The 108,229-nt window shown below is 37.1% G+C and overlaps 14 protein-coding genes, 1 long non-coding RNA gene, 1 other non-coding gene and 2 pseudogenes across 19 annotated transcripts; 10 read left to right on the top strand and 8 right to left on the bottom strand.

Annotated features, from left to right (window-relative positions):
* Nucleotides 1-7,974: 7,974 nt before the first annotated feature.
* Nucleotides 7,975-10,954, bottom strand: LOC125207529 (alpha/beta hydrolase domain-containing protein VTE7-like). The gene is made up of 10 exons (XM_048106910.2): nt 10,652-10,954; nt 10,019-10,113; nt 9,845-9,942; nt 9,706-9,755; nt 9,255-9,350; nt 9,074-9,163; nt 8,728-8,820; nt 8,507-8,602; nt 8,366-8,431; nt 7,975-8,289 (listed from the first exon to the last, which is right to left on the bottom strand). The coding sequence occupies exons 1-10, from the start codon at nt 10,850-10,852 to the stop codon at nt 8,146-8,148; spliced, it is 1,029 nt and encodes a 342-aa protein (XP_047962867.1). The 5' UTR covers nt 10,853-10,954; the 3' UTR covers nt 7,975-8,145.
* Nucleotides 10,955-13,677: 2,723 nt separating this feature from the next.
* LOC125207854 (alpha/beta hydrolase domain-containing protein VTE7-like) lies at nt 13,678-16,586 on the bottom strand. Its single transcript, XM_048107354.2, has 10 exons — nt 16,297-16,586; nt 15,681-15,775; nt 15,507-15,604; nt 15,368-15,417; nt 14,937-15,032; nt 14,775-14,864; nt 14,490-14,582; nt 14,284-14,379; nt 14,143-14,208; nt 13,678-14,066 (listed from the first exon to the last, which is right to left on the bottom strand). The coding sequence occupies exons 1-10, from the start codon at nt 16,492-16,494 to the stop codon at nt 13,923-13,925; spliced, it is 1,026 nt and encodes a 341-aa protein (XP_047963311.1). The 5' UTR covers nt 16,495-16,586; the 3' UTR covers nt 13,678-13,922.
* A 3,547-nt stretch (nt 16,587-20,133) lies between these two features.
* TRNAP-AGG (transfer RNA proline (anticodon AGG)) lies at nt 20,134-20,205 on the top strand. Its single transcript has one exon. It is a non-coding gene; the product is annotated as a tRNA-Pro (tRNA).
* A 759-nt stretch (nt 20,206-20,964) lies between these two features.
* Nucleotides 20,965-22,560, top strand: LOC125208025 (uncharacterized). The gene is made up of 3 exons (XM_048107569.2): nt 20,965-21,780; nt 21,855-21,911; nt 22,255-22,560. The coding sequence occupies exons 1-3, from the start codon at nt 20,982-20,984 to the stop codon at nt 22,287-22,289; spliced, it is 891 nt and encodes a 296-aa protein (XP_047963526.1). The 5' UTR covers nt 20,965-20,981; the 3' UTR covers nt 22,290-22,560.
* Nucleotides 22,561-23,984: 1,424 nt separating this feature from the next.
* Nucleotides 23,985-24,950, top strand: LOC125206773 (uncharacterized; annotated as a pseudogene).
* Nucleotides 24,951-28,596: 3,646 nt separating this feature from the next.
* Nucleotides 28,597-32,575, bottom strand: LOC125203827 (Nucleotidylyl transferase superfamily protein). The gene is made up of 12 exons (XM_048102298.2): nt 32,429-32,575; nt 32,206-32,304; nt 32,005-32,089; nt 31,545-31,614; nt 31,090-31,150; nt 30,955-31,008; nt 30,401-30,557; nt 30,229-30,319; nt 29,874-29,983; nt 29,499-29,605; nt 29,020-29,130; nt 28,597-28,930 (listed from the first exon to the last, which is right to left on the bottom strand). Exons 1-12 carry the CDS (start codon nt 32,513-32,515, stop codon nt 28,811-28,813), a joined length of 1,152 nt encoding a protein of 383 aa, XP_047958255.1. The 5' UTR covers nt 32,516-32,575; the 3' UTR covers nt 28,597-28,810.
* Nucleotides 32,576-41,061: 8,486 nt separating this feature from the next.
* LOC125204470 (receptor protein kinase-like protein ZAR1) lies at nt 41,062-43,534 on the top strand (annotated as a pseudogene). The gene is made up of 2 exons (XR_016132445.1): nt 41,062-42,672; nt 42,749-43,534. The product of XR_016132445.1 is annotated as a receptor protein kinase-like protein ZAR1 (transcript).
* A 2,943-nt stretch (nt 43,535-46,477) lies between these two features.
* On the bottom strand, nt 46,478-48,313 carry LOC125204788 (uncharacterized). Its single transcript, XR_016132622.1, has 2 exons — nt 46,944-48,313; nt 46,478-46,864 (listed from the first exon to the last, which is right to left on the bottom strand). It is a non-coding gene; the product is annotated as an uncharacterized LOC125204788 (long non-coding RNA).
* A 2,418-nt stretch (nt 48,314-50,731) lies between these two features.
* LOC125203310 (auxin-responsive protein IAA32-like) lies at nt 50,732-51,893 on the bottom strand. The gene is made up of 4 exons (XM_048101626.2): nt 51,710-51,893; nt 51,195-51,404; nt 51,006-51,114; nt 50,732-50,929 (listed from the first exon to the last, which is right to left on the bottom strand). Exons 1-4 carry the CDS (start codon nt 51,843-51,845, stop codon nt 50,827-50,829), a joined length of 558 nt encoding a protein of 185 aa, XP_047957583.1. The 5' UTR covers nt 51,846-51,893; the 3' UTR covers nt 50,732-50,826.
* Nucleotides 51,894-54,826: 2,933 nt separating this feature from the next.
* Nucleotides 54,827-56,460, top strand: LOC125207947 (E3 ubiquitin ligase BIG BROTHER-related-like). The gene is made up of 5 exons (XM_048107470.2): nt 54,827-55,326; nt 55,419-55,532; nt 55,602-55,700; nt 55,787-55,909; nt 56,002-56,460. The coding sequence occupies exons 1-5, from the start codon at nt 54,979-54,981 to the stop codon at nt 56,131-56,133; spliced, it is 816 nt and encodes a 271-aa protein (XP_047963427.1). The 5' UTR covers nt 54,827-54,978; the 3' UTR covers nt 56,134-56,460.
* On the bottom strand, nt 56,372-60,627 carry LOC125207946 (alpha/beta hydrolase family protein). Its single transcript, XM_048107467.2, has 9 exons — nt 60,143-60,627; nt 59,749-59,826; nt 58,606-59,349; nt 58,404-58,506; nt 57,904-58,004; nt 57,646-57,820; nt 57,150-57,320; nt 56,977-57,077; nt 56,372-56,872 (listed from the first exon to the last, which is right to left on the bottom strand). Exons 1-9 carry the CDS (start codon nt 60,446-60,448, stop codon nt 56,810-56,812), a joined length of 1,842 nt encoding a protein of 613 aa, XP_047963424.1. The 5' UTR covers nt 60,449-60,627; the 3' UTR covers nt 56,372-56,809.
* Nucleotides 60,628-63,669: 3,042 nt separating this feature from the next.
* On the top strand, nt 63,670-68,337 carry ELP2 (elongator protein 2). The gene is made up of 10 exons (XM_048107466.2): nt 63,670-63,923; nt 64,015-64,102; nt 64,305-64,390; nt 64,630-64,783; nt 65,016-65,176; nt 65,274-65,936; nt 66,268-66,589; nt 66,706-66,914; nt 67,350-67,527; nt 67,609-68,337. Exons 1-10 carry the CDS (start codon nt 63,774-63,776, stop codon nt 68,094-68,096), a joined length of 2,499 nt encoding a protein of 832 aa, XP_047963423.1. The 5' UTR covers nt 63,670-63,773; the 3' UTR covers nt 68,097-68,337.
* A 3,821-nt stretch (nt 68,338-72,158) lies between these two features.
* Nucleotides 72,159-74,443, bottom strand: PDE331 (Octicosapeptide/Phox/Bem1p family protein). Its single transcript, XM_048102001.2, has 2 exons — nt 73,260-74,443; nt 72,159-73,161 (listed from the first exon to the last, which is right to left on the bottom strand). The coding sequence occupies exons 1-2, from the start codon at nt 74,348-74,350 to the stop codon at nt 72,357-72,359; spliced, it is 1,896 nt and encodes a 631-aa protein (XP_047957958.1). The 5' UTR covers nt 74,351-74,443; the 3' UTR covers nt 72,159-72,356.
* Nucleotides 74,444-76,209: 1,766 nt separating this feature from the next.
* Nucleotides 76,210-79,202, bottom strand: LOC148923752 (uncharacterized). The gene is made up of 2 exons (XM_089060062.1): nt 77,867-79,202; nt 76,210-77,721 (listed from the first exon to the last, which is right to left on the bottom strand). Exons 1-2 carry the CDS (start codon nt 78,677-78,679, stop codon nt 77,194-77,196), a joined length of 1,341 nt encoding a protein of 446 aa, XP_088916188.1. The 5' UTR covers nt 78,680-79,202; the 3' UTR covers nt 76,210-77,193.
* Nucleotides 79,203-84,753: 5,551 nt separating this feature from the next.
* PAP1 (phosphatidic acid phosphatase 1) lies at nt 84,754-87,784 on the top strand. 2 transcript variants are annotated; one of them, XM_048102551.2, is made up of 9 exons: nt 84,754-84,902; nt 85,220-85,308; nt 85,707-85,931; nt 86,157-86,244; nt 86,391-86,500; nt 86,625-86,715; nt 86,836-87,024; nt 87,108-87,167; nt 87,492-87,784. In XM_048102551.2, exons 2-9 carry the CDS (start codon nt 85,249-85,251, stop codon nt 87,653-87,655), a joined length of 987 nt encoding a protein of 328 aa, XP_047958508.1. In that variant the 5' UTR covers nt 84,754-84,902; nt 85,220-85,248; the 3' UTR covers nt 87,656-87,784. The 2 variants fall into 2 exon arrangements, with proteins under 2 accessions (XP_047958508.1, XP_047958509.1); XM_048102552.2 differs by having other exon boundaries at nt 84,785-84,992.
* A 1,086-nt stretch (nt 87,785-88,870) lies between these two features.
* Nucleotides 88,871-96,293, top strand: BAT1 (bidirectional amino acid transporter 1). Of its 2 annotated transcripts, none has more exons than XM_048107425.2 (8): nt 88,871-89,053; nt 89,124-89,384; nt 94,540-94,558; nt 94,645-94,864; nt 94,944-95,125; nt 95,210-95,499; nt 95,566-95,695; nt 95,772-96,293. In XM_048107425.2, the coding sequence occupies exons 1-8, from the start codon at nt 88,965-88,967 to the stop codon at nt 96,117-96,119; spliced, it is 1,539 nt and encodes a 512-aa protein (XP_047963382.1). In that variant the 5' UTR covers nt 88,871-88,964; the 3' UTR covers nt 96,120-96,293. The 2 variants fall into 2 exon arrangements, with proteins under 2 accessions (XP_047963382.1, XP_047963381.1); XM_048107424.2 differs by lacking the exons at nt 88,871-89,053; nt 89,124-89,384 and adding exons at nt 92,609-93,132; nt 93,218-93,478.
* Nucleotides 96,294-97,233: 940 nt separating this feature from the next.
* LOC125204739 (Ubiquitin-like superfamily protein) lies at nt 97,234-99,706 on the top strand. Its single transcript, XM_048103458.2, has 7 exons — nt 97,234-97,301; nt 97,421-97,496; nt 97,566-97,624; nt 97,709-97,887; nt 98,574-98,784; nt 99,003-99,176; nt 99,489-99,706. The coding sequence occupies exons 1-6, from the start codon at nt 97,299-97,301 to the stop codon at nt 99,168-99,170; spliced, it is 696 nt and encodes a 231-aa protein (XP_047959415.1). The 5' UTR covers nt 97,234-97,298; the 3' UTR covers nt 99,171-99,176; nt 99,489-99,706.
* Nucleotides 99,707-101,489: 1,783 nt separating this feature from the next.
* Nucleotides 101,490-103,955, top strand: BBX27 (B-box zinc finger family protein). Its single transcript, XM_048103438.2, has 6 exons — nt 101,490-101,695; nt 101,877-102,278; nt 102,585-102,917; nt 102,990-103,169; nt 103,250-103,437; nt 103,736-103,955. The coding sequence occupies exons 2-6, from the start codon at nt 101,916-101,918 to the stop codon at nt 103,854-103,856; spliced, it is 1,185 nt and encodes a 394-aa protein (XP_047959395.1). The 5' UTR covers nt 101,490-101,695; nt 101,877-101,915; the 3' UTR covers nt 103,857-103,955.
* Nucleotides 103,956-108,229: the final 4,274 nt, after the last annotated feature.

The raw sequence follows: 108,229 nt of genomic DNA, 5'->3' as shown, positions 1-108,229 counted from the left end.
TCACCGAAAGCTTAATTGGTTGTAATGTCATAATAATCATTGTGCAGCGCGGATGGCGGCAACACCACCACCCCCAGCGTGGATGGAGGGAGTATCAATAACAATAAAATCTTTTTTTATAATATATAGTAGTTATTTCCTTCTGTGTGTGATTTGTGTTGTCGAGTTCGTGTAGTTACTATATATCATGTTGTGTCAGCACAAATAGAACGTGTCGCTAACAGATTTGTTTCGTGTGCGGATCATGTTTTGGTTTGAATGTATCCGGTCGAATTCCTATTCAGATAAGAATTTCCTTAATAAATCGTGTTCATGTTTGGCATTAGCAATTCAGGTCGTTATCATGTCAATCTAATAACTAATTTAACTACCGAGGTTTGATATACTCCATCCGTCCCTGAAAGTTTGTCTCATTTTTTCATTTCCGTCCGTCCCATAAAATTTGTCTTATTTCACTTTTTACCATTTTTGGTAGTGGACCCCATATTCCACTAACTTATTATAAAACTAATATATATAAATAAGACTCATATTCTACTAACTTTTTCAACTCACTTTTCATTACATTTCTTAAAACTCGTGTCCGGTCTAAATGAGATAAAATTTAAGGGAAGGGGGGAATATATAGTTAACCAGATTGAACCAAACGAAAATCTAGAATGATATAATTGCCCAAATTTGATTGCAAATTCTAAACCAGCCAACAATTTCGAATGCGATAGTTCAAATATCATTTTAGTAACATCACTACAATAATAAAAATTATAAAACTCCAGTAAATATGAAATTAGATTCATTACACTTCAATTCGTGTCCTAACGTCAGCAAACAAAATACCAACCATACAAATTTACAAAAATATAATCAAAATGATTATTTCGTTTGTTTCTACAATATTATGTCCAAAAATAAGGTATGTTATATAGAATTATCCATAGACAAATTACCAAAATAGAGAAGAAATATAATGTAAATTAAATAAAATGCAAAAAGATTGTAACCCAAATAAGTACAATACCACTATCTTTCCCATTCATATTGGTTCAAAATTTTGTTCTAGTATAAATTTTCATTTGAGCTTGTTTAGTTTGTTAGAGAATAATGATGACTGCTTTTGTGTTTAGCTTTGTGATTTTCTCAGCCTTGGCTGCCTCTTCAGGTAAAAACAAAGTAAAAGTTTTTGTTAGCTCTGAAATGAATCTTCTTCTTCAACTCATCATCTCTCTTCTCTTGCAGATGCAGCCTATTGCGTGTGCAAGTCAGGGCTAAGCGACACCGTGCTGCAGAAAACCCTCGATTATGCTTGCGGAAACGGAGCTGATTGCTCGCCAATCCTCCCAACGGGGCTGATTACAATCCAAACACCCTCCAAGATCACTGCAGTTACGCTGTTAATAGCTATTATCAGATGAAATCTCTACTTGGTGCAACCTGTGATTTTCAAGGAGCTGCTGCTTTTTCTCAGTCTGCCCCCTTTAGTAATTAACCATCTTCATCAAAATTATATAAGTACATTTTTTTTTATATATTATTCTTTGTAATATTTGCAGCTATGGTCAGTGCATGCAGTGGCGAAGCCAGAAATTTAATCATGGGGGGTCCAAAATTAAACTTCAGAACAAATTATATAAATTAAATTATAAGGTTCAAAATGTAAAAGTTAAATATAATCACATCATAACATTTATCTTCTATTCTTCATCTTCTAAAATCGCTGCATAATAATTTCATTGGTAAGTTTAACAAACACGTCCTTTTCTATATATATAAGGAACTAAGCAGTCCTTTAATAGTTGGTCTGTCATGCTATTATGTACAGACGTCTTGATTATCTTCATTGCTGAAAAGGCTCTTTCTACTGACGCAGTGGCAACTGATAAGATCAATAACAACTTAACCAATAAATAAATCATTGGAAAAACTCCATGTTTCCTTGTAGAAACCATCTTTGAGAAAGACAACTGATTCTTGATATTTGTGAAAACTTTTCATCTATCGCACATCGAAAATAAAGTTCTCAAGTTGACTTTCAAGTTCAGACAATATGCTCAACGGAAGTAGAGGTTCAACTGACAAAGAATCAATGGAAGAAAGTTTTTTGAAATAACAATCCATATACCTACAAAAATAGTCAAAACTGATTAAGTTTGCAAAATATTTGATATTTTCTGTACTAAGATTAGCAAAATAAAAATCATACACAAAAAAGGATAAAATTCATCTTATACTTCACAACTAAAAGAATAAGAGTAACCAAAATATACAATATGCTCAAATCTAAAAATTTGCCGTTGCAAACAATAATTAATAACATTGGGAGTTTGGGACGTACCCACACTAGTATATATATAAAACTATTAACACATTCACATCAAATAAAGAATTTCAAATTACATACCTACAGCGAAGAACTCAGAAGCAGAAAGCTAAATTAAGGAGAAACAGTTCATATAAATTTTGTTGAAAGCTATTTTTAATATTATATATATTATAAATTATAATTAACGTGAAATTACTAAAATACCCCTTTTTTTTAAAGAATTGGTGGGGGGACCATGGGCCCCCTGGCCCTACCCTCCCTCCGCCCTTGAGTGCATGTGTGTACCAGGCAGCTCCCAGGTTTGAACTTCAGTTTTTCCTTATTTAGAATTAGAGAAAATATTCTGTGTCAACCTTAATTGGTATCTCGTCCTTCAACATCATTATTGAATTTAGTTTTGGTTGTGCAGCACGGGTGGCGGCACTACCACCACCCCTGGCGGGGGCCAAGCCTCGACCGTCCCTGGCGGGAGACTTGACCCGGCGGCTGGTGTGGCATATGCATATAGCGGTCCCAAGAGTAATAGTGCCAATAGTGTGACACTCATAAGTTCAGCAATAATGCTTGTTGCGTCTCTCTTCCGAGCTATCTCATGAAATATCTAGGGTTGCCTGAGCCTAGATTCTAAGCAGCAAAATTTTAAGATTCATGTGATTACATTTCAATTTGTTTTGATTTTGCAACCAATCCAAAGTGTTGACGTGAGTCAGGGACGGAACTAGAAAAATAAATTAGGCTGTGCAGAAATTTCATATATAATAATAGTATTATTAAAATATTAAAAATAATACTAGAAATGTTTAAAAAATTATACACTAGTGTATAATTTGATTTGTTGTTTGGTTTAAATTTTAAAAATCAAACCAAACCAATAAATAAAAATATGCACTCAAATTTTTAAAAAACTAATATTATATTTGAAATTCGAAAACAAGTTATCATGGATATATAGAAATATTTTATATGTCCTTTAAAAATAAGAACTTTTTATTTTAGGTCGTCAGTGAAAATTATGCACTTTCTTTATCAGAAAACTTTTTTTTATCTCTAATGTGGCTTATTCTCTACTTAACAATTCTTCAATAGTATTTTTTTTATATCTTTCTTTGTTATCAATTGTGTATTAAAACTTATATGATTTTAAATTTTTTTTTATTTTTATCATTCTTTGTTATCAATTCTTCAGTAAAAAATTAAGTTAAATAATGTATCATTATCAAAATACATCTATAAACAGAAACATTAGAATCAAAACTAATTTTGTTATTGTTACTAAAATTGATTTCATGTCTTTAGAAATAATAAAAATAATTTATATCATAAAATCAATAAAATTGATTATTATATAGATGGAGATTGTGTGCAAATTAATTATAGAGTTGTGCTTGAAATATTTTATTTATGAAAAACTATTAAAAAAGGTGAATTGATTGAAATTAAAGTGAGTGCAGACTTTATATTCTAAGAATTAAAATATTATAAAGAATTAAAATATGGACGATTTGGTGACAAGTGTCCTGTTGATTAAAAAAAATTGAAGTAAAATGTGAAGGAAAAAAAATAAACTAAAAGAATAGAATAAAAATGTATAATTGATGAAAGAGAACTTCTCATTGGATGCTGAGGCATGTGGGGTTTAATTATTTAAATCTGGGCGTGTTTTAGAAAATAGTCCGATAAAGCCGGAGCGCCAGGGCGCCGGCGCAGTGGGCGACCATGGTTGAGAGGATTATGGGACCGACCAAGCCCACGCTGGAGCGGTGACTTGGCCGCTGGTAGTTCTGTCCCTGACGTGAGTTGATAAGTTATTTATGTGACACTAAATTAAATAATTTCTATGGTTATGGTTCTTTCCATCACATCATATTCTTCATTTAGTCTTATTCTTTTTTAATATTACCTCTATCTATGAAAAATAATTTTGTTCTTTATTAATATTACCTCTATCCATAAAAAAAATCTTGATATTTGAAGACACGTGCTTTAATACAAATTTGATAAGAGAAAGATAGCTAGAGAAAAAAAATGATTGTTCATGAAAAATGAAGACCACCTTATTAGAGCGATAAACTTGTTACAAATAGACATCGACTAATTTTGGTGGATGACCAAAAATGAAAAAATAGAACAAATTAATAGTAGTTCGATAACAAACATGCCAGATTTTGAAACTGATATTTACAAAACTAAAATTTGAAGAAAATTTGACATGCATATCACTACTACAAATTAGCCTGAAAAGGCTGTGTGATATGCGCTGTCATATATATGTGAGCGTCATTTAGCCAAAGCTACCCTAAAGTTGGTTGAAACTTGATACTCCCTCCGTCCCGCTTAAGATGACATGTTTTCCTTTTTAGTTTGTCCCAACTAAGATGACATATTTCCTTTTTTGGTAACTTTCTCTCTCCAATTAATACACTCAACCATTTTTTTTCACTCCAATTAAAATATTCATCTCTCTTTATCTCTCTACTTTAATACTTAGGGTGTCCACTATACATGGCCGGGCCAAGCCACAAAGTGTGGCCAGGCCACAAAATCGTGGCCGGGCCACCAATGCCCATGTTTCCCACTATAGTGGACATGGCCAAGCCACCAAAAATTTAATTTTTTTCATTTTGTTTATTTTTTAATTCTACTACAATAATAATTGAAAAAATGCATACGAACTAAAATTAAAACAAAATCTTCGTTGTATTATACAAAGGGGTAAAATTATACAACGAAAATTCTTGACTTCTAATAAACTACTTTCCCAACGCATATCACGCTCTACGCCCTCCTCCCCTACGATTCCAAACCTCTTCTACCATATCAGCCTGCAGTGTCGTATGTGATGTTTCCCTCCGCATATCGGCGAACCGTTGGATCAAGTATGCATCACTACGCGGTACACCCATCTGCAGTGGGGCGGTTGCAACACCGTGACTCGTACTTGCACCCTCTTCCGGTGCCCAGTTCTCTGCAGAATATCCTTCGTCCTCTATTATCATATTGTGCAATATGATACATGCATACATGATGGAGGCGACATCATTTTCGTGCCATTGTCGAACCGGGCACCGAAGAATGCCCCATCGCGATTGGAGGACACCAAAAGCACGCTCAACGTCCTTCCTGGCACTCTCTTGTTTGGCTGCAAAATAGGATTGTTTCGGCCCAACCGGCTGCCGGATCGTCTTGACAAACACGGGCCAACGAGGGTATATCCCATCGGCTAAGTAGTATGCCCTGTTGTACTGCGTCCCGTTGGCCATGAATCTGACCGTCGGACCCTCACCCCGACACTCATCATTGAAGAGATGGGACGAATCTAGTACGTTGATGTCGTTGTTCGACCCTGCGACACCAAAATAGGCATGCCAGATTCACAGTCGGTAGTCAGCAACAGCTTCCAGTATCATTGTTGGGTGTCTTCCTTTGAATCCAGATGTGAACTGCCCCTTCCAAGCCACCGGGCAGTTCCTCCACTCCCAGTGCATGCAATCGATGCTGCCCATCATCCCCGGAAAGTTATGCACTCGCCCGTGCATATCTATCAATCTCTGGCACTCATCGACATTTGGCTTCCGTAGATACTCCGGACCAAAGATGGTCTGGATACAATTACAAAACTGCCTCAGCGCCGTCAGAGCAGTTGTTTCACCCAACTGTAGGTATTCGTCGAACATATCAGCGGGTCCGGCATAGGCAAGCTGCCTAATTGCAGCGGTACACTTCTGATATGTCGACAACCCGGGTCGGCCGGTAGCATCATTGCGCAATGTGAAGCACCTGTACCGCTGCGCCAATGTGTATTCGCTATATGGATGAATAGCCGTTGCGACATTCTGAAGCGGCGACGGAAAATCTCTGCTGGGTAACGGGGGTTATCGCCAAAGTAGTCTTCTACCAACCGATGGTGTGCCCCGATATGGTCACGCCAGATGGTCCGCCGATGATAGAACGGGTGAACGAACGCCGCCGCCTCCTCCTCCTCCTCTTCTGCTTCCCGTTGCACCTCTTGAACGAGTTCATCGAACTCCCTATCCACCAATTGTTGGAACTCATCGCCGGAACTCATTTTTCAAAAGTATAATTGGTGATAAAATGAAAAGAGTGGAGATTGGAATGGTGTAAAAAATTGGGGAAAAATGGGTATATTTGTAGAAGAAATTAAAAAAAAAAAAATTCGGAAAAGGGGAGCCGCGGCTCGCGGCTCTCCCGTGGCCCGGCCGCGGCTCCTGTATAGTGGACGCTCTTACACCCACATTCTCTCTTTCTAATTAAACACTTTAACCAATAACTCCTAAAATCCCGTGCCGGCTAAGCAATGTGTCATCTTAGCCGGGACGGAGGGAATAGTTTTTTAAAGTTGATTATGTTTTCATAATTCAAACTCTCCAAAAAGAAAGCACTATTTTTATATTCTTCTTACTTGTGAGTAAATAAAAAGTAGTACTCCCTCCGTCCGCAATTAGGAGTCCCGGTCACTTTTGCGCACCCGTTTTATAAAAATAATAAAAAATAGTTAAAGTGGACAAATAGTAAAGTAAGAGAGATAATAATGTTGACAAGAGTCTTCCCAACATTATTCTCTTTTTTATTTTACAATTTCTCCACTTTAACTATTTTTTATTATTTTTATAAAATAGGTGTGCAAAAATGACTGGGACTCCTAATCGTGGACGGAGGGAGTACTATACTTTAAAGCATACCTAATGTAGATAGTGACGAATCAATGTAGAGGCTATGTCGCCAATCTAGCGAGGGCTTGACTGGTGCCGGACCACTATTACTACAAGAAAAGGTTAGCTGCTCCCGATCGTCGGCACCTTTACCCTATCTGATTCTATCCTCAACCCAAAGCTTCCCACATATAGCTGTTGTGGCGACACTGGTTTTGTTGTGAATGTGCAGAGGTGGTTATTACTAATAGCCTACAGCTGAATCATTTGGGCCCTTTACTTTTATTTGTGGCGACATAAAAGGCCATAAAACCTGTCATTTTCCCCTCTTCTCCACCATTTGGTAGCGGCCGAATTTCTTGGTGAACCCGGCAAAAAGTTCCGGATCTCGGTGATATCCGCAATAAATTCAGCGAGTCTGGCAAAACACTATCGGAGAAAAGTGGTGGTATAAGCTTTTCTCGGCTTCGTTCATTTCGTCGTCTCCCGTTTTATGCCCAAATTGCCCTCGTTGTTTTGGAGCTCTACCCAGCATAATTACCTACACATTTTTTGAGTCCAACATTGCAAGATTTTATCTCAGGATTAACTAGTATTGTGTTTGGTTTATGAGATTGAATCTCACAACTTAATCCTAAATGGAATCATGTAATAATTAGTCATAGTCACACCTCTCCAACTAGCCATTGAAACCGAACTACAGTTGGTACTCATTTATTTACGCGTCGCAGTTCTGCGCCAATATTTATTTTGTGAGTTTTGGGATAAGGTTTCACACAAGAAAATGTTACTCAGTTTCAACTTTTGTGAAGACATTATATGTAAAATTGAAATATTGTATTAAAAAAAATATAGCCAACTTGTTTAAATTTATGGTTCTGTGCCACTGAATGCAGCTAATGCATTTAAATAATTTGGTGATGAATCGCTTCGCCTTCATAAAAATAAAATCACTTGAGCTTGTTCAATAGCTTGCAAACGACATAGTAAAACTCTATACTCTCGGATAAATAATCAAATCATCGTAAACACAATATGTGGAAAGGAATCACTCACGACCAGACGATAGGATCATTGCTTGTAAGAAACACAGGTCACTACTCACTAGCACGAAATCAAGTCCATAAAGAGGAGAAACTATAAGTCTTTATTTCCTCAAGCAACCATACATACCTTGCTCTCAGCTTGAACGAACTCTGCTATTAACTTGGAAACCGCAGCAGGCTTCTCTACATGAGGGATGTGGCCGCACTCTGGTATTTGGCGTAACATTGCATTTGGTATTTCGCTGTGCAGTCTCTGTTTAGGAAAAGAAACAACACGTCACTTGTTCCATTCTCAACGTCCTGCAGCAGAAACTAAGACGAAAACTTACCACTGCAAGCTTATAGTCTATAATCTGATCATTTTCTCCCCATATAATCAGTGTTTTCTGCTTCACCTGCAGAAAGCAAATTAGATCGTTCCGAATGGAGACTGGAGTACAACTGTGGTGCAAGTTTCATTATATACATACCTCCCCGATTTGAGCACTGACGTTGTAGCCTCCGCTTGTCATAAAATCAACAGTTGCATCAGCCCACCAAGGCAAGAGACAGTGTAGACGTCCAATCTGCATCAGTAATAAGGGTTATTATAATTCAAATGAAATCAAATATTTGACATATAGAATAACAGTAACATTGAAGTTGTGCGGATTTTTTTTTCATTTTCAGTGTATCAAAGATTACCACTCACCTTTGCCCAGTCATAGCAGGTATCCCATGTTAAGGTATTGAAGGTCAATGAAGTCGCATAGAGGCGCAATGGCAAGGACTTTAACAAATATACCTGTGCAGCAGATGAATATGACTTAGATGTCAAGAGATATTAAATCGAGTCTGGCATAGGGTTCTTGAAGATTTATCAGTCGATATGAACTCCGGAAAAGAGATAAATTCAGAAAATACATATCTAAAATTCCACTTAAAGCTTTAGGCACGAGAAATAGGACTAATGTTATAGCTTGATCATGAATCTGGAATTAATGTGAAGCAACAATCACTAGAATAAATGTGAGCATTCAAGTTGTTGTGGAACTCACTCCGGCATATGCCATCACTTTAGGTAGTGTAGCAAGGTTTCCTGTGCCTTCAGCATAGACACTTGCATCAATTAAAATCAGCTTGTCGACCTAGAAATTTAAACGAAGAATAGGGAACTCAGTAGTTTGTTCAAAAGGATTATCCACACAGATTAACAGAAAATCCCAGAACGATACTTACAGCTTCCGGGTGGTTGACTGCAAAGTCAATGGCAACAGCAGCTCCAAGACTTGGTCCGACCAAAATCATCGGCTTCTTAACATAGGATCTCCAAAACTGGGTAAGACCAATCTTAAATGGTAAGCTACACTTCACATGTATTTTAGAATGGAGTAATATACAGCCGAAACATGTGCTTGTCGACCTCTCCCAAGAGGCGAGAGATTAGGTTACCTAAAATTCAAGGAAACAATTAAGGCAGAACATTAGAGGATGGCATCATCAGTTGACAACTGTGTACAGAAGTGAGATTTTGGTACTCTGCAACACTACCTCATTTCTTTCGTCTAAAACTGCTTCATGCTTAGATCTAATCCCAAAATATGGGGTAGTTTACTTCATAATGAACACAAGCGAATAACAACCTAAAAGAGTGTTTACACAAACAGAAGTCACGGATAGGAGTTCACACCTGATAAAGGTGATCACGCTTGGAAGCCACGCTGCACGAGGGAAGCTTCTCTAGTAAAACACAACACGAGAATAAAAGTTAAGCAACATATAATGCACATATCTAAGAAGTAAAGTGAATCTTAATCAAGAGAACTTGCCCAAATCAGAGAATCCCCATCCAAGAACATCAACAGCCCACGTCTCAAATCCAGCATCCTCGAGTAAAGGAAGACCGTATCTCCATTCAAAACATGAGCTGAAAGGATAAATGTGCAGAATCAAAAACAGAGCAATGCTCTGAAAATTACCAAACAAACTTCACATTCTCAAACCTATCAAATCCGTGAAGAAGTACTAGTGGAGTTGTATCAAGCTGTGCTTTCGGCTTTATGCAGCTACTCATTACACAAGCCGTCGACAAACTTAGCTACACAGGAGTGAGGATTCCCAGTTAATTGAAATGATAGAGTTTACAAGCCAGACACTAGTTCAACATCTTTTCATACATATTTCCCCATATCCATGTAGATCTCACAACTTAAACTTGCAGATATATACATTCTATACATATATGAGTGAGTAGATATTAATGCAGTAGAATCCAATTGTACAACTCACTTCAAATTTACCAAACAAATGAAAAAGACAAGTAACAACAAAATTCAAAATTGAAGATTCAAAAAAGAAGTGAAATATTTCCCGTGAAATATCGAAATCTCCGCATGCACGGAGTCTCTTCATCAGCACTCTCCACTCTCCACTCTCCACTTCTTTAGGCTCAAATAAGAGAAATTAAGCATTATTTTGTAACAAAAAGAAGTATCAAATTGAGCATGCAATGGAGTAAACAGGTCCAATTGCAGGCGATGAAAACAAAATTGAAACAATGTTCAACTGCAAAAACCAGTAAATTGAACCAAATAGCAGATTAAAATATAAAAAGGTAATGCAATAGAAAGCTTTACATCGACGGGGACTCGCTCAATCCTTGAAGCCAGCTTTCTGGCGGAAGGGTCCGTAATAGTGTTGATTTCTTTAGGAAGAAAGGCGGGAAAATTGGTGGCGGAGGTTATGAAGCTTTGCCTGGAAGAATAATGTGGACCGAATTGAAGGGCGGATTTGGGTCCCACGAGCGGCGGAAGCAGAGCGGCGCCGGCTAAGAGCATCGTGGGTCGACCCGAAAGAATCCGGGTAAATGGGTAAACAAATTTGTGGACCGTTCAGTTAGGATTTTGGCTTCACAAACCATTATTCATCGGACCTTTATGAGGCCGGGTGGGACCCCCTAAATGATTCTACCTGCTCCCTTCCTTCTGTGAATCTGTCATGTGTTTTTATTACACTACATTTTTAATCAATAACTATACGTGTTTTTATTAGGTTCCTAAAGTATTTTTTCACTGTTTAAATTAATTTTTGATCGAAAATGCCCCTGAAGAGTATTTTTTAATTTTTTTTAAATTTGTGAAGATTTGTAATAAAATACAACTATGAGTGAATTAAAAAGTAAGTATGTGGACAATGAGATTCTAAATTTTCGAATCTGAATGTATTTTATTAGCAATATTAGGTCAATATCACGAGTAGTCACATTTTTAAGTTCCTTTACATTATTTTCATTTTCATTTATCTTAAGGGCATTTTTATTAGGCTTGTCAAATAGTCATTATCGGGTAAATTCGATATCGACCCAACCAAATAAGGCTAAAATCCTAATCCGAAATGAAATCATCGTGTATTCTTATTGGAAGTTGGAACTCAACCCATTAACTTCATACATGTTCATATTTTATTAAAAGTTGTCGGCCATGTATTAAAGTACGTATTACAATTTAGTTTGATACGACACGAGAGCGACTTGAACAGGATACTCCATCCGTCCCGCTTTAACAATCTCATTGACTTTTCTGTCCTCTTTTTATAAAAATAATAAAAAATAGTTCAAGTATAACTATAAAACAAAGAGTTTCATCTCATATAAAAAATTATTAGAAATATGACATAATCACTCTATAAAAGAAAGTCATCAAAACAACTTTAAAAAAATTATCATTTAAATCACAAATTTTCATTTACTTTTATTTAGTCTATTCGTTTAATTTTGGTCAGTTTCACAATATAAAATCATAACTTCAAAGATGATTTTTGATTGGCACGATCACAACTTTTAAAATTGTAAATATAAAGGAATAACTTTCATTTTTCTTTTTTTTTTGCAATTATCCCAAAATATCTCAGAAAAATCATTTACCTTAAATAACAAAAACACATAACAAAAATCAAGTTTCAAAATCTAAGTATCTACATTTAATAAAGCATACTACAACTGTTATAAATAAAAATACTTAAGGTTTCTATTTTTTTTATTTTTTATAAAAATACTTATGGTATACATATGAAAATAATTCCATTCGAGCTTATCCGAGTTCAGTACATGTGTATTAGAATGAGCACATGTATATCATTCTTTTTTGCTTTAAAAATTGCAGTATGCTAGTCTGCTTTTCACTTCATTAATTCCTATTAATCTTTTTATGAACACAAGTCAATTAAAAATTAAAGAGTCGCGACATTATGTTCGGTTGAAAACTCTACTCTATATAGACCCAATATACTTCTGTCGCGGATTTTGAGCATCTTTGGGTCAAATTTAATACTATCAACTGATCCCAACTTACTTTTATCTTGAGTAACTAAGCAAACCAATAGATTACAAATTTTCGTATCAAATGATACCAAATTATTCTTATTAGTTATATTGATGTACAAATTACCTATAGGACTTGGATCCGACATTGTTTAAGAAAGAAGGGATTTTTTTTTTTCTCACTCATTTCGTACATAAAAATAATACTCGCATCTACGAAAAAATAGACTAGTTTTACAATTTTGAAGTGTCCTTCAAAATTGAACTGAGTCTAAATATGGAAAGTTTTCAATAAATAATATCATACACATCATTTATAATATGGACCTCACACCACTAACACTAACACTCATTCCACTACTGTTTCTGTCACTTTCACTTTCTTACTTTACCAATTACACATTAAAACTCGTGTCACTTACAACTTTGTCTATTTTTCATGAATGAATGAAGTATTTTTTTTACTATTTTGAATCTTATTCTCTATTAATAACATTCCAATCACTTTCGTATAATTGTATTAAAACTTGTATTAGCACATACCTATTTTTACCTATTATTATGAGAGGGAGGAAGTATTATTTGTTTTTCTTGTATCCCTTTAATAATACTCGTTCCATCTAAAAAAATAGTTCAATTTTGTCATTTTGGGATGTTTATAAAAAATAATCATTTCTAAAAGTGAAAAGTTTATATCTCATATTTTACCTACTTTTTTTTCCTTTCCCATACTTTATCCCTTTTTCATTCCTTCTCCCTTAATTTATCTATTTTTTCTTTCATTTTCCTACTTAATCAATTTTTAATTAAAACCCGTGTCATCTATAAATGATATTATTTTTTATGGACCGAGGGAGTAGCAAACAACTAATTAAATATAGGATGGTCACATGCATTATGTATCCATACAGTTGTAACTTGGTACTCCTTCCTTCATATGGAATTACATTTATCCTTTTTCGCCCCAAACACAATTTAATTATCGTAGACTCGGTGGTCACTACATTTCCAAAACTATGAACACACAACTAACAAAAATTAAATACTAGTAAGAACTATTTATTCATTTAAAAGAAATCTATTTTTATAAATATGCCAGTATGTAAATTTCTTAATTTGAATTGTTTTAAAACTTTCTTTTGCTGTAATCTCATTTAAAGTTCGTGGGCTTCATAAGATTTTCCGGATTTCATCTAATACTGGGCTGATTGCTTATTGGGTTTTACAGTTACATTCACTCTTGACCATTTTGTTAAAGATGGACGAGTCTTATGTCACTCGACCACTCTCATTGGGTTTATGTTGTTTTAACTATTTAGTTACATCCACAACTCGTCTATCGGATATCCTCAATAAAATTTTCTCCTCAAGAAGAAAAATAAAAGCACTTGAGCTTGTTCAATAGCTTGCAAACGACATAGTAAAGCTCTATATTCTCAGATCAATAATCAAATCATTGCAGACACAAATTGTGGAAAGGAATCACTCACGGCGAGACGATAGGATCATTGCTTGTAAGAATCACAGGTCACTACTCACTAGCACCAAATCAAGTCCATAAAGAGGCGAAACTATAAGTCTTTAATTCCTCAAGCAACCATACACACCTTGCTCTCAGCTCGAATGAACTCTGCTATTAACTTTGAAACAGCAGCAGGCTTCTCTACGTGAGGGATGTGGCCACACTCTGGTATTTGGCGTAACATTGCATTTGGTATTTCACTGTGCAGTCTCTGTTTAGGAAAAGAAATAATGCATCACTTGTTCCATTCTCAACGTCCTGCAACAGAAACTAAGACGAAAACTCACCACTGCAAGCTTATAGTCTATAATCTGATCATTTTCTCCCCATATAATCAGTGTTTTCTGCTTCACCTGCAGAAAGCAGATCAGATCATTCCGAATGGAGACTGGAGTATAACTGTAGTGCAAGTTTTATTGTATACATACATCCCTGATTTGAGCACTGACGTTGTAGCCTCCGCTTGTCATAAAATCAACAGTTGCATCAGCCCACCAAGGCAAGAGACAGTGTAGACGACCAATCTGCATCAGTGATAAATTCAAATTAAATCAAATGTGTGACATATAGAAAACGTTAACATGAAGTTGTGCAGATTTTTTTCATTTTCAGTGTATCATAGGTTACCACTAACCTTTGCCCCTTCATAACAGGTATCCCATGTTAAGGTATTGAAAGTCAATGAAGTCGCATATAGGCGCAACGGAAAGGACTTTAACAAATATACCTGTGCATTCCAAGAGATAATATATCGACATGAACGCAGGTAAGGATATAAATTCAAACAATACATGTATAATTCCACTTAAAAGCTCTTAGGCGCGAGAAAGAGGGCTAATGGCATAGCTTGATCATGAGTTTGCAATTAATGTGAAGCAAATCACCAGAACATGAACATTCAAGTTATTGTGGAACTTACTCCAGCATATGCCATCAATTTAGGTAATGTAGCAAGGTTTCCGATGCCTTCAACATAGACACTTGCATCAATCAAAATCAGCTTGTCGACCTAGAAATTTGACGGAAATGCCAGTCATGATTATCCACACAGATTAACGGAAAATCTCAGAACGATACTTACAGCTTCTGGGTGGTTGACTGCAAAGTCAATAGCAACAGCAGCTCCAAGACTTGGTCCGACCAAAATCATCGGCCTCTTAACGTAAGAACTCCAAAACTGGGTAAAGACCAATCTTAAACGGTAAGCTAAACTTCACGTGTTTTAGAATGCAGCAATAATCAGCCCAAACATGTGCTTGTCGACCTCTCCCAAGAGTCAAGAGGTTAGGTTACCTAAAGTTCACGGAATCAATTAAGGCAGATCATTTTGATGGCAGTATACAGTAGTGAGATTTTGGTACTCTGCAACACTACTTCATTTCTAGCGTCTGAAACTGCACACGCTTAGATCTAATCCCAAAATCTTGCGAAGTTTACTTCATAATGAATGCGCAAATAATAACCTAAAAGAGTGTTCACGTAAACAGAAGTCACGGATAGGAGAGTTCACACCTGATAGAGGTGATCACGCTTGGAAGCCACGCTGCACGAGGGAAGCTTCTCTAGTAAATCACAACACGTCAATAAACGTTAAGCACGATACAATGCACATATCTAAGAAGTAAAGTGAATCTTAATCAAGAGAACTTGCCCAAATCAGAGAAGCCCCATCCAAGAACATCAACAGCCCATGTCTCAAATCCAGCATCCTCGAGCAAAGGAAGACCGTATCTCCATTCAAAACATGAGCTGAAGGGTAAGATATGTTGAATCAAAAACAGAGCAATGTTCTCAAAATTACCAAATAATCTTCACATTCTCAAACCTATCGAATCCGTGAAGAAGAACTAACGGGGCTGTATCAAGCTTTGCTTTCGGCTTTATGCAGCTACTCATTACACGAGCTGTCGACAAACTTAGCTACACAGAAGTGAGGATTTCCAGTTAATTGAAATGACAGAGTTTACAAGCCATACACCAACACTAGTCAACATCTTTTCATACACATTTCCCCATATCCATCTAGATCTCACAACTTGAACTTGCAGATGTATACATTCTATACATACATGAGTGGAAATTTACGAAACAAATGAAAAGGACAAGTAACAACAAAATTGAAAAAATCGAAATTCTAAGATTCGATATCTCCTAACAAACACCAATAAAGAAGTGAAATATTTCCCGTGAAACATCGAAATCTCCGCATGCACGGAGTCTGTTCATCCGCACTCTCCGGTTTCCACTTCAAATAAAGAGAACTGAAACATTATTTTGTAACAAAAAGAAGTATTCCTCTCAAATTGAGCATGCAATGGAGTAAACAGGTCCAATTGCAGGCGATGAAAACAAAATTGAAACAATGTTCAACTGCAAAAACCAGTAAATTGAACCAAATAGCAGATTCAAAAATAAAAAGGTAATGCAATACAAAGCTTTACATTGACGGGCACTCGCTCAATCCTGGAAGCCAGCTTTCTGGCGAAAGGATCCGTAATACTGTCGATTTCTTTAGGAAGAAAGGCGGGAAAATTGATGGCGGAGGTTATGAAGCTTTGCTTTGAATAATTTAGGCTGAATTCAGCGGCGGATTTGGGTCCCACGAGCGGCGGAGGCAGCGCGGCGCCGGCAATGAGCATCGTGGTTCAGCCCGAAAGAATCCGGGTCCGGGTAAATGGGCAAACAAATTTGTGGAGCGTCACCGTTGAGTTAGGAACTGAACCCGTAATCTAAATTCATCGGACCTTTTAAGTAAATGGCGCCAATAGGTACGGTCCCTCTTTATCATTTGCTTAGTCATACTGATTTTACTCTAAATTTACCTTAAATTCAAACTCAAAAGAATATTCTTTATCCTGTTACCTATTTTAACTCACAAAATATTTTGAATTTATTTGTGTAAATATAAAGATATGTATATTATACTTAGAAATAAAAAACGTAACTGATTTTGAAGTACCACTCCATTTTACATTATAGTATACCATTAGAAATGTTCTAAGCACATGGAATACCAAAAAAATGAAATTACAGTACTATATTTCTTAATTGATCCATTTCTAGGTTTTGTGACCACAAATGAATATGAATGGAATGAATTATATCACACACAATACACAACATACATACTTACACATTATGCGAGTAAGTACACTGACGATACACGATACACGACACACATACACATTGCGCGCACACACACACATACACTCGAACAAAATTTGGAGACACTTAATGTCTGAATACACTTATATTTTGACCATCTAACCATATTAACATTTATTAATTTTCTTTATTATTTATAACTTTGATTAAATATGACATCGCAAATAGCACTAATTTTTTATTAATAAAAACTTAAATTACATATTTTTTTGAAAAAAAATTATGAAACATAAAAAATTCACAACGTATGAAAAAGAATGGAAAATAAATAATTAAAATATTAATAACAGATACTAAAACTCGCCTTACTAATAATGTAATATGTAGTAAAAATATTTTCTAGAGTAAAGGTCCTTTTTGGTCCTTAACATATGACGATTTTTTGATTTTGGTCCATAACATTATCTTTTGAATTATTTGGTCCTTAACAAATAAAAATCGGTCACATTTGGTCCGAAATGGACGGAAATGGTTAAATCTAACGGTCAACGAATATTACTTGAATTTTGACCGGATTAATATTCAATTAACTATTTTTTATTTTATTTTTACAAATCAATTAATATTCAGCAATAGCGAGGAGAGCGGCCAATCATGACGCCGATTTCAGGTTTCTGCACGATTGCATTTCCGATCTCTTCGCGGATCGGTTGAGATTAGATATGGAGATGTTGAAATTGGGGAAATTGAACCGAATTAGCCTCGCCGTGAAATGGTGCCCCTCTCTGTATTCGTCGTTTGACAGAATCACACTGCTGTGTGAGACCATAGCGAAGAAGGTGTTTCCGGTGGCGGAGTTTTCGGAGTATGAAAGCGTGGAGGAGACGTATTATGCATATAGAGTGAGGGATCGGCTGAGGAAGGAGGTGCTTGTGCCGCTGCGGAAGGCGTTGCAGCTGCCGGAGGTTTACATCGGCTCCAACGATTGGGGATCTCTGCCTTACAACAGAGTCACTTCCGTGGCGATGAAAAACTACATGGAACTATTCTTCATTCGCGATGAGGAGAGGTTTCGTGAGTATCCCGGGAGAGTGAGATCCAGCAAAGCCACAATTGCTGCCGGAGCATTGCTTCCTCACCAGATAATCGAATGTTGAACACAACGGCGAAGTGGCGGAGCTGCAGTGGAGGAGAATGTTGGATGACATGGCGAAGATTGGGAAATTGAGGAATTGCCTTGCAATCAGTGATGTTTCAGGGAATATGTATGGGACTCCGATGAAGGTATCGGTGGCGCTAGGGATTTTGGTGTCGGAATTGAGCGAGGAGCCATGGAAGGGGAAGCTCGTTAATTGAATATTAATCCGGTCAAAATTCAAGTCATATTCGTTGACCGTTAGATTTAACCATTTCTGTCCATTTCAGACCAAATATGACCGATTTTTATTTGTTAAGGACCAAATAATTCAAAAGATAATGTTATGGACCAAAATAAAAAAATCGTTATATGTTAAGGACCAAAAAGGAACTTTACTCTATTTTCTATAATAGAATATTGAATAATTATGTGGGATGAACTAAAATAGAAAATAAAAAGAAAAAAAAACCTATTTTAGTTCTAAACTGACATTGAATATTATCAAACTCACGAGTACTTATTTAATGAATTATCGAAAATATCTATTTTTGAAGTATTTAAAAAGTATAAAATCATATAAATTGGCGTAGGTAAAACATCACAATAATAATTAAAAAATGCACTAACAAATGTAAAACGATGTTATATGTCAAATAACTAAAAATTGTAAAAAATCAAATTCAGTTGGAATTGATTTGAGATACCGGATTCAAACTTAAACCTCAAAATAATAATAAAAAAAATGCACTGCATGAAAGGTAAAATGATGATTGTGTATCAAATAATTAAAAATTGCAAAAATAAAAGTACTTTGAATTGACTTGAGACACTGAGGTTCAGACTCTCATCGAATAAAATATGTCCAAATTAAGGCACTGGACCACTTTAACTTATTACTTGTACAAATTGTCCTATGTATAATTAACGTGTATTCAAAAACTTTAAATTGAATTGGAATTTAATACACTTGTCATGCGCAGATGCACTTAAAAGTACCAATAATGTACCAATATGCATGACCTTTCAATAGACACTACACGTGGTATTTGGTACACTTTTCTAATGGTCACAACTTCATGTGGTAGAAACGAGTTTAATGTGTATTGAGGTATAATAAGGCCGACTATGTTGCAACATCAATTATAGGGGGCCTAAAAAATTAGGCATCTATGGTAAAATCTAAACAATCGTCGATCTTTCGGTCTCAATACCAACCAAGCTAAATGATAAAATACACCCCGATCACTCGTATCTCTATTACTTGTCCCACTTTGTCTATCCCTTTTCATTGGAACTAGTACATTTTACTTTTAACATTCTTAGCAACTATAGCTCGTATATCACTAACTCTTTCTAATTTTCACAAAATACAAAATTAGTATTCTTTTCATTCTATAAAAATAAAAACTTTTGATATTCTAATATCACGAAACTTTTTAAAAATTATTTTTTTCCATGATTTTTTAATTTGACATATAATTACATTAAAATGAGATGGATAACCATATCTGACTTTTATGAATTTTGTAATCACATCACTATCATTTTTCAATGGTAACCATATTTTATGTGATGTAATAACAAATGAAATGTAACCGGATTTTGTCGCTAATGGAAAAAATTAAACAACTACTTTAGTTTGTGATATCATATATGTCAAGTTTAAAGTTTGTGGATAAAATAAGTTTTCGGAAAGTTTCGTAATATTTTAAGACACCAATATCCTATTTTTAAATTTGAATTGTCTTAAACTTTCTTTTACTATAATAATCTTATTCAATCTTTATAATGAAACTGAAGTGTCATTTTATTGTTGACTGACTAGTTATTATCCCTCACTTTCACAAACAATGTTCATTGTATTTTAAGTAACTCAACGAGAATGTAATTTACATTTACAATGATACAATATACAATCACTAAGTTATGGAGTACATTTCTTGGATAAAACATTACAAAATTTACGTTGTTGATAACTCTTCATGGATTCACAATTTAAAATCTTGGTTATGCATGTAAAAGGATGCTAACAAATGGGCATTTGGTCTAGTGGTATGATTCTCGCTTAGGGTGCGAGAGGTCCCGAGTTCAATTCTCGGAATGCCCCTTTCTTTTTTAATTTTCTCATGTCTGTGTTTTGTGTTTGGGCTTGTTAAGTTTTTCTCATTTCCACTCTTACTGGGCCAATTCTTTCTTGGGCTTATACTGTTGTTAGTTACTATTCAAAAGAATAAAGATAATTTCTCAATCATCACTAAAACCGACAATTTAAACTATTGTTGGAAATTTATGTTCTCGTACAGTACTCACTTCGTCCCTAATTAAGAGTCACATTTTGACCGGACAAGAATTTTAAGAAATATAAAGAAAAATTGGTTAAAAAGTTAGTGGAATGTAGTATCTATTTTTTTATATTGGTTTTATAATAAATTATGAGTGAATTGAGTTAGGAAGGTGAGACCTACTTACTATTTAAATAAAGTGTGACTCTTAATTGGGAACATACCAAAATAAAAAAGTATGACTCTTAATCGGGGACGGATGGAATACTTACTAGAAAACTATTTCAATTTGTATTAACAGTGGCATTTTATAGAATTCCAAAATACATTATTTAACTATAGACCAATTTAACTCGATTCTCCAAATATGATCACATCCTTGGACATCCACAACAAATTTTTCTCGTCAAGAAGAAAAAAACATAAATATAATTGTACCTCGAGTGCACCCAGTCAACAATCTTTGCTGGATCCCATAGTCTCAAGGCTCTACTTTTGAGGTGAATTCATATACTTATAATAAATAAATAAATAAAATGATGCCAATGCCATAATAAACATTACTCCATACATAATAAACACATTCCCAGTTCTCACAAAAATGAAAGCAATCAACACAACTCACATTCTCCTCCTCACACTCCTCTTAATCAACATCCCTCCCCTCCCATCCCTCCCCGGCACGTGCCGCGACACGTGCGGCCCGATCCCCATCAAATACCCGTTCGGGTCAGGCAGCGGGTGCGGGCACCCCGCCTTCTCCCGCTACGTGAAATGCAGCCCCGGTGGGGCCCTCCGCCTGTCCACCGCCGGGGACGCCTACTTGGACGTCTCGTCCATCGACTACGCCTCCGGGTCCCTCGCCGCGGCGGACCCGCTCATGTCCACGTGCGCGTCCATGCAGAACTCGGGCAGCTTCTCGCTCGACCCGGGCAGCCCGTTCTCCCTCTCCCCGGACAACATATTCGCCCTAGTAGGCTGCTCCACCACCTCGCCCGTGTTCGACCCGGACGCCGACTTCTGCGACACGGGTTCGGGCCAGACCGTGTGCCGCGGGCTCTACTCGTGTAGAGGGGTGGAGGGGATCGGGTTGGAGCCCCACGACCCGATATCCACGTGCTGTGTGTACGAGCCGATGCAGGTTTTTGCAGGTTCGGTTTTGGATCTGCCGAAGCTGCAGTGCTCGTCGTACTCGGCGGTTTACGGGTTCGGGGGCAGCGAGGGCGACCCGATGAGGTGGCAGTATGGGATATTGCTGAGGTTTAATGATTCCTATGAGAGTAGTGATTGTAGGAATTGTGAGGATAGTGGTGGGTTTTGTGGGTTTGAGGGTGTGGAGGAGTCGTTTGTTTGTAGGTGTCGTAACGGCGTCAATTCCACCGTTAACTGCTATGGGAGAGGTCTCCTCTCTCTCCTATTTCTCTCTCACACAAACACACATTTGAAGCGACATTAATGCGTGTGTTTTGATCAGGCAATGGCTGGAGCCGAGCGGGGACACCCGGAATTCAAACGGCATTGACTATTGGAGGTAAAAAGCTGACGCCTTTTTCTTACGTGTTTTTATGTTCACCACATTGGGTGCAAAAAGTCTTCATCTTTACATTTGATCGGTTTGATATGGATAGTTAGATCAGTTCTGTTACTATTTTTGAGTTAGTTTTTAGTTAATTATTTTTGCAATCTAGAAATTGACTACATTAGTACATTAGGACTCTTGCAAGTTATACTAATCCCAATCCCATGGTCTTAGCTAATCTGCTAATTTATGTAGATTTAAATATATCACCATATTAGTGAAGTCATTTACATACTCCAGATTTCCCTCACATGAAATCAGGTTTTGAATTATACATGCTGTTGGATTTTTGCAGGGTTCTTGCTTATGTGGATGATTGCTTTCCTCTAATATAAATCCAGATTTTGTAATTCCTCAATGTCGACCAGGAGATAAAACTTGAGAGGAAAATCATCTTATCATTTCGCACAATTTGATTCTTGAGATGCTGTGGAAATCAATTTGCTGTGTTCTAATTTTAGTTAATAGTATAACGGTGTTCGTATGTTAAAACATGTCTTATAAATTGGTGAGTTAATATGTATGTGCACCATCCTGCAACATGCAAGATGCATAAATTATTATTAGTATAAGCTAAGTAATACATTTACTCGTGCGTCAATTCTTTGAAGAAATTAGTGTATGTTCTACTCTCCTTTAACCTTGAAGAGCACTACGAAAGCTTAGTATGATTATGATAGATAAAGGTTTGTCTATTTTATACATCTCAATAAAATTTCAGCTAGATCCAATGTTTTTTTCTATTTTTAGTACTCTCCTAGTTTCTGAAAATCACACAAAGTTGATAAAATACCATTTAACTTCGGCACATTACCTGCATTTGTCTATGTATAAACAAAAATCTTATATTTGAACTAAAAATAAATAAATTAAAGCACCTCAAGTGACGCACTATAATTGGCTACGAGCTAGCATTAACTACGTCAACAATATATCATGAATGCATATGTGTGCCATCGCCAATGCTCTCAATGTGCATCGACATGCTCAAGGGTATTGAGCACTAACTCGTGTGCTCTATAATCACAATTCACATGTACGTAGCGTAGCTTGTATGTGGCTTAATTATGTAAATTGCTAATTAATTTGGGTCATTCGTGTTGAGATGAATTTCTTTTTGAAATATTAATAAAACTAGTAAGTCGTAAGAGAAATTAATTTCATATAAACAATTAGGCTTTTACAAAATGAAACAGAATTTTTAGAGAAAAATGTTACAATTGCGAAATCCTCTTTCACGTGCTTATCACGTGACACTGTGGCGCCAAAAAGAACTTGGTTTGTAACTAAAAAGAAATTCACATTCCGAAAGCCTAACGCCTTCTCTTCCCTTCCCTTCCTATTTCTTTTCCCCAAATTCAGTTCCCACAGAAACCCTAGCTCAATATCTGTATTCTCGGTGTTTTCCACGTTTCCTTGCTTCCAAATTTATCTCTAACCGAGGATTCCTACCTAGAATTCAACTTGCTCGAACGTGAGGTAAAAATCCATGGTTTAGCATATGCATTTGTGCTTCATTCCATCGAAAAATCTGCCGATTGCATGTCGGTTTCATCTCTATGCAGAGAACTTTTGTCCTTCTTCATGATTTCGGCTCGATGTTGGTGTTTTGTTGCTCAGAAATGTTAATTCATTGCATTGCAGGATCCTAGCTAGCTAGTTATTTTTAATTTTACTGCAGGAAGTCTCGATGTATATTTGGAGATTTTTTTTTGCCGACAAGAGTAATTTCGAGTTATTTCTTCACTTGTAAAATGTGATAGAAGATCAAGTCTACTGCTAAATTCCAATTTAATTGTAACTTTTACAACTATCTTCAGCTGTGTGGTGTTACATTTGGCTATAAACTATTGTTAAGTAGTTAGATATCTGTAATCAGAGTGGAATAACTGTGCTTTTCATCTTACTAACTGCAACCCTTCATTGTGTTTCTTCATAGTCTCAGCTAGTTTAATGCTTTGGAACTTAAAAAACAGATATAAGTAGTGGATTCAAATATTATGTGACGTTTAACCATTGATTTCAGTTATGGAGTATGGGCGGTGAAAACGGGAGGCGATTGAGTATAAATATTGCTAATCTGTCAGACAACTGGGGTGAGAAGCCTACATCGCCTTTTCCAATTGTGAATTGTGAAAGAATCAGCATTAGTGAGACCAAGCAACAAGGAAATGGAAGAAGCCCTGCAAAAATTGCTCTGGTTGAGCCTCCGTTCAGGTTGGAGAAACCCCCCATTGCTGATTCCTCTCCGGGATCATTCAAAGATGTTGCTCGCGATCCCTTGGTGCTGACTGAGTCCCCTGCCATCCAAGTGATGGAATGGCCTAAAGACTCTGATCCCAACACTGCCCCAACGGACAGTCCAAACCGGTGGAGTCTTGATTCGGGTGATTCTTTGTTCAGCATCCACATGGAGAACGACGGTATCTCCAAGGAGCGTTCGTTGAGTATAAGTGGAGACATTGGGGAACTATCCCTGTCCGAAGCATCTCTGCCTCGAATATCTCCCAAGTCAGGGGAGTTGCATCAATCAGTAAAATCATCACACACTTCCCCTGCTGCAGCAAAAGCCATAGAGAAGTCGCAAAGGGACGTGAAAGAAGACGTTTCTCATCAACCAACATGTGATCCTCCCGAGGCTTTCATAAGAATCCACACAGACTCAAATCTCTCGAGGTCTAAGGATTCTTCGGTTCCTCCATCATGAGTCCCCTTGTTCTTGATCTGTTATTTCCTTTCCGAGTATGACTTATATGAGTTTTGTTATTATGGCACAGGACGAGCAAGTCAGAATGTCCAATATGTCGGTGCTTGTGCTGTGCTAGGATGTGTAGCTGCAGCTGTGGCCATTGGTTTCATTGGCCAAGGTGTTCGAGTTGTTGCATAAGTTGCCCTAGCTGCTGCAGTAAGTGCTATAGTTCGAGTTCTGGCTGCTGCTACAAGCGGAACCGCGAGACAAAGAGAACCCGTCCTGTTTCTTCTTACGTGTGAGCTTCTCTCTCTCTCTCTCTCTGATTGAAGTGTTTTTTTGAGTAATTTAGCATGTGCAATGCAGGTTGATGGGTAGGGGTGTAGCCAGTCCCAGAAAACATAAGGTTTAATTGGTTGTTTGAAGAAGTTTTTGGTGAAACCGTTGCCGAAATTGGGAGCTCTAAACGGCACTATTGTGTGCGTGTGTATGTCAAGTAAGTATCACTTTTATTGATGATGAGAAGATATTTGACGGCTGCTAGTTAAATTTGTAATCTTGCACGTATTAGAATTTACAGAAACTGAAAATCTAAAAGCTGGATGAATTCATTTGTCTTTTTACTTATGATAGGAAATATAGGAGTTTTTGATTCATGCACCCACAATGTGGGCTTTCTAGTGCATTCCGGCTAAGGGTGAATATTCGGATTTTGAATTTGGATTTTTGCCTAATCTGGATAGATCTGAAAAATATGATTTCTTATGAAAAATGAATCCAAACTGAGTCGAATTTCTGAAAGTTAACTATGAGATCCAATCAAAATCGAAAATTTAGAACTTTGTACACTACTCATAAATCCAAAAATCATAAACTCTTTTTTTATCCCACAGGCACAGATGGAAGAAACAAATTCACATAATGACTAGGCAAAGATATCTTATAGTTGTATTAACAAAATCGCAACACATCTTAACTGATTTAATGGAAATTATTAACATAATCAATTGATCATCGGATAGAACAAATGGCAATTCCACTTTGTCAACTTCTCTCTTCTCTTTAATAAAGTAAAATGTTTCTTCACCTGGAGGCTCGATGTATATAGTTTGATTATGATGAACCGAATTTTCAAATATGGTGTTCATACTCTTATTATCTTATAGGAGTATCTTATGATTTTTACGGAGAAAAACTAATCTCATTCAACAATTGCGGTCACACTAAATACGGCGCGAAGTAGGGAAACGGTATGACTATGACAATTTGCAATAGCATAAACGTAGTTTATAATCTTTAGTACTCCCACCGTCTATGAATAAGAGTCCCGTTTTTCCATTTTGGTCCGTCCATGAATAAGAGTCCCGATTCATAATTACCATAAATGGTAAAGAGACCCCACATTCCACTAACTCATTCCACTCACATATCATTTAAAACTAATATATACAAGTGGGACCCCTATTCCACTAACTTTCTTCCACCCACTTTTCTTAACATTTCTTAAAACTCGTGCCATTTAGAAATGGGACTCTTAATCATGGACGGAGGGAGTAATTGCTTTGCATGTTCAAGTGAGATATTTTCCGACACTATAGTCTCTAAGTCTCTAATGAAGAACTCATTCTAAAGTTAGGTACAAAGGATAAGCAAGAAAACTACCACCTCAATTAATCAATGCAATAGTATAGTACTCCTTTTTTCAGGACTGCCATGATGGAGTATATATCAAGCTCGCCACCTTGTCATAGAAATTACAATATTTTTATTTTATTATTATTATTAGATTTCTTGTTGAATTATTCATCACATATTATGCCCCAGTCCTCATAAATTTATATTTATGCTGCAGGATGCTGACACGAACAACAACCTTTTCAAATTTAAAACGTTTTCATAGTGCACTTAGATTAAAGAAAAATAATTGAATATAGTATAACAGCATATATAATTGAAATCATATCCATCACGAATAATTTGGCCGAAGGATTCATGTAAAGGTTAAGCGCATTATGCCTCTCTCAAGGAATATTGTCGACACTTAAGATATCAAATCAATGGTTCATAATTACTGTTTTAATTCGTATCTAATCAATGGTCCATAATTAGTGTTTTACTTTGTATTTAATCTCATGTTTATAAATTTTAATTGTACATATTTTTTTATTATCTCAAATTTTCATATTTTTCATCTTGAATGATACTACTACTATTTGTGAGCAATTAAGTGGAATTTCATCTTCATTATTTGAATGTATAAATGGTATACGAATATATCATATTGCATTTCTTTATCTATTTTTCACTAAATTAAAGTTTGTGGCGAGCAACGTGTGTGCCTAACTCGGCAAAAAATATTATAGTGGAGACAGCCCAAATCCCACCCTCTAAATCCTCTAAATAATAGGCATATGGAAAAACTATAAATAACCACCATTTTAGGTATGCGACTTCTTTTGATTGAATTCTGATTTGACTCGGTTTCAAGATTTTTGTTCTCCCCTTCTTCACTATTATCTCTGATCTCGATTAAAATTTCATTAATAATCTTGAAGTACTCAATTTCATACAATAGAAGAGTGAATTTTTGACGACATAGAATGCTAATTAAGATACAGAGGGAGCGTCTTCCTAGTCCTCAACACATATTTTTAAGTATTTATTGTAGTAATTAAATTAGAGAAGAAATACTACTCACGTAGTTGATTATATAATCTTACTTTCTACATTTATTAGGTTCGTCACTTGGATATAGTCAAAAGGATTTATCCCATTAAATTACTTTCTCCTACTCTTTTGCTATTTGATTTATTTAGTGCACGTTGAATAATTTATTAATTAAATAAAGAAATTAGAAAAGAAGAAGACGGCGCCATATAGGACCACGGGTGGGATTTGTCTTACAAGAGACAAGCGGCAGTTAAGTTAAAGTCAACCCATCTACGCTAATCTCTAACGAATATCTGTTAATTAGCCTAATCCAATCTCAATTAAGCGTCCACATTGACAAACTAGCTACATTAGATATTAATACAAAAATTGAAAGTGGGATAAATTTGAGCACTTGTCGTTGTATAGTGTAATCCACTTTGAATATTTTGCCTTTTTCTCATTATTTATTTGCCTCTACCCCCATCCAATCTCACTTAATCCACACACCTATTTTCCACTTTTTCAGCACTTATTTTTTAGATGGTGCGGCAATGGAGAGGCGGAGATAGCGGGGACGGCGGAGCTATTCTCGCCTTGTGGGCGGTTTTGGTCAGCCTCGTCCTGATCACGGCCGTGGTATTTTCCTGCGCTGGCGGCGCGTCGGGAGACAAGACCTCGGCCGCTGATTCGTACGGCGGCGCGGCATGCGGCGGCGCTTGTGGCGGCGGCTGCGGCGGATGACGGCTCACCGTCGTAAATCATCTTCTCATTGCTATACTTGGAAGGGACAAAGCGCTTTGTAAATTATTCAAGAATCTTGAATGCTTACTGCCTCACTTCCTTCATCAATTCATGGAATCTTCAATGTTATCAAAATACTTAATTATTATCACAAAAGTATATAAAAAGTTACATTTATTTTCATGGGTTGATTATTATTGGTGTCCCATGTTTAGTTATTGTCACCATTTTTTTTCTTTTTCTTTTATTTTCAAATAAGTAAATATATTTGATTTTCATGTAATTTACGAAATTAGAGATCTCAGTAATAATTTGAGATATTATTAATTAAATTAACTATATATAACAAAAAAAGAGTAACTGGCCAAATATTAATAATTCTCTATTTTGTTCTCTTATTTTATTAGTAGTAGTATATTTCACAAGCCAAAATCATCTGGATACTCGATTATCATTTCACATCTATTGATCAAAATCAGGCACTATCTGAATATCATACAAAAATTACACAAAAGAAAATAAAAAAAATTATCTTCATTCTGATTGATCTACATCTCCACAATTCCGTATCAAAATTTCAACACACTTAATCCACATACAATCGTTCGTTTCAAGAACCAAACATCGTAATAGAGATACAATATAAAAAAATAAATAAAATCTGTATACAAAATCACTTTATTTAGAGTATTCCAGTAGAGATATATTTTCAATCACAAAAAAAAAAAAAAATTAAAAATAAAACATGTGTATAGAATACACATTGTTTTCAGAGCATTCCTTGAGTCTTCCTGATTTGAGTGGACGATATATCCATCCGAAATTTCTCCGGTGGAATCGGAATGAACAAATCCCTTAGCTCCGCTGGAATATCGAGATCATCAACAACCTAAGACCATGCAACTCGCTTTACTTTCACCTCTAAAATCATTAAAACATGCAACAAGCACAGTTCAAACCTAAGGATTTGAGACTTACCTTAAACTTGCCGTCTATGTTCCGACCAGCAACGAGGAAGACACAGCCTGTGCTTTTGCAACCTAATAGAGTTTCTAACATTCTCCCATAATCGCCACTGTAATACTTGGGCTGTCAAGAGCACAAAAAATTTCTGTGTTAGGTTAAACACAATTGCATATTAGCATTTTTCCTTTTTCTCTTTTCCTTTCCTTTTCCTGAAGAGGAATATTACATTCAATCACTAAAGTAGTAGTATATTCTAAAGGGAAAAATTCAGAACCAAATTGGCGAGAGACACATATGTATAAGGGAATCACTCGCCATACTATGCTATCCTACCATGTCAGTTTCATAAGATGATAACGTCTGTAGAAAGCAGAGATAAGCCTTTGTACAAATATCTCACATACTTGTGGGTTAGAAATGCTTCACAATAACATATGAGAATGAAAAACACAAAAAAATGCAGTAGTCCAGAATAAAGAGTAGTCCCTTACATTTATAAGCCTTGCTGCAGTGTCAGCACCAATCACAAATGCGCTGCCAGGGAAAAGTTCGGCTTTCTTGTAGAAATATGGCTGGTTGGATATTATGACAGTCTTCCCTGGATTTAGAAAATACAGCATGTTAATAGCTCATCTGTTGTATGTATACTAAAGAAGGATAGGCATTAATTTTACTGTGTTACACAATAATAGTACTATGTTTTAGAAATGTATGACATAACAAAGTTACGCACCAAAAGTTATGTATAAGTATGGAGATGTGTTCTCTGTGAGCACAAAATCACTAGAAAGAAAACATGATAGATTTATTGGGAAGCTACATCTGAGATTCTACTTGCGAGTCTGAAGGTCATGAGTTAACCTCACCAACTTTTTCAAATTGCATAGCACGGCGTTTGATTTCTGACACGGTAAGTGGAGGTTTGTCTGCATTCACTGCTGACAACTCAAAGCATGGGTATCCTTCACCAAGAATGCTGCACAAGATGGTAATGTGACTACAGTTATTAAAATGCATGGCAACAGACAGGATGAAATTATAAATTTATAAATGTTAATTGATTGCATTTAAATAGATGGTTGGATATTCTTAGCACAACCATATTTTATTTTAGCATTGCAATCATGTGAAGATGAGAGACAAGGATAGAATCCATTCCTATAATGGTCACAGGAAAGTTTCTATAGGTCAAGGTATTGAAGAAAAGAAAAAAAATAGTACTTCATAGCAACTTCCAAGAGTTTTAGGTGGCCATCATGCAAGGGATTAAAAGAGCCTGGGAGAATTATCTTCCTTTCAGCCGTCGAAAAATCTGCACAACATGTCCTTCACAGTGAACAATGAAGAAACCATAAATCATCTAACCTTGAATTTGCACTAACTTAAACCATACCACTTGAAAAGGGGTAAACCTTAAAGCATATTTCACCATTGATAAGTTGCTCCAATTCCTGATCTTCATTGAATTGCAATTTATATTCATCAGGAACTTCGGAATCAGTTAGCTCGGAGATGAATGTTGTCGGAACCTTGCAAGCATATGCTATTGCCTACAAACAGGTGATGCGAGTTTATGATATTTTACAAAAAACAGGGGAAACAAACATCTCACTATCTTATCAATTAAAATCAATATAGAATACTGCATAAACGAAACAACATCTAAATTAAGCAAGGAGAATTTCATGCTCCACATCCAAGTTTCCATTAATCACTAAATAGATTGAGAAAACATGATGGTAATATGTGGAAGTCTCTGACAAGAGTTGAAGCCGAATAACAAAGAAAATAGTGACAAAGGAAACAGATATGGGGACTGGAAAATAATCTTTTTTACTAAGATACACTGTACTACTATTATACTCCATATTTCTGTTTCTATTCTTATACCATCAGTTCCATAACTTGCATGTATGACTTCTTTAACTTATTATACATTCACATTACCTTCAATACAAACTGGCTAGAAACTTTATCCTCTTGTTCACGTGTTCTCATACCCTGAAATAATTAATATACATAGATGACAGAACGAACCAAATACAACCTGTGGGCTAGAAAGATGGGGAATTTATCTATTACCTTAGACAAGGTTACTGTAGATGACAAAAGCTGGTCAGATGTTCTTGTTGATACATGAAACCTGAATGAAGTTGAACGATTAAAGTCCATTCTATCTCAAATAAATGAATTCTATAAAATAGACTGAAATAATGAAGCAGCGGTGTAATCATAATTTAAGACCTAAAACACATGAAGTGTTTTAGAACTCTAGAGTCTCTTATAAACCGAGATTCATTTTTGGCTTTCTCACATATCTAGACCTACAAACAGTTTACCATGTTTGTCAAGAAAAATGCACTACTAATCAGCAACTTCCACTCGTTAATAGGCGATAGTTGTTAACACAAACATAGACTGCTTTGGTTCATATAATTGTCATAATGCAACATAAAGCAGTAAGCAACAGCGAATCACTGCAGGCATAAACAACATACTTATATAATATGAAAATGTGTGTGAAATTAATTTGTTACCTGTGATCCCCAAGCTTGGGGCGCGAGCTGGCCAGAGAACCACTGAAACCCACACCAAGAGCCGGAAAACCTGATTTCAACAAGTAGGCGTTTACTTTGAGAGTTGGATAAACTGATAAAACACATGCTTTCTTATTGAAGGATAATATGGTCAAAATTAATCAATCCATCAAAGTAAATGGTAGATGAACTCGAACTATTTTTATCTATTTATCCTAACACGGTATCACCGAAAGTAAACACCCCCTACAAGACTAGATAAGCTGCAAAATCCAAATAGTCATAATATCAACAATTGGTATTTCTAACACATGCAAAGGTTCAGTACTCCAGGCCAATACTCTCATCATGATAGCCAGACAACTACTCTTAACAGCTTAGACTAAATAAAGCAGTAAAACATCAATTGGTAAAAGCTTCTAACAAATTACATTCGGAAAACACACACACAACCAACAACCTGGATTGGAAAGCACTATAGCTCTATTGTACGCCATTAACGCCATGTCCTCCGCAGTCTGTCGACTGGCAAATTGAGTTGGAACCTTTAAACATCGCAAAAATACAAAACCCCTTATCAGACGTTTAAAACCTAATCCAATTTCACTCAAGAAATACAAACAAAAAACAGCAAGAAATAAAACAAAAAAGGAAAAAAAACCTTGCCGAGTAACTGGACGAGGGACATTCTAGAATACGGCACGACTGCTTCTAGAACAGTATTCGAAGCTCCCGGCACAGACATCAACCACCCGAGCGCCTGCCGTATGAATTTCATCGGTTACTTCATTCGGACATTTCATCAAACAGCTGTCGTGTAGCATATGACGTACAATTTTTTTTATTTTTTTTGAATTATATTAAGAGTTGTCGTGGAAGTTAACCTGAGAACCGCCGCCGGCGAAATGGAGTACGGCCTGAGTGGGAGTGGCGTGGATGGCCTCCACCAACGCTCGTGCCGAAGCGTCCATAATTAGGCTATCGGATTGCAAGAGTGTCGTCCCTTTGCGGGTAAAAACGTTAAACGCTGTCGTTTACGTTAAAAGTTCTCTTATAAACAAAATTCGCTTTAACTATGTACCTAATCTTAGCAATATGTCATATTTTATCCCTTTTTTTAATTCTAAAAAATCATAAACCCAAATAATAAAGTACTACTGCAAATTTATTTGAATAACATAATAAGGTAGTAATAAGTTATCTTTAACTGGCATAATTTCGAATTGATGTTAGTATTTTAATTGAAATAAGAAGTGACAAAGACAAACTTGTTAACAAGAACAAGAATACAGTAGAAGTAGGGATTATATTGCATAAGGTGTAATCGTGATTACATTGATTCAATCTTCGATTATAGGTTTATAAGTACACTTCCTGCCCAACAATTATAAGACAATTTACTTGCTTTTGATGTGGCCCTCATTTGTATGCGTAATATATTTATGAATTGTTTATTTTCTTTTTTTTTTTAATAAAAATTTCATACTAATAGTACTACTAGTACCTAAGAAGCACTGGTCCAGCTTAATTAGGTTGTTATGAACAAGAAAATTCCAATCTTTTGTTTTTTCTTACATATTTCATATTAAGTATTCCATCCGTTCCACAGTAATAGATGCATTTCATTTTTTGCACTTATTTTGAAAAAATGATAGTATTAAATAGTTAAGGTGGAAAGAGAGTAAAGTAAGAGAGAGAATAATATAGAGAAGAGTCTTATCTATAATATTCTCTCTTATTTTACTTTTTCTCCGCTTTAACTATTTATAATTGTTTTTTTCAAAATGAGTGCGCAAAATGAAATGCATCTATTATTGTGGAACGGAGGGAGTACATCTATTTTATTTAATGGAAAATATAATAAAATGCTAATGGAATTAAATTAAATTATATTCTGGAAATAAATAATTCAATATTCTTCGCACTCGACAATCGTCACTGTATTGTTAATTGTTGGATCATAGTTAAATTACATTACTAGTAATATTTATGGATGTGTATGGTCGCACGCATATACTATTTCTTTTAATGTGATTTGGTAATTCAGATGGACAAGAGGGGTCCCCACACCAGTGGTCCAGGACACTAAGTTCAACTATTTAAAATAATAAAAATGTCTAAACTAAGTTATCAATATTTATTTTGCTAACAAGTTTGCTAGTTTACGTTATTTTGCAATTATTAGCGTTGGAAGCATTGTGATTTGTGAACTGTAGCACTAAATAATTAAAGTACTATTAATTACTTCAAAACTCAAAAGCACTACTACTAAATATTAAATGTAATCTCTTTTTAAAGGTAAATAAGTGAAGAAGCGCGCTCCAACTCTAACATGCTCTATTTGATCATCTTTGTTCTTTTAATATATTTTCATATATTATGAGTCACATTATCAACCACTTTTGTATTATCAAGTATCAACCGTCGCTGGATATATGTAATTTACTTCATACTTCCTTTACTTGATTCGAGATGTAATTAGCCAACGAACTAAGCATAAAAAAATACGATGGGGATTTTGTAGGATATTTTGGTTCAAAAAAAGTTTAAACTATATATAGCCTAGAAAAACAACCGTATCAAAATGAACTCCACTCTTTCTAAATGGGAATCGCATTCAATATAGAGTGAATTACATTTTTAGGGTTTATACTTTCAGCGACGAATATTTGCGATCCCTATACTTGCAAAATATCATTTGTGGTTCTCATACTATACCAATTGCTCGTTTTAGGTGCTTTTTCACATGTTGACCACATTTTCTGACAAAAACGCCCTCAAAAGCCTAAAAGGCATTATACACTCATTCTCCAAAAGTAGGTAATATTACTTATTTTTATATTTATGTTAGCTTGGGTACTTTAACTATGATTTGTATTTTATTCGAATAATTTTGTTTGGATTGGTTATAGTGTCATTGTGCACAACCCACAGGGGCGGAACTAGAAAAAATGAAGGGTGTGGCTTTTTAGTTTTTACCCTACCCATTTTTTTTTTAGTTTTTCTTCTTCAAAAATTTTCTAAATTTTTACAAATTATATTTAGCTCTTACGGAAATTCTGCTCCAGAATAGTAAATGGTCATATTGTTGAATGAATGAGAAAGGTTGAATCTGAGAGAGTTAGAGATTAAAAATGGTTTCCGACTTCTTCATGAAGAAGTAACCTAGTTGACACTAAAAATGAAATAATAGCAATATAATATTATTTTTAATTACTACTATTACAATATATTTTGAAATATTAAAATATTAAATTATTTGTGCTTAAAAGCCACGATATTTTAAAATTTTCTAAAGAATTTTCAAATGTTAAACACCCCCCCCTAAAATCATCATTTTAATTGATTCATTTTAGTCTGAGGAAATAGAATATGTTCTTTATAGTAAATCGATTTTTATTAAGTTAAAATCCAAGATTAAAATTATGCATATTTCTTATTTTATAACAATCCAAACAAAAATAATTCGAATAAAATATAAATCATAGTTAAAGTACTCAAACTAACATAGATATCCAATAAGTAGTATCTACTTTTGGAGAGTGAGTGTATAAAAATGCTCTTTAGAGCATCCGCAATGGTCGGCTAGCGACCGGCTAGCCGATTCGTCGCGCTAGCCGAACCATTGCAATCGGCCAGAGCGAAATCGGCTAGCGGATCAGCGTGGGCTGGCCGATCGCTCGTCGCTGGCCGATCGGCCAGCGCCGATTTTTTTTTTTTTTAAAAAAAACCTATATAAACGCGATTTTCGTTTCATTTTCATTTGCACCACTTGTTTTAACGAGTTTTCTCTCTCTCTAACTTTCTGTACAAGAGCATCATCAAGCGATGGATCACAACAACGAGTCCAGTCCAGCGACGAGTGGATCTCAGACACCCACGGTACCTGTGGGATCTGGGTGGGGGCAGATGGGCCCGAGGTTTAGCATCCCTTGGAATCAGATGATGGGGATGATGGCTGGTGCGCCGGGGGGGGGGGTGCGATGGGGGGGAACCAGGGGGGTATGCCAGGGGTGTTGGGACTACCGCAGCGGAAGACACGGAAACCAAACAGGTCCTAGAACGGATCTATTTAGGTGATTATGCATTCAACTCCAATTTCATGCAATATTCATAGATCTATAGATATAACATCAAATAAACACATAATCATGCAATTTGATGTAGATTCGATTATTACCTCATAATCCATCATTGGATTGACGTTGCTAGCTGCACCACCCGGAGATCCTTGGTTTATCGACCACGAATCTTCCGTACTATTCCCTCGTCCTTGGTTCTCCATCCGTGTGGGCGGATCTTAGAAAACCAATTAAATAACTTTGAATGGATCTAGGGAAATACAAACACCAAATTGTCTAGATCTAATCCTATGAATTAGGATAGATCAAGAACAATAATCAAAACCCTAATTCTCCCACGTGCTAGGCACGAAAATCGAGACCAAGTGAGAGAGAGAGGAGGCGCCGATTTCAAGGCTAGGGTTAGGGTTTTGTGTTGTCTTGGATTGTGTGCTAGGGTTTCCCTTTCATTCAATATTTATAGTGGACCTTATTGGGCTAGTAAGGGGATCCATGGAATGACTTAAGTGTTGGGCTCACCCATTAGATAAATTACTAAATAAATCAAATGACCCATGATTTAATATATTATCAATGGAATATTATTTTATTCCACTAAAGAATAATATTGCACTCCCACTTAAATCACCAAATTACAAATAACTTGGGTCCATTTTATTTTATAATATTTCCCGCGTTTAAGATTATCTTGATCCATCAATTTAATTCTTTTGTCTGCTATGTGACTAGAATTAAATTAATTCTCCAAAGAGTTTTTCTAGTTTGAAACTTTATTTATTATTCGTGGAATAAATTCCAACTGCGCAGTTTTCTGAATAATAAATTCCTCTTTCAAACACCTCTTGGGGATCACCCCTTAGGGATTTAATCATACCACACTGGGCACGCGAATTCTATGAAATAATATTCCAATACCTTCATGTTATTCAATTACTACCACCCAAGATATCATGAACTTGAGTTACGTACAAACTCTCAGATATTGATAAGTCAAAGTGGCGTTTGATTGAATAAACAATATTGATATTAATATCATAGACTAGAAAGTACTAAACTTTCTTGAAATATATTCTTTCAGTAGATAGCAATAAAGAATACATTTCGGATTAGATCCTTTCAGTGCTTTACCACACCGGTGTTACTAATCTCATCTTAGGTAAGAGAGAATTATCACAAACACCGCAACCGTTCCAATAGGTAGCCAAAGCCTATCTAGGTTGTGAATACGTTTTTCTTCTTACTAGATCTGGCTAAGTCCCCTACTGGAAAACTCATGAGGAGATTCATCGAATTTCCCTACTTGACCTTCTTAGTAAAAAGCCTTAGACTTGTTTATCATATTTCAATAATAAACCATTTATATTATATTATTTATTCTCATAAATAGGTAAACAAGTGGATGTGGCGTTTCTCGTATACATGCACAAGCTGACTGTACAAAGGCATGTACGCTCGAAGCATCTTTTAGTATACAAACCCCAACAATCTCCCACTTATACTCAAAGAATGCTTTCGAGTATACCAACCGCTTTATTGGCCTTGTGCTACACATTCACAACACATTTTCTCCCACTTATACTCAAAGTAGGCTTTGGCCACTATGTACTCAAAACTATAATTCTTTAAAAAGAATCTACCAACATAGTTTGCTAGAGTACATAAAACGAAAATATACTTGTAATTTATAACCTTAATTCTTGCTAAGGAGCACGATTATTTGATCAAAATATTTCTAGGCCCTTTGATCCAGTGGAATAATTTTATGTGCCTTTCTCAAGCGCACTTATACATATTCCTCTATCAAAATCCACTATTTTGATCCTTCTGAATTTCTACTAATTAAAGTAGAATACTTATAGCAAATATAAAGTTTTAATCATGTCGAATATGATTCCCAAAACTTTAATTATATAATACCAACTTAACTTGGTATTAACCTTGCTATATAATTTGTGATGTAAATTTATGCATGAACATAATTACCTCATCACAATGACTAATTGGAAATTAGTCCTCATGACAAAATAAAACCGAATGATTGCATTCTTTGTTTTATAGTCATAAATTCCAAGAGTTCATTTATTTAACCATTTGTTGTGATCTTTAGAAATACTTTCTTTGGAAATCCAAAAGTAATTCTAATTTAATAGCTAACTTGGAAATGTCTTTTAATGTTATTAGAGTCTTAGAAAGTGTGCAATTCATCACTTCTTTCATTCTAGGGTGTGAACCCTTTTGACTCTATCAAACATTACCTTAATTCCATTTATGAATATTCTATGAGACAAAATTTAGCTCCCACTTTTAAAAGTAGAAAAATACTAGTCTCAATATTCTTTAAGGCTATTAAAACAATTTAAATAGTGCTTGGAATTAAATTCATCCTAATTTAATAAAACGAGTTATGAAGCTCTTATTAAACACTTAGAATTTAATCATTCATTAAGAAAAGCTCCCACTATTTTAATTATCACTTTCACAACAAAATAAATAAAACAATAACTAATCAAATAGTCAACTCTAGGCTTGGAACATTAAAATAAATTTAATGTGCACACTATATTTACTATACAAGAATTTCTAGTATAATAAATACTTATCTTGTTTCTAGTTGAATTTATTTTACTTGTCTTGTAATCAATTATTGTGATTATTTTTCTCAGCAGCAGCAGATGATGCTGCAGCAGATGATGGGGATGATGTGGCAGGGCGGGATGCAGGGGGGAATGCAGCACGGTATGCATCCCGGGATGCAAGGGGGGTGCAGGGGTCACCGGGAGGGGACACGGTATATCGGCCCTCGCTTGATTTTTTGACGGCTTCGTCTCACACGTCGACCCCAGTGGAGACGCAGTTCTCTGGCGATGACCTTCTGTCATTGCACGTTATGGGGATCGATCTCGGGGAAGATGATACTCCCGTTCCAGCGACGCGGGCCGCGCCGAAGAAGAAGACGAGGGGGAAGGGGAAGGGCAAGGCGGTCGGCGAGTCATCGCAGCCCGCTGCCCCTGGCCGGAGGAAGTGGACGGAGGATGAGTACGCCGGGGTGGCCAAGGGGTGGTTGGAGGTGTGCGACGATCCGCTGGTTGCGAACAACCAGCGGGTCGTCAACATGTGGTCGAAGATCAGAGATGCCTATAGGAGGCACTGCCCGCACGGGAAGGACTTCAGCAACGAGGAGGTCCGGAAGGGGTGGGAGCGCACTAGGGCCGCGGTGGGCCGTTTTGCGAATTTGTACGCCAACGCCCTCCGTCAGCTCAGAAGTGGGCAGAATGAGGCGACGCCCGGAGGATAGTCGCGAGTCAGTTCCCCTTGGAGGGGAAGTATAAGGAGTTCACCTTCTGGGAGTGCTTCTTGTTGTTGAAGGACTCCGAGAAGTTCCGGGCGGGTGCGACGCTGGGTGGCCGAAGAAGCAGCGACTGAACTATAGCGGCGACTACAGCGGCAGCAGTGGCGGATCCCACGACCTCCCCCCGGATGCATAGGAGTTTCCATCCCCTCCTTCATTTACTGGTCGCCCCCGCCCGATTGGACAGAAGCGGGCGCAGCGGGCTGCGAGGGGCGGATCCCCCCTATCGCCCCGCGAGGTCCAGTCCTCCGCCCTCCCACCCGCCCCACTCGAGTACACTCTTCATTCGCGTAACCAAACGCGGGCTCAGATGTACAAGGTCTTCCAAGAGTGGAAGAACGCCACTGACCCCACGGAGAAGATGTTTCTTCACGAGATGCTCGAGAGCATGCGTGTTGATTTGGAGATCGCGAGGGCACGGCTAGGGGGTTCCGACGTGGGCTCAGATACCACGGGTGGCGGCAGCGGCGGCGGCGATGAGGAGTAGAGAGTGGCGGGGCTCGTGTGTTGAAGCCCTTTTTTTTAAAAAAAAAATCATGTACTTTTTTTTTTTTAAAATCTTTGTACTTTTTTTTTAATGGAATGGATTATTTTTCCCGTATATGTGTCGTAAATTTAATTCCGTATTTTAATCGTAATTTTAATTCCGTAAATGTAGTATATTTTGACTTATTTTTATTGCGGCTGGCCAATGGCTGGCCTAAATCTGATGTAGCAGGTGGATTTTTTAGTGTTGCTGACGTGGCAGGGGAGAGAATGGCTGGCCTAAGCACCATTGCGGATGCTCTTAGTCTTTTGGGGGCATTTTTGTACGAAAATTTGGTCAAAAAGTGAAAAAGCACCTAAAACGAGCAATTGATATAATATGTGAACTGCAAATGATTGCAAGTATAGGGACCACAAATATTCAATATAGGACCTAAAAATGTAATTCACTCTTCAATATATTTTTTAACATTTCCAACATTTACATTAAGTCGCAAGTCAATAATCTATAAACTTCAACAACACACCTAATTAAGAATTGAAAATGAAATATTCGTCTGTATACATTCTTTACCCCATCCACCATTGCAAATTTATGACATTTCACACATTAAACAAAGTTTGGAAATTTATGTGGATTATCAATTTTGTAGTACTATAAAAATCCAGTGTACATTATCCAAACCCTGAAACATTTTAAATAACATGACTTAAAAGGATAAGGCGCAAAACAAAACAACACAACACTTTGTAAATATTAGAGCATAAAAGGACATTGCTATGTGCCATATTATTTAAAAATGACAAAAGTATTTATGTTGGCAGTTTGGAATGTTACTAACATAAAGTGATATTTGCCCAGGTAAAAAAAAATACCAGTAACATATAAATAAAAAAATTTACATAGTTAATATCTCATTTTACTATAACTATTATTTTCAATAGATGAACTTTATATTCCACTAATATTCTATTCATCCAAAAAGAAATAGGCTCATTGATAGATAACATACGTCTCAATGAGAAATTATAAAGTATAATAAAGAAGGAAAAGAACAGGAGTAAAGTAGGAGAGAAATGAGAAATATGGATAAATATGAAAGGAAATAAAAAGTATTCCCTCCATTTCTTCATAGTTGAGTCATTTTACTATTTCGGGAAGTTTCTTCATAGTTGAATCGTTTCCTTATATGGTAACTTTTTCCTCTATCTTACTTAATTCTCTCTACTTTATTCACTTTATACTTTATTCTCTCTATATTTTCCTCTCTCTTACTTTTTTATCTATTTATTTAACACATTCAATATTCATTTCTAAAACTCCGTGTCGAAAAGTTTCGCCTCAACTATGAAGAAACGGAGGGAGTAGATAAATATGAAAGAGAAACATTTTCATTTTAAAAAATTAAACTATTTTTCTGGACACCCAAAATAGAAAAATTAGACTATTTGTACTCAGAAAAAATTTCAATCATTTTTGTTTTAAAATTTCTTAAACTTAAAAGTAGAGGAGGAATCTAAGCTAATGTTTCCGAGGACTGACATATAACGGTACAGTCCAATTTCCGTATCCACAAATATAGGCTCACTTCTATTTCATGATATACTCTTGTTTTATTCTCGGTGATTGCGCCAATTAACAACTCAAAAGAAAAGTGAAAACCAATCTCCATAAACCTCTTATCTCCCCCACTCTCAGCTGCATCTCCAACGGTTGCATCCCTCATTTTCTTGCAAATGTTAGCTCTACTCTCTCTCGTCCTCTCAATCTTGCTTCACTGCACCAATATTGTTGTAGTGACTTCTTTAAACGATGAAGGCATAGCTCTGTTTTCATTCAAGCAATCCATTGATTCAGACCCTCAAAGCTCACTCACCAACTGGAATTATTCCGACCAAACCCCATGCTCATGGAATGGCATCACATGCAAACAACACAGAGTTGTTTCCATTAGCATTCCCAACAAGAAACTCTCTGGTTCTCTCTCTCCCTCTCTCGGCTCTCTCTCCGAGCTCCGCCATCTCAACTTGAGGAGCAATAGGCTTCATGGGGCCTTGCCCTCTCATCTCTTTAACGCTCCTGCTCTGCAAAGTTTGGTTCTTTATGGGAATTCCTTTTCTGGGCCTCTCCCTTTTGAGGTTGGAAACCTTGTATCACTTCAAAGTTTAGATTTTTCGAACAATTTGTTAAGTGGGTCGTTTCCGTTGGCGTTGCTTCAGTGCAAGAGGTTGAGGTATCTTGATTTCAGTCATAATAATTTTAGTGGGGTTTTGCCTTTTGGGATTGGGGGGAACTTGGTTTTGTTGGAGAAGCTTTATCTTTCTTATAATGCATTTGGTGGTGTGATTCCTGATGATTTAGGGTCTTTGTCTAATTTGATAGGAACCGTTGATTTGTCTCATAATCTGTTCAACGGTTCGATTCCGGCTAGTCTTGGAAATCTGCCTGAGAAAGTTTACATTGATCTAACATACAACAATTTAACTGGTCCAGTTCCACAAAATGGTGCTTTGGTGAATAGAGGGCCAACTGCATTTGTTGGGAATCCTGGTCTCTGTGGCCCTCCTCTCAAGAACCCTTGTTCTTCGAGTAATGAGGCGAATCCGCCCTCCTCATTGCCATACTTTCCCTATAACTACCCTGTCCAAGATGGGGAGAGTGTTGGGAAAGTTGATGGAGAGAAGGGGCTGAGTAAAGCAACTGTAGCTGCCATTGTTGTGAGTGATGCTGTTGGCATTTGTGTGATAGGATTTTTACTCTCTTATTGTTACACGAGATATGCGAAGATGAGGAGAGACCGGGCTAATGGCGGTGAGAAGGGGGGTGGAGGTAGGAAGCAGTGTTCATGCTTCCTGGGGGAAGAGTCAGACTCTTTATCTGAAAATGCAGAGAAGTATGATCTAGTGCATTTGGATGCAGAGGTGGTTTTTGACCTGGACGAGCTTTTGAAGGCGTCTGCATTCGTTCTTGGCAAGACCGGGATCGGGATTGTGTACAAAGTTGTGCTTGATGATGGCCTTACCTTGGCTGTTAGAAGGCTAGGGGAAGGAGGCTCACAGAGGTTTAAGGAATTCCAAAGTGAAGTTGAAGCAATTGCAAAGCTACGACATCCAAATTTAGTAACTCTTCGAGCTTATTATTGGTCAGTTGATGAGAAGTTACTCATCTATGACTTCTTACCAAATGGGAATCTCACTGCAGCCATCCATGGTGAGTTAGCCTCATAAAAATGCGTTCTTGATTGTTGTAGTTTCGATCTCTTACTTGGTTTCTTGCTATTTTGCAGGGAACAATCCTCTTCCATGGTGTATGAGATTGAAGATCATGAGAGGAGTTGCAAAAGGCCTAGTTTATCTACATGAATGCAGTCCCAAGAAATATGTCCACGGTGATCTAAAGCCATCAAGCATACTACTCGACCACAAGATGGAGGCGAAGATCTCTGATTTTGGCCTCGGCCACCTTGCTCACATAGCCGGTGGGGTGGGTACGGAGAAGCACCACCACCACCACCAAAGGCAGGGGAGCTATGTGTCTTCGGAGGTTGTCCCAACTTGGGCCTCTCCTGCAGCCTCCTATCGGGCTCCTGAGGCCGCGAAGGTGGTGAAGGCGTCCCAAAAATGGGACGTCTTCTCGTATGGGATGATACTGTTGGAAGTTGTGACTGGGAGATCAGTGGTGGATCTTGTGAATTGGGTGCAGCTATGCATTGAAGAGAAGAGGCCTCTCTCAGAAATATTGGATTTGCATTTAATTCAAGAAAATGGTGGTAGAAGAGAAGAGGAAGAGATGATTGGTGTGCTGAAGATTGCAGTGTTGTGCACACATTGTAGCCCTGACAGGAGGCCTTCAATGAGGCATGTTTTCGATGCTTTGGAAAGAGACTCCCACTTTCCCGTGATTAAAAGTTCGTTCGAGCCGGTTTAGCAAAATTGGCCGTGTTGGTTTGTGAGTTAAGCGGCGTATTTGTTTTATTGTTATTTTTTTGGTATTTTGGTTGTGCGATGCTGCATTGGTGAAATTATTCATTTGTAACATACGAATCTGATTAAATTATTGCATTGTTTTGGTATTGGAGATGTATTCTACTTTGTGGTGGTGAAAATTGTTGATTATGTGACAAAAAATCATTAAATATCCGTAGGCGCTGATAATTATGGGATTGGTGGGGACATCACAGCATCCAAGCTTGATTCTAGATCATATGACCGTTAGTCACTTCAACTCGTTGACAAGTCCGAACTTCACTAAATCACAAGTGATAAATTTGAAATAAAAAGTGTCAATCTGAGATAGGGTCATGCCATGCCCGGCTAGGCTCGCCTCCGGCCAAGACTATGCTTGAAAAGGGCCGGACTTTTTGCGTATAACGGAACTGACCCGAGCAGACCTAGTACTACACGGTTCTAATTGGGATGATTATAGTAAATCCAAAATTTTTCTTGATTTATGATATTTGACAGTATTGAGGACAAGTGTATAAAGGAGTAGGTCAGTAGGTATTCTCCAATCGTGCTCATATTTCTTTGGTCATACAGATTATAACAGTAGGCATCCTCATCCATCCGCCAATCATGGAAATTAAGATGGACAAGTTGTTGAACAATGGTCAAAGAGGCAATTTGGGTTTAGGGATTCTTCTAACAGTAGTTGATTTATTATTTGCCAATTAAGTCAATGTTAGTTCTCTTGTTTGGCATGGCTTGAGAATTTTGGTGTGTTTTCTTTTTCATGATGTGCTGTAATTTGTTCCTATGTTTACTCAGGGTCAATCAATCTAATTAATTATTCTAAGTGTTCCAGAAGCATAATACTCCCTTCGTCCGCGATTAGGAGTCCCGGTCACTTTTGCTCAATCATTTTATAAAAATGATAAAAAAATAGTTAAAGTGGAGAAATGATAAAGTAAAAGAGAGAATAATGTTGTTAAGACTACTGTCAACATTATTCTCTCTCTTACTTTATCATTTCTCAACTTTAACTACTACTCAATCCGTCCCCTATTAGGAGTCACTCTTTGACCGGGCACGGGTTTTAAAAAATATAAAGAAAAGTTGGTTGAAAAAGTTAGTGGAATGTGGGACCCATTTTTTTATATTGGTTTTATAATAAAATGTGAGTAAATTGAGTTAGTGGAATGTGGGACCTACTTACTATTTATGGTAAAAATGAAGTGCGACTCTTAATTGGGGACGGACCGAAATGGAAAAGTGTGACTCTTAATGGGGGACGGAGGGAGTATTTTTTTATGATTTTTTTAAAATGGGTGTGCAAAAGTGACCGGGACTCCTAATCGCGGACGGAAGGAGTATTACCTATGCAGTTTTATAACCTTATGGAGATTTCTTATTCTATTTTTCTGGCATACCTTTCAATTCAAAATTTATGGCCGGTATGTACTTGATTTTATTTAGATATTAGAGCATGTCAGGGTGCCATCATCCCTTAAAATTCGACTTAAAGTGAGGACGGGAAAAGAGGTGAGTTACCGCGAAGAAGCGGATAACGCCCTCACTTTTGAAGGAAGATTATGTGTGCCCAATGACGAGGCTCTCAGAAATGAGATCATGAGTGAAGCACATGAGACACCCTACACCGCCCACCCAGGAGGTACGAAAATGTATCAAGATATGAAGAAGCATTTTTGGTGGGATGGCATGAAGAGGAGCATAGCGTCGTTTGTAGAAAGGTGCCTAGCATGTCAACAAGTGAAGGCTCTACATCAACGACCCTATGGGAAATTGCAACCCCTGGAAATTCCCGAGTGGAAATGGGAGCACATTGCAATGGATTTCGTGACAGGATTGCCAAAGTCCCAACGGGGAAATACAGCTATTTGGGTGATTATAGATCGCCTCACCAAGAGCGCCCACTTTGTACCAGTTCGTATCACTTACGGATCGGACAAGTTAGCTCAGATCTATGTGCAAGAGATCATACGGTTACATGGAATACCGGTGACGATCACATCAGACCGTGACCCGAAATTTACTTCTAAGTTTTGGATAAGCCTGCAGCAAGAGCTAGGCACCAGGTTGAATTTCAGTACGGCATTCCATCCACAGACTGATGGGCAGTCTGAGAGGACAATCCAAACCTTAGAAGATATGTTGAGGGCCGTAGTGCTCGACCGCGGAGGAAAATGGGAGCCAGTATTGCCACTTATAGAGTTTGCTTACAATAACAGTTATCAGGCGACTATAAACATGGCCCCATATGAAGCACTGTATGGGAGGAAATGTAGATCACCACTTTACTGGGATGAGGTCGGTGAGAGAAAGACGCTTGGACCGGATTCTGTAGATGAAATGATAGAGATCGTCCGCCAGATCCGTGAGAGAATCAAGGAAGCTCAAGACAGGCAGAAGTCTTACGCGGATGCTCGCCGAACCGACCTGCAGTTTAAGGCGGGAGACAAAGTTTTTCTAAAGGTATCTCCGTCTAAAGGGATTTCGAGATTCGGCGTCAAGGGCAAGCTAAGACCACGTTTCATCGGACCCTACGAAATTCTAGAAGAAGTGGGTCCTGTGGCGTATAGATTGGCACTCCCACTGAGTTTCGGGAACGTGCACAATGTTTTTCACGTGTCTCAATTGAGGAAATATGTGTTCGACCCAAAACACATAGTCCACCAGGAGGAAATGGATTTGGAACCAGACTTAAGCTATGAAGAGAAGCCAGAAGCAATCTTGGATAGGAAGGTCAAGGAATTGAGGAATAAGTCTATTGTAACAGTGAAAGTTTTATGGAAGCATCATGGTCACGAGGAAGCTACGTGGGAACTGGAAGACAAGATGAAGAAAAAGTACCCAGAGCTTTTTGGGTAACATAAGCAAAATTTCGGGACGAAATTTTTGTTAAGGAGGGTAGAATGTAATACCCGCACCAGTATTTTGTTTTCGATATAGTAATGAGGAACTAGAAATGTAACGTCCTCTCTTGTTACGTTGAAATAAATAAGAACTCGTCGCTTTGTGTTTACTTAAGTGTCGATTAGTTGCGAAGTAAAAAGTAGTGAGAGTCGGAACGAACCAAAGCAATTCCATATTTTTTTTTTGATACATAACTAGCGAGGAAGAATATGAAGAGTTCTTTTCCTAACTAAGAAAGTTCAACTACTTGCCGAACTACACTTTAGCTTACATAATTAAGTACATGTGAGTTAAGAGTTTAAGAAAAAGGAAATTTGAATGCTAGTACAAAATATACAAGTATGGGCTAAAAGGCTAAGAAACTAAAGTCGGCTCTTTTACTACACTTTGGGCCTCTTTTTTTCGAGCCCAAGTCGCACACCACCGCGACCCTCGCACACCACCGCGACCCTACCCGGTCAGCCCGTTGAGCCAGGGCAGCGAGCCTACTTCTCGGGACAGTTGGGTGGCAGCCAAGTTGTCTCTTTCTCCTGCAAAAGATAAACAAGTGTATTAAATGCAAGGGGAACAAAAGGGAATTTGAGGATGGCAAAGTTGGCTCCCTAATACCCCTTTTCGTGACAATAACTATGTGAGAACAAAAACTCTCCACCCTCAAAAGTACTAAAACAGCCAGCAGCTTACAGCCCCTGCATTCTCTCGCTTGTACCTGCAAAAATCAAACAAAGTGTATTAATGCAAGAGTACTTATGCATAGACAAAACACCAAGTTTAATTAAATAAAAGGGGTGGTGAAGAACCAGCAAAAAGGATTGTTGCTGCAATATACCCTTAGTATACCACCAAGTTTCAGTTAAAGTTGCTGCAAAAGATCAAGAAAAGAGAGATATGCTGCTGGATAGAAACAAGAGTTTCAGCAGCATCATTTAAGGCTCACAAGTACACCAATCTGCCTATAAATTTCCCTCCACACCACATTCAACTCCCTTTCACACACACTTCAAAATTTCAGCACAAACCGAGAGTAGAGGGTGGAACAAGGTGAACGGCAGCAAAGACAGCCATTCCTTCGATTTTTCCAGAGGTAATACACCTCCATCTTCCTTCCCCAATAGCTTTACATATCATCATATAGAGGCACCACAACTTAGGAAGCACAATCAAAGTAACACAAGCACACTCTCTGCCCTTGTTTAGAACATCATGCTAGCTCAAGGATGTAGAATTTGCTAGAGAAATCTCATAGCAGTAGTAGCCTTTGAAGAACTTTAACTCATAAATGGAACAAGAGCACAATAGGCTGCCCTCATGCTAATTTTCAGTAGCAAACTATAACCTTTTCAAGATCAATCTCTTTCCAGTAAACTAAAGTATATATCCAAGATCACAACCTCAAATCACAACAATCAAAACGTTTCCAACATTGCTACTGCCCAAGTTTTGATCAAAATACTAATAAACAAAAGGGGTGAAAGGACTTAGCTTTACGATTTGCACTTGGGTTGCCCGATCTGGACGGTGACGGAGGGCTGCGAGGCGGCACTACTCGCTGAAGCTAGAGGCGAGGGCAGCCGCGGGAACTCCACGGCGAGCCTAAGCTCCTGAGGTGAAGAAGGCAGCGGCGAGTCGCCGGAGAAGAGGGGAAAGACGGAGATGGCTGAGCGGCGCTGAACGACGCAGCGGGCGGCAGCCCTGCTCGTCGGGCAGCCGGGAATAAGGGCGGCCGCGAGGTGGCGGTGACGGGATGGCGGCGTTGGTGACGAGATGGCGGCGACGGGTGAGGCGGCGAAGAAATTAAGGTCGGACGTGTTTTGAAATTGGGGATTTTTGTTCTAAGAAGAGATTAAGCCGAGGGTTTGTGAGGAAGGACATCGGAACCTCCGGCGACGCAAGGGAGGCGCCGGCCGGAGCTCCTAGCGACGGGCGACGAGGAGGCGCCGCCACACTTCTCCCGCTTAGGGTTTCGGTTGAGAGAGTGAAGGAGTGAGAGAGAGATGTCGATGGTTATGGGTTAGGGAGAAATTGGGCTTCTCCCCTTTTTCTTTGTTTTGGGCCTCTTATTTATTTTGGATTGGGCCACCAACAAATTAATGAATGGACTAAGAATTTAATTAAATCATGGACTCTCCTATGTAGGGATTTAAATAATGGCCGATATTTATTGTCACGAGGATAAGTCTAATTTTCCGGACCTTAAGTTAAGTGCACGAATAAATACTTTTTGTTTCAGAATTTTTTGCGCTAACGATGAATAGACCTCGAGTCTATTTTAGTGCTTGAATAAAATATATAGGAGGTAACGCTCTTTCGTTAAACGAATAATTGGTAGACCTCCACACCAAACTAAATCGCAAGATTTATTTAGTGCTCAAGGACTTCTTATGAATTAAGGAAAAAGGAATAAAATGATCACGCACTTAGGATGCATTCATGTTTAAACTTAATGGATATCTCAAAATCTAATTAAGTATCATTTTATTTCCTAAAGGGACGTCTTCGAACGTCATCTAAGACCAAGTTAAGGAAATTTTCGGAAGGAGCTTTAGCTTTTGAGGTGGGCATTTCTTTCAAAACGTGATTTCAGTATGAAAATGTGAATCTTTGCTCAAGTATGTTGTCATGCCATGTTTTGTTTTATGATTACCTATCTGCTTGGCTATGCCAATTTAAGTTAAATCGAATTCGGGTCCCAGTAGGGCCGCAAACCCTACTCGGACTAGTGTACACATAAGGGGACCGTGAGCTAACAAAGGAGTTGGCCGGTCCAGTGACCGTCGTGGAATGTGGCCACATTCCCGGTTCACATCAGTTTCAGATATGGTATATCTATGTTATGTGATTGCGCAATCAAATCTTTACTAAAGGAAAAGTATTTTAGTGACTCGGGTCTTTTAAGTAAAACCCCGTGATCACTAAACTGTGGCATTGACAATTAAAGATAGAACTATTTTTGGCAATGTGCCCACTGAGTATATCAAATACTCAGCCCTGCATCTTATTTTCAAATGTGCAGGTTGAACGTGGACGAGCAGGCGAAGGTGTTGGGACAAGCATTTTAAATAAGTAGTTAGGTAGCCCAAAGTAGCATGTCTTCATACGTGCTATTTTGTCTTGGACTCTTCCGCTGCAAATCTAGAATTATGTGCTAGAAAGCTATGAACTTAGTCTTGATACTCTGAACACGTTTTGACTATGTACCCATATGCCTTTGATACTATTGATTTAAGTGATGTCATCCTTTTTATGTTGTCCCTTGATTATTGAGAATTGTTTAGTCGCGAAATAGCTACGCTCACTAGCACTAGGGAGTTGTGGTCGTGACAGGAAGCATATATATTGCATATTTATAAAAGTGAATAAAATGATGCACTGTGTAAAAGATGAGTACTTAATAAAAACCTGAACCAATAAAGTGTGAGCAAGAGGTGATAATAAAAATATAATTCGCAATCGCTACTATGCTAAAAATGCTAGTATAACTCGTATAAATCACTAAATGTTTTGATTAGACTCCTACCCTTTTCAGTTGAAATAACTAGTAGTAGTATTTAACAATTTTTTTACTGAGGAATTTTGTGTCTCGACTGTAAAAATCTTACTGAAATTGTTATATATAGTTGTTTTAAATGCAGCCTCAATTATTTCTATGCAAATTCAAGCCTCAATAATTTCTATGCAATCATATGAGCGATAACATAAGTACGATAAACTAGGCCAGTTGCTTTCCTAGTCCCTAAACAGTCCTATTTATAGCCAGCTCTTAGGATCGGACGTTCGTATTCATAACACAAGTTGGATAATTTTTAAATATCTCAATAGTTTTTAGCAAATTTCATAGTACATTTTTTTAAAAAAAGATACCAATAATAGGAGTAACTTTTAATTCCCTATTCACCTATTCATTACTTGAAATCTCAACCTATTGAAGAGAGGAGAAGAGTCTTATCTATTAAAGTTGTGATATCGTCTAGTTATCATTCATGGACTAGTCTTTAATGTTTTAATTGCATCTAAAAATTGAACTGTGTATACCTAAGTTAAATAAGATTGAGAGACTGAATTACACTATCACTGAACAAATTAGAGTCGGTTCTTTCTTTCTCACTTGTGTGATATACTAATAATGGTCAAAATCAGATTAAAATGTCAAATGCTCATATCGAAAATAGGATTGATCAGCGATTCCAAAAGAACTCGATTTACACCGCTTTCCATGAAAGAGTTCATATATGTTCCCACACCAGTTTATATACCCGAAACAAAGGATAAATTCATTTCCTTAGCTCTTAAAACAGATACTACTCCACAATATTCATAACTACAAAGGATGGCCATATCATAAATATATAAAACGCGAAATGGAGATAAATCATAAAAAAATTAAATGAAGACCGTGGTAAATCTAAACTCCATAGTCATCAATGGCAAGAGTTGGCATTAGATAATTAGTAGTACAGCACTTTAGTGAATATTACAGCATAGTTTAATCAAGTCAGAGAGTGTTGAAGAATGGAGATGAAGATGAAGAAGAAGAAAGGCGAGTTGTTTCATCCTTGCATGCAATTCTCAGCCTCTTCACCCCCTCCACGAACTCCCTGTTCAACCACACACATTAATTAACACTTCAAAAACATAATTAATTCATTTATATATCAGAAATAATTTTCTTACTTCCATGGAACATCTCCAACCTTCCTCCACTGCTCATTTTTATCCTTATAAAACAACGAAAACGGCGAGTCTGATTGAAACAGCCTCAATCCAGACATGGATTGTTTCCCTGTAGATTAAACAACACAACGTATCTCATACTTTATTCTCTCGTCTCTCTTACATTTATTTGGTGAAAACGTAACGTACCAAACATGTCTTCGAGTTGAAGGGCGAGGGTAAAATAGTCCATGTTGTGGAGAAGGCAAACTTTCCTCCCAACCACCACTCCATCCATATTAACCTTCACATAACTCCATCTCTGTTTGCTTTCAATCCCTTCACATTCCTCCTCACAATTTTCCTTTGACTGCAAATCCTCACTCTTTTTCGGCCACTCCACCAACATCTCGTAATTCTCTACATTTAATCACCCACATTTTCAATATAATGGTTTTGTAATTATGTCTCAACTTAGAGAGTTGTCTAAAAATGTCCACAACTAATTAATGTTTAAAATCTCAATTTTTACGGAAAAAGTTTAATTTATCTCTCGTTGCACGGATATAATGATGAGTCAGCTCGTCGAATTCTTAAGTTGATGCACATATAAATCATGCGAACTAGACATAAATCAAATATTAAAAATTGGAGACACGAAAAATGATTAAACACTATAAATACTCAAAATAGACGTAAATCAAAATACGAAATTAATGCAGTACCATGGGAATGCTGAGAGTAGCAAGCAGGATCGGGCTGCACAATGCGCAAGCTCAGCCCCAAATCGATGATGCTAGAATCTTCTTTTCCAAGATAGGAGGAAAGGGCTGCATGATTTAGAAGGTAGCTTGAATCCATATAGAAAACTAGAATTAAAATAAAAAATGAAAGGAAATATGAAATGAAAGTAAAAAATGGAAGGAAGTATATATGAGAAAAATAGTGGAGGGGACAAAAGGAAGACAAGGGGGGCTTTATCCCATGACCAATGATAAAGGTAGTAGTTGTGAAATTCTGACATTCTCAACATGTATTGTGTTTGGACAAAATTGCAAGGAAAAGGACAGGTGATGGGCTCTAAATTCAGCAACACATATCAGTATTTGTATTAAGGGGTAAGAGATGTGTGAGATTCTTGCATTCTTGCATCCCCATATTGCTACAAAACTCCACCTCTCCCTTGTACATCGCAGCACGACACGTGACCCGTTGTCGCTGGGCACGTCACGGTGTTTGGCGCAGAGCATTTCCTGTGCTGCAAAATGCTGTAGCATGTTTCAAGATTCGGACAAGTTCTACGAGAGAGAGACTTATTTTTTTTAATGAAATGAAGTTCATGAGTTGTCACATATTGAGGGAACTAATGGGAATTAGTACCTATTGATATCAGTTTAATATCTAATACGTGAGCCCAGTTCAACGCCTTGTTGTGGCGTTGCACTAGTAGATGCAGCCCCACAAATTTTATTATTTTTGGGATTTTATTGTGATGTAAATGGAGCTTGTGTTTTTGTTTGGATGGATGTAGTTAATGGTTGAAGTTATCGTGGATAAGATGGGGATTGGTTGGGCAAGGAAAGATAAATAGGTGAGAAAGTGGTGATGGGGTAGATAATCCATGTCTTGGACAAATTTTAATGAGGGGGGACACTCATGTCTAGAATAAGCATCATCTGTTTCATTAGCATACCATAAGATTATGTCTACCAATGTAACTCTCGTACTAAACAATCAACTACGATCTTGGGGGACATAGTTGGCCGGAAAGTTGGGACCGGCTTGTCGACACTGTGAAAAGCGTCAACCTTCAACCGGGAAAATAACGGGAGGATGAGGCGCAATTCAGTTGGCAAGATGCTCCCCAAAGAAATCAATAAGTTTGAGGCTCACATCATAGTGGTGGTATATGGAAAACCATTGTACGAATTCATATCTTAATAAAAACAAGTGAAAATAACCAAAAAAGAAGCCACACTTTTGTATTTTTGAATTTCTAAAATCTTATGCTCATGGGTCATGAGCAGATTTTTGCTAGTATTATCTAGTTCTTTATAATCTAGCATGAGCTGGTCTTGTGAGGCTTGTATTGTTGCTTAACTTTATGTCTTAGCTTGGTAATTCATTTGTACCTTATTTCAATAATTTTCTCATTGTATATTCAAATATGATTCTTGATTTTGGAAAGCTTGAGATTGGTTTGAATGACACAATAACATGCATGATTTTGATTATGTTGAGTGAATAGCACAGGAATGTGTTACTTCCAAGCGTGACTTTGTGATGTGAGTTGAAAATCTGAAGTTCTAAAGTATTACCTTGCCAATAAGAATATGTAAAACTTGGCAATATATTGAGCACTTAATCCCAGCAAACCCTATTATTACTTTGGCAATAATATATACTTAATCTATCCTAAAGAGTCTTATTTTATCATTTTAATATATCACACAGGGTCCTATTTGGTAAGTAGACCTCACATTCCACCAACTTATTTCACTCATATTTTATTATAAAATTAATATATATAAGTGGAACTCATATTCCACTAACTTATTTAACCCACTTTTTTTACCTTTTTTAAAATATGTGTCATAATAAAATAGACTTCCATCGTAGAAAATAAGAACTATATATAAAAAAAGGTCTAGTCTCGTGGGCCTTGTGGCGACGCTAGGTGGCCGACAGCCTTTTATAATAAAGCCCAATAGGAAAGTGGCCTGGCCAAGAAACGATCCTAAATTTTTTCCCATTTGATCAATTAAAATACAATTATTTAAACGCGGCTTAATGTCATTACCTCCACCTCTAAATCCACTAACAACAAAAATGATGAGAAACTTTTTGAACTGTTTATTAGTCAAATTAGCTTTTAAGAAACAAGATGTGGAGTCGACACAATTAGAATATTTGAATGAGTATGTCGCTCAAAAAGATTTAGCGAATATATAAAATAAAAAAAAGGTAGGACATCAGTCATTGATATACCAATATTCAACTGAAAAACCTCATTTGCAGTTTTTCCTCAAAACCAGCAAAGGCCATAGCAATGCATATTCATACGCATGCTATGGCAATGTCACAAACACCAGGCATACGAATAGAGTTTCTCTGAAACAATATTTTTAACAATCTGAAACTCATACTCCCTTTCCACCGTCTACTATATATAGTCTATAGTACTACCAATAATATTAGCAATGGACAATATGAATTTTATACAAAATTGATAAATATATGACTGAGAGAGGGAAAAAAAAAAGTAAATGAAGTCCTTTTATATATAAAAAAAAATTATACTCCCCCTTCCCTATTAATTATCCACTATTGTCATTTTTGTCCATCCCCTATTAATTGTCCACTCTCACTTTTTACTGTAAAACATATATATAAAAGTGAGATCCTTATTCCACTAATTTTTTCAATTCATTTTTTATTTTATTTTTTAAAACCTGTGCCAGAACCAAAGTGCACAATTATTAGGGGACGGAGAAAGTAATTTTTTTAATAGTATAACAATAAGAAAATTTTACCAAATATAGAAAGTGATTAATTTTTGTAAACCCCTTGAAATGAAAAAATAGTAATATTGGTCACAGAGGGAGGATTATAATCTTAAAAAGATCCACATTTTGATTTTTTACTTTAAATTATGAACTCGTAATATCTTGAAGAAATAACTACTAGTACTCCTAGTGCAAGTATTACTAGTATTGTATGGGACAGAGTATAGTACGGAGATGGACATAAGAGAAAATATGTTTAACAAGTGAAGGACAAAAAAGCTAAAAGTAAAACATTCAACAAAAAGCCATTGCATAAGGTAGACATGTATGAACACTTTTCTTTGATTCTCCCTACCACCTCCAAAAATCAAGATTGTCTGTTTCCTTTCAAAGACCTCCTTTAGTTCAAATTTTCCCATAAAACACTTACTCTCTCCTCATTTCACTCTCTAGTATCAAAACACTACAGAGGCTAGTAAATGTGAATTATGCCTCAAGTGAAAAAAGAGCACAAAAGATGCAGCGAAAAACAACAACAAAATTCGTTTGCAGCAACCAATGGAGCTGAATCAAGAATCCCATCAAAGAAGAAGGTGTTCATGTTTGTCAAGCTTAAAGGACTGGGGTGTAAAGCGGTGGAGACGACGCCGGCGATCATAAGATCAGCGGCTGAGTGGGAGGCTAAGGGTGCAAGAAATCAGAAGAGAAAACCTTTGCATAATCGAAGGAATCTGGATAATGTTGTTGTTGATCTTCCTCACGTCAACATGTGTTGCACGCCACCAGGAATAGGTATTGCTTCGGATGTTGCACCTCGAGCTGCACCACACAGAAAGGTACAAAACATGTAATGCTGCTTTGTAACTTTGATTTTGTTTTGGTAGTGATTTGTGATCAAGCTGGAAAGTGGATGTTTTTGTTGTTTTAGCATTCACGAGAAGCAAGAAGAAATGATGTTGATGTTGATGTTGATGCAGCTGCTGAATTTCCGGTTGGGATAGGGTCACGAACTACTTATCGTTCTTCCGAAGAAATCATAGAGGTAAATTTGGCTGTAAAAACTGCATTGTGAATTTCTATTGATATAATTATATTGTAATGACCAATGCAGATGCTGATGAACCGGCAAGCGCTGCTGCCGGGGAGAATACTCCGGCAACACGACCGATATCAACACTGGAGGCTCGACGTGGATGATATGTCGTACGAGGTGCTATTACAGAAACTCTTGATTCCTATTTGTACCCTAATCTCTCACCCTTCCAATTCCTATAGTATTAAACTTTGCAACAACAGGAGCTACTTAATTTGGGAGACAGAATTGGGTACGTAGGCACCGGGTTGCAGGAAGCAGAGATATCCAATTGTCTAAAGAAATTCAAACATATCAACAAAGATTGGGAGTGCAGCATTTGCCAGGTGAACTCTTTGCTTTTCCCCCCTCCTCTACGAGTGGGATATGCAAAAAAAAGACGTCGTATTAATGTTAAAATCATGCAAAAATTATGCAGGAGAGATGCAAGGTAGATGATGAAATAGGAATACTCAAATGTGGCCATCATCATCACATGGAATGCATAAAGCAGTGGCTTCTACAGAAGAATGCATGCCCTGTCTGCAAATCTGCTGCCTTGTCTAAGTAAAATAAGCCATTTTTTGCCTTTTTTCGAAATTGTGGGGCTAAAAATCTCACCTTTTCTCCATGACTTTTTACTTGTGTGGTTCTGGCACTCTGGATAGGAGCATGAGATCGTGGTCCAAGCTCTGGGGTTGCCTGTTGTAATGCTTAATTAAGCAGAGCTATGTTCCCTACATCATGAAAATTCAATAGTATTTTGCAGCCACATAAATATAGTATTCAGAAAATAATCTCCACAACACTTGTTGAATAATCTTCATAACATACAAGCTTCGAGTGTTAGATTTACATAGTATCATCATAAATATAAAAGATGGGCATCATTTACAGACATCTCATGCTCCATTCTAGTTTACACTGGTCGCGCAAAAGGGAAACAGAAATCAAGTACTGATTTTGAAGGTAGGAATTAAAAGCATCACTACAAACTAGAAAGCAAACCACAACAAAAGCTGCATAGCTTGAGTCACAAAGGTTCAGAATCGTCTAGAAGTAATGGCATTCCCCACACCCCTACGCCGTGAAAATGTAGTGTAACTTCATGAATCATGAGATGGTTGATGTAGCGGGATGCTAGGAAAGCTCACTGGCACAGTTAAGTTAACTCTGCCCTACCACCAGAACCAATGACTTCTGGAAAGATGATATACTGTGCCAGAGAACGTAAAGTTTGCTTTCGACTACTGATTCGAGTCATAACGGCTTAGAAATTGGATTATACAGGGGTATATTTGTTCCACAGCCTGCAGGTATTAGGTAGTAAAATTTTAAGCAATCAACCCAAGTCATGGACCTATGAGAAAGGCACCTAAAGATCAAGTGAAGAGGGCAGAGTTAGTATACAAACCAGTCGTCCTCCCACCAGATCGTAATGAGCATAATGTGGACCATTAGGTTCTCCAAATACTTTATAGGTGACTAAGTGCTCAGGAATGGTCTTCGCGGTCTCTGAATTATACTGACTGGTGTAAGCATAAGTATGTGGCAAGTATGCTATGTCTGACAGGATAATAAACTAACCGTATACAGCTTCTGGTGGACAGATCAAGTCACGGTCTCCAGCAAGCGCTAATACAGGAACCTCGCTGTTAGGTAGATGATCCTTGTAAAAAAATGTACTGTTTCTATTACGGAGCCCTCCTTCTTTAAAAGCAGTGGTTAACTGCAATAATAGTTTTGCTGGAATAGTACCTGCCAGCAGCAACAAAATTCCATTGAGAAGGTTGAAAAATTTCTGCTTGGTATTATTTTTTCAGTGAAGTGCTTTCAAGTATTTCACAGAAAGAACCAATAATAACCATGTGCACTAAAAAAAGTTATTGTTGTACCAGCTTCCAAGGCCTAGTTTGTGTTCGGGTTTTTTAAAAGGAATCGTCTCTTACAATATAAACAAGAAATTCAATATAAGCCTAGTTATTGTAGAAGCATCTAACTATGGGCAAGAAGAATAGTTCACAAGGGCATTTTAATAACATATAATGTAAAAGAGAACTTTGTAAGAGTTACAGTGACTCACAAAAGTTGTTGAGAACGAGCTTCTTTAACAGCTCAGGGTGCATCATGTCCTGGGCTGATATCAAGTCATTCATCCATGATAAGACATAAGGCGGACTGGACGTGAGAGGATAAGCTGCAGATAGTAATGCGCCTAGAGGAACAACAGGCACATTCAGAGCCTGAGCAGGATCAGCCTGCAGCACAGTATAAGGTATTTTAGAAAGAGGATGAGATAGCATTTCACATCCGATTAAAAAAAATGCTACTGAGTACTTACAAGAGGAATAAGAAGTTTGAGAGATGATTTAGATGATGTGTAGTCAAGTGATGAGGCCAATGTCACCACGGCAGCTAATCCAGGATCTCTTCCTTCCGAACCTTTTAAAACAGTAGCTGATAAATATTTTTATCGCAACACCAACAACAAAAATGTGTTTAACATAATTATGTTATAGGATTAAATATGAAGGTATCAAATTGTCAGACATTTCAAAAATCTACACAAATAAAAGGGGGAAAAAAAAAGCATTGCGACAACTAACTACTCATAACTGTAGAAAGTACCAATGAAGGGATTATCACCCAAGTGAATAATAATCCATATTAAAACAGTCACGTTTCCTATACTCATGAAGATGCATAGAGCCATGGTGCTTTTACAACTGAGATTGATTCACAAACCATTTTATATTGCAAGCAGTTGAGCTTGAGAGTATCTCTGTAGTTATTGAAGTCAGAATATACATCATGCATCATCTATGCAGGAATCTAACTTACTGTATCGTGCTAGCATGGCATATAGTAAAATTCCCCCCATGGAGTGACCAATAGCAAGTATCCGGCCATCCTTTGGTTTGCTTTGGGCCCTTATGTATTCCATCTGTGAAATAGGCGACAGGAGAAACATAGAAAGGTTTTTTTTTAAAACAAGAAAAAAAGAAATAATAACTAAAGAAACAATATCAGAATGTCACCTCACCGCAGCAGGAACATCCTCTTCCAGGTAATGATCAAAGTCCCAGTCATATTGGACAATCAAGTCCAACTGATTCTCGAGATCTTGTAAAGTTGTTCTTAGACGCTCTGAAAGATCAAAAAGTGGAGGCGAAACTGAACGCTGAGCTTCATCAATGATATCAACTAACTTTTGACTTAGATCCCTAATCTGGATAGCAACACCAGATTTTTGCCTCCTCTCCAGCAAACTTAAAAGGTTCTTCCTTACTTCACTAAAACGGTCATATATAAATGAGCCCTCCAAAAGATCTGATACTTGGTCAAAAAATTTCGCTGACATGATCTTTGATTGACTTTCACTAAGAAAGCCAGAAAGTCGTTCGGACAAGCGTGTAAAGGTTTCTGTCAATTCTGTTACCAGTCTCGATTCATCCCATACTGTAGCAAGCCCATTTAGTTCTTCATTTACAACAGAAATCTCAGTTTTTTCCGTGCTCAGTGCTGAGGTTGATTGATGGTTGGCAGGAGCACCATTTGTATTATCTGCAGTAGCTTCCATCTGTTCTGATGTTGCACGAGAAGTCTTACTCTGCACGGAGGTAGCATTAGTCAAATTCTCTGCAGCAGCTTCCATTTGTTCAGATATTGCATGAGCTGACTTCTCTACATCCTTGAAATCCGACCCTTGGGTGCTCAATCCTGCCCCCCGAACTTCTAGTACCCAGGTGTCAAATCCTTGGCCACACATATATCGGGCAAATGAAGACTGCAATAATGTTTTTTTTCAAAAGTAAAGGCATTAGTTTTCCTTTCTTTTCTTCCTTTATTTTAAAAATACATGCATCCCCAGTCTTAATAATAAACTAGTATAACAGTATGTCCGTATATGATGTTAGATAATGGCTATTGGGGATGATAATGAATCCTGCCTACTCATATTAAATAGTTGTTCCATTTAGATTTCAGGGTATCGATGAACATATCAGCATTGTCTATATTTCAACCTCATAAGCATTCCCCTTAATAGATTGGTGTGTTCATCTACAAAATCAGAATGAAGGTTACAGATGCAGACTTTGTTCATTCAACTGAAACCATTTCATTGTGTCACAGTTCAAAGAATCTTCATGAGTAACGTTGATGCACGAAAGAGAATCAAACTAACCCCAGGAGAAAGATCATATCCAATGGCATTTGTTCCAACACCGGATAACAGCAGCAGCGGATGATTTCTCGGTGGAGCCTGCTTCCATATAAAATTTAACTTGAACTTAAATTCCATAATAAGACTGATAATCTCTTCCGTATTCAATAAGTATATTACTAATAAAAAGACAATAACTGTCGAAATTGTACATATAGCAATTTCCAGGATTCAACATGGAATTCTCTACTTCAAGGTCAATTTGCAATCAAAATCTGAAATACTTCAGCCGCACTTTCTGCCTACCATCTTAAATCAAGTATAATCTGCTTAGAAATTAAATCGTGGATCGACTATATGTATGCAGGAGCTCGCACACTCAACACAAGCCACCAACACCAATGACGACGAGTACCTGCGGCGACGGGCTATAGCGCCAGAGCGCGAGCTTCCAGGGCGAGTTGCTGACCGTGACGTAATGGAGCTCGTCGGCGGTGCATATCGGAGGTTTGTTCGGGAGCTTATCGACATCGGCCGGCTGAGTGTCGTTGGTGGAGAACGCTCTAACTCTCGCAGACACGAGCGAGAGGCGGCGGAAGGAAGCAATTCTCGGAGAGACGAAACAGTGGCGGAATTGGAGGAGGCGGTGGTGGTGGTGGTGACGGAATGTGGTGGCTGCTAGGTGGATCGCCGGATTCATGTTAGATTGGGCGATCGCCATGGTTGATTACTCTCAAGTAAAAATTGTGAATTTTAAAATAAATTTGTGGGAATTTGCAGATTGGGGTTTGACCTCAGATGCGTGGTTTCACCAAATCGAATTTCTTCCACAGTGTGTAGGAGGTTCCTTGGAAGCGGTGGAAGAAGAATAGGATTTTTTCTTTATCATTTTCTGTTTTGTTATTTTTGTTAAGGAAACGGGATAAACATGCGTTGAACCGCCGGTTCGTAATCAGAACTCACTTGTGGTTGCGACGCTTTGAATTGAAATTCGGCAGTTATTACATTGCACAGGTGATCGATAGGGTAGGGCTAGCAATTTTTGTTCCGATACGAATCTGCACGAAATTAACACGATACAAACAAGCACGTTCAAGGGGCGATAGTGGTAATGGCTAGGGTGGGAGCACAGGGTAGGCTAGTAGAACTTGTGTGTGTTTTGATGATGGGAGCCCAAACGTGTGCGGGAGTATTTTTAAAAATTTCGACATAACTGTTATTAATAACATTATTACTTGGAGCTAAGCACATGATATTAAATACGGAGTAATAAACTATACTATAGTGTTCATCTTTTTTTCAACTATCTATGACTTCAAAATTTAATATTATTATTTCAATAATTTTCTAGAGATCAAAAATCAATCTTTGGGGCCTCTCCCAGTTAAGTCTACTTAGGTGGTGTTCGGTTGTCATGACTAATTATCATGGACTATCCATCTAGAATTAAGTTGTGGGATTATTTTAATTGGAGGGGGAAAGCTATGGCTTATTATCATGAGACTATCCATCTAGGATTAAGTTGAGGAGGTCAATCTTATGAACCAAACATGATACATATTTAATCATGAGATTTAGTCTTACCAACCGAACACCCCTTTAGTAAACCAACCGCGCTACTCTATTTCTTAATCTTTGCATGATTTCAATATACATCTATAAATTATTCAAATATTGGGGAATCATTGACCCCCACTTTCCTTACCACATATGCCCATGTGTGTTGGTCTGTTGATCTAACCATCAATCTGAGAGTATGTCGATGACTCGGTGGAACAATGTACGGCTCCTACTTAGATATGATCATGGGAGCCGTGCGTCAAACGTTTCAGCCATAGTTAGATTCCAAGAGTAATCGGCCAATTGAAATGACATTCAAATGCTCATCAAATACCACCAATGTCTTCGTCTTCGAAAGAGGTTCGTGAGACCTGCCCAAGGTTTATCGAACCAGCGGTTAAAACCAAAACCATAACCGGCGGTTACGGTTCCGAACCGAAACCGCAAAAAACTGACGGTTCCGAATCGTGAAAAACCGTAAAAAACCACCGGAAAATCGTCGGTTCGGAACCGAAACCGAAACCGTAACCGCAAAACACCCTCGCGGTGCGGTTCCGGTTCAACAATTTCTAAAACCGTAACCGACGGTTCCGAACCGTAACCGTCGGTTCCTGAACCGTGGGCACCTTTGCACGTGAGTATCTTGCACGCCTCAATCGGAGTTCGGTGGAGAGAATTACTGCCAATTTACTAAAGCCGCGCAGAAGATAGGGCGAATCCAGAGAAAACACGCGGGCTGGCAAAATGAGACATGCAAATCTCCCGGGCGGGAGTTTTGCCACTTTCTAAAACGCGGTCGTGCGTCGGCACTGTTTTAGCCATTTTTTTTACTTATTTTGGGCCCTTTTATTGGGATTCTCAATCCGAGCTATAAATACCATTTGTAAGACTTTTAGATGATAGTTGATTGATGAATGTTGAATGTTAAAAGACTCCTATGGAGCATCTCTTTTGTGAGATTTTATCCAATTCTCACTTGTAGGTTGCTTGATTTTATATTATAGATTAGGTCAAGTAAATGTATGCAGTTATAGTGGTGTATCCATAAATTGTGGAGCAAATGAAGTGTTTGTCTTAGTGAAAGTAGCCTAGAATTGTCTCATTTTCTTCTATGAGGTGTTAGGTCCCAAGGAGGATTCCTTGCTATTTACACCTTCTTTCCATCTTTTTTTTTCTCCAACCAAATTCCCTTTTTAGGCTAGTTTTTGGGGCTAGGCTCACCCTATCTTTCATATTTTTGATAAAAATTGAGGATCAAATATTTGTGGCACATCTTGAAAATATGAAAGGGTGCAATCACAAGAATCTTTATCGTACTTCTAAATCAAAAGGAAATAGTATGTAAATATGCATTTATGAGACTGCATATATATCTTGTACACGGAGAGAGGGTGGAACTTAACAAAACTAAAATAGAGTACCAAATATTCCAAAAATCTACATGAATGAGGATGATTATTCTAGGAGAACTTAACAGATAGAGAGATATTCTAAAAATATGACGAAAAAGAGCTTAGATTTGATAAGTGCTACTCATACTATTAGATGTAGCTTTTTTTAGTGCCCTTAGACATTTATAAAAGACAAATTCTCTCATACGAGCGTGCTGACGATCAGCGCGTCTGGCCCCTCCTTTCCTCCCATCTTCTCCCCTCCCCTGCAATTCCTTTCACTCCTTCCCCCTGGCATCTGCTCCTTTATCCCCCCCTCGCTACCGCCATTGTTTCCAACTTCCTACACCGCAGCCTCCCCTCCTTTTTTGTCATCGTTTTCATTTGCGCGCACGGGAGAGTGCCTCTTTGCAAAGTACTAGTCCGCAAGCACGTGAGTTAAGATAGATGCATGCTAGAAAGATTTTGTTGATCATGGAGCAATTGTCAATCTAAAAGGCCTTACATGGAGTAGTATAATATTTTTTTTGTTTGTAGTTATTTGAATCGTATTCCACTTTTGATTATCTCAAATTAATTAAGTTATTTCTACCTATTATTTAATGCTCTCTTACTTTATTCACCAACCTATTTTATCTTACCTTCATATAATCCATTCTTAAATCTGTACTCCATAAAAAGAAATCTCTTAAATAATATGGGACAAAGGGAATAACAATGAGAAATTTATCTTTAAAAGTATTAAACCTAAAGTTGATGGCAATTAGGAAGAGTGTATTTTTTATCATCCATTTTGTTTATTCCTTCCAACTTTTGATGAATGTTGTCGATAGTTTATTCGAACTTGTGTCGTGAAAGTGTAAAACTGTACCCTTCACCAAACCACCAACTCATTTCCAGCAATTGAATATTCCAATTAAGATATACTAAGCCCACTACTAAACCATTTCAGCCCAATATTGTAACTGCTCAAAGCCCATTTTGTTATTTCCAATCGTCGTTTTCCCCTTTCCCCGTTGCCTGCTTAAACCTCTTCTTCCGTCCACCTCAAAACCTCTCTCTCTCTCACACACACACACACATTTGCGTGAGTTAATGCGAGCTGAAGGTGGAGAAATGACAGTGGAAGTGGAGAGAGCGTTCATAGGAGCAGGATGCAACAGAATAGTTCACAACGTTTCGTGGGGCGCTTGTGATTTGATTTCATTTGGTGCCCAGAACGCCGTTGCCATATTTTGCCCCAAGGTTTTTGCTGCAATTTTTCCCTACTGTTTGATTTTGCAAGTTGATTGATTTTTGCTAGTGTCAATTAACGATGTTTTCCTTTCTTCGATAGACTGCGCAAATTTTGACGACGCTTCCGGGCCACAAAGCGTCTGTGAACTGCACGCATTGGTTGCCGAGCAGCAAGTTTGCATTTAGAGGTTAGTTCATTGCCTGTGATTATGTTGGTTAAAAAAATCCCCTTTCCCCCCTTTTTTCGTGGTGGAGTGAAATTTATGAAGTGGAGTAGGATTGAATGTTTGTTTAACGCTTGAAATTTGTTTCCTTGGATGAGCTGATGAGCTTATCTGAATTTGGTCGTGGTTAGTAGTTTCTTATGATTAATATGATTTTCTTTTGCAGCGAAGAATTTCGAAAGGCATTATCTGTTATCTGGAGATGCTGATGGAGAAATCTTGCTGTGGGAATTTTCCCTTGCTGATAAAAAAGTGCTCACTCTCTCTGTTTCCCTTTTTATTGTCTTGTATGTATTTGATGTTCTCTGTTATGGATATCCTAATTCAGTGTTCCAGTAACATATAATCACTCTTGTCATCCCTGTAGTAACTTATTTCTAATGAAAAAAACAGATACTTATGAATAAGAATTGGGGATATTATTGACTTATTGGTCATTATCGCACTACATTTCTAATATCTTCTCATCTCACAATCAAATCTTATGGCAGTGGAGGAATGTGCTACAAGTATCAGAAAAGCATAAAAAATGTGTTACTTGCATCTCTGCAATTGTGCTGTCTCAGACAGATGCTTTATTTGCATCTTCCTCATCTGATGGAGTTGTGAGCATATGGGAAATCATATTTCCATCAAGTGCGGAGGGTGAGTTGCTTGGACTTGAGCAATACTATACTATCAAATCTGCATTTGCTTTGCATTGGTATTATATTCAATTGCAATGCTTAATTTCTTATATTTATCATTCTACTATGGTACATTTGTGATAGTCAAATATCAACTGATGTGGATTGTAGTGGAAGTTAGTATGGTGCAATTAATCATGTGCTGTTCTCTGCTATTTGATTTCTCATATTTATTTATTTTAATATCTCAGGTGAATGCAAATTGTCTTGCTTGCATTCTATTGTTGCTGGTAGAAAACCTATGGTTGCTCTTTCATTTGTGGAGTTGCCTGGAAACAGTGGGCACCTAGCTCTAGCCATGGGTGGTTTGGATAACAAAATTCACATCTACAGTGGTGAGAGATCGGGAAAAGTGTGTATCATCTAATGCATTATCTTAGTTAATGTTCCTGCTCTAGTATGCACTTTTCTTTTGCTAAAACGAATGCATTGTGTTTATCTGTTTCCAGTTTGTCAGTGCCTGTGAACTGAAAGGGCATAATGATTGGATTCGTTGTCTGGATTTCTCATTACCTTTATATGCAAATGGTGAACCATCAATTCTTCTTGTGAGTTCATCTCAAGACAAAGGGATACGTATATGGAAGATGGCTGTACAAAATAACCATGCTGACGGCACGAAAGAAGAAACCAGTTTGGCCGCTTATATTAAAGGTCCTATATTTGTAGCTGGTTCATTCTCTTACCAGATATCTCTGGAATCCCTTCTTATCGGACATGAGGATTGGGTGTACTCGGTGGAATGGCAGCCTCCTCAAAGCTCCTCTATTGAGGGCACTGAATGTTATCAACCTCAGAGCATTTTATCTGCATCCATGGACAAGACTATGATGATATGGCAGCCTGAGAAGACTACTGGTATATGGATGAACATGGTAACTGTCGGGGAGTTGAGTCATTGTGCTCTAGGGTTCTATGGTGGTCACTGGAGTCCAACTGGGAACTCAATTTTAGCGCATGGCTATGGTGGATCTTTTCATCATTGGAAAAATGTTGGCACTGACTTTGATGATTGGAAACCTCAGAAAGTTCCTTCTGGTCATTTTGCACCAGTGTCAGACATTTCTTGGTCTAGGGATGGAGAATATCTGCTATCTGTTAGCCATGATCAAGTAAGAACCTTATTGATTTTCATTCATGGAAATTTCGTTTATCGGTTGGCTGGATATGCTTGTCAGTTGTTTAAGGACAAATGTTGGTATCAGATACCCTTCCTTTTATTACCTAGATGAGCATGTTGGATGCAATTTAGTATAAAGGCCAGCCCTTCATTTTCTGTTCTAGTTTATTTGAATTTCTTATTTAATATTGATATAATGGAAGGCTAAAGATACTTTTAGGCTAGATATAAACTCACGCGTTGCATGATATGATTGCAATCGGTTGGTTGTCTTTGGCTCCCTGTGGTATTTAATAGTACCAATTTGCTTATTTCTTTTTCAGACATCTAGGGTATTTTCTGCATGGTCTAATGAATCTATAATAGAAGATGGAGAGGCTTGGCATGAAATTGCACGACCTCAAGTTCATGGCCATGATATTAATTGTGTGACAATGATCAAAGGTAAGGGGAACCACAGATTTGTAAGTGGGGCTGACGAGAAAGTGGCTAGAGTATTTGAGGCTCCCCTCTCCTTTTTGAAGACACTGAATCACACCACTTCTCAAAAATCTAGCTATGCTGACGATCTTCCATCAAATGTGCAAATTCTTGGTGCAAATATGTCTGCTTTAGGACTATCGCAGAAGCCAATATATCAATATGGTGAGACTTTTGCTTCTCCACTTAAAAAGTTTTAAAATGAGTATGGTTGTGATTTTGTGCATGAAAAGTCTAAAGCACATTCAAAACTAATCTATCTTGTTATGCATCTTTACCAGAGTCAAAAGAAATAAATAACAATGAAGGGATTGATACCCTTGAAACTATTCCCGAAGCAGTTCCGACTGTGTTGACAGAACCACCCATTGAGGAGCAACTGGCATGGCATACACTGTGGCCGGAGTCCCACAAGCTCTATGGACATGGGAATGAACTTTTTTCTCTTTGTTGTGACCATGAGGGAAAGCTAGTAGCTTCATCCTGCAAGGTTATTTCTTTGTTTTCATTTTCATGCTAAATTAATTGGTTAGTTTTATAATATAGAGTTCACTCTCTCTTAGCTTACCCAATTGTGCTTATTTCTTCATCTTGCCACTACTTCCATTTTTAAAAACCTTTTAACTAAAGAGGAGCTCTTTTGTGAATTGAGGAGTTACTTTTCGGGACACATGATGCTGGAAATTTGTTCCATGTTCTAAATCTTGTTTACCCTAATACAAAAGGTAGACACAAGAGAGATTTGCAAAATTAGGTCGTTTTGACTGAAGCATTTTGCGTATGTGGATTTCTTCAGTGTTTAAATAGTGGATGCATGAGATTTCGTTTTGTGAAGAGTTATCTAATGTTTTGATAATTAGCTCTACTATTGTAATATTTATTAGCATTTGAGGATTGAGAAATGACCAAGTTCCAAACTCCACAGGCACAGTTGGCTTCTGTTGCGGAGATATGGCTATGGCAAGTAGGCTCTTGGAAGGCTGTAGGTCGCTTGCATTCACACAGTTTAACCGTGACACAATTGGAGTTCTCTCACGACAACAACTTTCTTTTATCTGTTTCTAGAGATCGCCATTTCTCCATATTTGCAATCAAGCATACAGGTGACACCCATTTTTCTTTACATTGTTTATAAAATTCATCTAAATAAATACTGATTGTTCGAGTGACACTTCACAAAATAGGGCAAGATGAATTAAGTCACGAACTCGTCATCAGGCAGGAGGCCCATAAGAGAATAATATGGGCATGCTCTTGGAACCCGTTTGGCCACGAATTCGCCACTGGTTCGAGGGATAAGACAGTAAAGATATGGCAACTGGTAAACGGTTCATCAGTTAAGGTGCTCATGACTCTGCCGACGTTCCAGAGCAGCATTACTGCATTATCTTGGCTGGGGGTCGACAGCCAGAAGAACCACGGGCTCTTAGCAGTGGGAATGGAGAATGGTGTAGTGGAACTGTGGACTCTCTCCAGCACCAGAAATAGCGATGGCGACATTGCAGCAACAACTGCTACTCTTGCGGTTCGTTTTGACCCGTTTCTGTGTCACGTTTCTGCAGTTCATCGTCTGAGATGGCAGAGCGCGAAGAAGAGCGATGATTCTAGGAGTGTGCAGCTTGCTTCTTGTGGAGCTGATCATTGTGTGAGATTGTTTCAGGTACACATTTAGCAGGTTGCATAATGATGTTTGTTTTACTGCAACTGAAACTACTTGAGTTATATGTAATTGTATTTTTCAACTTCATTTTATCATATGTATACTAGAAAGGTTTTGAGTTTAGTTAAGTGATTTATACCTGAAAATTTAGTGGTATTTAGTTGCCTTCAGCACTTACTCTGTCTGACTAAGGTCATATGCTGTATAATTTCTGAGTTTTGATCGATTTATTGATCTATTTTCTTATAAGCTATATTCCTTGGTTCTAAATCATCTTAATATATTTATAATCTAAGTTTTGTTGATACTTGATAGTATTTGGATTTATGTACGGTTGTCATTTTACAACGTTTTACTTGTAAGATAGATCTCACATGTATCTCCCTAGAAAGAACGATTTATTTATTAAACCCGATATATTAAATTAAAATGAATTATATTTTATTCAGTGCCTAAAAACATAAACCAAAGGGTTTTATATTCACTCAAGAGTCACCTTTTCCAAATTGCGAGGAAAACCAGGGTCTTAACTAATATTACATTCATAATTTGGAGGGAATCAATTGTCCTTTGATGCAAGGAAGAGTTGCTTTGAATTTCTTTCACCTACTCAAATAGAAAAATTAATTGATTTGAAATGGAGTGGACATCATATTGAACTTTTATCAATTTTCAAAAATTTGCATATGAGTTTATTGGAGTTTATGAGTTACTTGTATATGACATAAGCTTTGGATAAGTAGAATGTCAAATTGTCAATAGAGAATGATTGATTCTTTTATTCTTTACCCTTATTCTATCAGAGTTATTTTTTTTTGATAAATAAATTGAACGTTTACGAATCATATTGAATCTCAGCAATTGAAATTTATACTCCAACTCTTCTTCTTCTTTTTTTCTGATATACTTTATATTCAAATATCTCTGTGGTCCTATTAAGTCAGATTCTAAAATATTGATATGAAGTAGGTACCGTATTACATAGGACTCAAGTTTTTGAACAAATTAAGATACTAACATAACAAATTAAGATACTAACATATGCATATTTAAAAATCTATAACTGCAAATCTCATAGTTTAGTGCTATTTAATTCACTTTTCAGTCCTTTATGAGTGTAATAAATGAAAAAGAACCATATACATGTCTATATATGTGATTTAACAAACAAAAAACTCGTTACAAAGCTTAAAAGGCTCAAAATTTTCGCCTAAATACTTACTACCAAAAAGTTCCAGAGCTTCAATGATTGTAGTCATGAACAAGTAGAAAAAAGGCGAGACACGATATAATGAAAAGTATATGGAAACGTGAAAGAAATGAAATTTAGTTAGTCGAGTTGTTTCTATCTCAATTATTTGTAAAGTTTTGCATAAAATAGTTATCAATCTTCGTCATGCTCATCAAGAATACAAATCCTACGTAACACGTTAATAAACTATGTCATCATTATTTTTCTAAATCAGTAGAGACTTCGTAATCACAAGAGATCGAGCATGAATCAATCATAATGCATTAAAATAGTAAAACTCTATCCTGTTGTGTAAATTAAAAATAGACTGGGAAGATTCCAAGACTAGATTTTCTTAAAGATGTTAAGCTTATTTTAAAATTAATTACTCAATTAATAAAATAATTAGATCAACTCCAGGAAGATAGCAAAGTGATTTTGTGAATAAACTTTTTTTTTTCCAAATCATGTTGATATTGGGCTATTGATCCTCATAAGATTAGAATTAGATTCTATAGACTTGGAATTCAAGTCAGAATAGGATTCTAGATTTGGAGAAATTCTAGTCAAATTATAAATTATTTTCTTTTGCTATAATTAGTGACTCATTGTAATGGTAGTTTATAATATCACCAACCAATTTTCATGTGTGTTTTCTTGCTTTTTTTTTCGCATTTGTTAGCTTAACCATGTAAATTAGGCCTTCAGGTACGCAGATACCGACTCGGGTATCCAGTCCTGATTGTGGATTTTTTTTAAAATATTTTTTTATTAGTTTTTTTAAGAAAATTAACTACAAAATTTTAGAAATACAAACTTTAGTTCGAATATGATACAAACTTGAAATAGTTCGAGTTTAAGATAAAAAAATTACAGCAAATTATTAGAAATAAAAAATCCATAAGTTATAACATCCATCATTCATCCATAATAAACATCACAATTCATACATTAGCCCTAAATGTGACTTAAAGGTGAAGGATTTCGGAAGTATATTTAATTTTTAAAATAATAAAAAAGATACATAATTTATTAAATTTAGAAATTAAAAAAATCAGGTAATTCGGGTAATTTGGGTGTATCCGATCGGATATCGGGTTATCCGATGCCCAGTAATCCAAAAATCTTATACCCGAACCAAATCTCAAAACCCGAAAAATCAGGTATTGGGTATTCAGTTACCCGATATTTCGGATTCGGATATCAGGTATCCAATTCCCGATATCCATTTTGACACCCCTACTAAAAATATCTTACCAAAGCATTTATCAAAAGTAAATGGAGTACTAATAAAATAAATCCTCTGGTATTCAGAGAAAAACGTTGCCACAAATTTTATCATGAATTGTCATTAAATCAATCAATAAATGAAAGTATACTCGCTTAAGAAATAATCCATGTTTGTCAAATATCATCTTCGAATAAATAAGACAAACGAGCATTCTTGCAATAATAAATGTGTCTACATCTACAGCAGAAATTAATGACCACAAGAGTGATGATGTGGCAATTACACGGGACCATAATTAAGCAATTAAACTGCCTAACATATCTAGTCAGGCATGGACCACACCATACACAGATTTCAAATTGTCAGACAAGTCAGATAGTACTTTTTTAATACACTAGAATAAAAGATTTACACATTCCTCGTACCTTAAACTCTGAATAATCCATAGTTAATTAAAATTAGCAGGCATACAAATGATAAAATACCACAAGAATAACTGTGGAGTCACATGAAAACAGCAATCAATTAGCATAAGAAAGCTAACTAAAATTGAATTCTTGTGTGATTTCAACATTCCTCATTATTCATAAGCACACCAAGAAAGAAAAAGATACTACTACTTCACATTTCTAAACCATTGAGTAATGTAAGGTCCAATTCCATCTACTCGAAGCAAAAGAGATCGTTACGCTCTGTTTTTTGTGAAGAAACTATGCAGCAGCGAAGACGAAAGAATTGGAGATGCTGTAAAGCATAAAGTTCAAACCTGGAACGTGTTCGTGGCTGCTACCAATAATCGCAGGGTGGAATATCGAACGTCCTGCACAAAGAATCTGAGAGGGAAAAGCACAATGCATCCAGACAAGCAATTCCATCTTTGTGAATATAATACGAACAAAAAGGTGTAGACAAAGTTGATTGTCTAAAGTTAGGATTCCATTTCAAGGAAAAAAATAGGGCGAACTCATCTTGAGGAATATGGACTAAAAATATATTGTTGTCTGACAAGGACAGAGATATATACAATGGCAAGTTGCAAAAATTACTCGCACTGTTACAGCTAAGGTGGAATAATCTCCATACTAATCTTCACATAACTTTTACACTGAATGACAAGGGAAATATGAGACATAATCACCTGGAACGCATAGCTATGCACGGGTTGCTGCACACGCACAGAGCATACGAGCAGAGGTCTTAACTGGTTTTCTTTAACTGAAGGATCTTCAATCATGAAAAATAAAGAACACAAATGGTGTCCAAGATAGAAGATGATGATGACTCTAGGTCCATCTTCAAAATGCAATAACACCATACTTATCAACATAGGCCAAAAGATACGCAGGTGCATCAAAGAATCGTAAAATCTAATGTGCAAAGAAAAGTATCTGAACACAACTCATAACAGCAGGAAGCTTGGATTCTCAATGAAGCTTTTACCAGTGAGTTGGGTACGTATTAAACATCAACAAACATCCCATTGGAAGCACAGCTTCATAACATTGGCGTAGAATTTGCCAGTAATTTGACTAAACACAATGTTGTTCCAAAGATCCATTTATATATTCATACCCATTTTCACTTGATGATAATAACATAATATACACAATACTAAGACAAAGACCAGAGTATATTATTAACTGTTTTTATTACATATCACAAACCAATATGAAAAGATCATTTGGACCTCCTCAATACAGAAGAGTGAAAGATAATTATAACACTGTATTATAAGCTTTAAAGATAGACCAAACCAGCTGCTGCAAAATTGTACTTCCATTCCCAGCTCTCCTGAAACGGTTGCAATCTCCTACCCGCTACCATGGTGAATCGTCTCAGCTGAGTGCGATGCAGATGCATCATTCGCAGCCATAGCAGGGACCGGATGAAAGGTCTGGAACTGAGCAGCCATTTGAGGTGGCAACCTGGTGTAGTACATTTGCGCGTTGGTTGGATCAAAGAGTTCATAAGCATAATTCTGATTTGCTGCTGAAGACGAATGGTGAATGGGAGTAAAAGCAACATATTGAGGTTGGCTTGCAGGCGCTTGGACCGGATGAGGATGAGGAGCGGCCGAAGCACCTGTTCTATACAAACCACTAACCAGTTCTGGTTGGGATGAAGGAACATTCCTGGCATGATTGTAAGCTGCCGGTGGGGCCACAGGTGCCGTTTGAGGGTGGCTGGAAGGCGCAGTTTGGCCTAATTCGCTATAACCAGGTTGCTGCATTGGCAAATTATAAGCTGGGGTTGGTCTACCAGTCCCAGACACATAGTAAACAGGGTAATGCTGATCAAGCACGGGTTGGTGTGGATGGGGTTGCGGCTGGGGAGGATATACGGGATAATACGACGTGATTGGAGCTGCATTAGACGGGATATAATGGTTACCAGCTTGAATGAACTGCTGTGGCTGATGCAGCTCGGGTTGAATCTGATAACCAGATTCCTGAAGCTGTGGTTGCATCTGAATTTGGGCGTTTGCTTGATCCACAGAGTTGAAATCGGCCTGATTAGAAGGAGCTCTGCTGTTTCCAGATTGAATTTGTATGGGTTGTTCTTGGTGATAAATAGCTTGTCTCTGCCTGTGCAATTGATTTGCTCCACTTCCATCACTGCAAAAATTATATCATCAACAATCAATTTAGGTCAAAATTGGGTACAAAGCACGATGGGAAAAAGCAAACTGTTAGCGTGATTTCAGCAAAAGTACCTCGAAACCGAATGTGGAGAGGATGGATCAAAAGCATTTGTTTGTTTCTGCTGAAAGTGAGAAATCTGCTGCGCCTTTCTCTGTCCACCGTGATCCGATCTCTCGTCATCGGAAACAAACCGATACTCGCCACCAGCCGCTACCGGAAACGGAGAATTCGCTGCTCCGGCAGCCGTGAAAGCCTCTTGCTCCTGCTTCTGCGACGGCGGATTAACGCTTATCTGCTGAAACTGCTCCTCAATTCCCAAACCTCCGACCTTGCGATTCTCCTCCACATGGACCTTTATACGCGGCAAGTTGGGGACAGACGGAGAGCTCGAGGCGGAACCGAACGACGACGTCGTATCGAGCATAGGGGAATCTGGAATCGAGTGCACGTCCTGATTAATTACGTAATTGCCATTCGCGACTCCGTTGGCATTTCCCCCAATTTTCGGCGCCTCAATTTTGAGCTCGGCGTCCTTCTCCGCCGCCTTCTCGGCGAAGTCATCGTCCAATCCGAGCAGATTATTGACCGAAGACGAGTCCGAAAATCCGCGATCGCTCGCAGCAGTAGTAGACTGATTGCTCGATTTTCCGTTAAGCGCGTTGAAAAACCAGTCCTCCGGCTTGCTCGACGTATTCTGAACGAGGAGCTGATCGATGCTCATCGCCGATTTGGGGAACACGAAGAGGCGCAGGCGGCCGGCCTTGGCCGCGGGGGCGGCATTGTGGAGGCGGTCGTACTCCTCCATCATGTTGTCGAGATCCTCGTCGGAGGTGATGGTGATGAGCGAGTCGAGGTCCTCGGTGGGGAGCTGGTACTTGAGGGAGAAGGGCTGGTTGCTGAGGAGCGTTCTGGAGAGGCGGCGGTGGAGAGCTTCGAGGGAGGTGTGGCGGTCGACGACGATGATGCGCGTGTCGCCTCCGACGTAGCAGAGAGTCTTGTCGTGGGGGCGGGGGACGATGCGGCCGCCGTAGCTGCACATGAGGCGGAGCTTGGCGGCCTGCGGCGAGGGATCGGCGTCCCAGGAGTTGTGGTTGCGGGAGAGCGGGGAGGATGCGGCGGAGTCCGGGGAGAGCGCCGCCGTGGGTTGAGTGATGGTGGTCATGGTAGTTGTTGGTGCAGCAGTGGAGAGTGGTGGGGCCCTGCTTCGAAGAAGTTGAGTTGGAAGAGAGAGAGAGAGAGAGCCGCGAAGGATGATAGTAATTGGTGGGGACTGAAGCCCATTTTATACGCGCAGATGTTTTCGAATTATCATCTTTGGAGATGCACTTTTTTGCCAATTTTGTTTCTGGGATAATTATAAAGCATCACATTATTGTTCAGGTTGCATGACGTCTATTATGTTAAAGAAATATAGTTTAAATAAGTAAGTAAAATACTGTATGTGAAATTGTTGAGATTATTATTATTGATAGTATTTTGTTTGGCATGTAGGATTTTCATATAAATAAATGAATTGTTTTGTAGTAATAATATTTTTTAAATCAGAGTTTGTATTATTGTTGTCGTGAGGTGATACAAACGGTTAATTATCTCCAGGTAATGCTAGAATGACGACAAGACTTGTCCGAGTAATGATAGAATAACGGCAATATTTTAAATCATAACGATTTTTTTTAAAGGTACCGAACGATGTGTAAAAAAGTTATTTTGTTATCTATCGCTTAACTAGACTACCGAACACGGCATTTATTTGTATTTTTTATTTTCAATAGGGATGTGGGTACATTATGTTGCATATAATTTGTAATTATATGTAATTACTTTATATTTTATTACTTTTTTGTAACTATATTTTTTTTTTGATGAGACAAAAATGCTCAAATCATTGAAAAATGGTGAGCTGAACAACAACGAATCACAAGGAGTTCATAGAAGCCCCAAAACGAGCTGCTCCAAACAACACAACGTACTCAGAAAAAAAAAAATAATAATAATAATAACCAAAGCTCACAAGGGTTGTGTAATAAAATGATGCATTAGAACTTGACTTTCCGTAAAATGATTTTAGAAGCAACCTATTTCAAATTTTGCTTTTCGGAGTGAGGATTATGGAGTAGCAAACATCCCAAGGTAGGTTTCATGATTTGCTGCAAAAACAAATTAAATTACTAATACTTCAACAATTTTAAGTACGTTGATTTAAAAGTTGGTATACAAAATCAAATTGAAAGTTGATTTAAAATCTGAATTAGTTGCAAAATCAAATACTCCCTCCGTTTCGCCATAGTTGAGTCATTTTACCATTTCGGGAAGTTTCTTCATAGTTGAGTCGTTTCCAAATAAGGAAATAATTAGCACATTAACTGTGATTTAGTCATATTTATTAACAACCCTTATTACACTTAATTAAGTTAATTAAAGAATGAAAAACAATTCGCTCCAACCCTTCTCATTAGCCGCATTATTCTTCTCTCTCTACACAAAATTCTCCCCCTTCTCTCTTCTTCGACTTGCAGCCCTAGATTTTGAAATCCGCCGCCGCCCTCATCTTCTCTCATTTCGCCGACCCCAAACGATGGACCGCTCGCACATCGCCAACAACCTGAGACAACCACGCAATCCCCTCGCTGATAGCGATGGCTGGATTAACCCCCGCCTCATCCGTGTTCCAGCAGGCTCGCGCGGTAGAGGGAGAATGTCGGTCGCTTCCCGGGGAAGAGGTCGTATTTCGGTAAGATCCTGGAGTAGAGGTCGTATTTTGAGCAATTCCCGTCGTAGATCTCGACAATCAGCTGCAGATGATGAAGGGCTAATCCACCATCTATGGTTGTACATCTGCCGGTCTCACATAGGAGAACCCGCCGGAAGCGTAGGCGCCTCTCCCCTGACCGGAGACGTCACTGGCAGTGAAGGCGGCTCCTCCCCAACCGGATGCGTGTCTTGCAGCCAAGGCGGCGGCTACTCGACTGGAGGCGTAACTGGAGGTGAAGGCAGCGCCTCTCCGGCCGGAGGTCTTGCTGGTGGTGAAGGCGACGCCATCTTTGAGGTTACCGACAGCCCAGTAATGTCGGATGAAGAGTTTGTAAGGCGTTATGTCATCACCGATTCCGACAAGGTGTCATGGGAGAGAAACAAGGCTGAGGCAGAAAGAGAGGTGAAGACACTCTTTGGTGAAGGCGACTCCACCAATGAGGTGACCGACAGCCCAGTAATGTCGGATGAAGAGTTTGTAAGGCGTTATGTCATCACCGATTCCGACAAGGTGTCATGGGAGAGAAACAAGGCTGAGGCAGAAAGGGAGGTGAAGGCACTCTTCGGTGAAAATTGCTTGGATCCGTGATATGGGTGAGATCTTTCTATATGCTCACTTTGTCATCATAGATTTTCATTGGTGTATTGATCTGTGATTGTTGGTTATATATGTGATCTGTGATATGTAATTGAATGAATGTCTTTAGTGTATATAACTGTGATGGTGTTAGTGTTTTTGTGAATTTGGTTGGTGATTGTGTTGGTGATGTTGTGAATTTGGTTTGTGATGGTGTTGGTGATGTTGTGAATTTCGTTGGTGATTTGGTGAATTTGGAATGTCATTGTTGCTGAATTCACAACCTTAACAGCCCTTGCATCATTCTTGCACATTTACACCTCTTTTAAAAGCACAAAATGCATCATTGTTGCTGAATTCACAACCTTAACAGCCCTTGCATCATTCATGCACATTTACACCTCTTTTAAAAGCACAAAATGCATCATTGTTGCTGAATTCACAACCTTAACAACCCTTGCATCATTGTTGCACATTTACACCTCTTTTAAAACCACAAAATGCATCACTGTTGCACAGTTACAACCTTTTACAAACACAAAATGCATCAGCATATTGACAGCCTATTCAAAACACAAAACACTTGCATGATATGTGCATTCATGTGTATTCACTAAATGCATCATTCATGCACATAGGCAGTCTATCCAAAAAACACAAAAGCTTCTTCTATACCTTCATAATCCTAAGGATTGGGAAATCATCTCCAATCCTTGGTTGCTCCCCTGGTCCCGCAGATAAGCAATTGCTTGCATAGCTAGCTCCACTGGAACTTCTAGATCCATTGGAAGTTGATTTGTCCTCCTTAAATGTGCTTTCCCTATGTGGGGCAGCTTGTAGCTGTTATGACCCTGGACTTTCATAATTTCCATAAAACAGCTTTGAAGACTTAGGAAAACATTGTCCAAAGTCTGTGGCTCTAATTCATTGAATGATTTCTCAACTGCATTCACTAAATCATCCACACTATTGCATGCAGTCTGTTGTTGCAGTGATTGTATTGCTCTGAACCAACCCAAATCATTGACATTAGTGTCAGGGGAGTTAGGTGGTTGTTGCACAATTGATATTGAGAAACCACTTTGTTGTGCAGCTTCTTTGAAAGCTGGATCATTGTCTTTGATGTGTGGCCTTGCGTTGTCTTGTTGTATTTTGAGAACTTTAGTTGCCCCATCTGGCCACTTGGCTATGATGGCAGGCAATATCTGTTCCCAACAATGTGCCATGCATAAAATCATCATTTGCACAACATTACAAATTCATTAACAGTGTATCATGAGAAGGTAGGTACACTGGTATGTAATGGCAGATGTGCATAAATTAACTGCATTAAAGAGATGCAAACATTACCTTATTGATGAAGCAATCTCTCGTCACATCTTTTGTGATACTCTCTATGGCTTTTGTCTCCAAAGTGCCTGCCTTTCTGTTCTTACTTGACCTTTTGGCTGCAACTTGTTCGGTAAAAGGAAAAATTCCAATTTTTCCATCAAACAAGACTTCACCATTAACACCAAACAATGGCCTAGAAACTGCACACATGAACATTATTTTTGATATGAACTGCTTATTTTGACATGTTCTATGAGGTTCTTGCTCTCCGGGAGCAAGATAGAATCTTTGAGTTCCTTTAGTCATGTAGAACCACTTTTCATCAACATGTATGGTGTTATACATGTTCTTGAACCTGATCTTGTTCAAGATTCTGTCAAGTTCTATAGATTCAATGGTGAATCTCAGTCGCAACAGCTTGTTTTCAGCTGTTAGGTTGGGTTTAATGGCTGATGTATGTGGCCTAATTAGGCCAGCCTTAACCCACCTCCAAACAGTTGCTTTTGAACAACCTAAACGGGCTGCCACACTTAAGAGATTGCACCTTTTTGATAAAGGTATACTCTTGAATAACTCAATATCCAAATGCAACTTTTTGGGGTAAGGCCTCACTTTTTTTACATTTACCAATTGCATTGATTCTCCTCTTTGTTGTTGTTTTTTTGCAGTATTCCACCACCTTGTACAGGTTTGCCGGGAGATTTTGAATTTGTCTTGTGCCGCCTTAAGTGTGCCACGAGGAGGTACACTAGCCACGCACCTTCCGAAGATGAATTGAACCACTTGGTTCTTGAATTCTGAGGAGTACTCCTGATGTCCCATTATCAACATTCAAGAAACTTCAGCTGCTAAGGAGAGCATTTACTCCATTTGGTGGCTGAGCATTTATTTCAGGGGAGGACTTATTTGTTGTTAGCAGTAGAGTATTAATAGAGGAAGTAGAAAGTGGCGCCCCTTTTGGTTAATTGAAATGTTAAATGGCGCCATAATTTTTGACGAAATTTTTGTAAATTTCCTTTCTTGAATTTTAAATGTTACAGCTGCCAACATTCGAGTGAATAAAAAAAGACTTCATTTTACTCAAGTCTATGTATTGTCGGCTTGCTTTCTCTCTCTTAAACTCAGAATTTATTTTTTAATATGTGAATAATAAACAAATGAATAAATAATTTAAAGAATGAATTATGGTCGTACAATTTTTTTAGTTTAAATAAAAGTGTCAAATCAAAATTCATATTCAAATTTAAAAACTCCAACTACTTCATCTACTTTATTATCTATCCACTTAACCCACTAAACATCCCTTTCTTAAACTCCGTGCCCCTAACCTCCGCCTCAACTATTGCGAAACGGAGGGAGTATAATCCATAGGTGATTTAGTGGAAATTAGGAACGTACATAAAATACACCATAAATTATATAATGACATAACTTGACTATAAAGAGAAATGAATGAGCAACAGTTAACAAATACGTATGTGATGACGTGAAATTCTATATCTTTTCCATTCTGTTGATAAATCAGCATTCAATTATTTTCTCTTTTTATTAGTACATGCTAGTACATGATATAAATATGAATTTCCGAATTCGAACCTCAACTTCAAAGATATACTACTATTTATTACGGATTACACAGAATATTACTACTACTAAGTTTTTTCTACCGAAGAAAGGATTGATTATATACGGCGACTGGAGTTGAGATCTAAAAGCAAACGGGAAAAATTATAGTACTAGTATTTTTATGTGTAGAAAACGAGGAAAATAATAATAATAATAATAATAATAATAATAATAATAATAATAATAATAATAATAATAATAATAATAATTCATTAACAATTTTATATACTACTACTAATACATACCAAATCCTTATTTTTATTTCACCTTTAAAGTCGTATCTAGTATAAACAAATTTATATAATACAAACCAAATCCTTATTTTATTTCACGTATGGCGTCTATTATTAAAAATTAAAACTACATACCAAATCCTTAATTATTTTATTTAAGATAATATCGAATCATGAATGTATTAGTATATATTTTGTATTACTCTTTTCCATGTGATACGTTTAGATAATCTCACTCAGTGGCGGATCCAGAATTCATAAACGGAGGAGGCGAAATATATATTAGTAGGTTCGTTTAGGGTGAAAATGATAATTTTTTTCGATTTTTGGGACGACGTCGGAGCAAATGGAGGGACGGACATGGTAATTTTACGTCCGCACAAGAGGAAATTAGTCGCGCGGATGGGGCAACCGCCCCCTCCCCCTCCTCCCCCCGATCCGCCAGTGATATCACTTAAAATAGCATATTTTAAAAAAATAAAAATATCACGGAGTATAAAGTTTTTGGTGCCGAAAAAGAAACACGTTCACTTACTTTTTCACACAATGATATTATTGTCTGTACGGATTATTATGTGATATAACTAAAAAAAAATGGAAAGCTCAATGGTAATGCTAATTTTTATACATTCACAATAAAAAAATATATACTTAGAATTTAAGAGTGATGTAATTAAATAACTAATATACCTGAGTCAGTGCTTTAATTTAATTTTTATATACCATGCACATTCTCATGAATTTAGTGATTAGAGTATATTATGATGAACTAGGTGATTATATTATGATAATACAATCAAATAACATTATTTATATGGGGATATATTGACCCCAAGATCACATACTTCTGATTTTCAAATCGTTATTATAGTTTATTTAAATAACATTTTTATATGTGAATTATTGCGCATTTATCTGTTTATTCTCTGATCTTCTATACTTTTTTACTGGTCCTCTTATCTTCTAGTAGTACTTGGAAACTCTCAAGACTTTTTATTACTAATAAGACATGACTGATTAGTGTTGCTATCTAAAAAAAATATCTAACTAAATGATAAGATGCGACTGATAATTCTATGATTACTTTATCATCATAAAATAGATTTTAGAAACAATATAAATATAATGTGCAATTAATAAAGTACTATGAAAGAGAGGAAAAAAAAATTAAAATTATGTTGAATGATGGTGGAACCCACCTTATTAGTTGTTTATTGTATGGTGAAAAAGTTTAATGATGTACTCTGTAGAATGTAGATAGAGTGTGACTCTGTGTGCTGCTTGTTAAGCTAGTTACATGTTATAATATCGCGATTTAACTATAGTAGTAGTATTTTTTTTCAAAATAATTTTGACTATATCCCTAATCCTTTACATTATTACATATAAATCAAAGTAGTGAGTAATGTGGCCTATTTTTTTACTATTATATATTTAATTATTCAACTTAATTTAAACAATTCACTCAATCAACTATTAATCTCCTCTAATGAAATCCAGTAAATTTTACAGTTGAATCGAGTGATGAACTAAATTTATAAACAGCTGGAACTCGCTTTTTCAAGAATTTTCGAAAGGAGGAAACTTGTGAGCGTGAAATCAGCTGTGCAGCCAATCACATTGATAAAGAAATACATCTCAATTATCTCACCTTCTTAGAGATAAAAAGATGATAATGCTTTTTCTCTAGTAGATATGAATCTGATACAAGTTATTTTGTCACATACCTATAATCTCAAGTATATAAAATCATTCACAACACATTGTTCTAATCTATTTAGCAAGAATGAAGAATTAATGTTGACACATAAAGAATCATCCGCAACACATTGTTCTAATCTATTTAGCAGGAATGAAGAATTAATGTTGACGCATAAAGAATTTGTTATGGAGTATCTGAAGGACATATTTAACAAAGACCATTCACAATAGGAAGAGTCTTACATAGAGAGTTGAAATTATAGTCATTCCATAAGTTCCACTTGCAACATTTATTACAGCCTTTCAACAATCCTCCAATTTAATTCATTTTAATTGTTGTTTATCAATATTAAAAAAAAATTGCAATAAGTTGTAGTATATAAAGAGTTGAAATTAAATAAATAAAAAAAAATGAAAAGTTCGGGACAGCTCCCGCTCAGTGCGCAATAGACGCCGAGAGAGCGCCGTCCTAACCGCCATCCACCCATGGCCAAGCCCGTCCCTTTGGCGCCCGCCACCAACCTCCCATGGCTAGGGGTTCCACAATAGGAGTCGTCCCGACCGCCGTCCCGCACGGCAGTGGGACGGCTCCCTCTTGTGAATGCTCTAAGCAAAACGTCAAATATTGTCAATTTATCATTTTAATATATAAAGAAATGTATCAAGTCAAAACTAGCTTGTATGCTAAAATTAAGTACTCCGTACATTATACTGTTCTTCATTGCATTGAATTGTTATGATGCTCAAGCAGGAGTTGGATCCCCTGCTATGTTTCAACCACAGCGAGGGTTGCTGTACCTCATTCATCACAATATTTTAATATTAAATTTTATTTATTTATTTTTATTAATAAAATATATGTTTGTGTGTGGCAGCAGCCCCTGCTGTGGTTGGAACACAACATGGGATCCAACTCAATCTCAAGTATCCTAAATTTAATGTATATAATGCCAAAAAGGAAATGTAATTGTATTATTAAATTTGCAAGCATTTGATGGCTCAAATGCTCAATAGACCTCTCTTGAGGACAATATCACCTCCTATAGGTATAGTTTCATTAAGTATATTGATATATTTGCATATTTTGATTGTAAACGTACTCAAAATCATTCATTGGCGAGTGACGTTCGTACTATTCCTATATATTATTTTATTTACAACTCATATCATTATCATTAACAATTTATAGCATTATAATAATATGGACCACACTCTCCATTTATATTATTTCTACTATCCTTTTTTCTCTTTTTTACTTTTTTCCTTATTTATTATATAACTCTTATTGAACTCATTGTTCATACTCTTTGGAAACAGAACAAGTATTAGTTTTATAATAAAATATTAGTCAAATGAATTAATGGATTATATGACTTACTTATCATTTATGGTAAAATAAATAAAAACGGATAATTACTAGGAGATCGATAAAAATGACAAAAATGACCAACTAATAGGGCGGAACAAGCGGTAAGTATCTGGTTATAATTATGACGAATGATTCGACTGTCTGCATATCTGAATGAACACAAATTTCGTTTTTACTACTACTAATTTTCAATTTACAAACAATACTAGCTTAATTATTTGAAGTTACATGTGAGGAATAATGATGATGACATGGAGGAAATTAGTACTCCTACTATATGAATATCACTCATTCACTCGTTCATGTATTATCATAAACTTGGAGAATCATTCGTACACAACACATGCAACAAAAGTGTAGGTGTCACCTGAATTTTTGTTTTAAAAAATAAAATAGTTTTTGAAGCAGAATTGCACAAAATGTTTTATTTCAAAATTTGGTGATTTGTATGCCATATTATATCATGCCACGTCGGATCCTGCGAGTGTTAGGTGCCACGCAAATGCCCGTTATCAATCTTATTCTATTAAAATTTAATAATTTATTAGTAACCGTAACTTCATCCATAAAAAAAAATGTCAAAATTTCTTTCACTGTTTCGAAATAGATTTCAAATATTCTAATTTATAATAATAGAATCCACGCTAACTTCTAATACTCATTACACATTTAAAGCGTGAAGTTTATTTGATTCACACAATATCAAACATTTCATTAAAATGTGTCATCAATAATGTGACAATTTTGTGGGTGGAGAAAGGAGTGGAATATATCATAGGAGTAATATATTTCATACATAATTTATTAATTATTTTGAAGGATATCAATGCAATCAATATCATATAGAAACATTACAATTTCTTAAAATATTATTCTATTGCAATAATATTTCATCATATAATTATAATTTAACATATGCAGTACGTTTTAAAAATATAAGAGGCATAAAATTATACGTATTGAAATCAAATTGAACTGGGTTAACATTGAAGCATTAATGGGCCAAAATTTGGGCTTATATATTACCCTCTCACTAGGCCGAAACTTCCAAATTTCATAATTTGGTCTGTTGCACAGGCTTTAAACTCTCTCTCTCTTTCACAATGAATTTTAAACTGCTAGGAGTATTTGATTTTGTTTTATGTAAGTATGTTAAACACTCTCTCTTTCACAATGAATTTCATAATTTGTTTTATATAGTATAAGCAACTAAAGAGACTATATCAGAAGAAAACTATACAAACACCCCAGACTCCTTGCAAAATAGACAAGGATCAAATGTGTCAATTTTATAGGTTTGAAATATACTTATCCTAATATTTAATAATAGATTGAATTTGTGTGTACTAAGCCCACGCCTTCACCAGTTGCTTCTTGTCTACAGTATAGGGCCAACACGCCCAGTCTTATTCATTGAAATAAACGCGCTCAGCAAATTTGGACTAATAAATGTTTCTTCATACTGAAGTTAATCCCATGGGTTTATTTGTAACAATATATTTGCCGTAAATAATATTTTGTTCACAAATTTTTGTGCTCATATAGTGTTTCATTTAAAAATACTGATTATCAAGGTGAAACCACTAGCATCCTTTTGTTGCTATTAACTTTTCTGCTGATATAAATTATCATGGAGTAATTGAAAAAAAATTCCTTTTTTTTAATTTTTAACAATTGTTTCACCTTTTACTTTTTACTTCATAATTCATATACGTTACATTGTTAAATGTGGAGAGACTTAATCTTGGAACATCTTCTTGAAAAAATGATAAATCTATTAATTAGATTCGATATTATTTTTCGTAAGTTTGAATCATAAATAATGAATAAAATAGAGGAAAGGAAAGTGACTATTATTGCCGCGTAGAACAATTCAAGAAATTAAAATTGTTGTATACTTATGTCAACCGTTGACAGCAAAATATAGGAAAAACATTATAAATATTGCCCAACATCAAATAATGCTTACCTAATAAATACAGATAATAATCAAATAAATGTAGTTGGATTCAACGCCGTTATCGAACTCGCTCAACCGCCTCAACGGGGGCGCCTCCACTACATTTTCAAATTTTCTACACCACGAAGCAAATCTTTCAGTTTCGATTTATCTCAATCGCAGAAGGTAGCAATCTTCTCTCACACTATTCAAAATCCAGAGCAAATCTTAGTCAAGAAAAACTTGAATTTTTGGTTTAAGGAATTGCAACTTGCTGTAAGTTTTAACCTCTTTTTCATCTTTGACAAAAAGAAGAAAACAAATACTACTAATTCAAAGGCATCATTTAATTTGCCATTTCGACTTCAATATTACTAAAACTATCTGTAATTTGTTGTTTAAGCATTTCCGTTTTCTCGAGCATTGTGCTCCCTTTGTAATTACTTGTTTGCCATTTTTGGTTTGTATTTCCGATTCATTAAACTCTTATCTTTTGCGGTCAGATTTCTACGAATCGGATTGATCTGCTCCAATGGGTTTGACAAATTGGTTCTCCTTTTGTTCCCCAGCGAGTTTTCGGAACATGTTTCAGGTTTGTAATTTTTCCTTCTTTCAATCAGTGTTAATATCGGCGATATTTCATTATGTAGAAGCCATTTATGATCTCCACTTGGTGTATCTAATTAGTGAGAATCTTTGGGGAAAAGTTGACCTGCTTTACCACCTGCCTTGATTGCTGATCTGTTATTACTTATCATTGTTTGAATGTTTGTTTCTAGAAAATACAGATTTAAACAGTTACTATTAAAATGTGTTTTCGTGTGTTGTAAGCAAAGAGGGGTGGAACATTTAAATAGTGGCTGGAAGTTCATAAATCATAATGATTTTTGGATTTTTTTTAGCAGATGTTCCTGTATGTGTACTGTTTTTTGATCTTGACTGGATTATAAACTGCAGTTTAACTCATGTTTTGTATCTGTGGAATAATAGGCTAGAGAGAATGAGATTGAGCTGGGATGCCGGTATACGATTAAGACTCATGGAAGACAGCTTGCAAGAAGTCATAAGCACGACTGGCTGATACTAATACTGCTCGCGGCAATAGAGATAACTTTGAATATCATTCACCCGTTCTATCGTTTTGTTGGGGAAGGCATGATGACAGATCTCAGATATCCTATGAAGGAAAACACGGTGCCAATATGGGCAGTTCCGGTGAGGTTTTTTCCTCAATTGACTATGACATCTAGATATTTGTTTGTGATCATTGCACTATTGCAGAACAGTTAAAGACTTACTGTATTATCAAGCTGCAGTGTATGCGTGTGTGTGATGTTTTTAATATAGAAATCCGGGCTTGCTTTCCACATTTATGGTTTTGCCTTAAAAGGTTACTGTTGCTGAAGTATTACTGAGTATGTGAATTTTCATGTGCAATAGATGTATGCAGTCTTGCTGCCTATTGCTGTTTTTGTGTTTTTCTATCTTCGGAGGGGAGATGTGCACGATCTGCATCATAGCGTTCTAGGTAGACTGATCTCATCTTTTTCCTTTCCGTCCTTTCCTTTAGACTGTGGGATGATGAAGTTAAATACTCCACAATTTGTTGATACAAAAGATTTTACTCGTTGTCTCACTGGAGTTGGCTACAACATGGTCTCAACTGAACTGCAGGTCTCTTATTTGCTGTGCTCATAACTGGAGTCCTCACGGATGCAATAAAAGATGCAGTTGGCCGACCACGGCCTGACTTCTTTTGGCGTTGCTTTCCTGATGGAAAAGACGTATGTCCATTCTAATCCCCTATATATTGCTGTTTTTCTTATTCATATGTAAGGCAACTTATGTGATTTGAAAATTATCTGCGGTCTCTTCGAAAGCCAATTATTGCACATGTCTTGTTAATAGGCATATGATCGGTGGGGTAACGTGGTGTGTCATGGTAAAGATAGCGACATAAAAGAAGGGCACAAGAGTTTTCCAAGTGGGCATACTTCATGTGAGTTGATTTCTTGCCTCTATTGGTGTTGATGAATAACTTTTAGTAGTTACCTTGTTCTTTATCAAAGATCATAGCCAATTTTGATGATGTGATGATAGTTTTCATGATAATCTGCAGGGTCCTTTGCAGGCCTTACTTTCCTATCACTATACTTGGCAGGAAAAATCAAATGCTTTGATGGCAAGGGGCACGTGGCCAAACTGTGCCTAATTATTCTTCCCCTTCTTGCTGCGTGTCTTGTTGGTATATCCCGTGTGGACGACTACTGGCATCACTGGCAAGATGTGTTTGCTGGGGGTCTCTTAGGTTCGTCCCATTTGGACATTACAAGAAGCCCTAATTGCTTACATTTTACGACAAATGATGCTAACATATGCTTACCTTTCCAGGTCTCGTAGTTGCTACAATGTGCTACCTACAGTTCTTCCCGGCTCCATATCACTCTGAAGGTAGATTCCCATTGTTACTTACGCTGTTACTTTTTTTAAATATTGCACTTTATTACTTATACTTGTCATATTGTTAAACCATAGCCATTATGATATATATACTCATTGATCTGTGTTTATAAAACAAGACACCACATTTATCTTTATAGACCAGTTTGTAGGGGAGGGACGTACTGCCACTTAAACTTTGAAATTTCATTATCTATGAAATTCCCATGGTAGATTACCTAATTCTGTTAGAACTAGAAAAATCACCTATTGTCTCGTTCCAACATGAACATAATGCGTGATTTGATTTGATTTGATCGATGATGTTGGTGTTAGGTTGGGGTCCTTATGCATATTTCCGAGCACTTGAGGAGTCGCGTTCCACAGCCCCGCCCACCATTAACGGTATCATCATGCAACGGACTGCAACAAACAGTAACAACCGTGTTGATCAAAATTTGGATTCTAGTTTTGATGCAATGGAGTCTGGAAGAAGGTAGGCTATGAAGATTTTTTTTTTATCCCCTGTGAATTACGTAGGTAGTTAATTATGTTACATTTTAGTTATGATGCGAGTATAACTTTTGAAGATGTTCAATGACGATATATAATATATTGATTTGGTTTTATTTTTTCTGAAACTGTATTTTTTAATTTTCGTAGTTTTAGGAGACAAAATTTATAGTAGTATTACTACTTTTTTGGGCCTACATCTCCAACCAAGCCCAAATATAAAAATAAAATACAAATGATTTCTGGGCAGGCCCAAGTTTCTAAATAGAAGGGGTTTCGTCCTAGCTTTGAAATGGGCTTTATTTTGTATACTAGTTTAAATATTTCATCAATCAAGAATGGATGTCTTTTCCCAACAAAGGAATCAAATTGCAAGATCTAGATCGTGTCTAACAGGCTGGAATCATGGAAATACAAAGTAAAAAAATGATAATTCGTCCAAATGCAAAATTATTTTTGTATTGATAAATTGCTCTAGTAGGAGTAATTTGTAAAGTTTAATAGAACTAATTAAATATTCGCGCACCTTTCAATGCACAGATTTCAATAGTATAAAAATCAGAAAACAGGTTATCTTTTAATGTGATTCCCGACATGCTCATAAGTTGGAAATTTTTTAGGAAAAAGTTAAAAAAGAACGATTTCTCTAATAAGAACAGTTATTCAATTATAAGTTATAACCAATGTCTAAACGCTTTACTATACTGCTACATCCGTCTTGTAAAAATTGGCTGAATTCATTTTTCATAAATCCTATATAAATAGTCAATAACTATCTATATAAACCTTTGCTTTTCTTTTTTTTTTTTTCTTTTTTTTAATTTGTGAGTCACACCCTCCATTACGTTATTTTAATTACTCCTACTTTTATTACTTTCTCTCTTATTTTATCTGAAACTTATATTATCCCTGATTAGACTATTCCAATGAGATAAATGGTTATTTTTTTTATTGCTTATTCTTTTTCATGTTATACGCATATTCATATATCATAATTAATTCATACTCTACATGAATACTTTAAAACAACGAATTTCATTATACTTGAAAAGTTTTATCATTAAAACAAAAGAGTTAAAAAATCGAAAATAAAATCCAAATATGTGAAAGAAATAAAAAAACAAAAATAGTAGTCCAAAATAAAGAAGAATATCTTACTCAAGCCAAAGAAAAATATATATGTATAATAATGTGCATACACAATCGCGTATAAAATCAAATCGTGACCCTTCAAATAAAGCAATAAAGTCCACAGAAAAATATACACACTGACAGTGACAACTACTATAATCGACGATGGAAGCTCCCTACCACCGGCTGCCGGATTCCGGCGACTCTCGCCTCAATCAGCTCGGTTACAAGCAGGAGCTCCGCCGCACCCTCTCGTATGTATTTCTCTCTCCTCCGATCTAATTTTCCCTCCAAAAATTAATCCCAAATTTCTGGAATTGACAGCGCAATCTCCAACTTCTCGGTGACATTCTCGATAATCTCGGTGATGACTGGCATAACCACGCTGTACAGCCAAGGGCTCAGCTTCGGCGGGCCGGTGACGATGGTCTACGGCTGGCCGATTGTAGGCGTGATGACGTTCACGGTGGGGCTGTCCATGGCGGAGATCACCTCGGCGTATCCAACTTCCGGCGGCCTTTATTATTGGGCGGCGAAGCTTTGCACGGACGATTGGGCCCCCTTCGCTTCTTGGCTCACTGGCTGGTCAGTTTTCTTTTTTTCTCACCTTTTTTCAAAATAATTGCTCATTACTTTATAATCTACGAGTATATGTTTTCTAGGGATATGAATGTCATATTTGAAAATAAAACTACTTCTACACTCAATGTTAAGACTTTTATTCAAATCAATAAGTCTATGCAACTAAATTTTGTACAACCAAAAATTGGCTTATTTGAGAGAAAAAGTAATTTATATATACATTTAATTAAAAAGTATAGACATACATATAGTATAGGGAACGTGCATAATATTACAGTATTTGTGTATAATTTTAAAAAAAAATTTGAACCATAAAATGTAATTAATGCATACTTTAATTCAAATTTGAAAAATAATAGAAAAATAATTCAAATATAAAAATAAAAAATTGAAAATGAGGCCAAAGACTAATAAATTGTTTTTAATTTGTTAACTAACTATATTTATTATTTTAATATTTAATTAACACATCAAAATAGCTAATATCATCTTGTTTTGGTTGTACAAAATTTGGTTGTTTATCATTACTCGATTGAAATACATGTCAAATTTCTCTTTTTTTAGTTTGTACATGGAGTATTGTTTTAGGCATGTCAAATCCATTTATTTGGGAATGTGGGAATGGAAAGAGTTAGTACTATATGTCTATATGTTATGCGTTGCGATAGTGAAGTGATATTTGCGAAATGAAACACTCCCGTCGTCCCAAACAAGAATATGCACTTTGGGTTCGGCACAAATTTTAATGTAAAATTGATAAAGTAAGAGAATGATACAGAGAAATATGAATTAAAGTATTGTTAGTGGGAAATAAGTACCATCTCATTACAGAGAAGAGTTTCTAAAATTGAAAATCATATATTTTTGTGGAATAGACTAAAAAGGAAAAGTGCATATTATTTATAGAGGAAGTAAAGTGATACTCCTAATATAGATTAGAGATGTGTAGGAGTAGCTGCATATGTGATACTTTGAGTTTGGTATTTCCAACGAATTACAAATGAAATCTAGAGCTCGTTTGTTAGCTAGTTTTGATAAATGTATATAAGATGTTCTTTTCATCCGTTTTAATTTCTTTTACTATTAAAGAAGGGAGTAATAGGGAAAGAAAGATTAACCTAGGAAATAGTAATAAGTTATTGTATAAAAACAACTCAATATGACTCAACTATTATTAGACGAAAGGAATAAAATTGTAGTGATAAAAATAGTGTTAAAAAACAGGATTATTTTAATACTCCTATTCCGTACTTTGTATTAGTTTTCATTTGCTTAGGAAGACGAGATACGAGAATATATGTAGATGAACCTAAGGTGGACGGGTTTCATGTTAAGGGAGGTACCAAATCCAAAATTTGGAAATAGAAGATGGCGGAGAATGTGAAGCAGATGTCTTCATCTCTTTTTTGCGCTATTTCCTTGAGTCTCAAGATTAGAGCTTAATCCAAAGCATTCCCATTCTTAATCCAACGTCTCAAAATCTCTTTTTTCATGCCATTTTCAGCACTACCAATTGGGCCCTTGGTATTTTATTTTCCAAATGCTTTTTATGATGGACCCTTTGTTTTTTTCTAAATGCTTGTATTAAATTATTCTTACCAATTATGGCACGTGATAGAGAAAGAGCGATGGGGCTATCTCGATTGGCTAAAAAAGTCTCGTATTCTGTGTTTATTGCTCCGTATCGTACACGTCGCCACAACACGTTGTTAGCCCCATATTTTAATTGGAATTCTTTAATTGGGAAAATCTAATCAGAACGCCTGTTTCATTATAAGAATTAAGTAATCAAGAAGATATTTTGATCGAGATTCTTAAATAGGGAAAATTTAATCAGAACGCCATTCATTTGTGAATTGTGACTTGCTTCACTTAACCAATCAAAAAGGAGTGTGAAAAATGAAGGTGTTGAATAGCACGCATAACGGTTGATTGTCATTGATATAAATATTAGATTAATGAAATCAATAATCGGATGGAATCATTTATTTTATTTTTCTTCGAAATTTATCAAAACTAGGAGAAATTGCGTGAGGAGACTTTTAACTTTCGACGCAATCTACTGGATTTTATTATAGGAGTAGTATTATTGGGAGTAAACATAACTGGAGTACGTTTTATGGTCTATGTTGCTCCACCTTTCTCCAATCTCATTTTTTCAATTTTTTGATAAAATTATTCATGAAAATTATAAAGTTTACTATGGAATAAAATTCAGAGTCTCAGACCGACACCTACCTACCAATAGTGGCACGGATGGTTATAAAGAAAATGTGACGATGATGGCCAGTTGCTCATAAAGTTGAAAATAAATTTCATTGACTAGAAAATTCCTTAGACCATAGGTTTATCTCCATTCAATTTACAGAAATATACTTGGAATGTGGTTTTATGAATTCAAATTATTAATCAATCTCGATTAAATTACTAAAGTAGATGTAGGAACAATTTATATCTTCCAGTATATATTTCGTTAGACTACTTTGTACATCACCTGTGAAAGGTGCAAAGATTGTGCAGTATATGGTATGCGTTTTATTAGTTAGTGCAAATTATTAATAATATCCTATTTTTTGAAATTTTTTAAATATAGATAAACATGAATCTTTTAACAAATTAGGTTTGGCAAACCTTCTAATCTTTTAATTTATTTAATTTCCTTTTTCTCTGGATTTCCTGTTCACAGAAATTGACTATTGCATTTTCACATTTATTGTTCACACCCACCGACCTGTATTATTGATCTGAATCATCCCTCCTCAATTGGGTTTGTATTTCCCTTGATTCTGCGGATACATTAATTTAGTAATATCTTACTACAATATAATTCATCACATATCTTTGCGTTGACAAACTTTATGTCGATGCTCATTTCTATGTCACTTGAGGAGTATATTATTATTAAACTAGTAATTTATTTTCAAACAAGGGAATTACTCCATCCGTTTCCCATTATGAGTAATATTTTAACTGGGCACGAGTTTTAAGAAATATAAAGAAAATTTGGTTAAAAAAGTTAGTGGGATGTGAGACCCACTTTTTTATATTAGTTTATAATAAAATATGAGTGAAATGAATTAGTGAAATGTGGAATCTATTTATTATTTTTGGTAAAAAATGAAGTGCTATTTTTTATTGGGGACGAACTAAAATAGAAATGAGTACCTCTTGTTCAGGGACGGAGGAGTACAAAATACTCTCAATTAGAAGTTCTAAAATTTTGTCAATTACATTTCCTATGACATTCATATGCTCTTTTTCTCCAAACAAATTTAATCACGTGTACTATCCGGCAATTCAATTTTATTAGTCTAGTAATTTAAGGAAATTGAAAGAAGCAGATATAGAAACAAACCAGATTCCTCCATGAATTAGAGAATGATTGGTTTTTGCCGCGGCTTTGTTTGACCTTACTTTTCTTGCTACAAATCCAGAGTCTTGCAAAATTCAAATTCTTTATTTATTTCTCTGAAACCACAAAAATGGAATTCCTATTGACTGTGATTTGCCAGATTGTAACTGCACATGACATAGCTGTAGCCTGTAAGTAAGTATCTTGAATCCAAAAAGCCTCCCATTTCCGAATATTCATTTCTCAAACACATCAGAGAGCAGAGATGGTGTGGGAGCGAGGCAAGAATCAGTCAGCGCTTCCATCAAACATTCAAGAAACGGCCCGTGATTCCGGTGACACGGGCCATGCACGTCTTCACGAGCTTGGCTACAAGCAAGAACTCAAGCGCGACCTCTCGTAATTCCCCAAAATCCCATTTATAACTTTACTCCATTCTTGATCTTCACTCTCTCATTTCATTTCCTTCATTTGACTCCGCCAGAGTGTTATCCAACTTTGCCTTTTCATTTTCGATCATATCCGTGCTCACCGGTGTGACTACCCTCTATAACACCGGCCTGACCTACGGTGGGCCCGTTTCCATCGTCTTCGGATGGCTGATCGCCGGTTTCTTCACGTTGGTCGTCGGATATTCCATGGCTGAGATTTGCTCCTCTTACCCCACTTCTGGTGGGCTTTATTACTGGAGTGCAAAGCTCGCAGGCCCCAGCTGGGCCCCCTTTGCCTCCTGGATTACTGGATGGTTAGTTCGGAATGAGAATGGAACGTCGTTTTCTTGTTCTATATATGCATACTTTGATGTGGTGTTTGTATTGTTAGTGGCATTAGTTTGAGTAGTGGTTGAATTGGCCTCGAACTTGCAGTTCAATGTAGTTTGTGAGGATAGGATATTTTTTGTTTAGAGAATAGCTATGGTGAACTTAGCCCCATTTTGCTCCGTTTCTGGATAATTGAATGGTAAAATTTGTTTTTTCTGTTTTAGTTTAATGGGAATGGAAACGGAATGGCATCGTGTGATGGGACGGTCATATTGCTATAGTATATCAACCTTGATGATGTTTCTATTGATAAGGGACATGTTTGAGTGATGCTTGGATTGACATTGATGATGTTTTAGTAGTGTTTGAATTGTTAGTAGCATTACTTTGATGGTGTTTCTGCTGTTAGTGGCATTTGTGTGTTTGCTGTTGGGATTTTGAGATCAATACACTTTAGGTAGGGAAGATAAAATAAACAAAACATGATAAGAACATACTTTATAGGTTATTTTTGGTCATAACACTCCAACATAGATGAATATTTTGGGAAAGAAGGTACCTTCCCTAATATTTTGAGCTCAATATTCTTAGTGATGATAGGCTGGTTTCTGGTTTAGTGAATAGTTTATGGAGAACTTAGCTCCTTTTTGTTTGCTTGCAAGATGACAGCTTATTTGTGCTTATCACTTCTAGGTTTTGTGATACAGAGTTGCATCTTGGGCTTGTGTTGATGCATAAATATGCGTACATCTTGATCTTTAGTATGTTGTAGTTCTGTTGTATGTATAATTCACTTTATTGTTAATGACTTTGTGTAGTCAGTCAACAATCCAATGTCATTGATGTAGTTCACATCTCTCAGACTGATTTTTTTAGGTTTAATTTTCTTGCGTCTGAGAAATGAAAATGCAGTTTGCTGTGCCTTTAGTGATAGCTTCCAATTGCTACTCTACTAGCTTAAGCAGTTAATCTGCCTCTTTATATATTAACATACTTTTTGCAAAATATTCATACTAAGATGATTTGCTGTTTTCTCCATGTGCAGGTTTAACATTGTTGGTCAGGTATTTTAACCACTGTAAAATGCATCTCAATTTTTTTTTCTTATATGATTTCTTCTAAATGATACAGTAAATGATTTCTTCTACAGTGGGCTGTTACAACAAGTATAGATTTTTCCCTAGCACAGCTGATACAGGTGATGATTCTCCTCGGCACAGGTGGGAAGAACGGAGGAGGATACGAGGCCTCTAAATACGTTGTTATAGCTATCCACGCAGGACTTCTCCTCTTGCACGCGGCCCTCAACAGTCTCCCCATATCGTGGCTATCCTTCTTCGGACAGGTTGCAGCAGCTTGGAATGTTTTAGGTACTAAAAGGTTTCTATATTCACTAGTGCCCATGTGCAAATATCACAGACTTAACTAAGATTCATCTTTTTCTTTCAGGTGTCTTTGTTCTTATGATCCTCATCCCGTTGGTGGCAACGGAGAAAGCTAGCGCAGAGTTTGTATTCACCGACTTCAACACAGAAAACGGAAAAGGAATCAACAATAAAGTGTACATATTTGTGCTAGGGCTGCTCATGAGTCAGTACACCTTAACCGGTTATGATGCATCTGCTCATATGGTAATATTGCTTTGCTAAATCAATCTAAACATTGAGAGATTTCTGCTTGAGACATGAATACTATGTGACATCTACTTGATCCAGACGGAGGAGACGAAGGATGCAGACAGGAACGGCCCAAAGGGGATCATAAGTGCAATCGGGATATCCATAATTGTCGGATGGGGCTACATACTAGGCATCACGTTTGCAGTGACAAACATCCCGAACCTTCTGAGTCCAGACAACGACGCTGGTGGCTACGCCATTGCTGAGATATTCTACCAATCTTTCAAGAATAGATACGGCACTGGTGTTGGTGGGATCATCTGCCTAGGAATAGTCTCCGTTGCCATATTCTTCTGTGGCATGAGCTCCATCACGAGCAACTCCAGGTAAAACTAACCTATCCTCGAATCACCACCTCAAGTAGTAATCTCACACCACAAACTGTCAAACAGGATGGCCTATGCCTTCTCCAGAGACGGCGCCATGCCATTTTCCGCGTTCTGGCACAAGGTCAATGAGAACGAGGTTCCCCTAAACGCTGTCTGGTTGTCAGCGATCATAGCCTTCTGTATGGCGCTAACGGTATACACACATTTCCAAACCCAAAACCACCCTTCTTGTTTCCAACCACATTTTAACACTGTCTTGATATCTGCAGTCACTGGGAAGCTTAGTAGCGTTTCAAGCGATGGTATCCATAGCCACCATCGGACTCTACATCGCATATGCTCTGCCGATCTTCTTCAGAGTGACTCTGGCTCGGAAGTCTTTCAGACCGGGGCCATTCACCTTGGGGAGGTATGGAGTGGTCGTTGGATGGACTGCGGTCCTGTGGGTGGCAACGATCTCAGTGCTCTTCTCGTTGCCAGTGGAGTATCCAATCACGAAAGAGAGACTGAACTACACTCCAGTTGCAGTTGGAGGGCTGCTGATTCTAACAATTGGTTCATGGATGTTAAGCGCTAGGCACTGGTTTAAAGGTCCAGTTACAAACATAGGTAGCTGATGTAGTTTGTTGTATTTTTTGTATTATGGTGGATATGTATATTGGTGGAGACAATCATGCCATTGCATTCTGTATCTTAAAATTGTACTTAGTCTAGTCATTGTGTTTTCTTGACAATGGGAATTCTTAATTTGTGATCTATTGTGATTATAAGTAAGCCAATCATTTCTTGAATTTTGGATCTCTAATTTCTAACTATTTTAATGAAAAATTACAAATGGAGCCAAATCAAAAACCCCAACTGGATCCGAAGAATGCCTAAAATATGAAAAGGCCTAAATCGAATAATCTATTGGCGTTCATATATGAAATTGGATATAAATAAAACTACCATAAATCCAAAAAATGTAATCGTGATTGAAAATTTTAGGTTTTATTGTACCATACAGCCACTATCGTATGATTTCAAGTATTCGGTTTGGATAACATGCCAATCTGAATTTTGGAAGGAAAAAAAAATCTATAATCAAGAAACCAATCAAATTTTTTATAGGCTATTTTCGATATAAATTTATTGTTATAATAATGCTCCACTGTATATAATATTTCCATCGTTAGCCAAGTAATATGTTTAGTTGGAGCTGACTTGTGTTCTATGAAATAAGTAAAAAAAAAATGAATGTAAAAAATTAGTAATTGTAGATCTTATTTAGTAAATTTTATAATAAAAGTATGAGTTAAATAAAGTTAGTAAAATATGAATTACTATCAGAGTACTCCTTCCGTCTACCCATACAAAGACACATTTGACTTAGCACGATTTCTACTAAATATATCAGAAAGTGGATTGAAAATATCATAGAAAGTGAGTTCTATTTTTTTATATTAATTTTATAATGAAATGTCAGTAAAATAAAGTAAATGGATTGTTGGATTAATTATTAAAATTAGTAAAATGTCGTGGAAGGGTGAAAATCGAAAATAAAAAGTTGATTAATGGATGGAGGTAATAATAAACAAATAAAATAGTTATTCTCATAAAAACAAAAAAATGAAATATTAAGACGATTAATGGCGTGATAAGGAGTAGTATAAATTTATCTCACCAGAATTGAAATTGGATTAATACATAAGTGTAATCAGTTAAAATTCAAATTATTTAAAATTGTGCCGCGGAAGAAACAGAGAGGCCAGTACACTACACTATCTGCGTTTGAGCCACCCAATTTGACTGCATCAATGGTGCGTGCGATCATCTCTCCACTATTCATTCTTAATTTCACGAAAGCGCTGCTCTGGCTAGGGTTTAACCCCCTTTTATTTACTTCTCTATCAATTGACGTTGATTTACGATTTCTTAGGATAATTCAAACGATGAATTCGAACCCCTCTTTGATTATACTCGCGTGCAGCCTGCGCCGGTCATCTGCCTCGATGGTCAGTTATCCTGCAATGGATTGCGTAATTTTTTTTATTGATTTGTGTCTTCTTTTTGGAAATTGGCAGATGACCTAGACGGAACACCTGATTTTGCCTCTAAGAAACGGAGAATCTCTGATACTACTGTAAGTCTTCTTCTTCTTCTTAGTATCAATTGATAGGATGCAGAGGTTAATAGAATTGGGGTTTTGCCCTTTGATAAATATTAGGATGAGAAAAAACAAGATGTGAACTCGAAAGATGTGAAGGTGATAGATTGTGATGGTAAAGAAGAAGAAGAAGAAGAAGAAGAAGAAGAAGAAGAGGAGGATTGGTTGCCTCCGCCTCCAAAGAATCTAGATACTAATTCTAAAAGTATTGGCGAGGACTCAACTTTGAAGGCCCTCAGGTATCTAGTAATCGAAGTGATCTATTTTCTTGTTTTCTTAAGAATTTTAAACAATATAAGAGGGGCTGCTACTATGTGTCTTTTGTTCTTAGTGCTGGTTATGTAATTCAAGGCGATGAATATAAGAGGCTGTTAATATGTGTCTTTTGTTCTAAGTGCTGGTTATGTAATTCAAGGTGATGACAGCTACTTTACTTCCTTGAATTGTGACTCATGTAATAGTCCTACTCTGCTATGTTATAACTTCTGATTTTCTTCATAATAACTGATGTGTTTTGCTCCTTCCTCGATATGTGTTTCTTCATGTTCTAATGCTGGAGTCAAATTGGAAGTGAATGCTTAACTGACTGGATAGGATTTGAATGACATCTTCTGTTTTCATTTTCTGAATATGATTTCCGTTGTATGAAATGATGATGTTTTACTTTTTGAGAATATCTAGATTTTAACCTGTTAGAAGGATGATGCACTGGAGTGAGAATGTGTTTAGGAGTTTTGTTTGTTTAGTTTCTGTAGAACCTCAATCGTGTATCTGAAATTGATGGAATGTAAAAAATGTGAAATATAGTCATCATAGCTACTTAAGCAAGTATGCCATGTGACCAATTGATGGATTTCTGTTTCTTTTAAGTCTTCTTATTAAGAATTTTTCTACTTGCTATTGTCTAAAAAGGCTTCATTCATAGGTTAGAAAGGCAGGAATTGGCATCTTTTGCACAGTCGGCTGATGATGTAGTTCGAGCTGTTGAAGAATCTGTTAGAAAAGACCTTAGTGCTTCCTTACAATCTTCCCCAAAATCTGTTGCCAAGCAGCCGGTGGAGCCTCAACATGAGAGGGCAAAATTTGTAATATCCATCCAGGATAAAGATGAGCTTAAGCAACTTCGAGTGTACATGGTAGGTGCTCTTCCATATTCTCTGTTAGCTTAAATTGGCAGCATATATTGCTCTCAGAGGTAGAATCTGTGGAACAGCTTTGATGTTTGTATGATTCGCTTATTCCTAGCATAAGTCTTGCATTCTGAAGCTGATACAAGCAGTATGGAAGATATGATGTTGTTTTCTTCTGCCAACAAAAATAAAATATTACTACTAAATCAATCATCAATGTGCAGGATGATAAATTTGAACGACTCTTCAAGATTTACGCTGACAAAACTAAGCTGGATGTGAAAAATCTTGTCTTTTGCTTTGATGGGGACAAAGTAAGTCCTGATCAAACACCTAATAGCATTGGAATGGAGGAGAATGACATCTTAGAAGTGCACGTGAAATCAAGCTGATCCCGGGTAAAGTAGCTTTATGATCACGTTCATTTTCTCGATGAATCATGAAAGTTGTTTTCGAGGTTTTGTTATCAGTGCTGTCTTTATTTATATGTTCTATTTTGGGACGATAGCCTCTTCTGTCAAACCTGCATATATGCATGTTGCATCTACTTGCGTGAATTACTATTTGACAACTATGCTGTTAACTAAGAAGTTTTTCATTTACGTAGCCAATGGGATGGACTGGATGACCATATTCAGTCAAAAAGATTTTTTACGTTGAGTTCATCTAGTTGTATTTCTAACACACTTGATGATTACCTTTAATTTCAGGGTGCCAAGCTCACTTCTTCGGAGAGAGAGGGAGATTTTTTTGATTCTGGAAGAATCTGCATGAGATATTTTTCTTTTTTTTTCAGCTCATCACTTTTCTTTTATTCCGCAACTGCAAATTGAAGAAGCCTTTTCTTTACTGAATTGATTGTGGATTTGGTGAAAAACACTGTTTCTTCTGTAGTTGTTATATGGTGTATCATATCATATTTTTGGCACTGCTCTTTTCTTTTTTTTGTTTCTAAGTTTTTATGCCGTTTTTGGTATGAAAGAAAAGTTTATGCTCGTTTTAGTTGGAAAAAGTGCTTTAATCTGCAGGAGCAGTTGAAATTGGAAAACCTATTGATTTTGTATGTAGGAGCAAATATCATGAGTATTATGGACTAGTTGTTTGAGCTTTTGAACATCATATCGCCATGCCTAGATGACTACAAATTCATTTTAATCTTTCAATATTTAACAATTATATTTCAGTACCACCTGTAACTGTAAGATCAGGAGACACCCTGAAGTTGAACACATCGTATTTTCAAATTCAAATGGATAAGCCATTCAAATAGATTTATTATTTAATTAAAATTCAAAATTGATCATATACAATGGTATGTTTAGTGCCGGTCTAAAATTGACAATCAAATATTACTCCCTCCGTCCCAGCTAAGATAACACGTTATTTTCTTTCACGTGTTTTGGAAAAATGATAGTAATAAATAATTAACGTGGAGAGAAAATAAAGTAAAAAAGATAATAATATAGAAGATGGGTAGTGATAAAATGGAAATTTATATATTGTACAAACTCAAAACTCCTCAACACGGCTTCAACACAGTTTCAATACAATATCAACACAGTATAAAATTTCAAGATTTTAATGTCAACACAATATCAACACAATATCAGCACAGCATCAATCATTGACAACCGTTGAAATTCTGTTGACATTTTTCTGTTGATGTTTTTTTGTAATCTGTTGACATTTTTCAATGGTCCATATTATAGTTTTGAGTTTGTACAATATTTAGAGTTTTCATTTGATCACATCCCTATAGAAGATAATGTATTCTACAATATTCTCTAACCTACTTTATTTTTTCTTTATTTTATCTATTTATTATTATCTTTTCAAAATATGTGTGAAAAAGTTATGTGTTATTTTAGCTGGGACAGAGGGAGTAGTACTTTTTAACCAGTTTAGTGTTTATTCACTTAAATTATAGCTAGTATTAATAAATTAGCTTGATCTAATTAATTTAATGACTAAATGTCATATTTGGTCTCAGACTCTCAAACATTTGCCAATTTTTTTTTATTCTACACTTTATGTTTAGAATTTATTTTTTATTATTATTTTTTTTAATGATAGGTGTACTGAACCCGCCTTTTAGCGGAATCCGACTAATCCTGCTCGACCGGACTTGTGGATTAAGGCCGAAAGTTCCCTGCTAGCAGGTGGCGGGGTTTGAACCCGTGAGTCCGTGATCTCAAGGTCACTATAGCTCCACGCTGCGACCCGTTGGTTATGTTTAGAATCTTTGGTTCCAAACAATGAAACAATATGAAGTAAACCAAATGTTTAAAGATATTTTTTGATAAAAATACAAACAATAATCTATCAAAATTTAAAGGCTACTAGGAGAGAACAGAATATGAGCATGTTGAATGACTGTACAGAAAAAAGAAAGAAAAGGGTAAATTGCGTGGGTTTAGAGGAGAAGTGAATTTGGATACGGAAAACTTAGTTGATTAACGTTATTAACTAACTCTAACAAATACAGTTGGGTGTCAGAGAGTTTCCCCATGCTTTGGGGCAATCCTTCCGATGACGTGGCGAGTTCCCATTGGGCTGAGGCGCCAACTATTGCCGTACTATCACATGCTGGATTAGATAACACTTTGGATTATGTCACTCACGCCCACCTCAGCTCCAAAAGTGCATCCAACAGAGATTGAGAAAGAGAAATAAATGGATTAGATAACATATTTGATGAACATTACTAAAAACCAAACCCCTTTTTCTACTCTTTTTTTTACTAAAATAATTATCATCAACTTATGATAGCCCTGCCCTCACTCGCTCAGGCTTCATGTGATTTATTCTATCTTCTTCACTTTTTTGTTTCTTCCAAAAACCTTTTCCTCTTACATCTATGAATAAAGATTCCAAAAGGGGCTCCTAATCTTCTATTCCTAAGCTCACAGACTCATAGGTTGGTTTCTCTTCCCTCATCATGTTTCAATTGAGTATAAATCAGCATAGTTTTGCTAATCCTTCAATCAAATCTGGTCTATTTATAGCATTAGAAACGTGGGATTCCAATCCCTAAATTCAAACCTGTTTCTTGCTTTCTTGATCTTGATCTTGATCAAAGCTACATGTCAATTATGCAGGCTCACACCGCCATGTTCAGGCTCCATCTTCACTAAGTGATGGAGAAAAGGTGTGAATTCTGCAAGGGTTTGAGGCCGGTTGTGTTCTGCAAATCGGATGCAGCGTACCTCTGCCTCTCCTGCGATGCCAAGGTCCACTCTGCCAACGCTCTCTCCTACAGGCATCCTCGTACCCTTGTCTGCGAATCCTGCAGGAATCAGCCTGCATTAGTCCGATGCCTCGACCACCAAATGTTCATGTGCCAGAGCTGTGACACCGTCCGCCACTCCTCTCTCGATCACAGCAAGAAGATAGTTAGCTGCTATGTTGGATGCCCCTCTGCAAAGGATCTGGCTGAGTTGTGGGGGTTTGAGATCAAACAGTCTGCTGAGGATTCAGATGTTTCATCATTGGTTTCTGAGGTTTTGTTTTGTTTTTGTTTTCTTAGCGAATTTTGATCTCATGTGTTTGGTTTTTGGTTATGTGAGAAGCGTGTTTGCTTGTGTTCGCGTCTGGTTTAGTTTCGTTATCTTAGCTAGTTTTGATCTCATGTGATTGGTTTTTTGCTTATCCGGAACTGGAAAGTGTCTTTGCTTTAGTTGTCTCGTCTGGTTTAGTTCGGTTTGGCTCGGTTATGGTCTGGATTGAGTTATTTTGGATGTTGATATCTCATGTTCTTGAAATCTAATTAAAAGAAGAGTAAGTAGTTTTTTTCGAAAAATTTATAGGTAGAAAATGATGGAAGACAGTACAAGAGTAGGTGTTGTTTGATTCTAAAGCAAATCTTGGAGTTGGAGAAGCTTCAGCTCTCGGAGGGGATCGATGATTCATGTCTAGCACATGTGAAGGAGCGGGCGGGAGGGTGGAGTTTCAAGCATGAGGCAACGTGGAAGGAGCACAGAATGCTCGAGGATCAACATCTCGAGCATTCCGATCATGACTTCCAAGTTAAGAAGAGTGAGGAGTCTCCTTTTCACCAACTAGACAGCTTGGCTGGAAATGGGAATCCGATGGCCGGGGACACCTTTTGGCCGAACAGAAGCCCTCTTCACAACAATGAGGTTGTCTATATCCAACATTCATAGTTATATTATGCAATGAATAGTGTGACAGTAAATGAGATGCATGTGCAGATTTGGGCTCAAAATATGCAAGATTTGGGAGTTTGTGATGAAGTGGGATGCTTTGAAGATGTGAACATCCCTGATGTTGATGTCACATTTCAAAGCTTTGAAGAGCTGTTTGGGAGTGAGCATGAGCCAACCAACTCCTTTGAAGATGAGCATCCACCATTTCATGCCACCAAAATTGAGGTTTAAAGATTCATGCATCTTTAATTATTTACTTTGAGGTATTTTTGCAATTTGTGTTTTTGATGGCCTTGTGTTTGCAGCAAAGCAATGATATGGATAAGGAAATGGCTACTTGGGTATCGTTGTTTTCTGTCTCGAGAATCACGGGCGATAGTAGTGGGTCCCACACTCACGACGACGAGGCTTTTCCTAAACACGTGTCGGGTGACGAGGACTTTACAAAGCCGAAAAATGCCACAATGCGATACAAGGACAAGAAAGCTTCAAGGTAAGTCCATTCAGCTCCTTACTTGATGATCAAATGTTACTTCAAGCTAGTTCAACATGACTATGACTAGGTAAGAAAAATAATACTACTAGCATCATTTATACATTATAAATGTACAACTTTTTTCTCTTAATTTCCTTGCATAAGCCACATTGTTCAGAAATAGTAATATACTGTCATGTTCTCTTGGATGACAAGTATAAGTAGTATAGTGGGGAAGCAATGTCTCATGTTGTGTAATACTAATCTGCAAATTAATCATACAAAATATATATGCTATGTTTTTCTGTTGGTTTAGGAATGAAAAGCAAGCCCAAAATACTTGTCCAAGATCAAAGTCCAATATCAAGAAAAGGGGAAACAGTCAAGTTTTGAAAGCAGAAGGTGATTGTGGTAGTAGTGTCTCTACAATCTTCTGAAGTTCTCTTATTTTCTATCTACATTCATCTTTTTTGTTGTACATACACTTTACCCACAGAAATGACTGATGAAGGCTTATTATCGTTCTTTTTTTCTTATATCAATGTTGCTCTAACATTACACCCAGTGAAATTTCATAATAAAGATTTTGGCGAAATAAATACTTTGATCTTTTTTTACATTTAAATGGAAAATTAGATCAATGTTGTGAAAATAGATGCTACGAGAATCATTTTTATGCGACGAATACCCAAATTAGAGGTCAACTGAACCTTCTGCGATTTGATATAATAGTAATGTTTGAAAATATTAAATTCAATTCAACCCTATGAGTTAAGTCCTCAAATCGTAGCCCAATTTGAAACAAATTTATAGTATTAAGTTTGATTTTAGAGGAGCCCAAATTGATGACTTATGCAATTATTGAGCGTAATGACAAAGAGGGAAAGAAGAGGAAAGATTATGTGTCCAATCATTTTCATAAAAACTCAAATATGGGCAAGTTTGGTACTCTACAATGAATAATAAGAGTGTCCACTATACAAGAGCCGCGGCGCGGGGGGGGGGGGGGGGGGGGGGTGGACGTGGGCGCGCCACGATCGTGGCCTGGCCGCGGCGCTTGGGCGCGAGCCGCGGCTCCCCCCTTTTTCAGATTTTTTTTTTTTTTTTTTTAAATTTCGAAATTTTTTCTATTTATACCTAAAATTCATATCTTATTTTTACTCTACTCTCACACACAATTTACCCTATTCCCTTCAATTTGAATTTTTGTGAAATGCAAGGCGGAGACGATCCCGGTTATGGAGATTCGGGACAGGGGGGATTTCCACCCCACCAACGCTGGGGATCGAGTCCCACCCCTCCTCCATCCCCAGATGTGGAGTCCGCCATCGCCGGCGCCGTGGCTACAAACACCCCAAAACCGGGGGCAGTCCTCGGCCTATCAGCAGAGATATGCGGGTCGTACCCAACCAGGGACGGGCGACTATCGACCCAACATGGACGCAATTAACTTCCCGTCTCAATTTCAAGCCTCCCCATTTCAGAGCAGTCATTCTCCGCTTGATGAATCTGATAGATTCACATGGGAACAATTGATGGGGTCGCCTGATACCCCGACGCCGACGCCCGGTCGTGTAGAGACGGGGAGAGGAGGCGGTGGAAGAAGCGGCGGTGGCGGCGGGAATGGTGGGCGAAGGGGCGGCGGCGGCGGGCGTGGCGGCGACGGCGACGGCGGGCAGGGCGGCGGCCGCGGTGGTCGCGGCGATGGCGGCGGCGGGCAGGAAGGCGGCGGCGGTGGTCGACGAGGATTTTTGTACACAGACACCGAGTCCGTTGCTATTGCTAGGGCATGGGACGCGGTGACGACAGATTCCATAGTTGGCACCGATCAGACCGACTTATGCTTCTGACGGAAAGTCTTGGTGGTGTACAATGAATTCAAACCGTCGGGGAGCGTCGACCGTACACCCGATCAGATTCGGAAGAAGTTCGGCAGGATCATTACAGCTCTTCGGAAGTTCATTGTTATATACGAGAACCAACTGCGCACTGCTGAGAGTGGCCGCAGCGAAGCCGACGTCAAATCCCTGTCAATGCAGTTGTTCAATGTGCAAGTAGGCAAGAAGTTTACCTACTGGGCAGAATTCCTCGTTCTGCGGGACTCCCCAAAATTCTGAGCCATCTGCGAGAACGCGTCTGATTCCGGGCCAAGCCGTACAAGACGGGGCAGGGGCGGCAACTACAGCAGTAGTAGCGGCGGTTCAAGGACCTTCGACCTCAACGACGAGGTCATGGAGGAGCCCCCCCCCCCCCCCGTCACTATCCCGACGTCCACGGCCCCTGGGTCAACAGTCCGCCATCCGAGCCGCTAGATCCGCCTCCGCCGCTGCCTCCCAACACTCTGCTGCGGGCCCGTCTGCACCCCCTCCCGGATCGGCCCGAGCGGCGTTGCAAAACACCCTAGCCGTGCAGATGATAAAGGAACTCAAGGACACTCTGGCCTTGTATGAGAAGTCGACCGACCCGACTACCAAGATGATGTACTACGACCTCATAGTGAGGCTAAGGTCGTTGTTGGGGTGGGAGGACACGGCGGCAGCGGCGACGTGACCTCAGAGCGGTGGCGGTGGTGGTGACGATGATGACGTTGGCGGTGACGATGCAACGGGTGAAGATGAAGTGGCGGATTCTGATGATGAAACCGAGTAGTCGGCGATGACGGGCTTTTTTTATGTTTTTGTTTGCGTGTTCCTAAACAATTTTCGTTGTATAATTTTACCCCGTTCTATAATACAACGAAGATTTAATTTTCGATTTAGTTTTCATTAAATTATGCATTTTATTTAATAATTGTAGTCTAACAATTTTAATTGTAGTAGAATTAAAATATAGACAAAATGGAAAAAATTAAATTTTTGGTGGCTTGACCATGTCCACTATAGTGGGAAACATGGGCATTAGTGGCCCGGCCACGATTTTGTGGCCTGGCCCGTCCATGTATGGTGGACACTCTAATGATAATGGGCATATGATTTGATAAAAATAGGGGATCCAATGCCTAGGCGTGCGTGCTCTCTGAGTTGTTGCCACCCCATCCTCAAAATATTCCATTAAATTTTTTTAAATTATTTATCTTTTCTACCCTAATCTCATCATCTATTTGTCCGTTTTCTTTTATTCTTTTCTTTTCTTTTTTAATTTTTTCGTAATAACTTGTGTAATTGAAATGGACTGTTATATGTGGAACTTCACAAACATATAAGTATTTGAGTAGAGTTATGATAGTTATGGAAATTCATGCATCCGCAATATAATTATATATTGGAATAAAACAATTAACATCAAACTTACTAATATTGGAAAAGCCCAATTAAATTTTATTGCGTTTTAAGAGTCCTTTACAAAACTGGTGTATCTGTGCATTTTTTCTGGGTATAAAGAGCATATGCAATGCTGCTGATGTCCTTTCCATCGGACTTCTCAAAAACACCTCCTGCCACATCATAAGGACTTCCAACTGCATAATGGCGGAGATATCCCCAAGGACTTTCTGCGCGGACTTCCCACAATAAAATAGATTCACAAATATGCAATTTACGTTATGAAATTAAAATTTCGATACGAATACGGAATTTAAAAAAAAAGCATACGTATTTAAACTATAAGTACATGGTTCACCAAAAAAAAAATCATCCCAAACCAAAAAAAATTCAAAAAAAGTACTCCTACATGTTATGCCTTGAATATAGTTTGCCGCTAGTCTCGTTGGAGTGTTTACAAAAATCGTATATACAAAGTTTTTTATAAAAAATAAATAAATTTGGGACGTCCGCGTCGGCGACGCAATGGCGGACGTCGCCGGAAAGCTGCGGACATGCGGTGTCCGCAACGGATGTCCACGTCCTTCGCTCCCGCGCGGACGACCTGCACGCTGATCGGACGTCCGCCGGGACGGCCGCCGTTGGAGATGCTCTAACCATAACAGCATAATGTAGATTCTTTGGGTGGATTTTTTCATAAATTTAGGACAAATAGTCAAATTTATTTCATATCATCGTTATTTTAAATCATCATGAACTATCAATTAATCCCATACTATATGAGAAACTATAAACATCCAATCTTCTATCTTTAGATTCTTTACAACAAAAGTTCAAATTCAGATTACATTTTAAATCTTAAAAAAAATTGTGATAGTTTAAAAATTCAGACTACTTAACTAGGAGTATTAACAAAAATAACAAAAAAAATCTTGCGCTCCGCGTGCGTGTGGTCAAATCTTAGCGGATATGAGTGACGCAAAAATAACATAGCGCTGATGTCATACCTCACTTCACAATATACAATTACTCTATCGTACCTTAATTTACTTTGAAATATTAGATGAGTACATCCTCCCATAAAAACAATAATCTTGAAGGTAAACAACAAGAGTTTTAAAGTATAAATTGATTAAGTAAAAAAAAATAGTTAAATTATTATTTGCCAAAAATAGACTCGCATCATTGAAAAGAACAATAGATACAGACTAGTTTTAGAGCATCTTCAATGCTATTAGGTCAGCCATAGGCTAACCATTCTCTCTCCCTGCCACGTCAGCAGCACTAAAAATCCACCTGCCACATCAGATTTAGGCCAGTCATAGGCCAGCCGCAAAAAAAAAAATTCAAAATATACTACATTAACGGAATTAAAATTACGATTAAATTACGGAATTAAATTTACGAGACATATACGGGAAAATTCATTAATTGCATTAAAAAGGGTACATAGATAAAAAAAAATTACATTTAAAAAGGTACATAATAAAGAAAAAAAAACTATCGCCGTGCCCACAACTTTTCAATTATATCATTTTGGAGTTGAAAAT

The sequence above is a fragment of the Salvia hispanica genome, chromosome 6, assembly GCF_029641045.1.
Source record: "Salvia hispanica isolate PSC_SH4W2 chromosome 6, Shi_PSC_v1, whole genome shotgun sequence".
Lineage (NCBI taxonomy): Eukaryota > Viridiplantae > Streptophyta > Magnoliopsida > Lamiales > Lamiaceae > Salvia > Salvia hispanica.
This window is presented reverse-complemented; position numbering and strand designations above follow the sequence as displayed.

Excerpts from the sequence above, each read along its gene's own strand:
- LOC125207529 (XM_048106910.2), bottom strand. The coding sequence starts at position 10,852 with ATGCTCTTAGCCGGCGCCGCTCTGCTTCCGCCGCTCGTGGGACCCAAA. Across the intron at positions 9,164-9,254 it reads CAGTCAACCACCCGGAAGCT|GTCGACAAGCTGATTTTAAT; the intron begins GTAAGTATCGTT and ends TTAAATTTCTAG. Across the intron at positions 8,821-9,073 it reads AAGTGATGGCATATGCCGGA|GTATATTTGTTAAAGTCCTT; the intron begins GTGAGTTCCACA and ends TCTGCTGCACAG.
- LOC125207854 (XM_048107354.2), bottom strand. The coding sequence starts at position 16,494 with ATGCTCATTGCCGGCGCCGCGCTGCCTCCGCCGCTCGTGGGACCCAAA. Across the intron at positions 15,033-15,367 it reads AGCGTGATCACCTCTATCAG|TTTTGGAGTTCTTACGTTAA; the intron begins GTGTGAACTCTC and ends GTCTTTACCCAG. Across the intron at positions 14,380-14,489 it reads CCTGTTATGAAGGGGCAAAG|ATTGGTCGTCTACACTGTCT; the intron begins GTTAGTGGTAAC and ends TCACTGATGCAG.
- LOC125208025 (XM_048107569.2), top strand. The coding sequence starts at position 20,982 with ATGAAAGCAATCAACACAACTCACATTCTCCTCCTCACACTCCTCTTA. Across the intron at positions 21,781-21,854 it reads CGTTAACTGCTATGGGAGAG|GCAATGGCTGGAGCCGAGCG; the intron begins GTCTCCTCTCTC and ends TGTTTTGATCAG. Across the intron at positions 21,912-22,254 it reads AACGGCATTGACTATTGGAG|GGTTCTTGCTTATGTGGATG; the intron begins GTAAAAAGCTGA and ends GGATTTTTGCAG.
- LOC125203827 (XM_048102298.2), bottom strand. The coding sequence starts at position 32,515 with ATGGACGCTTCGGCACGAGCGTTGGTGGAGGCCATCCACGCCACTCCC. Across the intron at positions 32,305-32,428 it reads TCGCCGGCGGCGGTTCTCAG|GCGCTCGGGTGGTTGATGTC; the intron begins GTTAACTTCCAC and ends TTCATACGGCAG. Across the intron at positions 31,009-31,089 it reads CTACAGTAACCTTGTCTAAG|GGTATGAGAACACGTGAACA; the intron begins GTAATAGATAAA and ends TAATTATTTCAG.
- LOC125203310 (XM_048101626.2), bottom strand. The coding sequence starts at position 51,845 with ATGGATTCAAGCTACCTTCTAAATCATGCAGCCCTTTCCTCCTATCTT. Across the intron at positions 51,405-51,709 it reads CTACTCTCAGCATTCCCATG|AGAATTACGAGATGTTGGTG; the intron begins GTACTGCATTAA and ends GATTAAATGTAG. Across the intron at positions 51,115-51,194 it reads TCAACTCGAAGACATGTTTG|GGAAACAATCCATGTCTGGA; the intron begins GTACGTTACGTT and ends TTTAATCTACAG.
- LOC125207947 (XM_048107470.2), top strand. The coding sequence starts at position 54,979 with ATGCCTCAAGTGAAAAAAGAGCACAAAAGATGCAGCGAAAAACAACAA. Across the intron at positions 55,533-55,601 it reads CTTCCGAAGAAATCATAGAG|ATGCTGATGAACCGGCAAGC; the intron begins GTAAATTTGGCT and ends TGACCAATGCAG. Across the intron at positions 55,701-55,786 it reads TGGATGATATGTCGTACGAG|GAGCTACTTAATTTGGGAGA; the intron begins GTGCTATTACAG and ends TTGCAACAACAG.
- LOC125207946 (XM_048107467.2), bottom strand. The coding sequence starts at position 60,448 with ATGGCGATCGCCCAATCTAACATGAATCCGGCGATCCACCTAGCAGCC. Across the intron at positions 58,005-58,403 it reads TGCCATGCTAGCACGATACA|GTTCGGAAGGAAGAGATCCT; the intron begins GTAAGTTAGATT and ends CTGTTTTAAAAG. Across the intron at positions 56,873-56,976 it reads ATCTGGTGGGAGGACGACTG|GCTGTGGAACAAATATACCC; the intron begins GTTTGTATACTA and ends TAATACCTGCAG.
- ELP2 (XM_048107466.2), top strand. The coding sequence starts at position 63,774 with ATGCGAGCTGAAGGTGGAGAAATGACAGTGGAAGTGGAGAGAGCGTTC. Across the intron at positions 64,103-64,304 it reads CAGCAAGTTTGCATTTAGAG|CGAAGAATTTCGAAAGGCAT; the intron begins GTTAGTTCATTG and ends TTTCTTTTGCAG. Across the intron at positions 67,528-67,608 it reads ATTTGCAATCAAGCATACAG|GGCAAGATGAATTAAGTCAC; the intron begins GTGACACCCATT and ends TTCACAAAATAG.
- PDE331 (XM_048102001.2), bottom strand. The coding sequence starts at position 74,350 with ATGACCACCATCACTCAACCCACGGCGGCGCTCTCCCCGGACTCCGCC. Across the intron at positions 73,162-73,259 it reads TCTCCACATTCGGTTTCGAG|TGATGGAAGTGGAGCAAATC; the intron begins GTACTTTTGCTG and ends TAATTTTTGCAG.
- LOC148923752 (XM_089060062.1), bottom strand. The coding sequence starts at position 78,679 with ATGTTGATAATGGGACATCAGGAGTACTCCTCAGAATTCAAGAACCAA. Across the intron at positions 77,722-77,866 it reads GAGATTGCTTCATCAATAAG|ATATTGCCTGCCATCATAGC; the intron begins GTAATGTTTGCA and ends TGTTGGGAACAG.
- PAP1 (XM_048102551.2), top strand. The coding sequence starts at position 85,249 with ATGGGTTTGACAAATTGGTTCTCCTTTTGTTCCCCAGCGAGTTTTCGG. Across the intron at positions 85,932-86,156 it reads TGCCAATATGGGCAGTTCCG|ATGTATGCAGTCTTGCTGCC; the intron begins GTGAGGTTTTTT and ends CATGTGCAATAG. Across the intron at positions 86,245-86,390 it reads TCTGCATCATAGCGTTCTAG|GTCTCTTATTTGCTGTGCTC; the intron begins GTAGACTGATCT and ends ACTGAACTGCAG.
- BAT1 (XM_048107424.2), top strand. The coding sequence starts at position 92,999 with ATGGTGTGGGAGCGAGGCAAGAATCAGTCAGCGCTTCCATCAAACATT. Across the intron at positions 93,133-93,217 it reads GAACTCAAGCGCGACCTCTC|AGTGTTATCCAACTTTGCCT; the intron begins GTAATTCCCCAA and ends TGACTCCGCCAG. Across the intron at positions 95,126-95,209 it reads ATGATGCATCTGCTCATATG|ACGGAGGAGACGAAGGATGC; the intron begins GTAATATTGCTT and ends TACTTGATCCAG.
- LOC125204739 (XM_048103458.2), top strand. Across the intron at positions 97,625-97,708 it reads GGAGAATCTCTGATACTACT|GATGAGAAAAAACAAGATGT; the intron begins GTAAGTCTTCTT and ends GATAAATATTAG. Across the intron at positions 97,888-98,573 it reads TCAACTTTGAAGGCCCTCAG|GTTAGAAAGGCAGGAATTGG; the intron begins GTATCTAGTAAT and ends CTTCATTCATAG.
- BBX27 (XM_048103438.2), top strand. The coding sequence starts at position 101,916 with ATGGAGAAAAGGTGTGAATTCTGCAAGGGTTTGAGGCCGGTTGTGTTC. Across the intron at positions 103,170-103,249 it reads TTCATGCCACCAAAATTGAG|CAAAGCAATGATATGGATAA; the intron begins GTTTAAAGATTC and ends TTGTGTTTGCAG. Across the intron at positions 103,438-103,735 it reads AAGGACAAGAAAGCTTCAAG|GAATGAAAAGCAAGCCCAAA; the intron begins GTAAGTCCATTC and ends CTGTTGGTTTAG.